General features: G+C 51.7%; 1 protein-coding gene and 1 long non-coding RNA gene across 3 annotated transcripts; one reads left to right on the plus strand and one right to left on the minus strand.

Annotated features, from left to right (window-relative positions):
• Window positions 1-20,263: 20,263 nt before the first annotated feature.
• On the plus strand, window positions 20,264-100,034 carry MGAT5B (alpha-1,6-mannosylglycoprotein 6-beta-N-acetylglucosaminyltransferase B). Its single transcript, XM_077163255.1, has 18 exons — window positions 20,264-20,356; window positions 20,523-20,626; window positions 23,250-23,362; window positions 34,109-34,256; window positions 55,147-55,262; window positions 56,090-56,163; window positions 57,049-57,219; window positions 57,858-58,022; window positions 58,555-58,724; window positions 72,977-73,108; window positions 74,485-74,618; window positions 78,349-78,479; window positions 89,448-89,603; window positions 90,683-90,829; window positions 91,005-91,121; window positions 97,188-97,262; window positions 98,059-98,315; window positions 98,608-100,034. The coding sequence occupies exons 1-18, from the start codon at window positions 20,264-20,266 to the stop codon at window positions 98,804-98,806; spliced, it is 2,502 nt and encodes an 833-aa protein (XP_077019370.1). The 3' UTR covers window positions 98,807-100,034.
• A 7,681-nt stretch (window positions 100,035-107,715) lies between these two features.
• On the minus strand, window positions 107,716-109,259 carry LOC143685840 (uncharacterized). Of its 2 annotated transcripts, none has more exons than XR_013176770.1 (3): window positions 109,001-109,259; window positions 108,505-108,579; window positions 107,716-107,954 (listed from the first exon to the last, which is right to left on the minus strand). It is a non-coding gene; the product is annotated as an uncharacterized LOC143685840 (long non-coding RNA). The 2 variants fall into 2 exon arrangements; XR_013176769.1 differs by having other exon boundaries at window positions 108,484-108,579.
• Between the last annotated feature and the right edge of the window lie 32,511 nt (window positions 109,260-141,770).

Consider the following 141,770-nt stretch of genomic DNA (forward strand, 5'->3'; position numbering starts at 1 on the left):
GGATCCAACAGGTTGTAAGCTTTTTCTGTGAAATCTCTGGGTTCTGTTTTTCTTATCCTGCCCAGTAGGTGGCGCTCGTGGCACTCGTTTGTCTCACGTGTTTGGAAGGGATCCCCCCGGTCACCATTCTCCGTGGCCTGGGGATTTCCGATCCAATTCTCTCAGTTGGTCCGGGGGGCCGCGCGTGGCGGGGGCGTCAGCCGCCGCGGCTTGAGGGGACCCTGTGGCTCCTATTAGTAATGCCCCTATTGGTGTTTGGTTGGACCCAGTCCCTGCCACTGTCGGAAATTCCCTCCTCTTCCTGGAGGGGTGCCGGTCGCCGGCCACCGCGGCCTGGGAAACTCGCCACCGCACCAGGAAGCCGCCCACAGGGGAGGGTCGCCGGTTGCTGGCCACCGCCACTTGGGTAGCCCTCTGATCCGAGACTCGTAGCCGGTCCAGGAAGCCGCCCGCAAAAGAAGGGCGCCGGCCACCGCGGCTTGGGAAACTTGCCTCTCCGAGACTCTCAGCCGGCCCGGGAAGGAGGGAGGGAGGAGCTCCGGTCGCCACAGCTGCCGCGGCTTGGGGAATCGCGCGCCGCTCGGGGATCTCACCGCAGCAGAGTCTTGCAGTCAGTCTAGCCAGTCCAGACTGGGGTACGCTGTGTGTCCATTTCCTGCCGTGGCCCCGGGAGCTGTTCTGCACTGTTTCTGTTCACCTAGTAGTTGCTCTGGAGGAGGAACTAAGACGCGCGTATCTTACTAAGCCGCCATCTTGGCCCCGCCCCCCAGTCTATGTCTTTTGATTGGGGAGTTCAATCCATTAACATTTAGCGTTATTACTGTTTGGGTAGTACTTTCTTCTACCATTTTGTGTTTTGTATTTTATATGTCTTATCTAATTTTCCTTCTTTCTACACTCTTCTCCACACCTCTCTCTTCTGTCTTTTCGTATCTGTCTCTAGTGCCCCCTTTAGTATTTCTTGCAGAGCTGGTCTCTTGGTCACAAATTCTCTCAGTGATTTTTTTGTCTGAAAATGTTTTAATTTCTCCCTCATTTTTGAAGGACAATTTTTCTGGGTATAAAATTCTTGGTTGGCAGTTTTTCTCTTTTAGTAATTTAAATATATCATCCCACTGTCTTCTTGCCTCCATGGTTTCTGCTGAGAAATCTACACATAATCTTATTGGGTTTCCCTTGTATGTGATGGATTGATTTTCTCTTGCTGCTTTCAAGATCCTCTCTTTCTCTTTGACCTCTGACATTCTGACTAGTAAGTGTCTTGGAGAACGTCTATTTGGATCTATTCTCTTTGAGGTATGCTGCACTTCTTGGATCTGTAATTTTAGGTCTTTTGTAAGAGTTGGAAAATTTTCAGTGATAATTTCTTCCATTAATTTTTCTCCTCCTTTTCCCTTCTCTTCTCCTTCCGGGACACCCACAACATGTATATTTGTGCGCTTCATATTATCATTCAGTTCCCCTGAGTCCCTGCTCATATTTTTCCATTTTTTTCCTATAGTTTCTGTATCTTCTTGGATTTCAGATGTTCCATCCTCCAGTTCACTAATCCTAACCTCTGTCTCTTGAAATCTACCATTCTAGGTTTCCATTGTTTTTTTCATCTCTTCTACTGTACCTTTCATCCCCATAAGTTCTGTGATTTGTTTTTTCAGACTTTCCATTTCTTCTTTTTGTTCATTCCTTGCCTTCTTCATATCCTCCCTCAATTCATTGATTTGGTTTTTGATGAGGTTTTCCATGTCTGTTCGTACATTCTGAATTAGTTGTTTCAGCTCCTGTATCTCATTTGAACTATTGGTTTGTTCCTTTGACTGGGCCATATCTTCAGTTTTCCTGGTGTGATTTGTTATTTTTTGCTGGCGTCTAGACATTTAATTACCTTAATTAGTTTATTCTGGAGATTGCTTTCACTTCTCTTACCTAGGGTTTTCTTGCTAGATGAATTTGCTGTCTATCTGTTCTTTGACCTTAAGTTCAGCTTTTTCTGGACCTCTAGCTTAGGTTTTGTTTAACAGAGGATAATTTTTCAGTTCTTGTTTTCTTGTTTCTTGCCCTGCTTGTATGGTGCCTTTTCCCTCCCCACCCTTAGGAGGGCCTACATAGGTATTATAGACTCCAGCCGGGTTTTCCCGGACTAAACTGGCCTCCTATCAGGGGGAAGGAGTCACCTGTGTCAGTTTTCCCTGATGGTGAGACCCAGCAGGTTAAAAGACTTTCCTATGAAGTCTCTGGGTTCTGTTTTTCTTATTCTGCTCAGTATGTGGCATGTCTGCCTGCAGGTCGCACCAGCAAAAGATGTTGTAGCACTTTTAACTTTGGAAGACTCTCCCTGCTGGGGGTGTGGTGAAGATGGAGGAGAGGTTGTAGGCTGGTTTTAATGGCTTCAAATTACCAAGCCCTGGGGTCTGAATTCCCTGAGGGAGGAATTCCACCTGAGTTGGGCTTCACCCCTCCACAGGTGGGAGACAGCCCTGAAAGCAGCCCGTTTCTGCCTATGCCTGGGGCAGTTGCAGCCTGAGGAGTTCCGCTGCTGAATTCAGAGGCTGCCAAGTCTCCGTAGAAACACAGCTACTAAAACCTCTGTTTCCTCCCCTTTCCTCTTTTTCCATGAGCCCAATGAGCGACCTCCGCCTTGACCAGGTTTAGAGTCTCTTTCCTTTCCCTCTGGGAAGCCGCCTGTGGGGGAGCCGCCATGGCTTGGAGAACTCATGGTTTTGGGGAGGCTTGCAGCCAATCCAGCTGGTCCAGACTGGGGTATGCTGTGTGTCTGGTCACTGATGTGGCTCTGGGAGCTGTTCTGTACTGTTTCTGGCTATTTAGTAGTTGTTCTGGAGGACAAACTAAAATGTGCACATTGCTAAGCTGCCATCTTGGCCCCTCATCATCTCTCCCTTGCCCTTTGCATCTGAACCCTGAGCTGGCCACACGCACTCTTCCCTTCAAACATGTCCCCAACCCAATCGCTTCCTCCATGCCCGCCACCTTGGCCCCACACCTGGGACCTGCTGCGCTGGCCCCGCCACCTCCCTGCCTCCCCCCAACCCACACCCAGCAGCCGGGGTGATGGTCCTAAGGCCTGAACCCCCACACCCCACTTCCTGCAAATCTAGCGGCAACCAGAATAAATCAGACCAGCTCCCAGCCGCAGCTTGATGTCATTTGCCCCCCACCCCGCCCCCTTCTGTCTGTGCCCCCTTGTTCACCTGGGTTTGGGGTTAAGAGGATCCAAGGGTGACGTTTTCCATCTCCCGGTGACCACAGTGCACCCTGCTTACCACCAGAAAGAAAATCCTGCTTGCCTTTTAATCTCATCACATTGGAGAACCGATTCCAGAAAACCCAGGATGGACTCAGAAATCTCATCCCTAAGCCTCTTCTTCTGGAATCACACTCGGGACCAAAATCTGTATCCGCCAGGGTTCTTCAGAGGAACAGAACCAATAGGAGAGAGAGAGAGAGAAAGATTTATTTCAAGGAATTGTCTCATGCGATTGTCAGGGTTGACAAATTTGAAATTTGTCGGGCAGGGTGGCAGGCTGCAAACTCAGGTAAGATTTTGTGCTCCAGGCTTGGGGCAGAATTTCTTCTTTTCCAGAAGCTCTCAGTTTTTGTTCTTAAGCACTTTCAAGTGATTGGATGAAGGCCCATTTCCAGCTTTGAGGATCAGCTTCTTTATTTAAAGTCACCTGATCATAGGTATGAAATACCTTCCCAGCCACACCTGGACAGACGTGTGATTGAACCACTGGGTCCTACAGCCACGTGGACGCCGTGGGTTGAGTGTCACACAGGCCTCTCTGCCCTGTAAGTGTCACCCTTGTGCTTGGCGCTTTCCTCGCCAAGTCTGTGCCTGAGGCCTCCCCCTCATCACTCTGCTCTAAATTCAGTGTCCCCTCTCCACAGAGGGCTTGTCCCACAGTCACCAGCATAGCTTGTGATGCAAGCTTCTATACAGACAGCTGGTGTGTGTATCTGACCCCCCCAAGTAGAATAGGCCCAGGGCATGTCTCATTGATGACACCATCCCTCCAAGAGGAAACCCTTGGTGGAACTGGAAAAAATGATGGATTCTGCTCCTCTGAGTAGGTAATATGTCAAAGATGGCAGGATTTTGCAGGTTGAAGTAAGGTCCCAAATCAGTTGACCGACTCAATCAACCGGGGGATTGCTCTGGGTGGGCCTGATCTAATCATTTGGGGCCATGAAAGGAGCTGGGTCCCTACTGCAGGAAGATGTCTGAATCACGAGAGAAAGTCAGCTGCCGGCCTTGGAGAGGTAGGCTGCCATGCTGGGAGAGCACCTTGGAGGGGTCACATGGCAAGGACCTGACAGCTGGCAGGAGCACACGGACTTCAGTCCCCACAATCAAAGAAATGAATCCCGCTAGCAACCCAAGGGCGCTCAGAGTGGGTCTTTCCCTAATTGAGCCTTCCCATGAGGGCAGAGGACCCAGCGAACACAAGCCAGACTCCTGACACTTAGAAACGGAGATATAATAAATGCATATGTTGTTTTAAGCCACTTGAAACAAAATAAAACAAAAGAAAAGCTTGTTGGCTGGCTGGCCCCAAGTCCAGCTCTCTCTCCCTGTGTTCCCGCTGTAGGTGTGTCTCCGTCTCCAACTCTCTCTTCATTGCCCAGCCCGTTTCCTTTCCCCTTCTTGTTCTGGTCTTTGCGGTGAAGGGAGCAGAAGACGAAGGCTAGAATTCCTAAGCCTCCCGCCGTCATGTCCCCAGCTGAGGCCGTGACTCGATGCTTCTCCCAACCCCTTGGCTCTGATGTGGCCGAGCAGGGAGTGGCCACTGGGTTCCCTCCTCTGCCCCTCAGCTCCCCAAGTGTCCTCAGGGAGAGTTTCCTGTTAATCCCCGTGGGTCCAGGCTGTCTGGATGGATCCTTGGGTGCCTTTAGGAGCTTCACACACACACATCTACCTCCCCTTGAAGCCGAGGGAGCCAATTCAGGCGTCCTGGGGAGAGGACCCGGCTGCCTGCCCCACAGCTGGGGCTGGCCAGCAGCTCTCTGTTCGAAGGCGGAACAAAGGCGTCATGGAGCTTTGATCTGCTCCCAGCGGCTCCAGGAGGGTCTCACCTTGACCCAAATTTACTCTAAGCCAAATGTCATGGGCATCCCCCCCATTTTACCAATCCCAGCAGCAGCAAACCCCAACTTCCTTCGGATCACCAGTGGGGTCCCACAGTAATTATTAGGCAGGAAAGCTCCTGCTATCTTCAGCCCTGACTTTAATTTCTCTAATTGTAGCTGGAGCTCAGAGCCGGGCTTCCCCCTTAATCTGTTTAATGCAGACACATGCTGCCTGCGCTGCCTGCTCGCTTGCCCGCTTCCAACTTTAACCCCTCAGGAGTTTTCTCTTTTTAACCCCCTCGGTGCCGGTGGGTGGGTAAGGAGGGGACGGGGCTCACCCGGCAGGGTTCGGGCTCCAGGACCAGGCTCCATGAATGGACCCGGGGCTTCCCGATTGAACTGTCCCCTGTGATATCCTGGGGGAGGGGACCAGTTATCCAGAAGCTTGGCTGCTCCATGCACGCGGGTGTGAGATGTGTGCAAGAGCGTATGTAAAAGGGGAGCCCTGTGTCTGTGTGTTTGTGTGCGTGTGGACATGAGAGATGAGTTAGGTTTAGCATTGAAGCCGAGGCTCCCCTTCCCCCTCCCCCTCCCCCACCCCCCCACTCCCCACACCTTGCACACAGCCGCCATTTCCATGCTGGTACCGGAAAAATTAATTGGTGTTTGGCCCAGGCAGGAGCTGCAGAGCTTGGCCTGGGCTTCCCTGAGCCTGAGCCTCCCCAGGCCGTGTGTGATGGGAGGTGCTGGAGCATATGGACGCCAGATGCCCTCTGTCCTCTCCTCTGATATTCACGCCTGCAGGGCACTGTCCCTGTTGGAGAGCATCGTAGGTCACCCCTAAATGCACTGTGGGTGAAGACAAGAGCCGGCCCCTCACCTTCACCCCAAGAGGCATCATGGGCAGTCGAAGGATGGTGGGGAGGAGGGAAGGGCTGGGCGACCAGAAAGACCCCTGCAGGAGAGGTGGGGCCTGCAGCCTGGGACCGGGTGGTGGCTGGGGCAGGAGGAGGTCTCCCCACCCCGGGCAGACTTTCCTGGGAACACAGCTACCCACAGTCAGTGCCGGGGTCGGGCGTGGGGGTCAGGATTTCTGTCTGGGGCACTGCTGTCCCGGAAGAGAGTAGCTGGGTGGCCGCCCCCAGAGGCAAAAGCCCCTCCAGTTCTTTCAGGGCCTGACTCCCCACAGTGCCTCTCCAGTTCCCACTCTGAATTCTCACTCTGCACCCCCACCCAGCCATCCTCAGCCTCCCGAGACTGCGTTGTGGCACCCGGTGGAGGTGCTGAGTGTTTGCGCTCTTTGCAGGCACCCACTGATTCCGGTTTGGGAAGGACACGGCTTTTATTGGATTTCCACTCAGCCCCCATCTTTCTCTCGGGTTTCCCGTATTTGGGGGTCCCTGAGACCACCCGCACATCCAGTGACCCGGGAATGATGGGGCCGAGCGTTTGGCCGTGCTGGTGCTGAGGTTTAGTGCAGCCAAAGGGGCAGTGGGGGGGCAGGGGGGAGGTCTGGGGAGACCCACTGGGCTTCCAGCATTTTCGGGTGGGGACACAGGGGGACCACAGTTAAGAGCACGGTTACGAAACGGTGCCACCATCAGCTGAAGCAAGACCACCCGCAGCAAAGGGAGGTAGTGGTGAGGCTGGGTGGGTGGGTGGGGGGGAGCAGTTAATTAGTGCACGATTGCTCCGTAAGCCCACAACGTCTCTAATAAACAAATAATAATGAAAGGCAGAACCACAGCAACGCCAGGGGTGAATAATGGTGGGGGGCGCAGGAGTTAAGGGGAGGTTTAGATTTCCTATTCGGTGAGGGTGTGTCTATCGGTTATCTTTCTCTTGGGAACAATGACATCATCTAACATTGAGAGCGTTCATGGGCTGTGGACTTGGGGCTTTATACATGATGCCCGATGAGTGCAGGTGGCCGTAGAATGACCCACTGAGAAGCAGACTGGCGAACAATGGTGTACACATATGATTGAATGTTGTGCGGTCACAAAAGGAACAAGTCATGAGGCATGTAACGATGTGAATGAACCTGTGGGACATTTGGTCAGCAAAATAAGCCAGAAACAAGAGAGCAATTATTGCGTGGTCTCCTTTAGAGAATGCTTATCAGAAAACAGGGGCCTAGACTGTAAGCTTTTAGAGCAGAAGCATTTAGTCTGGAGTGGTGACTAGTACGTCTGGATTTTGAGAGGCTGTTTTACCTGTTTATAACCTGGTGTTGAGAGATAACAAAGCCGATCAGGTCGGAATTAAGGTGATTCAGAACACAGGTAAGGAAGACAGTGTCTATATTTTAGAACCGCACCTACTCTTTGAGACCAAAGAAAGAAAGGTTTATTTTGTCCAGAATGTAAATTTCCTGTAGCACATAATCTAACTCAACTTGTCTGGATAGCTCATTTAAACAGTCAAAACACAGGGAGCCCAGAATGAGATTGAGAACCTGTAATCCTGCATAGCTTAATGTAATGCCTGGATACATCCTAGAATATATTAAGCAGATAATCAAAAAGCATTGGCAAAGTCCCTTGAGGGATGGTAGAAAAAATATGGAACTATTAAACTTTCCCATCAGGGAATCCCCTTATACTGTGTCAAACATTAGGGACACCCAAATCAATAGGCCAAGCCTTGAGGCTTACTCTTGTCAAGCTTATGTAGGCAGCAGAAAAGTCTAAATACCTATAGGCATACCTAAGAGTGACTTCTGGAGGACCTCTTTTGTTGCTCAGATGTGGCCTCAGTCTCTCTAAGCCCAACTCTACAAGTGAAATCATTGCCCTCCCCACTACATGGGACATGACACTCAGGGGTGAAAGTCTACCTGGCAACATGGGAGATGACTCCCAGGGATGAGTCCAGCCCTGGCACCGTGAGATCAACAATTTCATCCTGACCAAAAGGGGGGAAAGAAGTGTAATTAATACAGTATCAGTGGCAGAGAGAGTTCAAATAGAGTCGAGAGACTACTCTGGAGGTTGCTGTTACACAAGCTTCAGGTAGACCTTGCTACCTATCATAACCTGCCAACCCCCAACCAGGACCATTCCAGCCAATCCTAAAGAACACCTAGGGCAATTTATAAGATTCCACAAGGGTTCCATGCACTAGGAAAACCTTCCAGAAACCTACAACCTCCAGATGGATCCTTGGACCAGAGAAGTCCTGAAACCTAGAGGGTTCAGCCTCTCCAGTTTACCAGCTAGTTCCATCTTCCAAACACTCCTAAAGAGTGGGATAGAAAGATCAAAGGTGATGGTGGAGTTATACAGAGAAGGTCGGGTTTAACAAACGAATATGATCGCTGAATCATTAAATTGATACTTCTTTTAGTCTCCGGTATCTTCAAGCAGCTAGAAGTAAAAACCTAAAATTTGTGAAACTAACTCATACCAAACTCTGAAATCTGTTGTACAACTAATTGTTGTGCTGTGCTGTGCTTTGAAATTTATGGCTTTTTGGTATATACGTTATTTTTCACAAAAAAGAAAACATTGTTACGATAAAAAAAATATTTATTCCTTCTAGCCTCCTGTATTCTGGAGCAGCTAGAAAAAAAACTCTGAGATGAAGGTATGGTAGCCCATGACAAACTCTGGGATCTGTCCTGTAACTACTTGTTGAAAAGTGCTTTGAAAACTATTGCTTTTTTATTTCTTTGCTTTGTATATAGGTTATACTATACAATAAAAAAGTGAAAAATAATAATAAAAGAAATAATTCTTCTTGAAAATATATCTATCTCTGAGTCTGTGCACATCTAACTATTGGGTCTCAAAATGTAGGAAGCAAAACTGAAGGGGAAGCCAGCAGCTCACAACCATAATGGAAGATATTACCGTGTCTCTGTCAGAAAATCCCAAAGCCTTCCACACGCCTCACCCACCTGATGGAGCAGTAAGTGCTGCTGCCTGGTCAGTTCTCTCTTGCTTTGTAACAAATCATCCCCAAACTGAGCACCTTAAAACAACAAACATCAATTGTTCCCATTTCCTGAGGGCGGGGAAGCTGGGCGTGGCGTAGCCGGGGGCTGCTGGGTCAGGGGCCCTCACCAGGTTGTGGCCACCCTCCCTCGCACCCCCTGGGCCCTTCCTTAGCCCCTTTCCACATTCCCCGCCCCCCCCCCCCAGCGAGTGAGCTGAGAGAGCGGGCACCAGGGTCCAAGGCAGTTGTGGCTGACATTTTAAAAATTATTATTCAAAAGTTTAAAAACTTTTGTTTAAAATCACCAGCCAACGACTTCCCTTCCCTGCTCCCTCCTGCACTGCTGATCTCTAAACTAGTTACTGTTTTATGAATTTACACTAGACCTTTAGAACCTATTCCCAGGAGCGCGGGGCCACCACGCCTGCCATATGCTGTTGTCACATATCAGCCCTGGTACGAGGTGGGAGGGGGCAGCGCATGGGGTGCCTGCTAGGAGGAGGGGCGCTGGCGTCCAGCTACTGCGGTGCTGGTCTCGTGTCAGTTCCGGATGAGGAATTCCATCTACACACATGAAACAGTGCAAAGCCTGGAGGCAGACACAGCAGCTGATGCTGTGGGCTGGCTCCAGGCAGAACTGGGGGACTGGGGGGGGCACGATTGGGAAGGAGACGTTTCAACATACCCTTTGAGATGTTTTCTAATTTTGCCCCATACGCAAATATTACTTTTGCAAACAACATTTTTTAAAAACTAAAACAGGGAAGAAAAAGGGGAGGAAGAAGAGGAGAGGAAGAAGAAAAAGGACATATGCAAGAGTAGCATGATTCCCAATAGCCAAAAGGTGGCAAGACCCCAAGCGTCCATCAAGGGCTGAGTGGATAAGTCACACGTGCTGTCTCCGCACAATGCGATTGGTTATTGTCCAGCCGGCAGAAGGGATGAGGCACAGACACATGCCACAGTGATCCAAGCCAGACACAAAAGGCCACCTATTGCTCGATTCCATTTACAGGAGATATCCAGAATAGGTAACTCCATAGAGACAGAGACGGCCGCCAAGGCAGGGGAAGGGGCAATGGGGAGTGACTGCCTATGGGTTTTCTCTTGAGGTGACAAAAATGTTTTGGAAGAAGATAGCGGTGACGGCTGCACAACCTTGTGGATGTACTAAAGGCTACTGAATGTTCACTTTAAAATGGTTCATTTTGTGTCATGAGAGTTTTACCCCAATAAGAATAATGAAAGGAATATATGCCAGGAAGGCCCAGCCAGCAGGAAGGTTCTTTGACAGGTTCCGGGGAGCCTCAGCTACTCAGGCTAGGTGCACGCCGCTGTCCCCGTCCCGGACACATGCCGCTGTCCCCGTCCCTGCTCCTCGCCTTGGACCAACCTGGAATCCCAGGGCTGCAGAGAGGTGAGGTGTTTTGCATCAGCAGGACCAAGTGACCCCACTGCCTAATCAGCCACCAACCAAAGTTGCACTGAGAGGTAGCCATTGAAAAATGCCTTACATGTAACTGCATTTTCAAAATGAACGAGAAAATGACAAAAGTCTGCCATTCACTGCAGGCCTCCTGCATCTCAGGTGCGGCTTGCAGACTCGTTGCTGGAGGGAAGGAGTTGCGGCTGCCTGAGATGTTAACTGCAAGCCCCAGCTGTTTCAGGTCCCTCAACTCAGCACCTGGTTTCTCTGCCAGACAGGAAGAAAGAATATTTTCACCTCCATCCATAAGGCCTGAGAATTATCCTGCACCTGTCCTCATGGAAAAATCAACCCAATTAAAAGGGGAATGGGGGGCTTGGGCAGCTGGAGGGCAGACCCTGGCGACTGGGAGAAGGTTTCCCGCCGTCAGGGTGCAGGCCCCGGCTGGGAGGGAGGGAGAAGGCAGCCGAGCCTGGGGCTCCCTGGGAGGTACCGGGTGGGGTGCTGGGTCCAGGGCTGGGAGCATGACACGCGCGACTGCTGGCACAGATGCCTGGCCGCGCGGCCTGAGGAGGGAGGCTCTCCTGCGGTGTCCACTCGGGATGAGGAAACCGAAGCTCAGCGGGGCAGGACGCGCTTTGGTCCCCGTGGCCTGGGACAGCGGTGGCGCTGGGGTCTGGACCCAGGTCACACACAGGAGAGCTGAGGGCTCGCTCGGTGTGGAGCGAGGCTCTTCCCTTAACCACGCGGGAAGGGATTTCTGTGCATTTCAAATATGATACACTGAGTCGCTTAAGAGCCCATCAAGGCCCTTTTGGAAGATAATGATGCTGAAACGTCAAGGGGTCCCTGGACAGCTGGCAGCCCTAAGGTAGAGAGAAGCTGGGACAACTCGGGGTGGGGAGGGGGGCTGTTTGGGGACCAGCCCCTACATGGCTGAGTTGCCTCTACCTGGGTTGATGTGACTCTTTCTTTGAGTCAAGAGGCGCCGAGAACAAAGTTGGAACGTTCTGCCAGCTGAGGCCGTCGGGCTCCACGGAGGGCAAGGCCAGGCCAGGCACACCTGTGGACCAGGTGAGGCAGAGGTCCCGCACAGCCTGAGAGCACAGCTGAGACGCTCTGAGACGGTCCAGCATGGCGCTCTCCCATTTCACAAAGCACCTGCTCCCCTGCCGGTGCGGGGTAGCAGTAAGAGGAGGTGCGGTTCCAGGAGGGGGTGAGGGACGGCAGAGACCTCGTGGGCACCTGTCATGGCCTGGGTCCAGCAGCAAGAAGAGGGGCAGAGGGGGGCAGTGGAGACGTGGGGAACGGGCCTCAGGGCAGAGAGAGGGCCAGGGGTGGGCACCCTGGAATCCCCAAGGAGAGTGGGGGGTGGGAGGGGAGAGAGGGATGGGGGGGCAAGGGGAGTGGGGGACAGCACAGGGAGGCGACCTGTCCTGCAGGTATCTCTCTTTCCGGGGTCTCCAGCAGCAGCTCAGTGTCACCTCACTGAGCTTCAGCTTTCTGATATGCCTGGACAAGACCCAATCCGTCATCATCCTAAAAATTGATTAAAAAATAAAAGTGGAATCTTTAGCTCAGAGAACTGCTGAGATGACTGATGGCTTTGTTGGCATACTTCACTGTCATATTTATCAAATTACACCAGCAGCCAAGGGGCACTTAATTAAGATTCTTTTTCATCAGCTGCAGAAGAGAAGATGAGGGAGAGAAAGGGCTTATGACCCATATTTTAGGAGGACAATTTTAAGTACCCCAAATAACATGCCTGACGCCTTCTGGAGGTCAAGAAGAGGCTTGTTCTCCCCACCAAGACCCACTGGGCACAGCCTGTGTCCTTGGTTCCTTCAGCGTCTTCTCTCCTTTAGGCATATGATCATTTAGAGAAACAGCATTTACTTGGCGCCCAGGCTGGGAAATGAAATCGGGGTTCAAATCCAGGCTCTCTTTTCCTAAGGGTGTTATTGTGTGTGTGATACTTCATTTTTAATAAATCGAGATACAATTCACATGCCATACAATCTGCCCTCTCAAAGAGTAAAACACAATGATTTTTATTAGATTCATAGGGCTGTGCAACCATCACCACATTTAATTTTAGAACATTTCTTCGCCTCCCCAAAGAAAATTTGTACCCATTGGCAGTTTCTCCCCTTCCCCCGCCCCCACCCCCTGGCAATCACTACTCGGCTTTCTGTCCACGTGGATTTCCCAAATTTGGACTTTCATATGAATGGAATCATACAAAATGTGAACTTTCGTGTCTGGCTTCTTTCACGTAGCAAATAATGTATTTTCGGTTTGTTTGTGTTGTAGCATGGATCAGAATGTCATCCCTTTTTATGGCTGCATAATATTCTACTGCATGGCTAGACCACGCTTTGCTCAGCCATTCCTTGGCTGATGGATATTTAGGTTGTTTCTATTTGGGGGACGTTATGAATAAAGCTGCTATGAGCTTTCATGTGCAAGGTTTTCCATTCTGGACCTGTATTTTCAGTTTTCTTGGGTATAGATAGACGTAGGCCTGAAGTTACTTGTTTTTTGAGCCTTAGTGTTTGCCTGTGAACCTGGAACGACACCACACAGAGTTATTTGTGCAAATTAATGAGATGAGGTTATAAAACACTTGGTACAAGGGGTGGATGTGGACGAAATGGAAGCTAATAACACAATGGTTTTATCTTTTTTCTGTGCCTATGTCCAACCTCAAAGCACTTAGAATTTAGTAGGAAAATAGGACACAAACAAAAAAGCACTTACTGCACAGCAGGCCCAGTGAGAAGCTCTCGGGTGTGACCATCAAGTTAGAAATGGGGAAACTGAGGCTTGGAGAGTGATTTACCTGTGGTCATAGCTGATAGGAGGAGGAGTGAGGAGGGGTGCCAGAGGAGTGTCCTGACTGCCCCCCACTCCCACTCCTGTGCCTGCCCCTTCTCACCTGTAAAGTGGGGACCTGAGCTCATGGGTGAGGAGCAGGGCAGGGGTTAGGCATCACCCTGAGTGTTGTGTGGGTAAAGCCCCAGCAGATTTGGACATGGAGGCTTAGAAGTCTCTGAGCTGCTCAGGGGTGATGCCCCGAATGAGGGGGCTTTGCCCAAGGAACCAGGTTTGGGTACAGAAGAGAGGTGGGAGCTGATCTGAGGTCAGGGCCTCTTTGAAGGATGCAGGCTAGGTGGGGCGGGGATGGGCATTTCATGAGAGGTAAAAGTGGGGTGCAGAAGGCAAAGTGGATGACAGCCCCAGCTGACCCCCATGTCAGGTGGGGCTTAAGAACGGGGGTCCTTAGAACTCACCTACCTCTCCGCCCCCTGGGCACACATGTCTGTTCATTCCACACTTCCCTAGTGAAAGCAGACAGCTGGGCTACATGAGAAGACAAAAGAGAGAAAGCGCTTTAATCCTTCTATTTGGAGGTGGGTGGGGTGGCATCTTTACTCTCCCTCAATCCGCCCTTTTCTCAAACCTCTCAAGGGACCTGGCAGGGGTCAGTCCACCCCTGCCACATGCTCGGTACAATCAGGGAGCCTGGAAGCCCCAAGGACCATCCCTCCACTCCGCCTACTCTCAGTGCACCTGGGAGGGGTGGTCCTTGCGCTCTCTGGGTGCCAAGATCCCACATGGACCTGGACACCGTGAGACCTTGCTAAAGAGGAACAGATTCCATGGGCATCTGAGAAGAAACCTCGCCTGGAGAGAAATCGAGGCAGAGGGGGGCACATTTGGGGCAGCTGCTCTTTTGAGATGGTCCTGGGGTGCTCAGGGAGCAGAAGGAGGAAAATGAGGCAGCTGTGTGGGTGGGATCTCTGTGCTTGGTGGCTGGTGTAGCAACACTCCCTCAAGTGGCACCAGCAGCCCCTGAGGCCCGCCGTGCTCAGGCCTGCCCCTCAGACTCCTCGACCAGGGCTCTGAGCCCAGTGGATCCTGGAATTAAGGTTCTGGGGACTGCCAGTCCTGATTTTGGAGCCTGGCTGTGCCAGGAGAACTTGGGAAACCCACGTCACCTCTCTGATCTCAGTTTCTCACTGTAAAGCAGGGATCTGAGCTGGTGGGGGAGGAGCATCCTGGCAGTGGAAGCTCAGAGGAGATGGTGCGTATGAGTTCCCTACTGCTGCTATGACAAATGACCACAAGCTCACTGGCTTAAAACAACATAAACCGTTCTGGAGATCAGAACTCAGACTGGGTCTCCCTGGGCTAAAATCGAGCTGTCGCTAGGGCTGGTTCCTTCTGGAGGGTCCGGGGGAGGACCCATTTCTCTGCCTTTTCCAGCTTTTAGAGGTCATCCACATTCTCTCTTCGAAGCTGGCAACAGCTGTGTGAGCCTTTGTCACGTCACATCTCTGGTTCTGTCCTTCTGCCTCACTCTCCTACACTTAAGGACCCTTGTGATGACACAGGAGCACCCGATAATCCAGGACAAGTTTCTCACCCCAAGACCCTCAACTTAATCAGGCCCACAAAGCCCCGGCTACGTATTCACAGGGTCTCGCATTAGGACCTCGGCATCTGTGGGGGCTGTTATCTGCTGACACAGGAGCTACTCCCATCTTCCTGCAGCGACCAGCAAGGGAAGGGGGGCAACTACCCAGAAAGAAAGGGGGGGGGCGTTTTCTTTCCAGTCGCCAGCTAAAGCAAACTGAAATAAAATAAAAATGTAAAAGTGGCACCACATTCAGAGTCCCTAGTACACTTCCAACCAGGTCCGTGACAGGCATTGGATAAATGGAATCTTGGGCTGGTGAGAAGCAAAGCAGCCATCTGAGTTTCCAGCACTGGGGTGGGTCTGCGTGGGAGGCCCCCTGCCCGGTCCTGCCCACCCCCTCCTCTCCACCACACACACACACACACACACACACACACACGCTCACATACACATGCACACGTGCACACGCATGGCAGCTACCATCTCTGCAGAACAGGGAAAGCACAATAGCTCTGCTCCCAGCTGCCACAAGCTGTGCAGGCAGAATGGCCTTCTGGCACAAATAAAAAGAAACCCCAGAGGCTGCTTTTCAATCTGAGGATTAGCCAAAATGTTGTGAAACAGAAAGCACGAAATATGCATCGGGGAGATAGCTCTCCCCACTAAACGGCCTCCACGTGGCTCGGGGTGCTGGCGTCTGTGTGGGGCTGCTTGTTCCCCGCACCGCGTGGCTGTTGATGATTTGTGCACGATGACGGTAAATGTTGTTATGCCATTATTTATGCCCTGCGCACCAGCAAGGACAGTGGCCTATTGCCTCTTAATGTGCTGTCTGCTGCTGCAGTCGGAGCACATTAAATGGGGATTTCAAACATGGTAAACTGCTTGTTTCTATCTTTCCTCTTGCCCCGCCCCCCCCACGCCCCCAGGACCAGTCTGTGAGCTCCACAAACAATAGTGAAAGGCTGGGAGTGGGGGTGGGTGGGTGTCAAGGCTCCAATGCCCAGGGGGCCCCTTGGAGCCAATGAGGGGGTGACAAAGGCCCCAGGAAACAACCCCCCCTTCCCGCCCCCAGCATGCACCCTAGAGTGGAGACTTCCACCCAGGGACAGAGAGGTGCTGTGCAGATGTGGTGGGGGAGAAGGCAGAGGGTGGGAGGGGAGAAGGGAGAGGGTGGGGGTGGGGGCTGCCCCCCCACCCCCCTGCCAAGCTCGTGGTTCCCTTTATAGCTCCAAAGAGCAAGGGGCTCGGGGCTCAGCATCTGATCCGCCCTTGACTTCAATGCTTGGATGAGCCCTCCAGCAGGAGAGCACCCCAATTCCAACTGCCCTGTTCCTCCCCCATCGGAGGTAATGGGAGATTTGTCTAGAACTGTGGTTCTCCACCCTAGCCAGTTACGTTGGGAGAACATGTGGCACTTAAAAAAAAAGTACCCTAACCCCACCTCAGATTCTGAATCAAAATAAGGACTCGTTTTTCGGTCCTGCAGGCGGGTCTGCTGAGTGGGCAGGGTTGAGGAGCACAGGTCTCTAGAGCAGGTCGTGGTTTGGATTCCCTAGAATTAGATTCTGAGCAAGGATTCAACAGCAAATAGTTTACTTGGGACATGTTCCCAGGAACATCGACAGGGGAGGAGACATGCAAGGGAAGGAAGCCAGTGGGGGGTGTTACAAGGCCCGTCAGGACCAACAGCTACTGGAGCTCCGACCCGCCAAGGAGCCCTGGGGGCCAGTGGGGAACAAGCTTCAGAGTTTCCCACTAGAGGAAACTCCGGGGGTGGAGCTGCTGATCCATCGCTTACCTCCTGGCACTTCGGTCTTGGCCGGGGCATTTTCTAGCATCTTCCCTTGGCCAGGAAAACACCTCAGACAGAGAGTCGAAGGTCTCCGTCATCTGCCTTTAGCATGCAGAGCTGAACGTAGACGGACTATGAGGAGGTCCCAGCGGCAGCTGCTACAGGCAGACAATAACAATAATCAATAATCATAACCACCTGGGATGGAGGCCTCTTAGGTGCCAGATAACGGGCTATTTATATGCATTCACCATTCTCAGTTCTCGTAACAACCCTACCAGGCAGCTACAATAAATAGCTTCAACGTACAATTGAGGGAGCCGAGACACAGAGGTTGTACTCAAGGTGGCATAATGTAGGGACTCAATTTTTCTCTAACGTCTGCAGCACAGTGGAGAGCAAGCAGGACCACTGATGCTGAACTTCACTGCAGACGGGGCTGAGAAAAGGGAAGCAGACTGAGTGGGACAGGCAGCTGGACAACTTGGCTCACAAAACACCATCCATTTGTCCTCGTTTTAACCTCACTGCTTGGCCCCAAGTCAAAAGGCAGAGGCGACCTTCCCCGTCCCCCCTTCAGAGCCCAGAGGTGTAGGGAGTACCCTCCCCATGGCCTTGTAGGGAGACCCCCATCTTCCACCTTCAGGGGAGGCTTCTTCTTTGGCCTCCAATGCTAGGTTTAAATGCAACCCCCAAGCTTATGGGAGAGAGACAAGCAACTGCAAGTTTCATTTCATTATTTATCTAGTTCTCATGGACGTGGCTTTGGCCTTGACATCCAGAGTTTGAATCATTGCCTAAGTGTTGGCAGAAGTCGGTGCCCCACCACTGGTGTGATTTAGAGGCACAGAGAAGAACCTGGCCTCAAATATCCCCTTCTCCAGCCTGCCACCACGTGTGAATTTCCCACCACCATTTCTCACTCTTCTGCATGAAGTTGCCGTCACTGTGTCCTTGTTACATGCAAATCTGTTACCCAGCTGGAGCAGCGCAATAATCTGCCAACATCAATTTACCTTTCCTTCTCACATTAGCAGACAGCAAGGCGATGAGATAATGGAACACAAAACAGGTGAATTTTGATGAAGAAGGAGCAGGGAAAGCAGGGAGCACATCCCCGGGAGTAAGAAATGGCTTGGGAGCAGGGCTGGCAGGTGGCAGGACAGACAGCAAAGGGGCTTTGCCTGGGGGTGAGACCTGAGTAGGAGGGGGGTGTGCGGTTCTCCTCTCCTTGGCCATCAGCAGCATCACTGTCTCAATGCACCGTTTTACCCTTGGCCAGAGGTGTGGCTGCCCAGCGTGGGGCACGGTGTGCTCCTGGCTAGGGAAGGCCTCCGGAAGGCTGCTAGGGCCTGCGAGCTGCTCCCTGCATATCTCTGCAACTGAGAAAGCATCTCCAAAGTCGAGAAATGGATGCTGAAAACCTAAGTTCTGCAGATTTTAGAGTCGGTGGCAACTTAGCGAATTTCTGGTCATTTTCAGTTTGTAACGGAGGCATCTGGCCGGGAGACTTGTGTGAGTGGAGCAGGCCGCGCTCTTCAGTGGGGGATCTGAGACCGGAACCCAAGTCCCCTCTCTGGGCTCTGCGGAAGGGCCCCAGCGCCACAGGGCCGAGTGTGTACTCAGACCCGGAAGAAAGGGGAGCCGCGGAGTTCCTGCCCAGGGAGGGACAGAGGATGGATCAGCGCTACCAAGCGAAATCCGACTCGGTGTGCAGCGGCGATTCCCGTGGGCGCAGCGGCAGGGAGGGAGGGCGCGCCGTAGCCCCGGGAGGAAAGGAGGGTCCCGGCCAGGGCCGACCTCATCCTGGCCGGGCAGGAGCCGAAGCAGCGCTCGGCCCTCGGAGCTAGTGGCGCCCGGGATGCTTCCGAAGGCGGGCTCCGGGGAGGTCGCACGGCCGGGGGAGACAGAGACCCTTGCACGGCGAGCCCCGCCTGCCCGCCCGCCCGCCTCCCGGGGCCCCGGGCTCCCGCCCCCCGGCAGGTGGACGCACGGCCGCGCGATGGCCACGAGGGGGCGCGGGCGCGCCGAGGAACGCGGCGGCCACTCCCGGGCCGCCCCAGCCGCGGCTCGGCTGCCTCCTCCGGGGAAACAATGCGGCGCCTCCGGGCGTAGCGCCGCGCGGGGCCGGACGCCGGACAGCGACCGCGGGCAGCCGAGCGGGCGGCGGCGGCGGGGCCGGGCGGACGCGGGGCGCCCTCGGCGAGCAGCATGGGCGCGGCGCGGCGCGGGGCCGGGGCGCGGTGCGGCCCGGAGGCGCGGAGACCCGGGGCTCGGGCAGGGGGCCGCTCCTAGCCGGCACCGAGGGCGCGGCGGCCGGGGATGCGAGAGCTCGCGGCGGGGAGCCCGTCTGCGCGCCGCGGCGCCGTCCCGCCCAGCGAGCGAGCCGGAGCAGGCAGACGCACGGCCGGCGGGGTGGGGGCGCGCCGCCTCCCGGCCCCCGAAATGTGAGGCGGGCAGGGCAGAGCGACGCGGAGACGGCCCGGTCGGATGCCCTCGCCGCCCTCCGGCAGCCGCCGCCTGCCCCTGCTCCTTCCTGCCCAGGCCGCGCCGACCCCGCGAGCCGCGGCCGCCGAGCCCCCGCGCCCCCAGCCCCGCTGCGAGCCGGCCTCAGGCCGGGCGCGGGTTCGCGGCCCAGACGCGGCGGGAGCTGGGACCCGGACGGCGCGTCCTCGCCCAGACGAGTTTGAACAATGATCACGGTCAACCCCGAGGGGAAGATAATGGTCAGAAGATGCCTGGTCACTCTGAGACCCTTTCGGTAAAGTTCTCTCCGGGTGGGCGCGGGGAGGTCGTTTTCCCCGCAGGGGTCGCGGGCTAAGGGTGGGCGAGGTCGCTCCCCGCGAGGGTGCACGTCCGGGCGGCAGAGGGGGCCGCCGCGCCCCGCCTTGGGGCAGGAGGAAGGTGGCGGTGGAGATGCCGCCGGCGGGGCTGGGGCTACGGGTGGAGGTGGGGTGCGCGTGGGGCGGGGTACCGGTCCCGAGTTGGTAGAGGGGGCAGAGGACTCTGGTATGCTGGTGGGAGCCGGGGCGCAAGGCACCCGGCCGATGACCAGGGCCCGGGCAGAATTCCAGCCAGCGCGCCCTTCCCTGCCCCTCGGGGCGCCGCCCCACCTCCCAGCCCGCCCCACCCCGACGGCTCAGCGCAAAGTTAGCGCGGCAGTGCTCGGGCGGCGCCGGGGGGCGCATCCCGCCGGCCGCCCCTAGATCCCCCACCCCTCCGCGTACTCCTCACAGCGGGATGCGGGCCTGCCCAAGACGGGAGGGTCCCCGAGATTAGGGTGAGGAAACTGGGGGGAGGGGGGAGGATTCGTCCCGCCCTTGGACAGTGGAGAGGCAGAGGGACGGCTGGAGCCGGACCGCGGCGGGGCGTGGAGGTCGCACTGAGGCAACACCTCTCCTCTCACCCGCCACCTCCGGGATTTCAGGCCTGGCAGGGTCGGGGCCGCACAGGACTCGCTGGGACTCTGCTGGTCCGACCCCCTGGGTTCCCCTGGGCTTGGCTGGGCAGGAACCGCTTCCTCCCCTCCCAGGCGTCCAGGAACCCGCCCGCGGTGGGGGTGGGGGTGTCGCCGAGGAGGGGGCATGGTGCCATGGGTGTCCGGGGCTGGGATAGGCACCCGGCCAGGCCACACCAGACTCTGGACAAGGCCACAGGTGGGACCCGGTGTGGGGAAGAGCTGCGAGTTCAGGGGAAGTGCCCAAGGCTTGGTCTGAGGGAAAGGCCGGGCTTGAGACCCTCTCTCCGTCCCTCTGACCCGAGACCCCCCAGCCCCTAGGCGGTTACTGGTCCCTCCCCTGCACTAGGCTGGGAGACACTGTGGCTCCCCCAGCTCACACCCCCCCCCCCAGAACAGCCTCGATGGGCTGTGCCTGTTCTGTGGGGCCGGGGAAACGGGCTCCGGGGGTCAGCAGGGGTCAGGCCAGGCCCACTGCCTGGAGCATGGGGGAGAACCGTAGAGTTGGGGGTCTCTGAGGGCAGACCACGGTGGGTGAATGAGGGGGGGTGTCAGGAGCCCCCAGCTAAGTTTCCCAGGGGATGCAGGGTGGGAACCCAGCCTCTTTCTGCACAGGGCCTTGCTCCTCCAGGGAAATCCTCAAGTCCCTGACCTGGCCAGGCCAGAAGAGGAGCCCTCGCCCCGCCTGCCCCCACCCCAGTGTCCTTCTGGCCGCGGAAAGCCCAGTCCAGCCCAGCCTCTGGCCAGAGTGGTGCCCGGATGTGTCCCGGCTCAGGTCCAGCACCATGGACAGCATCCACTACCCGGCGGGGCCTCCTGGCTCCCCTGTGGGTCCTGCCCCCCAAAGTTGGTTCTTTCTGGCTGTTACTTGAAGGCTGAATTGAGAGGTGGGGTTGCATAGGTCCTCCCACGCCCCACCTCCCGAGTTGTGCCGTTGTGTTACTTCACCTCAGAGTCTCCCCAGGCTGTTTGGAGACTTCCAGCCTTCAGTCGGGTCTTCCCATGGGGGCTGGGCCTCCAGTCCCATCACCCTCACTTGTTAATCCTCAAGGACAGGCTGGGGGTCCTGCTTCCCTAGTTTCCTCGGAGCCTCTGGCGGAGGCTTCTTGCTTCTGGAAAGGAGACATGGGTGGATGAGAACATTTTAACTTGAGTCTACAGTAAATGATCCCGTGGTTGTTTTTTTCTAGAGGTGGGGGGTCACTTTATCCCATGATTGGGGTCTTGCAGAGAGAAATGCAGATGAGATGTGTTTGGGGCAGTTTTCGGGCCCCTGTTAAGACAGGGCACCACCTGGCTGGGTTAAGGGCACAACCTGGCCTGGAGGCCAAGGTGTCACAGCAGGGCTTTGGACCCAGCAGCCCTTCAGCTGGGGATGCAGGGGGATGCAGAATAGGGAGCTCGAACTGGGAGGCATCTGTTCGCGTCCCCAGGCTGAGGGGCCAAATAGCCGGTTTCCCTGGGATCTCCTGGGTGTGTGACCCTCCCCCTATGCTGTCCCCCTTGGCTGTTGTCCCGAGACCTGCTTGACTTTATTTTGGGGACTGCAGGCCCTGAACCTCAGTCCCCAGCCTCAGTGGGGCTCGATGTGGTGGTCCCTTTGAGGGTGCCCGCCCCTCTACTGAATTATGTCTCCTCTGCCCCCCTGCCAGGGGCCGTCTCCCAGAGGAAGCCCTCAGTGCCATCTCTCCTTTGGGGTTCTGGCCCCTCTTTGATTTAACCTCCAGCATCTTCCTTTAAATATGGTTAGGGATTTTGTTGTGCTTTTATTTTCTTCAATTATGTGCTCTCTTTAATGGACAAATTTTAATTAAATACTGCTGTGCCAGTTTCAAATAATGAAGATTAAAATGCATAAAGCAAGTGTTGCGTAACAGTGTGAAGTGTGGGGCCTAGGGTGGGGAGAGGAGGTGGGAGGGCTGGAGGGCTCTGGCCCAACTTGGGGTCTCCCCCTGGTGAGCCTGGCTCCCCATGAGATGGGGTTCCTTTTTCTCACCTGGGTTGGGGGGGTTCTACAAGCTCATCGAGTCCTCTGATAGATTCAGGGTCCCAGAACTGCTGCCACCCCAGGCCATGCTGGGGAGCTCATTCCTCGTGTTTTAGGACCTAGGATTTCATATCCAGCCGTGGGACCTGGGGTGAACCTGGGACCTCACAGTGAAGCAGTGGGAAGCTTGTGGAGGGTTCTGGGTCTCATTTCCTGCTCTCTTCCTGGCACCTGGTAGAGACACCACTGTGTGTGGAAAGAATGAACCAGAGTTCACTTTTTGGCCAGCTCTTTTGCCCAGGTGACAGCGCACACACCTGCATGACACCCTGTGCACAGGTGGTATTGAGCCTGCCTTGGTCAATCAGTGGTGCAGATGGACAAGCTCCTGTGTGCTTTCCTGGCCAAAGATGTGTGTATGGTAGAGGCTAGGTGCAGTAGGGGGCCAGACGTCTCTGTTCTTGGAGCCCCCTTCGAGAACTGCTCAGAATAAGCTTAGGGAGGTGTTCAGGCCAGCTCATGACTGATGAAAGCCCCTGTGTATACAAGTGCTGGGGGTGGCCCAGGCAACTGATGGCCTCCAGGTAGGTCTCGTCTGGGCCAGTTACTTGTCCTCTGCTGGCATCAGACTCCACTGTTTCCATCTATTCCAGAGGATCTCAAACTTCAGCATGTAACAAACTCACCTAGAGTGCTTGTTAAAGACTGCTTGCCCTAATCCCAAGAGTATCTGATGTGAGTCTGGTGGGTGGGGTGGGGCAAGAATGCATTTCTAACAAGTTCCCAGGTGAAGCTGGCAATGCTGGTCTAGGAACCACACTTGGAGAACTGCTGCCTTTGATAGCCTCTCACTTAAGGCAAGAACTTTCCCCACCTATACCTAAGCGTGCCTCATTTGCTCCTTGTGGTTTTGCATGTGGTTTTTGCTCAGTTCCTTGGAGTTGAGCTTTCTTGATCTTAGGGTGATGAGGTCCCAGTAGCTCAGCTCCCTATTCTTTCATCCCTTGATCCATTGGTCCATCCTTCCATCCACCCTTCCATCCTTCCGCATGTACAGAGCCCCTCCCACGCAGGAGTGCTGTAAGCGTTGTACAGCTCATCTGCCCGTCTCACCCTCCTTGTTCCTCTCCACAGGCTTTTTGTCCTGGGCATTGGCTTCTTCACACTCTGCTTCCTGATGACATCTCTGGGGGGCCAGTTCTCAGCCCGGCGCCTGGGGGACTCCCCTTTCACCATCCGCACAGAAGGTATCTCGGTGGGAGAGGTGGGGGTGGGGAGGGTAAGAAGTGAGTGCCGGTGTTTGTGGTTGAGTTGGCACTTGGAGAGCCTCTGCGTGGCCTTCCGGGGTCCCTGCCCAAGGCCTCTGATCACCCCGTGGGTGGATGTGTGAGCGGAGAGGGGCCTTGGCTTGGACTGTATCACCCGGCCCTCTGCAGCGGCTCTGTCTTGGCTGTCGTCATCCAGGCTTCCTCTGGCCTGGATCCTCAGGGCAGGAGCGGCCCTTTGAGTCACGGTCTCCCAGGCACCAGGAGAGGCTGCCTGTGTAGCATCTTAAGTAGAGGAGTCTCTGGGTATGACACCTGTCTCTGGGAGACACCTGTACCCTGCGCCTTGCCCAGGCTGTGGCCGCAGTAGGGGCCGAGGGCCCGCCTGGCTATGGGCTCCCACGTCTTATCTCTTATCTCTCGAGCTATCGCTCTCTCCCACTCCTCCATCAGCCTCTATCCTCACAATATCTGCAAGGCGGTGGGCACAGGTCCAGTACGTGGGCTTCAGGGCTAGCTGGACCTGGCTGTGTGTCCTGGTGTCTTGCTTCATCACGTACCTGCTGTGTGCTGTTGGCCAAGTCACTCTAGGGAAGGACAGTCATGGCCTTCTTCAGAGGTTGGGTTGATCGTGCTCATACGTGGACATTACCTGGCAGGTTGGCATCACATGGCATGGGCACTATGACCCGTCATGGGGTGATGACACGGGAGCCTTACTCTTCTTGAAACTGGATCCTGCCACCTTCATCTGATTCAAGGAGGGGTGGAGAATAGTTGAGACCTCAGTGGGTCACAGAGGCTCTTCTGGTCAGTGGTGGGAAGGAGGGACCTGGGACAGGGAGGACACAAAGTCTCTGGTACTGTACTGGGGGCTGGCCCACGGGCACCCCTCTGGAGCTGCCTCTCTTTGAAGTCCACCTTCTTGAACCCACAGAGCTCAGCTGTTCCCAAGGATGAATATCCTTGGAGAAGAGTGGGTGTCATCACAGGTGGGGGCTGAGGGGCACCAGAAGCCCCCTCACATCTGGAATACTTCGTGTGCCCACTTATGCCAGCCTTCACCAGGTGCATTCCTTTGGTTTAGCACGTAGGTCTTTAACCTTGCAGGTGCTCCTGGAAGGAATTTCACATTGTATTAGTCTTTCAAGCCTGAGTGTAAATTAATTCATCCCATCTCTGATTCCTGGAGATGATTCAACCTCTCTGAGCGTCCATTTTCTCCTCTGCAAAATGGAGAAAATAATACCTACTGCCCCGGGGGTCTTTGTGAGATGTGTTAAGATAACTATAAAGCAAAAAATGTTTGGTACAAAATTTATATTTTGACTAGTGCATTTCCTAATATAACTTATATGGGAAAGAAAAGATAACTACATGGAGGGTCTCAGGCAGCATCTGGAAAGAGCTTCGTCAGTATTTCCCTGGTGTGCTGACTGTGAGGCGGAGGCACCAACAGAGGGTGTAGGGAGAAGAGGTCTAGGGTGGTGCCAGAATGTCTACATGGAGACACCGAGGCTGGGATGGAGGGTGGAAGGGGACGTCTGGGCACATGGAGACGGTGCATTTCCGGGATGACCTGGGGAGGGTTACTGGAGGTCAGGGGTGGGAGTTGGATGGTACAGGAGGTGTGGGAGGAGGCAGGCAGGGAGCAGAGCTGAAGTTACCGAGGTCCCCGGAAAGGGGGGTGGGGCGTGTCTGCCTTGGTGGGCTGCTGAAGTGCTGGACTCCCAGAATGGTCAAGGTGGGGCTGGGGGTGAGGGCAAGAGACAGGAATTGGGGGCTGAGGGTGGAGGAGTTCATGGCTGGGCTCTGGTTCTTCGGGGCCCCTGCAGGGATATGCTCGGCAGTCCAGAGCACGGGGGCTTGTGGGGGGCCTGCCTGTGCTGAGCCAGGCACATTTCTACCCCAGGAGAGGGGATAGGGTCTAGCCAGAGATAGGGTGCAGTTAGACTAGAGGCATTACCTGTGTGTGCACGCGAGCACTTGCTTAGACTTTTTATTGGAATTTAATATACACAAACCGAACAAATCCAGGCAACCAGCACCCAGATCAGGAGACTGAACATGACCAGGCCCTGAGAATGTCCCTCCCGCCACCTCCCAGGCAGTAGGTCCCCAAGGGCTGCCGTGTGGGACAGAGAGTTTTGTCTGTGTCCTGGACTCTGGAAGAGAAATGGGTCCCGGCGGGTGCTCTTTTGGGCCTGGCTTCTTTCTGTCGATAGGGCATCTGTGACATCCCTCCCTCCCACTGTGTGTGGTCACGGTCACTTGTTTTCATTGCACCCCAATACATTTGGCCATTCCCTGCTGATGGGTGTCGGGGGTGCTTCCGGTTTGGGGCGCTGGTGGACGGTGCTTCTGTGAACGCCCTGGGACACACCTTCCCGCCAGCCAAGCAGGTGTCTCTGTTGGGAACCCCTGGAGCCGAGTTGCCAGGTCTCCTGTGTGTTGTTGTCACATTAGCTTGCAGACCAGGTTTTTCCAGGTCAAAGTCTTTTCACATTTTCCAAGCCCCTGGGCTGGAAGGCAAGTGCCCGGGGAAGGGATAAAGGTCTCCAAGAATCCACGGGGGGCTGACCTGGTTTCCTTCCTGGCCCAGTCCTCACACCCCAGCCCACCCCGAGCTCTTTGGTGGCCTCGGACCGCGTCGGCCAGCACCCAGAGGCCTGGAACGCAGTTGGACTGTGGGGTTAGAATCCTGACCCTCAAACTGCACCCCACCCCATGCCCCTGGTGGGGGGACAGCTCTACAAGAAACAGGTTGAGTGCACCCCTCTGGGGGGCTGGCTGCCCCCCTGGGGAAGAACCAGGAGAAGGAAACCCACTAAGGCACTGCCATTTAGAAAAAGGGGAAAAAAAATCCTTATATCAGTGAACAAGACAGCCCAAATGGGAAAAGCATTGTCTCCTCTCCTCACCCATCATACCTGGCAGGAAAGTGGGGGCCAAGGCGGGCAAGCGCCCGGAGAATGGGAGAGGAGGGTCTTCTGTAACAGGGGAGCCTGACAGCCTTGTGCGGACTCTGGTCCCGCCAGGGAGGCTGCACGTTCCTTCTGGCCGCTTCATGATGAAGTCCGCTGGTTTGGGGGATAAAAATGGGGCCAACATCTCACCTGTGTTGGTACATTCTCAGCTTAAAGATTCTGGGGAGGCAGAGGCTGACTGGAGAACCATCACTTGGAAGTCTTTCTGGAGATCCAACTTAATTCCCTCTTGCTGCAGTTGGGTCCCTGGTTTGGACCCTGGGGGGTAGGGAGGGGGATTGTTTTGCATGACCTCATCTCCAGGCAGCTCTCCCTCCCTTCTGACCCCAGGCCCTCTTCTCCACCTCTGGCCTCGGCTGTGGGCTGCCCTTTTCTCCGCGAGGACCTGCTCCCCTCCTAGTTACACGGGGTGCTGGGGTGAGGAGGAATCGAGTCCTTCTCAATTTGCTGCAGCTTCACTGCTTGGCATGCTCTGTCTGAATGCCCTGCCTTGCCTTGAAGAAAGAGGGGGTTGGAGGCCGTCTCTGGGGAGAGCTCAGCAGGCGGGGGGTGCTTGGCCTAGCCGATGTGTCTGCCTCGAGCTTCCCCACCTGGCTCGGCCCTGCCGGACCCCCTGAGTCCTCGGCTGGTAGGTGGACTCAGAGGACCCTGGGGGAAAGCTCCCTGGCTCTGCCGCTGTCTCTGGCCTGGACCTGAGTGCTGAGGGGCTCTGGGGCTCTGTCCATCAGAGGTGGGTGGGGTGGGGGGCCGGGAAGGCGGGCAGGGGAAGACCCTCCCAGGCCCCCCCCAGGCGAGCCCCTGTGCTCGGCTGCCCAGAGGCCCGGAGCTCCCGCGGCCTCAGGTGTCTGAGGGGGTCCAGCGCAGAGAAGAACGTGCTCATTTCTCTAGCCGCAGCACCAAGTGACAGCTCTGGGCTCGGGAGCCGGGAGGTCTCTGTTATCTGCTGAGATGGGTGTGTTCCATTTCCAGGAGTCAGTGGTAAAGGGTCAGGGCAGAAGAGGGGCCAGGCAAGGGTGAGAGAGACAGAGAAAACCGGAGGGGGCGTCTGTGGAGGGCACAGGGCCTTGGAGAGCAGTAAAAACAGGCCTGTCTATAAAGGAGAAGATGCATTTGTATCTCTCGGCTTCCCAGCTTTCCTTGTTGATATGGAAATATGGAGGGAACATGTGTTCGTTCCCAGATCTATTGCTGGGGCCTCATATTAGATACATTTCAATGTCGCCAACGCCGAGCGTGGGGAAGGGCCTTGGAAATACGAAGTCGGAGCTTGCTCTGTAGCGGTCCCTGGTCCCTGGTGGCATCTGCGGACTTTTGCCACCGGGGAGGGCTGGTTGGAATGACCGAGGCTGGGCACCTCCCTCCCCCTTGTCTTTCAGCGACTCCTGGGCAGAGAAGGGCTTGGTGTCCCCTGAGGTCACAGGGGCTGCAGGAGTCTCTGGCCATCTGCTGCTTTCCCAGAAGGAAGGGAGCAGCCCCAGGGCATCCCGTGACCCAGTCTGGGTGCCGGACAAGTGCCGGGGCGGCTGTCTCAAGCTCATGGGCCGGCCTGGTGGGGGAGGCCTTAAAGAACGCTGAGGGGGAGGCCCTGTCTCCTTGGTCACAATGGTTGTGAAATCAGGCCAGGACCTACCTGCATGTCTGAGAGTCCCCACTTTATTTTGGGGGGATGGGGGGATCTCTTCTTCATAGCAGTTTCAAAGAACTGGCTTAACCCCACATACGAGGGGCAGTCCACACCCCCCAAATATCTCCAAAGATCGCAGGGGGCTTCTGTTTCCCTGGTCACCTCTTTTTTCTTTCTTTTTCACATTTTTTTAATTGTGAAATATAACATGTATACAAAAAGTAATAAATTTCAAAATACATAGTAGAAGTAGTTATGGAACAGATTTCAAGGTTTGGTATGAGTAACAGTTCCGCAATTTCAGGTTTTTTCTTCCAGCTGCTCCAAGACACTGCAGACTAAAAGAAGTATCATTATAATGATTCAGAAGTCACACTCATTATTTAAATCCTATCTTCTCTGTCATAACTCCTCCTTCTCCTTTGATCCTTCTCCCAGTCTTTAGGGGTGTTTAGGCTATGCCCAGTTTAGCTTTTCCATGTTTAAAAGGGGTGTCAACAATATGGGACAGGGGGATGGAAGTAGTTGATGTTCTTGGAGAGGCTGGCCCCTCTGGGCTTCAGGGCTTATCTAGCCTAGGAGGTTGTAGGTTTCTGGAAAATAATCTTAGTGCACGAAACCTTTGTAGAATCTCAGAGTGAGCCCCAGGTGTTCTTTAGGGTTAATAGAAATAGTGTTGGAGTTTGGCAAACCATGGTAAATGGCAATATCTAACTGAAGCTTGAATAAGAGTAGCTTCCAGAATAGCCTTTAGACTCTGTTTGAATTATCTTAGCCACTGATACCTTATTTTATTCCATTTATTACATTTTTTTCTCCTCCTTTTGGTCAAGAAGGTGTTGTCAGTCCCACAATATGAAGGCCAGGCTCATCCCTGGGGGTCATTTCCCATGTTGCCAGGAGACTTTCAGCCCTGGATGGCATGTCCCTCCTAGCGGGGAGGTATTGATCTTCCTTGCAGAGTTGGGCTTAGAGAGAGATGCCACATCTGAACCACAAAAGATGTTCTCCCATAGGCATAACTGTGGGGTAGGCTTAGCTTCTCTACTACAGAAATAAGCTTCATGTGAGCAAGCCTCAAGATCAAGGGCTTGGCCAATAGACTTGGGAGTCCCTAATGTTTGAGACAGTATCAGCGGTTTCCCCTGTGGGAAAGTTTAATAGTTCAATATTTTTTCTCTGGTCCCTCAAGGGACTTTGTCAATATTTTTTAATTATCTGCCAACATGCTCTGGGATGTATCTGGTTATTACGTTAAACTATACGTAACAATAAGCCCTCATTCCATTCTGGGCTCCGTGTGTTTGGGTTGTTTAAATGAGCTATCCAGACAGCTTGAGTTAGGTTTTGTGCCACAGAAGATTTAGGTTTTGGACAAAATAAGCCTCTCTTCCTTTGGTCTCATACAGTAGGTAAAGTTCTAAAATACAGGCAATATCATTCTTTACCCAGTGTTCTTATTTTTACCTTAGTCCCAACCAGACCCGCTTCGTTCTTATCTCTAATTGAAGCCTGATCTCTTTTTTGGTTTCTTTAACAGTTGTTGTATGTAGCAATGCTGACTTTCAGGGCTGCAGAGCGCCAACTCTGAGTACCCAACGTTCCAGGGAAATACCAGGTTATATACATACAGCGCAGCATCTCGGAATCTGGAAATGACATTTACAGCTCCACGGCTATGAGAGCTTACAATCTAGGTCCCGATCCTGGTCACCTCTTACCCTGATTTCCTGCTTCTGCTGAATTACCCAACTCAGTATCTCCCTCCTGCCTCTGTCTCTCCCACAGTTTCCTGGCAGGAAGGATACCTCCCCCCTCTTCCCCACTCGCGCCCCCACCCCACCCCATTCCCCTTATACCAGGCCATCCGTGTAACTGGCCTGCACAAAGGTGGGGACAGTGGGGTGGGGATTCCAGCCACCTCCCAGCACGGCGAGCACAGGAGCACTCAATCCCGCACCGCTGCCTTTAAGGACCCGAGTCGTCCCTACCAGCGGGACACCCACCTCCCCGTCCAGCCACCCTGCTGCCCGGCCCCTTGCCTCACCTTTGAACCTCTGGGCTCTCCCTGCCTCCCAGGCTGTGCCGTCCTTCTCCTCAAATGTGCTGTCCTTTAGCTTTGTCCTTCTCTCACTCCTGGGTGTCTGTGCTCCACTCCGGCCCACCCCAGAGTTTAGCTGGACAGAGCTCCTTCTTTGAGAGCTGCTGGGAACCGATCTTTCCTTTCCCATTGCCCTCTCTCTACAGGCCATTAGCAGAAGCCTCTGAAACAAGAAATGGGACCTGACCGAACCTCAGTGTTCAATTAGTCCAACACCCCACCCCCTACACACACATTTTACAGGACGTGCGAACAGGCCCAGGCTGAAAAGTGGCTTGCCCACCTGTTCTAGTTTGCTACCTGCCGGTATGCAATACACCAAAAACAGAATGGCTTTTAGAAAGGGGGCATTTAGTAAGTTGCAAGTCCGTGGTTCTAAGGCCATGAAAATGTCCCAACTAAAGCAAGGCTCTATAAAAATCCAATCTAAGGCATCCAGAGAAAGATACTTTGGTTCAAGAAGGCTGATGATGTTCAGGGTTTCTCTCTCCACTGGAAAGGCACACGGTGAACATGGCGGTGTCTGCTAGCTTTCTCTCCGGGTTTCTTGTTTCATGAAGCTCCCAGGGGGCATTTTCCTTCTTCATCTCCAAAGGTCTCTGGCTGTGGGGGCTCTGTAGCTCTTTCCAAATGCTCTCCTCTTAGAGAGCTCCGTAAGCAACCCCACCTAGGTGGAGACACACCTCCCTCTATTCAAAAGATAATGTTCACAGTTGGGTGGGTCACCTCTCCATGGGAACAATCGAAAGGCTCCCAGCCAGCCATACTGAAGGAGGATTAAAGGACATGGCTTTTCTGGGGTCCACCACAGATTCACACTGGCACACTGCCTATCTGGATGGTGGCAGAACGAGTCAAGGGTCCAGGCTTGTGACCCCTGCTTTGGTCTGTCCTGGGCCACCGTGCTGCCTCCCCCATCTCTGGTCTGCCCTGCACTCCTGGGGCCACAGCAGCTCAGGGCAGAACTCTCAGCCCCTGGTTCTGTCCGCTGTTTGCAGCCTGCGAGAGGGGCGGGAGGTATGGATGGTCCGTGAGGGAGACTCCAGCAGGCCATGGAGCAGGACAAAGGAAGCTTGGGATGAGGCCAGACAGAGGGGCTGGCAGTGGGTCAGGAGGCCAGGGGGCCAGGCCTGAGGTGCCCAGGAACACAGAGCCACCCCAGAAGTTGTGACGTCGGCCCAGCGTGGCTGGAGTGCAGCATCTGCAGGGGTTAACAGAGCACAGTTTCAGAGCCATCACCCCACTGCCAGTGGAGGGGAGTGCCCCCAGTTTTGGCCTAGCTCTCCTTTTTCCATCCCAGTGCTGAGTGATGGCCCACCAGGGTTGCCCAGTGAGCCGGGCAGGCTACAAGTCTGGAATGCCACCCCCCCACACACCCAAGGTGGACCACAGTACAGGTGGCACTCCCTGGAGTTGTGCAAAGTAACCTGGTCAAATCATCTGCTGTCCTCTTATTTTTCTGGCTGAGATGATGGAAGCCCTCTCTTCTTTTTATCTTATGCTGCAAGCACGGTTGAAAGCCAGGTATTGCATTCAGATGACGGGTTTGGGAGGTGGTCTACATGATGACAGTGATTTGAAAAGAATAGATCGTTCCTCTCAATGCTGTGACATTGAAAGAGAGGGAGCTATTGATACTTCGCTTGTTTGTTTGATTGATGAAGTGAGTGGGGAGGGGCAGAGTGGTGGGAGAGACCCGAGTTTGCTTCACTTAGTGCTACTCTGAAATTTCCCAATGCCAACAGATTAAACAAAAACAACATCAAAACCTCTCCAGCTTTCTGAGAAGGAGAGAGCATTGCAGTGGGAAGACCTTTAGCTGTTTTGAGTCTTGGGGCTTGGAAGTGGGTAGGGTCAGTGCCTCTTTGCTTTCTCCCTTTGTGTGCCCATTTTCCCTAACATATCCCCCCACGCCCCATGTTGGGCAACGTTCTCACGTCCTCCTCTGCTCCTTCTCTCTGCCCCACCTCCACCATCCATGCTGATTCTGGGACCCTTTTAGGAAACTGCAGTTCCTGCTACTCAGGGTTTGGGGTCCCGCTGGCATCTCCGAGGTGTGTGGGGGCTGCCACCCCAGCTCCCGGTCTCTCCGTGACCTCAGGCAGCTCTGGGAACCCAGCCAGAAGGCGACTTATGTTAGTGTGAGAAAGCAGCAGCAGCAGCTGGACTGGGCTGGGAGCTAGGGGAGATGGGGACAAGCAAAGCAGAAATGTCCCCAGCAGCCCAGGGGATGTGGAGGGTCTGTCCGACCGCCCCTCCCCCACTTGGCCCCACGCACATGGCAGAAGAGACAAATCCCCTGCAGCATCCCCTCCGCTCTCGGTGGCCTCCAAGCTTTGTCTGTGCCGCCCTCCTGGCTGGTGCAGCTGGGCTCAGCTGGGGCCTGGGACTCCTGTCTGGAGTTGGGGACACCGAGGCCAAGAATGGCATGATGTTGTCCCTCCACCCATGGTAACGGGGAGGGGAGTGTTGGCGGTGGAGGCGGTGAGAGCCCGTAAGTCCTGCTTCCCAGCCCTGGGTGCCCCTCTACGCCTTCCGGGGTGCCCGGGCCCTTTCCTTCCCGAGAAGCAGATGCTGTCGCTATTTATACCCCTTGGCCCTCACAATGCTGACACACACGGAGCGGCCGTCCAATGCCCGCACCTGCGTTTCTTTGCCTAAGAGGTCCCTTTGCCCTTGGAGCCAGCTCTGCCCCCCACGCAGGCCAGGAGCATGGGGGCTTGGCATCCCTGGGGCCACCTCCATCCGTCCCCGACAGGAGCTGGAGCCCCAGGTCCCTCACCCCGAGCTGGGGACCCAGGAATGCTCTGTGCCGGCCCCCAGTTTCCTGGGTGGACTGAGCTCTGGTCACCCACGACAGATGGGATGACGCAGGCTTTCCCGGCTGCTGTCCCTTTCCTGTCTCACATCCTCCCCCCCTCAGGATTTCCTTCACCTCCCAATTAATACTTGCCCCCATCCTTGTATCAGGGCCTGTTTCTGGGGGAGCCCACCTGAGCCCCCCCCACCCCCGTTGCCCTGCCTGGCTTGTCCCCAGGTGATATGCGCGAGGGGTGGCTTAGAGCCCTGCTGTCAGGTTTGGAGGTGAGCTGAGCCCCCTGGGTGTGGAAAACCTGCACGGATTTAACGAAAAGGGCAGGCAAGGACCCGCTCACACACTGCCATGCACGGCACTAACAATCGGAAATGATTAGGAAGGAAATTGTGGGGAATTGGGGGCCGGTGAGCGGGAGCTGGTCGGAGCACCTTGTCATCGCATTTCCCGAGGTCTCCCCACCAGGTGCCCTCCATTCCCTGCAGAGGGGACGGTGGCTGCTGTGGCCGAGGGGCCTGTCCTTGTCCCGGAATTGAGCCTTGCAGGACAAATTCATGATGGTTTTCTACAGTGGGTACAGGCAAGGAGGGTCAGGACCCAGGGGACTTGCAGGAGAAGGGGAGCAGGGGGCAAAGGTTATGACCCCTAGAACACAGGCTCCCGAATCCCCCAAGCATCAGAACCAGAGGGGGAGCACACCAAGTGCAGAGCCCCAGCCTGGCCAGCAGGGGCTGTGAGGCATGTGCACGGCTCACCACACATTTATCAACTTTCAGAGCTCTAGGAGTTCCGTCTGGAACTCAGCCTGGGGCTTAGGGCTCCCAGCCTGCTGCTGGGCCTTTTCCACCATCTCACCAATCTGACGATTGTGTGGGCACCGGACAACGCAGAGGTTACATCGAAAGCTCCATTGTAAGGTTGACCAAACCAAGATCCAGCTGATGACAAAGTTATTCCAGTGTCACACGGCGGCAGGGAGCGGGGCTGGCCCAGGCACCCTCTCCTCCCCCGGAGGCTGATCTCTGACCACAGGGTGAGCAGGGCCAGGGGGTCGGGGGGCTCATGCTCCTGCCCCTCCCCAGGCGGGGCGGAAGGAAGGCTTGGCAGACCGGAGCGGGCCAGGGTCTGCGCTGGCTTCCCTTCCCCGGGAGCGTCCCGGCCTCCTGGGCCCCCGCTGACCATGCCCATGCTCTGCCCGCAGTGCTGGGTGGCCTGGAGTCCCGCGGCGTCCTCCGCAAGATGAGTGATCTCCTGGAGCTGATGGCCAAGCGCATGGACATGCTGGCGCGGCTGGAGAACAGCAGCGAGCTGCACCGGGCTGCCGACGAAGCGCACCTGGCTGCAGACAGGTGAGGGGACACGGGATGCAGGGCAGGGGCGGGGTGGGCGCTCGATGTGCTGGGGGTGGGGCGGGGGTGGCTTCGGGCCTGACCTCCCGGAGCCGGGTCTGGGGGCGCTGCTGGGTCTGGGGGCACCATCGGGCATCGTGGAGACAAACTTAAAAATGCAGAAAATCATGCAAGTAATGCACACATCCCCAGGCCCATTTCCGTCACCCAGACGCACAGCTGTGACCATTTCGTCACACTCATGGCCTCTCTTCCCTATTCCTGTCTAAAGAAATATCACCGAGAGAGCTGCTGGCCCTTTGGCCACCTCTCCCTGGAGAATGTGCCCTCCTGGATTTGCCGTAGGCTTTCCCGGTGGATTCTAAATGCCTGTGAACAGCTGTTTTGCACACGCATCCTGCGTGCATTTACATGAATGGTGCCCGCCGTACCTGGCCACACGGTACTTTTCGCGTCCACACGGGGCTTTGTGCAAGTCCGTCCGTGTAGACGGCCCTGGGTGTTCTGGCCGCGCCGCCGCGTCTCTCTCCCGCCGGCGGGTCCACTTTAAGCAAAGCCCCATCGTGCCGGGGTGTTTGCATCGCAGCTGGCCTCGAGCTTGGCTCCAAGGAACTCCAGGTTTGGTGCCTCGTTTTCCAGGATGTCAGTGGCATCCCCGGGACCCAGGCCGGGCGAAACCCAGCTTCAGGCCTCAGTATATTAGGCGCCACCTGTGCCTTGGAAAGGATAGAAAGCACGATGTCAGCATCGTCCTGATGGGGGTCCGGGCCCGGGAGCCTCGCCCCCTGCCCCATCCCAGGGAGAGGAGTTCCACTGGGTCTCCCGGAGCCGCTGCGGAGCTTCATGGGATCCGCTTCCTGAAACACCTGGCTGCAGAAAAAAAGGCGGAATTCACAGTTTGCAACAATTTGGGGTCAAAAGTTACCCCTCATGCGATGTGAAAGCAAAGACTCCAGGCTCTTCTGAAGTACCCAGTTAGGTAAAGTGCAGGCGAGTGGGGGTGTTTGCCTCTCTGCCCTCCCTCACCCAGTGCCTGGGGTGCCTTACTACCCAGCGCACAGCCGAGAAGCCCGAGGCGTGGGGAGGAGGCGCGGGCGGAGGGTGGGGGGGTGGAGGCGCAGGGAGGAGACGAGGGGTGCGCGACGCGCGCAGCTGGGCGGGGCGTCCGAGCCGCTCCTGACTGCGGGGCTCTCAGAGGCCCCTTTGCTCCTTGCCCCTGGGCTTTGGACAGGGTACTGCGTTCCACGTGTGATTACGGTGGAGTGGCCCGTCTGCCTTTGCAAGAATTTTCCTATCAATCAATCCATGAATTAGAAAGAGAAAAGAATCCCGTATCAGGACTTGCGCTCTGAACTCTGGTTTGGAGAATGTTGTCACTAAAATGACAGTCTGGAGGCTGCGCTTGAACGCGACGCCGTACGTGAGGTGCCCGCCACGAGGCCAGTGGCTGTGGGAGGGTGGTCTCCCCACCGCGAGGAGCGGGGGACTAGCAAAGGGGCGGTTCCTATAGGTGCTCGGGGAAGGCCTTCTGAGTAGGGGGTATTGGAGCCCGGCTCTGGGTGGAGGAAGGCACCTGCCACATGATGAGCTGGGAGTAGAGGATTTGAGAGCAGCAAGTGCAAAGGCCCTGGGGTGGGCCTGCGCTCGGCATACTGGAGGAAAAGAACCCCCCTGGGGCAGGGCCTGGTGGGGGACAGGAGGGGACACAGTTCTCAGAGCCCTGGGAAGCCACTGGGAGATTTTAAGCCAGGGAGTGATAGGATCTGATTATATTTTTTATTTTAAAAATCACTCTCGGGTGCATGGGTGATTCAGTGGTAGAATGCTCACTTGCCATGTGGAAGACCCGGGTTCAGTTCCTGGCCCATGCACACACACACCCCCCCCCCAAAAAAAACACGTTCAAAATTCCCCGTGATAGACATATCACATATCTGCCTGCATGTGCATGTATAGATATAGAAATACATGTATGTCGGGAGACACAGACACAAAAAAGCTCACACTGATGCCTGTGTGAACGACGGATTAGCGAGGTGGGGAGAGGGGAAGCGAGAGGCCAGTGGGAGAGATGTGAGACAAGGCAAGGTATTTGGACTCCCTGGGGCTCCCTCTGGGACGTGAGACCCGTTTTTTTTCAGGGTGCACAGGTTGGTCTTCTCCATGCTGGTGAGGTCCCCCCTGACACAGCCCCTGCCCGCGGGCCTCCCTCCCCTCTGCTCTCCCTGCCACCCCACATTCCCAGCCCGGTCCACCTTGCAGACCCAGCCGCCGCCCCCTCTCTGGCCCCTTCCACTCTCCTGTCTGCCCCCACTGGGCTGCTGACCCACCCCCGGCCCACCCTGATCGCTCCCGACCCACCCTTTTTCTCCGTGATTCAGCACGCTGAGCTGAGGGTCAGGCCGGCTCGGGGGCCCCGGTGCTACTGCTGGCACATTAAAGACTCTCTTGCTTCTTCCCAGCCCGGCCCGGCCCTGCCTCCCTCTGCCCTGTCCTCCACCTCCTCCGGGGAAGGGGGGAGCTCACGCCTCTCCCCCCACCCACTGTGAACAGCAGCCTTCCCTCATGAGGGCCTTGCCTTTAGGGACACTGGGGCTTCTGGTTTCAGGAAGAGGAATGGAGAGTGTGACCTGGGCACGCAACGAGCTTGTGTCCCCCCCCACCGCCCGCTCCTAACCCAGCCCACGCGGGGGGGGGGGGGGGGGGCACCGTGCAGGCCCAGACTGGCGGAAGCCCAGGCTCCTGTGTTTCTAGCAACCTCTCCGTTAGCTGCACTTGGATTCTCCGCTTTGAAATTACCTGTGGCTTAAAAAGAGGGATCTCCCACTGCCCACCTCCAGCCGTCCAACAGGCTTCTAGGCTGCCTCATTCCCTCCTGGCTGGGGCATCCTTGGGGAAAGCAAATTTCGGTTTTTTTTTAAATTTTTTATTAATTAAAAAAAATTACAAGAAACAAACATTCCCAACACATACACTCAGCAATTCACAGTATCATCACATAGTTGCATATTCATCATCATGATCATTTCTCAGAACATTAGCATCAATTCAGAAAAAGAAATAAAAAGACAACAGAAAAAAAAAAGTTTTACAGGCCATACCCCTTACTGATCCCTTTCATTGATCGCTAGTATTTCAAACTAAATCTATTTTAACATTTGTTCCCCCTATTATTTATTTTTATTCCATATGTTCTACTCGTCTGTTGACAAAGTAGATAAAAGGAGCATCAGACACAAGGTTTTCACAATCACACAGTCACACTGTGAGAGCTATATCATTATACAATCATCATCAAGAAACCTGGCTACTGGAACACAGCTCTACATTTTCAGGCAGTTCCCTCCAGCCTCTCCATTACATCTTGGATAACAAGGTGATATCTACTTAACGCATAAGAATAACCTCCAGGATAACCTCTCGACTCTGTTTGGAATCTCTCAGCCATTGACACTTTGTCTCATTTCACTCTTCCCCCTTTTGGTCGAGAAGGTTTTCTCAATCCCTTGATGCTGAGTCTCAGCTCATTCTGGGATTTCTGTCCCACGCTGCCAGGAAGATCCACACCCCTGGTAGTCATGTCCCACGTAGACAGGGGGAGGGTGGTGAGTCTGCCTGCTGTGTTGGCTGGAGAGAGAGGCCACATCTGAGCAACAAAAGAGGTTCTCCTGGGGGTGACTCTTAGGCTTAATTTTAAGTAGGCTTGACCTATCCCCTGTGGGGTTAAGTTTCATATGAACAAATCCCAAGACTGGGAGCTCAGCCTATAGCTTTGGTTGTCCACACCACTTGTGAGAATATCAAGAATTCAACTTGGGGAAGTTGAGTTTTCCCCCGTTCTCACCATTCCCCAAAGAGGACTTTGCAAATACTTTTCTGCTCACTGATCAAATCACTCTGGGATTCATCAGGGCATCACCTGGACAAACCAACAAAATCTCATGTCCTATACAAAGTTCCATGTACTTAAGGTGTTCAATCAACTATCTACATAAGTTATATTAGGAGATGCACTAGTCAAAGTATAGATTTGTACCAAATAAACATTTTTTGCTTTAGTCTTACATATTAGTTGAAATTTTAAAATATTAAGTACCATCTATTTTCAGCACACTGCAGTAATGACATTCTTTTGTTCTTCCTCATGCAAAAACATTTTTTAAATTTGTACATTTAGTCACTATCATTATACATTCTAGGCATTCCTAGATTACACCATCTCAGTCTTTATCGTCTATTTTTCTTTGTGATTTCATTTATGCCCCAGCCCTCCTCCCTCTATCATTCTCATATGCAGCTTCATTCACTGTTTTGACATAATTGTATTACAGTTAGGTAATATTGTGCTGTTCATTTCTGAGTTTTTATATTCAGTCCTGTTGCACAATCTGTATCCCTTCAGCTGCAATTACCCAACATCTTACCCTATTTCTATCTCCTGATGGTCTCTGTTACCAAGGAAATATTCCAAGTTTATTCACTAATGTCAGTTCATATCAGTGAGACCATACAGTATTTGTCCTTTTGTTTCTAGCTAATCTCACTCAGCATAATATCCTTAAGGTCCATTCATGTTGTTACATACTTCATGACTTTATTCTGTCTTACAGCAGCATAATATTCCATCTTATGTAAATGCCACAGTTTGTTTAGCCAACTGTCTGTTGATGGACATTTTGGCTGTTTCCATCTCTTGGTAATTGTTAATAATGCTGCTATAAATATTGGTGTATAAATGTCCATTTGTGTCCTTGGCCTCGTGTCCTTTGAGTAGAGACAGCATATAGATGGGTCCTGTTTTTTAATCCATTCTGCCAGACTGTGTCTTTTGATTGGAGAGTTTAATCCATTAACATTCAGTGTTATTACTGCATGGGTAGTACTTTCTTCTACTATTTTGCCTTCTGGATTTTATATGTCATATCTAATTTTCCTTTTTTTTTTTTTTTTTTTTTACCTTTACTCATAGTCTTCCTTTCTACACTCTTCTCCACACCTCTCTCTTCTGTCTTCGTATCTGTCTCTAGTGTTCCCTTTAGTATTTCTTGCAGAGCTGGTCTCTTGGTCACAAACTCTCTCAGTGATTTTTTTGTCTGAAAATGTTTTAATTTCTCCCTCATTTTTGAAGGACAGTTTTGCTGGATATAGAATTCTTGGTTGGCAGTTTTTCTCTTTTAATAATTTAAATATATTATCCCACTGTCTTCTCGCCTCCATGGTTTCTGCTGAGAGATTTGCACATAGTCTTATTGGGCTTCCCTTGTATGTGATGGATTGCTTTTCTCTTGCTGCTTTCAAGATCCTCTCTTTCTCTTTGACCTTGGACATTCTGATTATTAAATGTCTTGGAGTATGTCTATTTGGATCTGTTCTCTTTGGGGTACACTGCACTTCTTGGATCTGTAATTTTAAGTCTTTCATAAGAGTTGGGAAATTTTCAGTGATAATTTCCTCCATTAGTTTTTCTCCTCCTTTTCCCTTCTCTTCTCCTTCTGGGACACCCACAACACGTATATTCATGAGCTTCATATTGTCTTTCAATTCCCTGAGTCCCTGCTCATATTTTTCCATTTTTTTTTCCTATAGTTTCTGTTTCTTGTCAGATTTCAGATGTTCCGTTCTCCAGTTCAGAAATCCTATGTTCTGTCTCTTGAAATCTACCATTGTAGGTTTCCATTGTTTTTTCATCTCTTCTACTGTGTCTTTCATTCCCATCAGTTCTGTGATTTGTTTTTTCAGACTTTCGGTTTCTTCTTTTTGTTCTTTCCTTGTCTTCTTTATATCCTCCCTCAATTCATTGATTTGGTTTTTGATGAGGTTCTCCATGTCTGTTTGTACATTCTGAATTAATTGTTTCAGCTCCTGTATGTCATTTGAATTGTTGGTTTGTTCCTTTGACTGGGCCATATCTTCAATTTTCCTAGTGTGATTTGTTATTTTTTGCTGGTGTCTAGGCATTTAATTACCTTAATTAGTTTATTCTGGAGATTGCTTTCACTTCTTTTATCTAGGGTTTTCTTGCTGGATGAATTTGTTGTCTATCTGTTCTTTGACATTCCATTTAGCTTTATCTGGACCTTTAGCTTAAGTTTTGTTTAACAGAGGAGAATTTTTCAGTTCTTGTTTTCTTGTTTCTTGCCCTGCTTGTGTGGTGCCTTTCCCACACACACACTTAGGAGGGTCTACTTAGATATTATAGACCCCAGCCAGATTTTCCCAGACCAAACTGGCCTCCTATCAGGAGGAAAGAGTCACCTGTGTCGGTTTTCCCTGAGGGTGAGACTCAGCAGGTTGAAAGACTTTCCTGTGAAGTCTCTGGACTCTGTTTTTCTTATCCTGCCCAGTATGTGGCGCTTGTCTGACTGCAGGTCCCACCAGCATAAGATGATGCAGTACCTTTAACTTTGGCAGACATTCCCTGCTGGGGGCATGGTGGAGACAGAGGAGAGGTTGTAAGCTGGTTTTAATGGCTTGAAATTACCAAGCCCTGGTGTCTGAATTCCTTGATGGAGGAATTCCACCTGGGTGGGGCTTCACCCCTCCCTGGGGGAAGGCACAAGCTTCATATAAGCCCCGAAAAGAGCTCACTTCTGCCTATGCCTGGGGCAGTTGCAGCCTGAAAAGTCCTGCAGCTGTATCCAGAGGCAGTCAAGCCTTTGTAGATACACAGCCACAAAAATCTCTATTTCCTTCTTCTTTTTTTCCCCCCTTTTTCTGTCAGTCCTGCCTCCTTGGCACCGGGGCAAAAATGAGCAACCTCCGCTTTGATCAGGTTCACCTAAGCTGGGGGCCTCTTTTTAGTAGTCAGAATTTGTTAATTAGTTCCACAATTGGCGTTTGATTGTGTCCAGTTCCTGCTGCTGGTAAAGTCCTTTCCTTTCCCCTCTGGGAAGTGGCCTGTGGGGGAGGGGCGCTGGCCGCCGCAGCTTTGGGAACTCACGGTTCTGGGGGGTGCTCGCAGCCAGTCCACCTGGTCCAGACTGGGGTATGCTGTGTGTCCGGGCACTATCGTAGCCCAGGGAGCTGTTCTGTACTGTTTCTGGTTATTTAGTAGTTGTTCTGGAGGACGAACTAAAATGTGCACGTTGTTAAGCTGCCATCTTGACCTGGAAGTCAGCAAATTTTGTTTTGCAGACTGGGAAAGCATAATGAGGAAGGCACGCCGCATCGTGTTATGTTTCCCAAAGCCGAATAGTCATACTCTGAAGTTGGCATCAGGCTTCACTGTGTGTGCTCGAGTCGTGAAGTGTTGGTCGAGGGCCTGCTGAGCCCAGAGTCTGGGCTGGGACTTCGGAGCAGGTGGGGAGGACCCAAAGGAGATGGAGTTGGGGCTTGACCTCCAAGAGTTTATACCCCATGTGGGGAGAGGGCCCTGGCACCCCGTCCCTGTGCACACCAGGGAAGTTTAGAAACAGGTGTGCATTGGGACATTGCCAGCCAGCCCGTGCCTGGCCCAGGGCCTGCGCCTGGGGGCTCCAGGGAATAAGGCCCTGGATGGGGGCAGACCTGAGCTTGCATCCTGGCTGGGCCACCACCAGGAGGTTAATTAATGTCTCTGAGCCTCAGTTCCACATGGCTCTGATGGAGGGAGGACTGTTTGGCCCTGTGCCCAGCCCTTCTAAGCAAGTCGTCCCCCTGTTCCCCCCAACAGGGTGTGGGGGAAGGGGAGACCCGGTAGGTTGGGGGAGGGGCTGGACTCAGAAAGGCCTCACCGAGGAGGGGTCGGCCCTGCAGCTGGAGGGATGGGGGAGTGGAACATGGACCACCAACTTCGGAGGTTCTGAGCACATCCATAGGCTGTGGCCTCCACAATTCGTGTCTTCTGCGGGTCCTGGACCCCAGACTCAAATACCCACCCACCTGGAGGGCCAAGAAATGCCTCGGACACAAGCATCTGTCAGCATGACTCCTGGGTACCCCAGAGCCCGCGTCTCCCACACGCCCCATCTCAGTGTCAGTCCCGTCATTCAGATTGCTCGGACCCCTGACCTTTAGCTGTCCTTGCCCCGCCTCATGCCACATCCAGTCCATCAGCAAGTTGCATCTGCTCCATATCCCACGCACACCCAGAATCCCAGCTTGTCTCTCTGCCCCACTGCCACCTCCCTAGCCCCCCTCCCATCGCCCCCCACTCAGCAGCTAGAGGGACCTCTTTAAAGTATCAACTAGAGAGGTCCCTCCCCTGCTCCCCTCCTCTGTGGCCCCCCCATCTGCTCACGTAAGAGCCCAAGTCCTTCCCGTGGCCTAGGGGCCAGCCTGTCTGTCACCTCTCGGGCTCCTCCATTTGGACTTCCCACTTGCTCCCTCCACCACCCCCTGACCTCAGGGCCTTTGCATGGGCTGTTCCCTCTCCCTGGAACACTGTTCCCCATGATCTCTGTGTGGTTTTTCTCTCTTTCCTTCTGATTTTTGCTCAGATGTCACCATCTCCATGAGATGACCTTAAAGCTGCATCCCACTGTCCTGGGTTCCCCACACCCTTCCCTTGTCACCATCTCACGCAGTATATATTTGAATTGTTTACTTGCTTGTAGCCTCTCTCTGTGCTGGAACGTGAGTCTCTGTGGCCAGGAGCTGTTTCCCTTCTGTGTCCTCAGCACCAAGAATAGCCACTTGTACATTCTCGAATGTATGCCTCAGAAATTGCAAATGTGTCATGTCACACGGCAGGAAGGGGTGCTAGAAGTGATGTGCGTGTTTCTGGCCAATTCTACCCAAGAGGTCGTCCTCCGTTTCCGTTCTGTCCCCTGAGCGGGTGGGCCTGGTTGGGAATCACAAGTCATTGCCACGCGGCATCCCACAGCGTCTGGGGGGAGGTGGACTGTCTGCCTCGGCGGAGAAGCCAAGCCCAGGCGTCGCCCTCCGGCCTGGTCCCTCCTCTCTGCCAACCGCAGCCCGAGGCACAGTCTGCTGAGCGTCATGGTTTTCGCGGTCTCATCTGTAGCGTCAACAAGTCTGAGCCCCCCACTGCCACCTCTGCCGGGGAGGGGACGGTCAGCAGGTCATGGCACTGCCCCTCGGGGGGTTTATGCAGCCAGGGAGACGCACACTGACGCAGGAAATGCTGGGACTTTGGTGTGAAGTGAACATATGAAAATGCAGGTTATAGAATTATAAATAGAATTGAATTTTCAGCTGGGTGCAATTCAATAAAAATAAAATAGTGCAGCAGAGATGCATCAAAACTGCCATCTCTGGGTAATGAGATGAAGTTTCTTCCCAAATTAAAAACAAGAAAAATCTTTATTTAAAAATCCTATGATGCTTCTCTGGACTTCCCAGTCTGTTGCCCCATGCTGGCGGCAGTGGGGGTGGGGGTGCAGGCGGGTGGGGGTGGGGGTGCAGGGGGTGCGAGGGGGTGCAGCGAGACCCCCGCAGGTGTCTGTGTGGGTGCGAGGGCTGGGCGGGGCCCTTACCTGTTACATCAGCTTGGGCCTTGATTTTAGGAGCTGCCTCCTGCTCTCGGGCCCTGTGCCAGGCATGGCTGCAGGGGAGCCTCGGCTGTGCCCCTCGGTGACAGGGAAGCCCTGTGGGGGCAATTTGGGAGCTCGTCCTGCTCCAAGGCTGGCTAAGGCTGACCCTTCAGGAAGGGGGTCAGCGAGCCAGGGTGCGGCACAATGGGTCGAGGGGGCTGTGGGAAGAGCTACAACCGGGCAGCCAGGACACACGACCCCGGGGTGGGGGGGGGCAGGGCCTGGCCATGGCCACGTGGTGAAGGGGGGGACCCAGGAAGCCGGGCTGACTCCCAGCCCCCAGCCAGCACAGGTGTGGGGGCACCAGGCTCCCACGTGGACGCGCCCTTTCCACCCTCCTCATGAGAAGGCGCCAAGAGGGGTGACAGGACAAAGGCCATGCCCCCCCCCACCAGGAGATTCATGGAGGTGCTATTGGGTGCGTTAGGGTTGTCATTGAAGAATTGTGGGGTGCTGAGTGGGGCCGGCTGAGGAGGTCCACTCAGTCCCCCCAGGGCGAGAAAAGGCTGGGTTCTGGGGTGGGCAGGTGGGCCCCCATCTTGCCTGGCTCCCCCCAGCCAGCCTTCGGCACCCAGCTCGGCTCCACTGCAGGGTCCCCTTCCCCATACCGCCCACCCAAGTGCCATTCTTAGGGCACATTTATTCCTTTTCTTTTTGGTGCAGGAGAAGTGGCAGCCTTCCTGCTTTTACCCTGGTGGGGGTGGGGGCAGGCCCTTGCTCACCTGCCTGGAGCCCCCCAGCACCGATGGGGTCCCTGGATGGGGGCGAGGAGAGGGCTGAGGCAGGGGAGAGCAGTAAAAACGGGGGGTGGGCTGGACACCAGGGGGTGCTTCCAAGGTCCGTGTGGTGGGAGAGACAGATAGACACGGAGACAACATGCATCCTCGGCTGCCTTGTGTGCGTCTGGAGGTACCTGGAGGCATGAATTGTGGTGTGTTAAAAGAAAAGCGGTCAGTTTCCCAACAAAATAGCTGCTCCCAGCCAGCAGGCTGGCCGACTGGGGACCTGACGCCCCGCTAACAGAATACACCTCATAAATCATGGGAGGAAAGTGGAATTAAACCTTCCCCAAGTGTCCTGGGGGGAACGAGACTGGAATGTTCCCGGAGAAACAGGGGGGTGGGGCGAGCCTCAGGGTCTGACCTAAAGAGGGGGTGACATGGGGTGCGGGGAAGTTCCCTCCTTACCCTGGCTCCATCACCTGCTGATGGCAGGGAGAGCAGGCCCCGGGGCCAGTGGGCGGCCCTTGGGGGTGTCCCGGGTCAGCCTGGTGGGCTGGCACCTTCAGGAGGCCCCTGGCCACTCTGTGGAGGGAGTGGGGCAGGGGCACGGGGGCATGGCTGCCCTGAGAGCGGGCCCTGGGTGGGCACTGGGATGGGCAGGTGCCCAGAGGCCTAACTCGACCTACTTTTGCCTTCCAGGTAAGAAATTATCTTAGTGGTGGGGTGTCTGGTGCTTAAAGTACACACAGGCCCTTTTAGTGTTTTGTAACTGCAGGTGGGGGCAGCAAGGGTGGGCCCTGGAGGCCTGGCTGCAGTCCCTGACCTGTCCCCAGCTCGCAGCATGGCCTCTGGAGAGCCCTTTGCCCCCCCTGGCCCATTTTCCCATCTATAGAGGAGGAGGGGCTGGGCCTGCAGATCTCAGACACCCCGTGATCTTGGGGAGCTAATCCGTGAGCCTGGACAGGTTCCTGAGGCTGCAGGACCCCCAGGGGGGCACCGTGAGAGGTTCGGGCACCCTGAAGGGTGACTCCCCAAGGCAGGGTGGGTAAGAGCTCCCAGAGAGGGCACCCGTTAGCCCTCTTCCCGTGGGAAGGGACCAGTGGTGTCCTGCTCAGGAGCTGCGAGCAGAGCCTGGGAAATCACCGTGCCCCCCACACTCCCTGACCTGTCTACCCACCCCACATGTCTCAGAAGGACCCAAGGGGGGATGTTCTTGATTCCAGTGGCCTTTTTTGCAGAGCTGGCAGAAATAGCAATATTAATCAATAATGATGGTGATGATGATGATACCTGATGACAACAGCCATCCTTTATAGGGTACTACTTATTAGGAACTTTGATCCCCATGTTTTAGTTTGCTAAAGTTGCTGGAAATGCAATATAGCAGGAATGGGTTGGCTTTTAAAAAGGGAATATTAAGTTACAAGTTTTCAGTTTTAAGGCCATAAAAATGTCCAAACTAAGGCATCCAGGGAAATATACCTTGACTCAAAAAAGGCCAATGCATCCGAGCACCTCCGTCAGCTGGGAAGGCCCGTGGCTGGCATCTGCTGGTCTTTTGGCTTTTAGTTTTAAACAGCTCCCCTGGGGGCATTTTCCTTCTGCATCTTCAAATGTCTCTGTCTCTGTGGGCTCTGAAACTTCTTCCAAAATGGTTCCCCTCTTAGAGGATTCCAGTAAGCAACCCCACCTTGATTAAGTTGGAAACAACTTAATCAAAAAGATCCCACCCAACTATACTGAACCATGGCTTTTCTGGGGCCAGAGTTTCAAACTGGCCCACCCACCCACAGCCCAATGTCTGTCCTTTACAGAGAAGGGAACTGGGCTTAGACAGGAAAGCAAGACCCTGCCTTGCCCTGCTTGGTCCTACTTTTGTTGGGGGTGAGCGTGAAAACGTCCCACAATCCTGAATGGGGTCTCTGCCTGGTGGGAGGGGTGGAGGGGCCCTTTGGGCGGTGTGCCAGACCTACTTCCCCAAAGAGCTTTTGTGTAACACTGAAAGCCTCTGCCTACTCAGACTCCAGAGCTTGGCTCCACCAGGGAGGGTGATGGGAAAAGGCCCAGGTCAGGCATGTCCCTGCCAGGTGTCCAGGCCCATGACGGAGCCCTGGATGGGGAGGGAGAGGCGCTTGGGGGGTCTCCAGGTCAGCCTCCAATGGGATGGGGGTGGGAATCCTGGCCTCACCCCCAGCAACCCCTTCAAACCCCTGGTTAAGCAGTTTCAGCCGTGTGAGACTCACCATTTTCAAATGTGGTCCTTTCTCTTGTGGGTCAGCGCTGCTAGGTGATTTATCCTGCCCCAAAGGCTGGGCCCTCACTTGGACCCAGCACAGGTCAGCATAATCATTACTACCCAGTAACGCTAATGATGATAGGACCCACTCCCCTTCTAAGCCCTCTGTGGCGCCCGCACACCCCGAGGAGCATGGGGAATTTTGGGGGCGGGGTTAGCCCGGGTGGGACCGCGCTACTCCCCCCACCCAACTGAACAAGGAAGAAGCCAGCTGCGCTCGGTGTGCATGCTATCGGGGCAGAGGCCACAAGTCTTGGTTACACCGCAGAGATCTGCACCCCCATGGGAGGAGTCCAATGCCCATGCAGACCCCTCGGGATCTGCCCCTGTCCCTGGGGACTCGTGGGAAGTGAAGCAGAGCCCCTGGAACAGGGCGAGGAGAGCCTCGGCTTACCAGGAACGAGCAGGGGCGGGGGAGGAGCAGCCATGCGTGAAGGAGGAAAAGGCGGTGGGGGGGGGGGGACAGGCATGGGGGAGGGGCAGCCCCCGGGAGGGAGGATCACACATGGAGAGGGGCAGGTGCAGGGGAGGAGCAGCAGTGGGTGAGGGAGGAGCAGGCGTGGGGGAGGAGCAGCCCCAGGGTGGCGTGGGGGGAGGGATAGGTGTGGGGGAGGGGCAGGCGCAGGGGAGGAGCAGCCCCCAGGAGGAGCAGCTGTGTGTGAGGGAGCAGCAGGCATGGGGGAGGAGCAGCCCCAGGGTGGCGTGGGGGGGAGGGATAGGTGTGGGGGAGGGGCAGGCGCAGGGGAGAGTCAGGTGCGGGGGAGGGGGGTGCACATGGGGGAAAGGGGCAGGCGCAGGGGAGGGGCAGCCCCCGGGGAGAATCCTAGCGTTGCTCAGGAGTGGGTGTTGAGTGGCTCCCGGTGCAGCTGACACGTGGCATGGGGAGGGGGCCTGGAGAGACAGGTGAATGACATGACACCATGGCAGTGTGTCACTAACATATGATCACCTGTGCTGAGTATTGCCCACCTGAGCCCAGGTGGCCAGGGTTTTTACTGCGGTCAGTCACTGAGTGCAGCTGACTTCGTCTCCATCCCCTCCAGAGGTCACGCTGATACCTGTCGCCCAAGGCCCCAGGCGTGCCAAGACACTTCTCAGGCTGGAGGCCACCACCCAGGACCCAGGACTGGGTTAGACCTTTCTTGGGAATATGCAGGGTGTGGGCAGTTAACCCTTGATTGCACTCCCGGTTTGGGTCCTTGGGTTCCCCGAGGTGCCCAGTCCCTGATGGCCCGTGGATGGCTCGAGCCCCTGTGCTGGTGCCTGAGCACCCCCCACACTGCCCTTCTCTGCATGGCCCCCACTTGGGACATCCTTGGGTCTGATCCTGCAGTTGGTCTGTCTGTGACTCCCCCATGGCCAGAGCCAGGTGTGGGCAGGTGCACAGATGCTGGGCCCTCCTCCCGGGCCCCCTCCCCCGAGACCCCCAGCCTTCTCCCTGCCTCTCCCTGCGGTGGCCCTGTCTTTCGAACTCACATGTGGACATACCTCCACGCGCCCTGCCGGCAGCCCACTGGCCCAGCTCATCTGGTTTAGCAGCCATCCTCTTTAGAGTGCAAGCATCAAAGTTAAAAAAGAAAAGAAATGAAAATATGACGCGAGTAGGAGGGTTAAGGACGCTCCGTCACATGTGCCAGCTGGAGGGAGACGAGAGTGTCCCACTGCCTGGTCAGCGGCTTCCAGGTGTGGGCCCGGGTCACAGGCCCTCTGGGGCTCGGGTGCAGGTTGCCAGGGAAACCCCTTCTGCTGGAGGTGTTTCGGCCTTTGCCACCTGCTAGGGCTGGGGTGGGGACAGGTGTCAGTACTCCCATCCTGGGACCCTCCCCGAAAGATGTCACTGCTCAGAACTGGGTGGGCCTGGCCTTGGGCTCAGCACGGCCTGGTCCAGATGGAGGCTCTGAAGCTCTGAGGCCCAGGTCCCATCCCTGTGGGGTGGCGCGTCCTGCCTGCCTCGCACCTCGTTTGTTGGAGCCACCTGCCAGGATGTAGGGGCTGGGAAATGGATTTCTTTTCTTTTTAAATGGAATCCAGCTGTGCCACAGGGCAGCCTTTTCTGATTTATTGACTCCAACATTCCACCATGACTCCAGGCTGCCTCCTTTCCTGGGGACAAAGGACAGGTGGCGCCTTCTGTGGGCATGTAGACACCGCACATGTGTCTCTGTGGCTTGGCCTGGTAGCTGCCTGGTGGGACCCTGATTTTCCCACTTAATAGCTGTGTGACCCTGAGCAAGTTCCTCACCCTTGCTGTGCCTTGCTTTCCTCATGTGCACAAATGCGGGGCTGATCACCAAAAGGAATGACAAGATCGTCGTGAGAATTTGTTGAGTTGATGCAAATAAAGAGTTTGGCAAGTGAGTGCTCAGTACTTCCTGGCGATTTTGTGATCGTTTTCATCAACAGAGTGTTTTCCCCACCCCCCTAACGGTCTCGGAAAAGCCCTGGCACCCAGGGCTGCCTTATGACTTTGTTGTCTCCTGCATCCATCAGAAGTATTAAGAACTATATTTTATGATGGTTGGTGTAGAGATGAATATGTGAACGTTATGTATTAAAATGTTTCCTTCTAAGCTACACCTTAATTTCTTTTCTGATTTTAGAAGAAATAAGTGCATTTCTGGGGTGCCCTAAAAGTACCAAAGGTCCTGAGACTGTGCGTCCTGGGTTTGATGGGAAAGTTGGTCCCATTACTGCCTTGACCCCCCAGTGACAACACCGCGGCTCTGGGCTTTTCTGGGCCCAGCCAGCAGAGACAGCTGCTCACCTGCTCCCCCGCCGGCCCTCTCTCTTTCTTTTCCTCTTAGACATTTCCCAGCTCACAGATCCACTGTGGTTTTAGGCCTCGTGGCATCTACTTTAATTGTCATTTTTCAAGAAGTTTCTCAGGGAGAGAAGCCTAATCACATATTATTTGAAAACAGAAAGTGCTGTGCAAATGCTAAGTCCAGTATAATAATAGTGATGCCAAGTTGTTCTGTTTTGAACAAGTTGAACTTAAATCAAACAGATGCCATCTGCACTATTTAAAGCCTGTACTGGTTATGTTTTATGCAAAAACGCTTATCGTACGAAAACTGCTGAATCCCCCCAAAAGTGAACTGCTTTGCCTTGAAGTTAAGTATATGATACTTCCTTCTGGGGATGGGTTGGCTGCTCTAAGGAGGGAACAAATGCATATTGAGCATTTATTTAGCACATACTGCCTGCTGGGCAATTTGCATGTGTATGATCCTCCCAATAATTCTGCAAGGTACTTGACTTTTTTTCCCCCAGGTTTTAGAGGTGCTGACCCTTGAGTTCAGGGAGATTAGGTATCTTGCTCAAGTCCACAACAGCTGTCAAACGGAACCGTCAGGATTTGAACCCAGGTCTTCTGAATCTGAGGTCCTCACTCTTTTCACTAAATTGCTGAATAATGTGCAGAGTCACTAAGCCAGAGCTTGCAAATCTGGGGTGTCTCTGGCTGCTCATCCTTAGGGAAATCAGCAGGGGGAGGCTTCAGCATGAGGAAGAGACTGGAGCCAAGAATTTCCCTACAGCAGAGGGGTCCCGGTGGAACCTGGATTCTTCTTTTGTGACAGGTTAAAAACTGTTTTCCCTCAATTTTTGTTTGTATTTTTGGCTTTTACAAAGGGAATTTATTAAGTTACGAATTTACAGCTCTGAGGCCATAAAAACTGTCCAAACTAAGACAGCCAGAGACAGATACCTTGGGTCTGAAGAAAGGCCCATGGTGTCTGGGGCTTCCTCAGGCGTGTGGGAAGGTACGATGGCTGCTCTCCTTCTTTCCTGGCTTCTGGTTTTCAGAGGCTCTCTCAGCTCCCATTTCCAGCGGCCTTCACTCTGAATACCTCTAGGCCCTCACCCAGCTTCTCTGGGGCAGACTCGTTTCTTTTTAACATGGGCAGGCACCGGTAATCGAACCCGGGTCTCCAGCATGGCAGGCAGGAACTCGGTGACTGAGCCGCCGTGACCCCTGTCTCAGTTTTATCTCTTAGCTTAGCATCTCCAAATGTCTGTGACACATTTCATTTCTCTGTTCTCTATGTCAGCTCTACACTCTCTCTCTCCCTTGAGCTTTTTTTCCTTTTTTTTTTTTATTGTATAATATACATATATATAAAGTAAAGAAAGAAAAAAGCCATAGTTTTCAAAGCACTCCTCAACAATTACAGGAGTAATTATAGTTTGTCGTGGGCTACCATTCCATCCTCTCGGATTTTTCCTTCTAGCTGCTCAGAACACTGGAGGCTTAGAAGGATGTTTCCCCTCTATCCTGCAGCTGGGGATTGTGTCAGTTTCTTGCGGCTGCAAACTGGGAGGCTTAAAACTGCAGGAATTTGTTCTCTCCTGGTTCTGGAGGAACTCTGAAATCAGGTGTCCGCGGAGCTCCGCTCCCTCTGGGATCTGTAGGGAAGAATCCTTCTTTGCCTCTCCCAGCTTCCGGTGGAATTGCATGAATTATTTCTGCCAAGACCCTATTTCCAAGTAAGGTCACCTCCTGAGGTTCCGGGTGGACATGAATTTGGGGTGACGCTGTTCGCCCCCTTGCAGATGTGGAGCCCCCGAGCGTGCAGCCAGGCTCTGCCTACGGAAGCCGTGTCCCTGTCCTCGGGGACTGTCTGCTCGGTTGGGGGTTCAGGCCCGTCCACACCCGACCATGCCCCGAGGTGGGAGGGGGGCGCCCAGAAAAGTGGTCTGCGGTTGGAGAGCAGGAGGGGGTTCCTCCCGGATGGGTGGAGGCGGGCTGGGGTCCGATCCAAAGACTCCGCCAGCCTGGCAGGACCTCCGCTGGTCCTCGACAGAGGCCGCCCAGGCTCTGGGGTCCCTGGTGGGAGGTCTGCCCAAGCGTCCGAGCCCTCTCTGTCCCCGTAGCCTCTCCTCGGCCGCCCCCTTGCTGTACCCCCACCCGGCCTTCTGCACCAGGCAGGGTGGTCTGTCCCCACAGATTGCTGGGGAAGCAGCCTCCGTTTGGAACTTATTTTAGAGCCGAAAGGACATTCAGGTCGTCACGTTCTTTCCCTGGTCGGACCCATAGATTTCCGATGGGGCCAGTATCGCTCCCCCAAATTTCTCCCCCCAAAATGGGCTCTTGGGGGAGAAAAATCATAGATATGACAATGCAGATACAGTGTATGTGGTGTTAGCCTTCCTTAGGGGAGGGTGAGTAGGATAAATGATCCAAAAGAGGCCTCAGGGTGAAACAGCTGAGGGGCCCAGGGGCCCCCGTCCAGCACCCGCGGCCCCAGCTATGGCAGCTGGCGCATCACAGCCCCTTCCAGGCCTGGGCAGGGCCGTCTCCGTTTTAGAAGGCGCGTCCCAAGGCACAGCGAGGCCGAGTGCCCCTCCAGGGTCGAGTCCCTGTGGCTCCCGCCACCCCCCCCCACCCCTGTGCACCTCCCGGCGCCGCAGAGCTGTGAGAAGCGCTCCTGGTCCGCCCTGCCGGCTGCCAGGGCAAAGGGGCCATCCCAGGGCGCCTCCCGCCCCGTCCAGACCCGCAGGGGAGGTCAGGCCGTTTCCCATTAGGGCTTTTGTTTCTGCCAAAGTTGGCATATGGCACTAAAGAGTGCAAGAACGGTATGGATCGTGTGCGTGTGCGTGTGCTGTGTGTGTAGTGTGTATGTGTATGTGCAGTGTGTGCAGTGTGTGTGTGTGTGGTGTGTATGTGTATGTGCAGTGTGTGTGTGTGCAGTGTGTGGTGTGTGTATGTGTATGTGCAGTGTGTGTGCAGTGTGTGGTGTGTATGTGTATGTGCAGTGTGCGTGTGTGTGGTGTGTATGTGTATGTGCAGTGTGTGTGTGTGCAGTGTGTGTGTGTGCAGTGTGTGGTGTGTGTATGTGTATGTGCAGTGTGTGTGTGTGTGGTGTGTATGTGTATGTGCAGTGTGTGTGTGCAGTGTGTGGTGTGTGTATGTGTATGTGCAGTGTGTGGTGTGTGTATGTGTATGTGCAGTGTGTATGTGCAGTGTGCGTGTGTGGTGTGTGCGGTGTGTATGTGTGTGTGGTGTGTATGTGCAGTGTGCGTGTATGGTGTGTGTGTGGTGTATATGTGTATGTCCATTGTGTGTGTGTATGTGCAGTGTGGTGTGTGGTGTGTGCAGTTTGTGTGTGTGGTGTGTGATAGGTGTGGAGGGCGAGGTATTGGGACCTCCCTGCCGTCCTTCCGGCTGCCCCCCTCCCCGTGGGGCCCCCCTTCATGGAAGGCGGGGGTGGGGAGCGCAGCCTGAGAGCGCAGGGGACAGCTGAGCGGGCCACGCGGCCAGCAGCCCAGGGGAGGTGCGCGTGTGCAGCGGGGGGAAGCCGGGCTGGAAGCATCTTTTCGTGATTCCCGCGGGCGCAGCACTCCGTCCCCAGCAACTTGCAAAGGGATCGGCAGAGCTTAACGGGGCCTGCAGAGCCCGAGGAGGCGAGCACGAGGGACGCCGTGCCAGGGGCCAGGAGAGCAGGCGGCACCCTGGAGAAGGACGCCGTGTGTCCGCGGAGGGGGACCTTGCTCATACACGTCTTGCGATGAGGTAGATGCTGCGTATGATGTCTAATGAACTGCTCTGGGGGTTGAATGGTAATCAGCGTAAGGAAAGGAATTCTCCAAATCCGAGGCCCCATGTATATAACCTGCTCGTTCTCTGAAACTTTTATGTGACACCCGAGACTCAGAGTTAGAGCTCTGAAGCTTTGGAAGTCAGCATTACCCCAAATAGCAACTGTTTATTTTAAAAGTTGAAAAAGGAATCAGATTTCGTCTAGAGATATGAATGAAGCTGATCTGGACAGGCCTAAGGTAAATCAGAATAAAGGGTAAATATGACCCATATTTTCAAACTTCAACCTTTGTGCGAGATCAAAGGGAGAGATTTTTATTCGTAGCAAAATTTATATTATTGGTAGCACATTATCTAATTTAACTTGTATGGTCAGTTTACTGGAACACCATAAGTACATGGACTGTAGAATAGGGTATGAGATCCTGTTGGCTTGTACAGGGTACTGTGATGCCCTGATACATCCCAGAGTAATCTGAGCAGAGAATTAAAAAAGTATTTACAAAGTCCCCTTGGCAGACTGGAGAAAGAAGGAAATATTAAACTTCCCCATCTAGGGAATTCCAGATATTCTTACAAGCAGTGGCGAACAATCAATTCAGTAGGCTGAGCCCTTGATCTTGGGGTTCACCCCTATGAAACTTCTTCCTGCAAAGGATAGGCTAAGCCTACTGATAATTAGGCCTAAGAGTCACCCCCAGAGAACCTCTTTTGTTGCTCAGATGTGGCCTCTCTCTAAGCCACCTCGGCAGGTGAACTCACTGCCCTCCCCCTACATGGGACATGACTCCCAGGGGTGTAAATTTCCCTTGCAACATGGCACAGAAATCCTGGAATGAGGTGGGACGTGGCATTGAGGGATTGAGAAAGGCTTCTTGACCAAAAGAAGGAAGAAATGAGACACAATAAAGTCTCAGTGGCTGAGAGATTTCAGAGTCAGGAGGTTTTCCTTATGCATTTTATAAATATCCCATTTTAGTTTATGGTGTATTGGAGAGGCTGGAGGGAAGTACCTGCAGCTGTTGAGCTGTGTTCCAGTAGCCTCAACTCTTGAAGAAGACTGTATAACTTACATAGCTTTAACAGTGTAGCTGTGTGATTGTGAAAACCTTGTGTCAGATGCTCCTTTTATCCAGGGTATGGACAGATGAGTAATAAAAAATAATAATAAGGCTAAAAGATAAATAATAGGGGGAGACAAAGGGTGAAAATTGGATAGATTGAAAACTGTGGGTCAGTGAGAGAAGGGTTAAGGGGTATGGGATATATGAGTTCTTTTTTTTTTCTTTTTATTTCTTTTTCTGGAGTGATACAGATTGAAGAATACACAACAATGTGATGATGTTGTGAGCCGTTGATTGTATAATATGGTTGGACTGTATGTGTGTGGATATTTCTCAATAAAAATATATAGAAAAAAAAAAGAAAACCCCCGAGGCCCCGCTGGGCCGGTGGACACAGGGCTGTGAGGCTTATATAGCAACCTCGTTTGAAGTCCTGGGACGTGCATTTTTGGGAACCCACAGATAATTTACTGGAGTTTTCATAGTTGGTGAGTCCGCAGGATGCTTTGGGTGAGATTTATTTGGCTGGACACAGGCCTCCAGGCGGCTATAGAGGAAGTGCCTCAGGCGGCCGGCGGTGCCCCAAAAAAGGCCGCTGTGCCCCGGGTCCCTGCGGCCGTGCAGACGGGTCTCCACGAGGCCAAGCCTGGGACGGGCCCGCGCCCCGCCGCCAGCTCTGCGCCCCCCGTGGCTTTAGCCTGCCTGGTGCTTGGTGCCAGGGGGCCACGTGCGAGGGCCGGGACGCACGGAGATCCGCAGCGGGCGGGGGGTCACCTCTGGCTTCTCCCACTTAGGTCGCCCCCCGGGGTCGCCCTCATGGAGCGGATCCAGGCCATCGCCCAGAATGTCTCCGACATCGCGGTGAAGGTGGACCAGATCCTGCGCCACAGCCTGCTCCTGCGCAGCCGCGGTGGGTGCCGGGGGCTGGCCGGGGGGGCCGCTCCTGCGCAGCCGCGGTGGGTGCCGGGGGCTGTCCGGCGGGGGCCGCTCCTGCGCGGCCGGGGGGGTGTCGGGGGTGAGGCGGCCGCTCCTGCGCAGCCGCGGTGGGTGCTGGGGGCTGGCCGGGGGGGCCGCTCCTGCGCGGCCGGGGGGGTGTCGGGGGTGAGGCGGCCGCTCCTGGGGGGCGGCGTTGGGTGCCTGGGGGGGGACGGTGCCAGGGGGTAGTTTTGGGGGGGGGTGCTGCTCCTGCGCGGCCGTGGTGGGTGCCCAGGGGGAGAGGGGGCCGCCCCTGCACGGCCGGGGGGGAGGTGGGGGGGGGTGTCGGGGGATGCCGCTCCTACATGGCTGCGGTGGGTGTTGGGGGGGTGGGGGTCGCCCCTGCACAGCCGGGGGGTGTCCCGGAAGGAGGGGGAACTGACAGTTCCAAGAGTGGGGCCACCCAGGGAAGGACCCCCAGGCCTCCCCTCCCTTCCCTGTGTGGGGAGCACAGGCTGGGGCTGCAGGGCCTGTCTCTACTCCCCTTAGAGAAAGGCAGGGGGACGTTTGGTGGGCACCTGAGGGCTGCCTTTTGGGGAAGCGGTCCACAACCCAAAGCCAGCTGCTCGCTGCTCCTGAGCAGGTGGGGACAGGGCAGAGAGGATCCTGCCAGCCTGGTTTGGAAGGCGGGAGCGGCCCAGGCTGGGGCAGGTGGGCTGTGGGGCCCAGTGGGGAGGCCCTGCCCCTTCCCCAGACCCAGCTGCTCCTCACGCCTCCCTCCACTGCAGCCACGTCCTCTCAAGGGGTCTTCTCTCCCTCCAGTGTCTGAAGGCCGGCGGGACCAGTGTGAGGCACCCAATGACCCCAAGTTCCCTGACTGCGCAGGGAAGGTGGAGGTGAGGCTGGGCAGAGGGGCAGGGAGGGGTCGAGTGGAAGATACTGAGGAGAGCCGGAGCCTGTGGGGGCTGTGCCCCATCTGGCCAGATCCGCTCCTGGCAGGGATGTCCGACTGCCCCGGCCACTCCACCCAGCCCGGAACGCCAGCCCTGGTACTGGCCAGCAGAGCCAAACACCAGGGCAACAGCCCTTCTCCTCGGGGCCCTCGCCTGGCCCAGCAGCTCAGATCCTCCAGGATGCATCAGCCTTCAGGGCTTTTCATTACTTTCTTACAGAAAATGGGCCATGAAATACGAATGTGAACCCCACTGGCCCCATTCCCACAGGTTCAGGAAAGGAAGGGCCCCAGTCACCCTGTCCTCTGCTCTCCTGGCCCAGCCGGCGGCCTCGGTCCCTCTGGGCCCACCTTGGGCTGCTGCACTTGTCTGCACGGCAACTCTTCTTCCATGGTGGCGATGTGGGCGGCCCAGGGGGGACCTGGCCCCTGCTTCTCCTTGACCCTGTCTCCAGCTGAGTCCCCCTCCCAGGAACAAAGGAAGGGACAGATGGAAGCAGGGGAAGTGCCGCTGCCGTTTGACCTAGAACTTTACCCTCCTGAGTCCCGAACTGGCCGTACGCCTTGAGGTTTCCACTTGCTGAGCCCGGGGCCTGGGTCCTGCCTGCCTTCTCTGGAACCCTCAGTGGTCAGGGCCAAGGGCCAGGTCCTGGGGCCGGCTTCCTGGTTCAGCCTCTCTCTCTGCTTCCACACCTTGTTGTGTCTTTAGGGTGAGCCCCAGAGACCCTGTCTTGGGGATCCCCAGGTCTCCAGGGCCCTGCATGCAGGGGGAGCTAGCTGAGGGTGGGGCTGGTGCTGGCCACTGGCCCAGGCCTGCCCATCTCTGCAGTGGATGCGAGCCCGCTGGACCTCGGACCCCTGCTATGCCTTCTTCGGGGTGGACGGCACCGAGTGTTCCTTTCTCATCTACCTCAGTGAGGTTGAGTGGTTCTGTCCCCCGCTGCCCTGGAGGAACCGGACGGTCGCCCAGACTGCCCCCAAGCCCCTCCCCAAAGTCCAGGTAGGCCCGGAGGGCAGGCGGACCGGACCGGTGGGGGCTGGAGGGCGGGGCAGCTGGGCATCCTCAGGGTTGGTGGGAGGAGTCCTCAGGCCTGGGCAGGGTGGGGGTGCCGGCCTGGCAGCGCCCGCCCCGCCCTCTGAGCGCTGCTGCAAGGCTGGTCCTTCCAAGGGGCAGGCTGGGGCCAGGTGCAGTGATCAGAGTAGCTGCCATCCTGTGTGCTGGACGCTCTGTACTCGCGTCTCCCAGTGTCCTCGGGTGACCTCATTTAACGACAAGGCCGAGGTTTCACGTGGAGTTCCCTTGCTCCCGGCCTCCAGCTGCTCTGGGTCCGCTGAGCTCAGCCTCCCGCCCCGCCGTGCACCCTGGCTGACCTCCGCTGCAGCCCCTGCAGACCAGCGAGAGTCCCCGGGGATTGTCGGGACCGGCCAGCGCCCCAGAGGGCTGAGGATAGGGGCTTAAGGGGCTGCCTGGACCATGAACTTGGCTGGGGCTTGACTGTTGGCAGTAAGAGCAGACACCCACCCCCCCGCTGCCCGCTGCCTCCTGGGGTGGGTGCTGCGAGGCCAGCCGGCCCCTGTCCCCCGCTCAGTGGTGGGTGGGGGAGGGCTCAGAGCCCTAAGGCGCTGGCCTCCCTCCAGGCAGCCTTTCGGAGCAGCTTGTCCCCGCTGCTGGAGCTGATGGGCAGCGGGAAGGAGTCGCTGACCTTCATGAAGAAACGGGCCAAGCGGCTGACCACGCAGTGGGCCCTGGCCGCCCAGCGCCTGGAGCGGAAGCTGGGGGGCGTCCAGAGGGACCAGAAGCAGGTACTGTTGTCGTCGTTGTGACTTCGGGGGACTGAGCCCCCCCAGCTTGGACCCCGAGTTCAGGAGCCCTGGCCTCCCCGGGCACGGGATGGGCGCCCGGCAGAGTTTAATTGGATGTATTTAAATTGGGGCCAGATGGGGAGCTGGGGAAGCCGGGGTCAGCAGAGATGAGTGTGGCCCGTTCCCGGGCGGGGGGCAGCGCAGCGAGCCCCCAAGTGCCCCGCATTCCGAGTCCGTCTGGGTCTGGCCCAGCGGAAGCATCGCAGCAGGGGCCGGAATGTGGGAAGATACGCAGCCCGCTTTGGGCGGTCAGTGGCGCATCCATTCATGCAGGAGCCCTGCGACTGTCTCCTCGCCCTGCCAGCTCCCTGCAGGTCCTTCCTGTCCCACGCAACGATCTCAAGCCTGAATCCCCCCCCGACTCCTGGAGCCAAGGCCCCGGAGCATGGGCGGGGCTGTGTCCCCCCCGGGGCCCTGTGCCCCACCCCGAGCCCCCGCCGGCCCCCGCTGACCCCTGTGTCCCCCGGCCCAGATCCTCGTCCACATCGGCTTCCTGACCGAGGAGTCTGGGGACGCATTCAGCCCGCGCGTGCTGAAGGGCGGGCCCCTGGGGGAGATGGTGCAGTGGGCGGACATCCTGGCTGCCCTCTATGTCCTGGGGCACGGCCTGCACGTCACGGTGTCCCTGAAGGAGCTGCAGAGGTGAGTGCGCGGCCGGCTGGCCCCCCCACCCCCCAAGGGCTGGCGCCCCCAGCAGGGCCCTGGACCCACACCCCCCTGCGGGCCTTGTGTGTGGCACCCCACCCAAGCTCCCTAAGCCAGCCTCCCACCCTCTCCTCCTCACGGACACCTCCTTCTCGTCCGCGGGGCACCGAGGCAACGCATCTGCAACGTGCTGTTCAGACAAGGTCCCGTCTCCGTCTCTGGGCCCGGGGAGAGGGCAGTGTGTGACTGCCTGGTCTGGGCTTGTGGGGCTGAGCGTGCCCTGCAGACGGGGCTCCCTCTGCCTGCCTTCCTGGCGGGCTGCAGCAGCCTCGAACTGACCTCCCTCCTGGCCGGTGCTGGGGGCTGGTGACCAGTGAGACCTGGAGGGTGGTGGGTGGGCAAGGGGTGCCAGTCCCTTCCCCCCATGCTGGGCTTTCCAGGCCCCTCTGATGCTGCTGTGGGGTGGACGAGGTGCTCAGAGGCCCCCCTGGGTGCTTTTGGGGAGGATGGGGGCCACCGAAGTACAGGAGTATGTATCTGTGTGTGGTGGTGGGGTAACGTTTTTATTATTTCTTTTTTGGAGTGCTGTATGGTGGGGGTCACATTTCATTTTTTCCCATGTGGCTATCCCGTTATTGCAGCACCATTTGTTGAATTTTTGGGGTGGGGGGCGGGGAGTGCAGGGGCCGGGAACTGAACCCGGGTCTCCCGCATGGCAGGAGAGAATTCTACCACTGAGCTATCCTCGCAGCCCCCTATTTTATTAGTATTTATTAGATGATATTAAAAATATATGTACCATGTTATGAAGCAAAAACTGGAATGATTGTCCCTGATTCCACCATCCAGTAATTATGAGAGTATAGACCGGACTCTTGCACCTTCCCTGCCCGTCCCTCTGCTTCCCATCCCCTGGAAACCCTAACTCTGTACCCTGAGTTTTACATTTGTCATTCCTCAGCTTTTTTTAAACTGCTTTTTCCCACATTCTTGTATCCATAAACAATATACGGTTACGTTTGCTTTGGTTTTGACCTTTATAAACATGGCCTTCTCCTGTCTGTGGTCTTTCGTGACTTGATTTTTTTCGTTCGATATTCTGTTTCAAACATCCATCCGTGCTGTTGCATGCAGCTGTATTTCGTTCATTTCCACTGCTATATAATGTTCTTTTGTGGGAATATGCCACAATTACCCCTTATTTTCTCCTGTCTTTACAAATGATTTTGAGCAACGACTAGACATTCTTGAACAGGTCACCTGGTATATGTGTGTAAAATCTTCTCTTGGGTATAGACTTAGGTGTGCAATGGTTTCCTTCAGGTGTGTGAAAATTCAGCTCTGTATAAGACAATGCCAGATTGTTTTCTGAAGGAATCACACCAAACCACATCCCCATCCGTGTGTGTGCTCAGGGGACCACACGCTCACCTACACTTAAGCAGATCAGACCACTTCACTGGAAGTGTAAAACATCATATTTTGTTGTGGTCCAAGCTTGCATTTCCCTGATAACTAATAAGGCTGAACATCCTGCCCTGTGTTTTATTTGCCATTCTTTTTTATTTATGAAATACCCATTTGCATCGTTTTCCCATCTTTTTGCCGGATTGTTTATCTTTTCCTTATTGATTTGTAAAAAGTTCTTTATATATTGTGGGTGTAAATCCTTTGGGAGTTATATGTGTCAAAAATATTGTCTCCTAGTTCGTGGCTGGTCTTTTCAGTTTCTTGATGGTGTTTTTGATGAACAGAAATCCTTAATTTTAACATAATCAAAGTTTTCAATCTTCTTCTTTTTGGTCAGGGAGTTTGTGCTTGGTGGCTATCTAGTCCTCCTTTTCCTTGGCATTTTGATGAGATTGTTCCGACTTATCTCAGGGTTTGACAAAGGAAATCCCCAGATTTGTTTGCATGTGGATCTACTCTTTTTCATCAGCTGATTAACGTAGTCTTAGCTGGTTTTCAAACTGAAATGTGATTCAGCTCCTGGGCCCACCCCCATTTCAGTGGCTGCTGGCTCTAGATGTCTCTTTCTGACCTGCATCTCCCGATGTGTCTGTAGCGCATGAGAGTTGGAGAGAGGAGGCTGTGGACGGGGGCAGAGCCGCTGACCATCCTTGGTCACAAGACCTGGGGGCATTGGGTTTGGACAGCCTCTGGCCTCCGAGGCCTTCCCTGCAGCCCAGAGCCTGCAACTGGCTCAGGCTGGAGCCTCTGAGGCCCACAACAGCTGTGGCGTGAGCACTGGAGGAGCCTGTGCCTGCGCTAAGAGGTGAGGCCGCTAAGGGACCCAGTGTCTTGAAGGTTTTCGTCCTTGTGAGCCACTCCAGGTCCTGCCGCTTGCACCACTGGGGTCTTTCTTGAGTTGGTTAACTTGTCTTCAGGAGCCCCAGCGAAGGTAGAAAAGCTCCTCCAGCCCCTCCAGAGAGGAACAGAACGGGGACGTGTCTACTTTAAAGGGAGCAAGGGGACAGGAGCTGATGAGGGGGCCCTATGCGCGAGGAGCATAGGGAAGCCCTGTCCCGGGTGGGGAGCAGCGGATTCTGCAGGAGGGTGTGGCTGCTTGGGCCTCCTGCCTCTACCTCCCCCAGGTGGGGGCTGGTGGTGCGCAGAACGGGCTGTGCGTGGGAGCTGTCCCCGAGTGCTGGTGCTGAACTCGCAGCCGAGTCCCAGTGCTGGGAGGAGGGGCTGGAGCGCCCCTCGCTCTGGCCCTCACCCCGTTGGCATTTTGTTGTTAGGTCCAGCCATTCGCCTTGTACAGGACACTCCCCCGGCCCCGCCCCAGAACGGAGGTTTGCCTGCTCGCCGTGCTGTGCCTGCCCTGCTGCCTCTGAATAGGGAGGCTCGGAGATGCTTCAGCAGTATTTGCAGAGGCAGCTAAACTGCAAATAATAAAAAAAAGGCAATCTTCTCTGGTCCAAAGGCCTCCTACAGGAAGAGCTGGCCTTCAGATGGGGGTGGGGACAAAGAGAAGGGAGGAAAGGGACCTAGAATTTGGGGGGGTTGAAGAGGCCTCGAGGATCCGGGGATGGTGCAGCTGGGGGCTGAAGGCAGCAGAAGGCCTGGACTTCCCCAGGCAGACCCCGAGGGCAGTGAGGGACCAGCCACCCTTGTCCCCGGGTCACCAGAGACCCTAAGATACAGTGAAAAGAATCCTGGGCTTGGGGGCTCTCTGGGGCCCCACATCCCAGGGTTTGCCACAGCCCAAAGTCCCTTCAAGAGTGTGAATTGTCCTTTTATTGGTGTTATCGACAACTCGCCCCACTTAAGGTTGTCAGACAAGATTCATCTAGGTTCCCCTCTTCTGACCGTGCGTCCCCTGCACTCAGAGAGGTGAGCACTTCCCTCCTGCCCAGTTCCCTTGAGGTATGGGAGGGTTCTCCTCTTCATTCATGACGGGCCAGCACGACATTTAAAGAATCATTCTCCCCAGGGAGGAGTAGGTATTGGAAACACCTCCTCAAGAGGGGGGAATTTTTTTAAAATTTATTTATTAATTTAAAAAAATTTAACAAATGAAATATAACATTAACATAGATCATCAGTAATTCACAATATCGTCATTTAGTTGCATATTCATCATTTCTTAGAACATTTGCATCCATTCAGAAAAAGAAATAAAGCGAAAACAGAAAAAAAAAAAGATTATACCTACCATACCCGTTACCCCTCGCTTTCACTGATCTCTAGCATTTCAAACTAAATTTATTTTAACATTTGTTTTTGCCCCTATTATTTATTTTTATTCCATATGTTCTACTCATTTGTTGACAAGGTAGATAAAAGGAGCATCAGACACAAGGTTTTCACAATCACACAGTCACATTGTGAAAGCTATATCATTATTCAGTCATCCTCAAGTAACATGGCTACTGGAACACAGCTCTACATTTTCAGGCAGTTCCCTCCAGCCTCTCCATTACATCTTGAATAACAAGGTGATATCTACTCAATGCATAAGAATAACCTCCAGGATAACCTCTCGACTCTGTTTGGAATCTCTCAGCCATTGACACTTTGTCTCATTTCATTCTTCCCCCTTTTGGTCGAGAAGGTTTTCTCAATCCCTTGATGCCGAGTCTCAGCTCATTCTAGGATTTCTGTCCCACGTTGCCAGGAAGATCCACACCCCTGGGAGTCACGTCCCACGTAGACAGGGGGAGGGTGGTGAGTTTTCTTGTTGTGTTGGCTGGAGAGAGAGGCCACATCTGAGCAACAAAAGAGGTTCTCTTGGGGGTGACTCTTAGGCCTAAATTTTAAGTAGATTTGACCTATCCTTTGTGGGGTTAAGTTTCATATGAACAAACCCCAAGACTGGGGGCTCAGCCTATAGCTTTGGTTGTCCACACTGCTTGTGAGAATATCACGAATTCAACTTGGGGAAGTTGAATTTCTCCCCGTTCTCAAGAGGGAGGAATTTAGCCCGGTTGTTCCGCTGCCTGGCCTCTGCCCGTCCCTCCTCTGTCTCGACCTTCTCCCCGAGTCCCTAACTGTCACTCCTCAGGCCTGCCCTGGGGTCTGGACGCTGCCATCACCCCTTCCAGGGTCAGCACAGTAAAGGTGGGGGTCAGTGTGCTGGGAGGTCTGGCCAGCAGTGCCTCGCCGGGAGCTGCAGATGCTCCCCAGCTGCCATCAGTTTCACTGCACACACCCACATGCACGCACATGCACATGCTCAGCAGTCAGGCACACATACATGCACACCACTGTGCAACACCACCACCACACACACATGCACACACAAGGACATGAGTGCATGTGCACATCTCTGTTCACACCTGTGAACACACATGCACACACACACACACAAATCCATACTCACCCCCACACAGCACACACACTCATGCACACACCCATACACACACACACACACAGAAGCGGTGCCTTCCTGCCACGGCCTCGTGCCCTGCCAGGCTCCAGTAGATTTGAAATCCCCGGAAGCAAAGATTCCAGGGAGAGGTCTCGCCCACACCTCTGATTTGTAGTTCATCGAATGGACGGACCCAGGGCTTGCCCAGGCCTCTCTGGCCCGTGGTCCCTGTAGGCTGTACGTATGAGTGAGCAATCGTGAAGTGTGTAAACAACTCAGCTGCCCCCGGGAATACCCTTAGGAAGGTGCTTTCCAAATCCATGACCGGATGCAATTTTGAAGCAACTGAAAGAATAAAAGGAAAACATAAACAAAACCACTTTCCCCAGGAGACGTAACACAGTTATGTCTACAAAATTAGCCACACGTGCTGTGGCCATGGTGGGGGTTCTTAGCCCTGGCTGCCGCAGGTCAGGTTCCCAGCCTTAGCAGCTTACCACGGTTTGGCTCTGCTCTTGGGGCTCTGGCTGCATTCATCTGGGACCCAAGCATCAGGCCTGGGGAGCTCCTGAGGTGATGCTAATGAGAGGTGAAAAGTGAGGCTTGTGCCTTTCCTACACACCTCCCCGAGGTCTGGGTTTGGGGTGGCTGGGGATTGAGTGGGGCCCTGCAGAGTTGCAGAAAGCCGTGCCTGACTAGGCTCAGACGAGCTGTCCTGTGTCTCCAGCAGAGCTCCTGGGGGTGGGATTACAGCTGGGCCAGGGGCTAAGGGCCCTCTGCTTGGCATGAAGCTTCATGGAAAGAGGGTGAGGATTTCTCCTGAGCCCTCATTTGCGTGCTCAGAAGCACCGAGGATACACTTGGTGGCAGGTTGCAGGTTGCAGGTGTGGGGGCTGAGAATTGAGATGGGGGCCAAGAGGAGTAAGGGGTCAGGGCAAGGAGGCACCCCTGGGTGGCGCAGGCAGTGTGGCCTTGCGTGCTTCCTCTAGGGTACCTGGTGGGAATCTGCTGAGCTGGAGTATATTTTGGGCTGCTCCTTTCTTAGGTGCACTTTTCTCCCCTCTTCTTTTATAAAGTCGAGGGGAGGGGTGACAGGTGTGAGGCCAGGAGACCTAAATATGGCTTGCCATGGTAACCGCTTCCTCCTGGAAGGGACATCATTAAACACACATGTGGCACTGCCTTGGAGCCTGGAGGAGGAGTTAGACCCATCGGGGGTCTCCCCCTACCCCGCCCCGCAGCCTTGCGCACCGTTACCCAGGAGCAGAACAAGGCTAATTCGGAAATAGGTCAACAGGATGTGAAGGTAATCCAAATCCTGAGAGGCACGGCTCGGCTTCTGCAATAGAAACATCTCCCTTGGCTGGTAGAATGACCTGGATGGGGAAGGCAGCAGGACAGAGGCGCTGCTTGTGCATTTGTCGAAGTTCATTCACAGATGTTCGCGGCAGATGTCGTAGCCATCGATTAAGCTACAAGGCTGGACGGACGAGCAGGCTTGTCTCTGCTCCTCGTGTTTTGGTGTTTTCATTAACCGACTCACTGGAGTGCTGTTTGGGCGATGCATGGAATTCACATCTGGTTTTGCTGCTGCAGGATGTTTCTGGGGCGAGAGAGGTGGGGTGCAGGAAGACAATGCTCTGTGATGGGGTTCTGAGAAGGTGCTGTCAGCCACTCCCCACCCGCACCCTGCGTGCATGATGGGAAGGAGCCGCACAGCTCGAGCCCCTGTTGGCCACACCCTGAGACATCCCTGTGAGTGCCAGGTCCCTAGTGGGTGTTTTAAAGTTCAGCCTTTTCCTTTCTGCTTGCCTATAATTGGCTGTGCTCATCAATTTTATTTGCATAATTTCAAGCATCATTAATAGTACATGACATGTGGAAAAATTACTGAGCTCTTCCTCCATCCATGAGTGAAATTGGGTTTAGTAGAAAATTAGTTGACTTAACTGGCAAATGATGAATACTCGAAAGGCAAGTGCTTAAATAAAGAGGACTAGGTGGGAAAATTCTTGGCCGTCAAAAATCCGGCCAGAATGAAAATCAGGCTTCCAGTCTGGAGATGTTTGTTCAAGGGGAATACGAGGGCCAGTCCCCAGAGAATGACAGAGGCAGGGACCACGTCTCCTTCATCTTGCTTAGCCCCAGCTCAGCGAAGCTGCGCCCAGGTGAACCCGGAAGGAGCCAGCTGCACAGCTTCTTCGGGTTTGAACCTGGAGATCTGGCGATGGTCAGCTCAGAGCAGCCTGCACCAACTCAAACTGGACCCAGCTGCTTCAATCCATTACCCTGGACTACTTAGGATCGACTCGCACGAACCAGCTTAGACCAGCCACTGGACTGGGAGTCTGCTCTTCTCTGAGAAGGGGAGAAAAGCACAGGGTTTGGGGGGGCACAAGGAGAAGAGCTTGAATTTGAGTCCAGACATGTTGAGTTTGAGGCACCCACATGGAGACGTAGAGGAGGCCGTTGGGTGACGGGTCCTGGGCTCAGGGGTGGGGTGGTGTTGGATGTTGGCAGTTGACAGTAATTGATAGAAAAATAGGCTTAAGAACAAAGCCTTTTGGAGGAAGAGGTTCAGGCAATGACTATTCAGGAGCGGGCTGTGAGGTTAGAGGAAAACCAGGCGTGGAGTCATGGGTACCAGTGGAGGATATGCTTCTATGTGGCCAGCGATGTCACCTCCACATGAAAAGTTAATTAAGATGGGGACTGAAAAAATGTCCCAAGAATTTGGCCACACGGAAGTCAGTGTTGACCCTAGATGGAGTTGTGAGGATGCAAAACCAGAGATATGGAGTTGTGAGGATGCAAAAACCAAAGATATCGTGGGTTGTACAGTGGGACCCACTGGAGGGGAAATAGTGACAGTGAGTGTTGGTGCTTCTTTAAGAAGTTTGGCTGTGAGAGGGGAGGAGAGGGGAAGTGGGCAGCTGGGGGAGTAGACTGTAGGCAGGTGTGCTTGTTTGGTATACAGGATGGGAGGTTTTAAGCATGTTTAAGTGCTGGTGTAGGGACAAAGGAAGCAGGGCAGGGGAGGTTGACGATGCAGGAGAGAGCGTCACTGATGAAGGGGGTCCTGTGAGGCCCCAGGAAGAGGGGGGGGATATGAGAGGGCAAATGAGGCAGTATGTTTGGGAGCAGGAGATGGGACACTCGCATCGATGGTTTCTGTATCATCTGTGGCGTGGGAGGGGAGAGCATCTGCTGGAAGTGAGCAGGGAGGTGGAGGGGGCGGAAGATGTGAGGAGAGTGGACAAGCCTGCGATACAGCCCACGGGCTTCAGCCGCGTCTGCAATGTGTTATTCCTTAAAAGAAAAAAAAAAAAGATTTGAACCAAATATGGCAAAATGGTTAAGATCTAATGAGGTTGAGAAGTGGGAGCTCAAGCGCAAGTGTTCATTATATCCTTATATTATTTTCTGGCCACTTGAAATATTTTATAATATATAGGTTAGAAGAAGGAAAGATGCATTTGGCATCTGTTTGACTCTTGGTAAGCAATGGCTCTTTCCCTTCCCGCCTGTTCAACAAGTAGACACAAGAGACAAATAATGTATACTAAAACTCTGTCTGCTTTCCCTTCTTTTTCCTTCTCCTCCCTTGGAGTACAAGGAGGCTCATTACTCCCCTGCCTAACGTGGACCTTGGGTAGAGATGCCAGGGCTTTGGAGCTGTAGGGAATGTGCTGGTCCCACCCACTCCCTCCCTTGCTGAGTGGTAGCACGCGTGTGCCACCCATGCCAGTGGAAAAGGTCATGGCTGGACACCTCACCCGAGCTGGCCTGTCAGACCCTTTCCCCCTGGAATTTGGAACTGGAAGCCTGAAGGCCTAGATCACTGGAAGAAGATAGAGAAGAAGCAGGCTTAGGCGAGGGCTACGCGACAGTCATGTCCAGCACAGCCAAGGCCCAGAGGTCATGGACCTCTGCTCTCCTGAAGGCCAGGGACTGTCCTGGTCCCTGCCTCCCACCCTCCTCAGAACCCAAGAGAAACATGTCCTTGTAAGAACCGCTCCTCACTGCTTGATCTAGAGTGAGTGGGATTTTGTTTCTTAGAAATGAAAGTCACCAACCAAAGTCTTCACATTGGCCAATGGCCAAGACTTAGGTGGGGGGTGGGGTCAGAGCTGCTGTGTCACCTTTTCCAGCTCTGACTGCTTGACTTTGGGGCTGTAGGGTTGAAAAGAACCTTCCAAGGAAGAGACCTTCAAACAGGGTCATGGGTGCTCCTGAGGGGTCCATGCAAACGAGTGGAGTGGGGAGAACCCGGGTGGGGCTGTCAGGTGAGAAACAGGAGAAGGCTTGGCTTCTGCGTGCTCTTGAGGGAACTTAAGGGGGAAGAATCAGTACGCTTTCAAATCTCAGGGGCAGCAGGTTCTTGTAAAGGGAGGTGGGGACCCATTGTTCTCCAAGGACAGAGCAAGAGAAGACGCTGTCGGCTGGAGGGGCCGACAGTGGACAGTCAGGCAAACTTCCTGGATGATCGGTCCCTGAGGTGGAAGGTGCCACCTGCAGTAATGGCAGAATCTGCCATAGCAGGGGTCAGAGCTGGTCTGAGGCTTTTCCACCTGGTGAAGTTGTCACGGAAACTTGGGATGGGACAAATCGCCCCTTGCACTCCTTCCAGCTTGTCCTCGAGTCCTAAAGGGGCTTTGGTGAAAGGAAGGCTTTCTCCTGGGAGTCAGGTGCTCTCTCCGCAGGCCCTCGGAATGCGCCTGGGGGCCCTCACTGCTCGGATCCAGCACAGCAGGGCTGTGTCTTTCCATCTAACCCCAACTCCCCACAGGGTTGTCCTGTTGGGGCCGGAAGCGGAGGCTTTCCCAGCGCTGTGGCCTCCCGGGGCCCTGGTCACGTGGGCTCTCAGCAGCGGTTCGTGAATTGGGTAGGACAGCAAGAGCCCCGGCACCTGACGATACCCGTGGAATTACACCAGACCCCGACGCCCAGGCCCCACCCGCCGCTGGGGCCTGACTGTGGGTGTCAGGGTTTTTAAAATAGCTTCCTTGAGATACAGTTGGCATATTGTACGGCCCACCCCTTTGGAGCACGGAGTTCAGTGGTGTCAGGGTATTCGCCGAATTTACAGCTGTTGTCACCACTGTCAACTTTAGAACATTTTCATCACCAATTTACTTTCTGTCCCTCTAAAGTTCCCTGTTTTGGAATTTCATATGAATGGAATGATGTGCCATATGAACTTTAAATTTTTTTTATTGTGAAATATAACATAGATACAGAAAAGTGATAAATTTCAAAGTATAGTTTAACAAGTAGATATAGAGCAAATTTCAAAGCCTGCTATGGGTTACAGTTCCACCATTTTAGGTACTTCCTTCTAGCTGGTCTAAGACACTAGAGACTAACAAGAAAGTGATCCAGTAGTCACCATCACTGGTTAACTCCTATCTTCGCTGTTACATCTCCTCCCAAAGGAGAGGCAGGATTGTGACATGTGGCCTTTTGTGTCTGACTGGCTTCACTTAGCACCATCTTTTCAAGGTTCATCCATGCTGTGACACCAGGCCTTTACTCTTCTCATGACCAAATACTTGCCCCTTGTGTGGCTGCACCGCATCCTGCTTTCCCCTCATCCTCTGATGGACATGCACATTCTGTCCTGGCTATTGGAGGCTGCACAGCTCCTGGTGGGTCTACCTGCAGCCGCCAGGCTGGGAAGCCCTGTTCCCGTGAATCTAAAGCGCGGTTTGAATCAGAGCAGCCTTTATCTGTGCTCAGCTTTTGCAGGCATCTGTCTGCAAGGAAGAAGTCCAGACCACGAGAAAGGGTTGCCTCCCAGTCCTCCCACCCCACCCCACCCCAGCAGCGGCCACGGCTGGGGAGCAGGGGAACCTACTCTGAGGTTTTGTCCAGCTCTCCCGGGACCGGCAGCCCTAGATCTAGCTTAGCAGGAAGGAACCCTGGAGAAGGAAGTGTCAGCTTTGGAAAGCATCCCAAAGTAGGCCACCCGGTGGGGAAAATACAGCTTCCTCAGTTTTCCTTTTGCAACCCTCTGACCCAAGCTTTGTTTTGGCTTTGGCTAAAGAGTGGCTGGAATCTGTTCCAATCTTCTTTGGGACTCTCCTCTCCTCTGCCCCACAGACTCCGTGGGGGCCTGGGCATTCTGCCACAGCCGTGGCCCCTGACCCTCAGAGGGCAGTGGGGTGTGGGCTGGCCATGCATGAGAACATCTGCCTTTTGAGGAGGTGGGGGGCCGGGCAGCTCCCAGCACAGAGATGCCGTGAAGCCTTGTCCATCCTAAGCAAGGAAAAGAAAACACTACAGGAAGGTATAATTCCTTCCTGATTCGTGCTCAGGCCCCAAGATTCCTAAATATGCTCATTAGGTGCCCAGCTAAATCTCTGGGTTTCTCTTCTGGGTGTGCCCTTGTGCTCTGGGGATGAGAGAGTGCAGAGAGAAGGGGCAGGGTCCAAAATTCTCAGGAGACGGATCTCCAGCCCCCGGGAGGCAGGAAATGTCTTGAGCCAAACCAGGCAGAAGGAGCTAAATCTGGGGAGGCTGGCCTCGTGCATGCACCTCAGCACCTGCAAGCCAAAAGTCTTTGCACTTTGCGGGAATTCTTTTAAATTAGGTCCTTCCCACACAGAGAAAAGGAGACAGGGAGAGCGAAGTTTGTTCCCGAATCTGCACACTGCCTAGAGAGATTATTTGCAGCCGCAGACCAAAGGCATAGGGAGAAAGAAACCCAGAGAACTTTTTAACCTAGCAGGGACCACAGAGACTCATCTGAGCCCCACGATACAGATGTGGAGGCAGGGAACCAAAGCCACCAGCGTCCTGTGTGTGGCCTCATGGTGGAGCCCCGTGGAGGGCTGTTTTCCATGGCACTGGAGCTCAGCATTTTGATTCCCAGCTGTGGGTGTTTCTCTCTTTGGTGTCAGTTATTTTCTTCTCTCCCCACTCCTCCTATCTGCCCATCTTAGCCTTTGGTCTTTCAGCAAAGACCGGCTCAGCCCGTCCTTCCATGGGTGCTCGCTGAGCCCCGTGTTGTAGCCAGCTGGGAGTTCTGGGCAGGCGAGGGACACTGCTGGGCGGGGGCGGGGGAGACAGGACATGGCCTTGTGGGGCTGGGCACAGGCTGTCACCTTCCAAGGTGACGTTCTGAGCTGGATGGGGGCTCCCCGAGCTTCCCCTGGACCCTCCCCTGAGCTGAAGGCCCAAAGGGAAAGGGGGAACTTGCAGGGGAGACAGGAACAGGGCTGAGCAGTGAGCCGGGGTGGTGGCGTGGGACGGCCGAGCCTCCCTGGGCACTTTCGGCCAAGGGGTGTCAGGAGACAACGGGTTTCCATTTCGGCCCCGGCTCCGACCAGCCACTCTGTGAGATTGCCCATAAAAGCGAATGTAAATTACACATGATAAAACTGTAAACTGCTGGCCACGTAGCCAACTCTCTCCGCCCCCCCCCCCCCCGCCACCCTTCTACGCAGCACTTCTCTTCGGGGGAGTCACCTGAAAAGGAGAGTCCTTGTTTTCTCGGGCTCCAGGGGGCCATGCGGCTTCCCAGTAGCTCCTTCAGGAAAGGGGGAGCTGCCGGCAGCTTTCCCCGACATCTTTCTGTCGTAGCCTTGCCACGCAGCGAGCGTGACTGTCGTTGGAGGGATTCCTCCTTGGGCAGTGTGCTCAGGGGACAGCGGGCTTAAGGCCTGGCGCCATGCCGGGGAGCGCCGGGAGCTCTTCCCCTACTGGCTTGCATTGTTTCAAGGTGCCGATCCCTGGGCCCCTGACCTGGATGCATGCAGGGTTACAGGATGAACCCTGGACCCGTCCAGTGCAGGTGTACGGGGGGGAAGAGGTGGCTGCCGCGTGGCCCAGTGGCCTTGCTGCTTCCCTGTTTGTGCCGGGTGAAGTGGGGGCTGCTGTGTGTGGTGTCCAGCCCCAGAAGCGAAACCTGCCCCCACCCCCGGGTATGCTGAGGGAAGAAGATGAAGGTAGGGCTTGCATCTGGCCCTCGGCTCGATGTCACCTGTGCGGGGCTGCTACCAGGACCCCTGCCCAGCCCCAGCACCGCCCGCCCCTCCCAGCTGCAAGCTCGAGTCAGGTCTCCACCTCGCTGGCATGCGCCAGGCACCCGGCACCTCCGTAAACGTTTGCTAAAGGGAATTCACGTGGAGATGGGTGGGGAGGGTCCATCTCAGGAGGGGCTGCCTGAGCCCAATCTCCCCCCATCGCTTCTTAGACCCCGAACCCCCATAGCCACGGCCAAGCCCAGGGCTTGTGCCATCAGCATGCACTGAGTGAGCTGGGGATGTCTTGGTCAGCCCTAGGCGGGGCGGTGGGGGGGGGAGGGCGGGAGGAGGAGGCTGTGGGGTTGGTCTAAGCGGGGACCCCTGGAGGGAGGTGCTGGTGACTGTTCCCATGGAAGGGGACTGTGGGGGGCGGGGGGCTCTGAGCATGGGGCTTCTTAGAGGAGGCCCCGAGGCTGCGGCCATCGGAGGCCAGGGCACCTGTCCATGCAGTGGTTCCCCTGCGGGCCCAGCTGTGCCCCCTCCCCCTGCGGCAGTCCTGGCTGAGGTGACAATCTGTAGGCACATGACCCTGCCGGTGGGGGCTCCGAGCATGTGGGGTGGGCATCACCAGGGACCCCTGGGGCTGGGGGCAAAGGTCCTGCTACTACCGGGAGGTCCCAGCGGCTGCTTGTCTGTGCCTGCTGGGTTTGCTCACCCCCAGTAGTGTACCCCTTTGTCAACTGTGGGCTGGTGCCCGCCTCTGCCCGAGGGGGCTCCACCCCCTCAGCAAGGCCATGTGGCCAGCAGGCTGGGGCTGACAGTGGCCAGTGGCTGTGGATGTGTCGTCTCATTAAACCTGCACTCCAAGCCACTGCAGGGGGGAGCCATTATCCCATTCCATCCTGTTATCCCCGTTAAGGGATAGGCTGTGTAGTGGGAGGAGGGCAGTGAGGACTGGGCCCCTGGGGTTTCCCCACTCCCACCCCTGCTGCCGGCTGCCCGGTGCGGGCCCTGCGGACACGGAGGCCTCCAAGAGCCCGCTGCCCCGGCCAGTGCTGGGTGCAAGGCGCCCGGTCAGCACGTACCTTATTGTCTTCTCGGGCGTGGCCGTTTGGGACCCTTGGCTCCAGCGTGCACCGAGCCGCACTGAGAACCACGGCTGGCGTGGGTGGCACTTGGTGAAAATTCGGAAAAGGTGTCCCCTCCGGGCAGACGCATCCCATGGGGAGCTGTTTATGGGGTTCACAGGGCACCTCTCCTCCTGCAGAAGAACCTTGTGCAGTGTGCGACCTGCGCACCTGTGCCTGGGGGGCCGGTCACTTCCTTCCCAACCTTCGCAGTGACCCCCTCCCCATGCCAGGCTGTGGGTAGTCTCAGGGGCCCCCTGGAGTCCCAGGGCTGGCTGGGATAGCTTCTGGCCGCCCCTGGGTCCCTCTTGGGGCTCAGACTCTGAAGGGCTCCTCTCTCAGTAACTTAGGGGTGCCGCCAGGCCGGGGGAACTGCCCGCTCACCGTGCCCCTGACCTTCGACCTCATCTACACCGACTACCACGGCCTGCAGCAGATGCGCCAGCACATGGGCCTGTCCTTCAGGAAGTACCGGTGAGGGGACCAGGGCCCCGTGTGCCCTGCCTGCCTGCGCCCAACCCTCCACGCCTGCTCCCACGTCCTGGCTGCCCTCGTGGTTGGGGAGCCTCAGTGTCCTTCTGGGGAGCCACTGCCCCCCCACACTCTGTCCTCCCTCCGCCGTCCACCCCCACTTTCCTTCCCAGGCTGGCTCTGCTGCCTGGCTACCCGGGGTGGCAGCCAATAATCCGCAGCCAGTCACTGCACTGTCTCTGGGGCCCGGGGCGCAGGGGCCGTGGCGGGGCCCAGGGACGCAGGGAGGGTGGAGGGGAAGGGCCAGCCCAGCCTCCCTCCACCCCAGCACCCCCTCCTCCCCAGCACCCCCTCCACCCCAGCAGCCCCCTCCACCCCAGCAACCCCCCTCCACCCCAGTACCCCACCTGCACCCCAGCACCCCACCTCCACCACAGCAGTCCCCCTCCACCCCAGCACCAACCTCTACCCCAGCCCCTCCCTCCACCCCACCCACCTCCCTCCATCCGCAGGACAGCTCAGGCCACTGCTCCCAGCTCTGCAGCCTGGGGTACAGGGTTCAATTTAGCCCAGAGAGCCCGGCTATTTATTATGTTTGCTCCAGTCCCACTGACTTTATTAGAAAAAAAAAGGTGACAGGCCGTGATATTGGTTTTATTATTAATGCATGTTCTCTGCGCCGGCTCTGCCCTCCCCCTTGGCACCCCTGCCCCTTCTCTCGGGGACTAATGCCAGCCTCAGCACTCTGCGGACAATTCTGGGTCATCGGGAAGGAGTGGGGGTGTTGGTGCAGGCGGCCGAGGTTAGCGGTTCCCTTCAGACCCGCACTCCCCGGGCAGGGGCAAGGGCGGAGGGGGGGGGGTCTGTGGCCCTCCGGGTCCCCTAAGAGCGGCTTCCCCGTCCAGCTGGCCCCATCGTTGGCCGACCCTCCAGGAGGAGCCTTCCCTGAGATTTGATTGTGAAGACCCCGCCGCTGAGAAGCCGGGGGTGGGGGGTGGCGGGCAGCAGAGGAAGGGGCGGGGCGAGGGGGGATCACAGACCCGGGAGGTGCCACCCTAATGGCCCGCCCTCTCCCTCTGGTTCCCCGGGTCCTGCCTTAGGCATCTCTGCGCCTGTGAGCGCGGCGCGTCCCGGGGTGTCCGTCCAGGGCAGGGCCGTGGGCTCCAGCCCCCCCCCCCCGCCCCCGCACACCGTCCGGCGGCCGTGGGGCAGCGGGGAGGGACCCCCCACTCCCCGCAGCGCCTCCACGGGGCGGCCCCGGGCGCGGTCATGGCTGATGGGGCCGGGGACGCCGGGGGTGGCGGGTCACTGCGCCCAGGGCGGGGGGTGGGGGGTAGTGCAGGGAGGCCGCTGACCCTGCTCCCGGCCGGGTGGCGCAGGTGCCGGATCCGGGTCATCGACACCTTCGGGACGGAGCCCGCCTACAACCACGAGGAGTACGCCACGCTGCACGGCTTCCGCACCAGCTGGGGCTACTGGAACCTGCACCCCAAGCAGTTCATGACCATGTTCCGTGAGTGCCGCGGGCTGCGGGGCGCCGGGGGGGGGGGGGCGCGAAGGCGCCTCCCTGCTCGGGCCGGCGTCGGGGTGCAGATGTCAGTGTCCGGCCAGACACACCCAAGCAGCCCCCTTCCCTGGGGAAGAGCACACCCCTTTCTGCAAATGTGTGGCCCCGCGAGGGCGCCCTAGCAGGAGGCAGGGGGGCAGCCCCGGCCAGGGGGTCTTCCAGCCTGGCTGGGGAGAAGCCAGGCAGCCCACCAAGGCCAAGGGGTGTGGCCTCGGAGGTCAGCTGTGCACACAATTCCAGAACCAAGCGGACTTCCAGAAGGAGAATTCCGGAGGGCAGTGAGGGGGTGGGAGAGGCAGGCTTCAAAGCGTAGAGAGCAGGTGTAGTAAAGATGGATGTAGAAAGAACTGGAATATTCTGAAACTACAGGAGCCCAGTTTGGCTCTGATGTTGGACATAAGAGGAGCTAAGGCTGTGATCCGGGCCTGGGACCCCTGGTGGAAATCCTTGGATGATGGGTTTAAGGCAAGGAATGTGATCAGAGCTGAGCTTCAGCTATTTTTTATGAGACTCTAAAACATGGGCACCCCCTGACCTGCCCTCTTAAATGCAGAATATCCTGAAACTACTGCGATCTCTTGATGACCGAGGGTCCGTGCAGTGTCGCTCTGACGTGCGGACTGCCTTGAGGGTGGCAGGGGGGACAGACTCCTGCAGATCAGGGCGTCCCTTCGCTGAGTGGCCCCATTTCAGGTCTGCTCTTGAGTGCAGCTCTTTTCCTCCTTGTGGGGAGGCTCTCAGCTGCCAGATCTGATTATTGTCACACGTCTGCCTCCAGCGGCATCTTGCCCATCTTATTTGTGTCTGCGAAGGCTCTGGGCCGCAAAGCCAGATAAGCACCCTTGTTAGGGCAGTGTCTGAATTAAGAGCAGGACGGGGTCTGGGCAAGGTCCTGTGGGACCAGCTCATAAGTAAGTTGTGAGATCTCTGTTTAGCCTGTCAAATTTGTGGCATCTCTTATGGGCATCTAGGGGTTCCTCTTCTCTTCTTCTCCAGGTTCTAGGCTGCATGTGAGGCAGAGGAAATTTCCAAATAAGTAAGTGATGGCCTGAATGGACCCCAGAAGATTGAGAAGATTAGAGCCCCCAGGGTCCAGGTGGAGAAACTGAGGCTCCCTTAGAAGTGAGGCAGTCGGGTCTGGGACTGAAAGAGGGACAATGGAGGATCGGGGGCAGAGGGAAAGGGATGTCTTTTAGCAAGGGTTCCTGAGTTTACTTTCAAAACTATAATTGGAGACTCTTGAGCTAGGGAATGTTCTGGAGAAAAAGTATCTTGAGGGAAATCATCCTGGCAGACTATAAACTGCAGTTGGCCAAAGGGGTTGGGATAGAAGGAGATGAGTCAGGAGGCTTCTGCAACAACCTGCATTGACCAAATGGGGACTTGTCCTGGGGTGGAACCCACCAGATGTGGAATTACAAACCTGGCAAACTCCTATTCATCCTCCAAAGCCCAGATCAGATGCCACATTTTTTTTTAAACCATCATTTTTACTGACCCCCTATCCCTTCCTCCAGCATAGTTTATCACTCCTTTGCCACTATTTCTGTAACACAACTCTAATTCTGTAAAAGCACATGTTGAGATGTATTACAGCTATTTCTTTCTGCATTTATAGCCCTGATAGATTATGAACCATTCAGGAACTTGAATGCTGGCTGATTTATCTTAGTATCCCTGGAGCCTCTCTGGGACCTTAGAAAGCATTCATTGATTGAATAACTGGAGAAAAGAGATGACAAAAAAGCAAGAGAGAGGCTTGCCAGTTTTAATCATATTCTGAGCACAGGAAGGGAGAGCAGACCTCTTTCCACTCAAGCCAGCTGATTTTCCAGAGCTCTACCCTTGCCTTGCCCCACAGGAGCTCTTGGCTTACGGGCGCCTGTTATTTTAATTGGTTGCAGTACTTCCCTGTCACTCCCACTGTTTAGCTAATTGCATTCGAAGTCTGTCCCATCTGGTGGAGCTGGTGGAAGGGAGGGCAGTTTGGTGATGTATCCTTGGGCTGTGGGGAACAGGGACGCGGCGTGTGGGGAGAGGGGGAGAGGTTACCTTCCCCTCCCCACCACCTTAACCCAGGGGCTCTAGGAGGGGCCCAGAGGGCTAGAAATAGCCTCAGCCCTCTGGGTCCTCCTGGAGCCCGGGAAGCTCTAGGTATTGTTTTGTTCTACAATCAGCAAAGGCCTGTTCTTATCTGTCAGATTTTCAGACCCAAGAATCCGGGAGGGGCTACCGGGACAGGAAACCGCTGATTCATATAAGATGCACCAGATATTTATTACACGTTTGTGGGGAGGGGTAAAAATGCTACATTAAATGCACCCGTCTGATCAAAAGATACACCCTGATTTTGGAAATGTTAAGATGTGAAACACGTGCCTCTGAAATGAAAAAAATAGGGTATTGGGAATCAGGGCTGTTCTGGAAAATCCAGGACAGGCAGCCTCTACCAGCCTACCCACAGAGCACGCTCCATGGAGGAAGGCAGATGACGTTTAATTGGATTCAGTGAACATTTTATTCAAGATCCCAGTACAGTGAGGGGAGGGATTGCAGGTGTAGGGCTGGGGCCACGCCTCATCCCCGCCATGGCAGACAGAGTGAGTCAGTCCTGCCGCTGCAGAGGCTGCGAAGCTGTCAGTGCTGCCACCTGTGCTGTCACGGAGCCCTAACCACAGTACTGGGGGAGGGGGGGGGGATGTGTATGCAGACCTGAGGGAGGGCTTCTCGGAGGCGGTGACGTGTGAGTGGGGCCTTGAAGGCTGAATAGAATTTTTTCAGCCAAGAAGAGAGAGCTGGGCACTGGGGCAGAGGGGGCAGGTGTGGCAGTGAAGGTGGATCATCCACGCCTCCCTTAGCTGGCGGGACAAGCTCAGTTCTGGGTGCCGGGGACATGGGTAAGGACCCAGCCAAGCCCCTGCCCTCCAGGGGTTCATGTTCCCACAATGACTGATTAACAAATAAACCTATAAAATAGTATCAGGTAGGTGAGTGCTGGGACGAAAAATAAAGCAGGGTGTCCGGAGAGCAGAGAGACACTGGGGTCAGGGAAGACCTCTGTCTGGGGTCATTTCGGCAAAGACCTATCCAGAGAGAGGGACTGAACCTGGCAGGTGTTTGGGGAGGGGAGGCAGGTGAAGGAGATGGCATCAGGTGGGAGTGCAGGAGGCCCTGCGGGGCCTTGTGGGTTGTAGGCCTTTGGTTTATGGGCCCCTGCAGGGTTTTGTGCCAACCTAAATGTGAAAGAATCGCTCTGAGGAGCAGCCTCTCTGGAGACCAGCACAGGCGTGGGCAGCAGTTGTCACAGTGGGCCGGGCGAGAGGAAATGGTAGCCTGTGCCAGATGGTGATGGAGGGACATGGGAAAGTCCTGCCTGGGGTGGCAGGCCCTGCTGATGGGTGGGAGGGTCAGAATCCTGCTTCACTGCTCCTTAGCTGGGTCTCATGGGCCCTTGGTTGTGCTGTCCTATGCCTCATTTTCCTCATGTGAAAACAAACAGGGAGATGCTGGTGGCCAAGGCAACGGGGGGTCCCTCTCTTCCCTCCAGACCCTTCCATCCCAGACTCTTCCCTGTCGCCACCAAAAGGGGAGCCCCCAGACAGGGATGGTCCAGGGAGTGCGGGGTGTGTCTGTGGCTGCGTAGTAACCCCGTTTCTGTCCCCGTGGCTGGCTGCAGCCCACACCCCAGACAACTCCTTCATGGGCTTCGTGTCGGAGGAGCTCAACGAGACAGAGAAGCAGCTCATCAAGAGCAGCAAGGCGGGCAACATGGCCGTGGTGTATGGCAAGGAGGCCAGCATCTGGAAGGTGAGCGTGACCGCCGCCCCCACGCCCGCTGGGCTGGCCAGGCCTGAAACAGCAGCCAGCGCCAGCACTTCGTCCCCTACTTCTGCATCAAGGTTCGGCTCCCCTCGGCCACCCCCGGCCCTGGAGGATGGAAAGTGACCCCATCCATGGCCCAGAAAAATAAAAAGTCCTTAACTGCCATTTAAAGACACCCAACCCAGGAACTGACGTTTGTCCCCTCCTTCCCCCTTCCCTGTGCTCTTTGCCATAAACTCAAATGATTGCTTTATCGAGGGCGGTGACTAATTCCTCCACCATCCTTAGGAACAGACCAGCAAGCAGTGCAAGCACAGCAGCAGGGATGTAAGCTAGACTTAGGGCACTGTGGGAGGAGAGACAGTGGAGAGGGTGGGAGAGGCTTGGTGTTTAGAACCCCATCTTCTTGGGGGAAGGTCCCCAGCCAAGAGCTGTGTCAGCGTGGGAGGTTGCGTGGTGAGTGGGACACTAACCTATTCTCTCTCCTCTTCTCTCTGTGCACCCCTGGGCCATGAGGCAGCTCCAGGTATGGTAATTGTCTCTTGCATGCTCCCCCCACCTTCTGCTCCCCCTCCCTCTCCAGTTGCTGCTTAGTAGAGCCCACTGGTGGTGCTCCCCTGGGCTGGGCTCCCTGGGGTGGCTGGCTCCTTGGATGGATGAAGGTCAGGAGGAGGGCGATGGGGAGCAGTGTCCAAGGAGGGGTCTTCCCCCTGAGGTCACAGTCTGGCTCTGCGTGGGGGTGCAGGGCTGGGGGCGCCCAGGGCCTGCAGGCTATTGACATAAAGCAGGTGTGGCGAGTTAAAGTTTACACTGCCGCTGCCGGGAAACATGCTGAGCACCCTTGTCCTATGTCAGCCCTTTGTCCTGGATCCTCTTCTTTGAAAATAATTCTCACAGCTGTACTGGTTGGGAATAGGTTCAGTCATAACGGGGAAACCCCGATGACAGTGAATTAAACAAGATGGAAGTATATTTCTCTTTCCTGCTCATGCATTCTGGAGGAGCTCCATGCAGGGCTGGTGTGGAGCTCCACGGGATCTTCTTACCTTGTTGTCCCGCCATCTTTAGTTTCCACCCCAAGTCTTGCCTCATGGTTCAAGAGAGTGATGGAAATTTCCATCACTGCATCTGCATTGCAGCCAGCAAGAAATAGGAAGGGCCAAGGATGCACACGCATTTGGGGACATTTCAGAGCGTTACACACACCTCCTCTGCCTACTGCAGATTCCAGTCACATGATTAACTAGATTCCAGTCGCACGACCATGTTTAGTTTCAAGGGATGAAATGGCTTTGTTCCCGGCAGCCATGTGTCCAGCTCCAAGTCAGGGATTCTGTCATTGAGGAAGAAGGAAAGCAGGATATTGGGGGCAACTGGTAGTCTGTGCCATGACAAGCCTCTGAAGGAATAATGGTAGCTAATAGTCATTGAGTACTTATCACATGCTAGGCATTGTGCTAAGTGCTCACATGTGTTTTTTCATTTAACTTTCATACCGTGAAGCAGGTACTAAATGCTTCCTCATTTTACCAATGAGGAAACCACTGCACAGGTTAGAATGACTTCCCAAGCCCCACAGCTAATTAGTGATAGAGCTGGCACTCAAACCTGTATCTCTAACTCCGGAGGCAGAATGCTTAACCCTTAGTCTACATAGCCTCCCTAGGCTTAGGAAGTCTTGGATGGAGGCAGGAGTCCAAGAGGACAGGAAGCAGAGGTTCAAGACCTCTGTTGAGATGTCAGTGCCCACTGTGGGGTGTGGGGAGAGGGACTGAGAGGTGGTTCTTATTTGGTGCCAAACAAGATGCAGGGGAACCCAAGGAAGCCTCTGCATGGGGGGTGCTGGGACAGAAGGCAAAGCTTGAGGGTTTTGTCTACTTTTACCAGAAAACACTGTTAAGAAACTGCCCCAACCAGGAACAAGACCAACTGATGCAAGCCATGTGCCTTCCCATGTGATAGATATTGGCCTTTCTTAAGTCAAGGTATCTCTGTCTGGATGCCTTAATTTAGACATTTTTATGGCCTTAGAACTATACACTTGTAACTTAATAAATTCCCTTTTTAGAAGTCATTCCATTTCTGGTAGATTGCTTTACAGCAGCATTAGCAAACCAATGCAGATTTTGGTACCAGAAGTGGGATGCTGCTGTTTGCAAATGCAAAACATGATTTTTACATGGATAAGGGGAAAATTCTAGAAGAATGATTCTAGAAGAATTTTGAGCAGATGAATAGGAAAGGCCAGGATTGCTTTGAATAGACTCTTGGTAGAAGTATAGACTCTAAAGATACTTCTGATGAGGCTTTAGACAGATATAATACATGCGATTTTGCAAACTGGAAAGAAGGAGACTCTTGTTTTACAGTGGCAGAGAATTTGGCAAAATTGACTGCTGGTGTTGGACAAAAGGCAGAATTTGAAAGTGGTGAGCTGGGAGATTTCGCAGAAGAGAATTTCAAATTAAATGTGGAAAATGAAGTCTGGTTTCTCCTTGCAGCTTTAGTGAAGTGCAACAGGAAAAGGATAAGCTAAGAATTGAACTTGAGTACAAAGAAACCAGAAATTGATGATCTGGAAAATTCCGGGCTTCCAGAAAGGGAGACCCCAGTGGTTAGTGCCCCACTCGAGGATTTAATCATAGAACCAGTCGGCCTTGTCAGGACAAACCAAGATGGGAGATGGAATTATCCAGAGAGGATTCATGGGAAGTTCTGTAGTCTGATGGCTTTCATCCTATATGCAACAAGGAAAATCAATCATTTTTTTTGCAAGATCTGTATAAACGGAACCACTGCCAATCTAGACTAAAAGAGCCAGAAAAGGGAGAGGTTGAAGGAAAAACGTCTTTAAAGGCAGAACCATGGAAGCTAAAGTCTGAAGCCAAGTAATCGCAGGCCAGGAGAGCAGAGACCACCCATCTATGTGGAAAGGGTGCATTTGCTCAGAAGACAGAGGATGATCTTCTGCTTGGATGCTCAGGAAGAGTTTTGCCACCTCAGGCCTTGGAGAGGGTGGAGCAAATTTCCTGGGGATTGAGGAAAGTCTGACAGTCTCCTCATTGTTCTGGAGAGGTTGAGCATATACCCCAGAGATGGCGAAGATCCTGGGCTGCCCCAGTGCTTGAAGAGGGTGGAGCTGAGAGAAAGGTCGTCTCTTCAATGCTTCCCCGTATTGCAGCCCTCATGCTAGTGTTTGGAGAGAGCAGGGCCACTGTGCAGGCCCTTAGAAAAGGTGGGACAGCTGCTTTCTAAAGCCCTGAGGATGAATGACTCAGACTTTGAAGTCCAATGGAGTTTACCCTACAGGTTTTCAGAACTGATTTGTTCCAGTGGCTCCTGTTTATCTTTCAGTTACTCCCTATGGAAATGGAAACATGTATCCTATGACTGCCTCTCTTTTGTAAATTGGCAGCGAATAAGTTGTTCTGAGTTTCGCAGGTCCACAGCCAAAGGAGAATTTTTGCCTTAGAACAGACTATACCTGTAACTGACTTTGAAGAAATTTTGTTCTGTCTCTGACTTGCATTTGTATTGTAACTGAAATGATTTAAAGCCTTTGTGATATTGTGGTGGGACGAATGTACTTTGTATATGGGAAAAAAAACATGTCTTTTGGGGAACCAGGGTGGAATGTGCCAGTTTGAAGCAATTATGTACCCCAGAAAAAGCACATTTTATTTCTGATCCAGTCTTGGGGGGCCAGACCTATTGTTTAGGGTGGAAACCTTTAATTGGATTGTTTCCATGGAGGTTGACCCACTCAACTGTGGGTGTGGCGTTTTGATTAGATACAGATGTGACTCCACCCATTCAAGGTTGGTCTTGATTAGTTTACCAGAGTCCTTTGAAAGGGGAAGCATTTTGGAGAGACTTCAGATGCAGACACTTAGAGAACAGTTGCTTCAGAGTCAACAGAGATGTAGATATTTGGAGATGCTTGGAGTACCAACAGAGAGAGCAGATGCCTAGATACAGATGTTTGGAGATGCAGAGCCCAGCAGATGTTGCCATGTGATGTCCCATGACATGCTAAGCAAACAAGAACCCAGAGTTGTTTCCCAGAGGAGCTAAGTGAAGTCCCATAGATGCTTAGAGAGGAAACTGCTAGCATCAGAAACTGGAGGCAATGGAACCAGGAACAAGGACCACCAGATGCCAGCCACATGTGGCAGACATCAGCCTATTTGAGTCAGGGTATCTTTCTCTGGATGCCTTAGTTTAAACATTTTTATGGCTTTAGAACTGTAAACTTGTATAATAAATTCTCTTTTTAAAAGCCAAAAAAAAAAAAAAAAAGAAACTGCTCCAAGAGTATGAGAGGTTATAAAGTCTGGGAAGCAAAAGGTTTTATCTCAAACTCTGGAATTGTTGCGATAGCTGGAGCAAAGCTGTTTGGCAAAGAACCTCAAAGATGCTGCTTTGAAAAAAAAGAAGTCTTTACTCTGGTATTTGTAACTGAAGAAAGTCAGAGGTGGCTGGATGAGGAGAAAAATGAAAGCAGCATCATGGGACAAATTCCATCGAAAATTCAGAAATCAGTTGGTAGAGAAACAGAGGAGGGAGGAGGGAGAGGGAGGACACTAGAATAAGGAGACATTGTTCATTCTTATGGAGAGGAAGATCCAGGAATTCAGAGCAAGGTTTTTGTTTGTTTGGTTGGTTTTACATGGTAGGACCAGGAATGGAATCCAGGTCTCCAGCATGGCAGGCAAGAGCTCTGCCAGTGAGCTACTGTGACCTGCCCAGAGGAAGGTTTTTTTTATGATTTGTGCCAAGGACACCTGTTTTACTCTGGGTTCCCTAAGCAAAGGCTCAGGGGCTGCTGTTTTATGAGTGGCTGGTAGTTCCAGGGAGCAGGAGTGAGGAGCAAAGGGAGTGAAGCAGGAAGAAGGAAAAGGTAACTCATCCTGATTCATGCCAAACCCATCCTCCCCACTGGAGAAGACATTCCAGACACCCAGCCAGCCAGTGGCGTCGTCTGAGTGAGTCAAGGCAAGGATTTTCAAAGTGCAGGTTGCAACACATGAATACATTGTGAAATCAGTTCAGAAGGTCTTGACCAGCATCTTGAAATGAAATAGAATAACATGGAAATAATAATTTAAAAAATCAGAGGACCTTATGTGTATTAAGAGTAAGAATTATCTTGGGAAACTTTAAGTTTACATATATATGGTTAGAAGAAAAAAAAAGGTCACTGAACAGTCTATATAACATGAATCCATTTGTGCATGTGTGTTTTTAAGAAAGTGCATACGAGATTTATGCGTGAAGACACTCGGAAGGGACACATTACCAGAGTAGCTGCCTCTCGTAGTGGGGCACGGTGGTCGAAGGGGTGTTGGGCAACATTCTGCTTCACAGTTTTCATCTTTCTGTATGATTTGACTTTTTTTTTTACTATGAGCATGACTTTCTTTTTATAATAACTAGTCTGTTTACATTTAATGTGATTACTGATGTACTTGGCTTTAAGTCTGCTGTCTTACTAGTATTTCCTTTTCTTTTTCTCACCATGTTCTTTTTCCTCTCATTTCTTCTTTTACATCGATATGTTTTTTTAATTGGCTTTTTTTGGGGGTGCATGGTCTGGGAACTGAACCCAGGTCTCCTGCATGAAAGGCAGGCATTCTAACCACTGAACTACCTGTGAACCTACATTGATATGATTTTAAATTCCACTTCTCCTTTGCTGACTAGTTATACTTATCTTTATATGTTGTCATTGGCTACCCTGGAGTTTTTTTTACCTATGTCCTTGACTTAGCAAAGTCTAATATAAATCAGTATGTTTACCTTTTCTTGGATAATAAAAGAACCTTAAAGCTATTTCATTACTCCTCAATTTATATGTTCTTATTGTATTCTTTCCATATATATTTTAAAACTCACAAGATATTAGTATTATTGTTTTATAAAGTCAGTATTCATTTAAACTTACCCACATTGCCCTTTTTATTGCTCTTTTTTCTTTCTTACATCTCTGAAATGCCATTTGTGGTCATCATCCTTCTACATCAAAATGCCCTTAGTCTGGGTCTGGTCTGTTTTTAGTTTTATAAATAGGACTTTATTTCACTTTATTTTTAGAGGATATTTTCACTGTGTACAGAATTCTAGCTGGGAAATTATTTTCTTTTAGCACTATGAAAATATGATTCCATTGTCTTTTGACCTCTGTCATTTCTGTTGAGAAGTCTGCTGTAAGTCTTATTACTACTTTAAAGGTAATTTGTCTTTTTTCCTCTGGCTGCTTTTAAGACTTATGTTTGTGTTTGTTTTCAGCAATTTTATTGTGATATTTGTAGGTGTGGTTTTCTTTTGATTTAGCCTACTTCAAGTTTACATATCTTCTGGAATCTGTGGTTTGATCTTTCAGTGTAGGTGCACGGGTAGTTCAGTGGTTAGAATGCCTGCCTTTCATGCAGGAGACCCGGGTTCAGTTCCCAGACCATGCACCCCCAAAAAAAGCCAATTAAAAAAACATATCGATGTAAAAGAAGAAATGAGAGGAAAAAGAACATGGTGAGAAAAAGAAAAGGAAATACTAGTAAGACAGTAGACTTAAAGCCAAGTACATCAGTAATCACATTAAATGTAAACAGACTAGTTATTATAAAAAGAAAGTCATGCTCATAGTAAAAAAAAAGTCAAATCATACAGAAAGATGAAAACTGTGAAGCAGAATGTTGCCCAACACCCCTTCGACCACCCTGCCCCACTACGAGAGGCAGCTACTCTGGTAATGTGTCCCTTCCGAGTGTCTTCACGCATAAATCTCGTATGCACTTTCTTTAAAACACACATGCACAAATGGATTCATGTTATATAGACTGTTCAGTGACCTTTTTTTTTCTTCTAACCATATATATGTAAACTTAAAGTTTCCCAAGATAATTCTTACTCTTAATACATATTTCACTAATCTCAGCTATTCTTTTTTCAAATATTGCTTCTACCTTAATCTCTCCTTTACTTCTGGGACTCGATTTGATCATACATAAGATCTTTAATATATTCTGTTTGCATTTTACATTACTTTCTGTAAACTCCATCCTCGTGTGTGTGTGTGTGTGTGTGTGTGTGTGTGTGTGTGTGTGTGTGTGTGTACTTCATTTTGGACGTTTTATTTTGTTCTAGTTTCCATTAAATGAATTATCTTTCAAGCTGTGTTTAATCTGCTGTTCTTAATTTCAGCCATTGTATTTGTTATTTCTAGTATTTCCATTTGGTTTTAAGTCTTTTTTTTTTCTTAACCACATTCAGCACATTTACCTTAAAGTCTGTGTCTGGTAACACAAGCATCCAGCTCTCCTATGGGTCTGTTTCTATTTTATGGTTTTTCTCTTGGTTTTTGATCATTAGTCTTGCCCTCTCGTGTTATTGGGTTTTTTTTTATCAAGGTATTAAAATTTTTTGAAGTATAGTTGACATACAATAAGCTAAATATATTTAAATAAACAGTTTTATAAGTTTTGGCACACCTCTATACCTGTGAAACCATCACAACAATTAAGATAGTGAATATATCCATAAACCTCCAAATTTTCCTTCTTTCCTTTGTAATCCCTTCTTCCTATCACTCCTTCCCCTACCCCATCTCCAGGCAATTAATAGTCTGATTTCTGTCACTATTGATTAGTTTCCTTTCTATAAGTTTATATAAATAGAATCATAGAACATATATTCATTTTTTGACATTTTTTTCACTCAGCATAGTTATTTTAAGATTCATCTATTTTGTTGCATGTATCAGTAGTTTATTTCTTTTATTGCTAAGGATATATCACAGTTTCAACTTTTAATGGACATTTGGGCTGTTTCCAGTATGTGGCCATCACAAATAAAAGTTGCTGTGAAAATTCATGTGTTTGTACAGACATATGTTTTCGTTTCTCTTGGGTAAATACCCGGCAGTGGAATGGGTGGGTCATATTGTAGAAATACATTTAATTCTTTAAGAAAAGTGATTGCACCATTTTACAGTCCCATCAGCAATGTGTGAGAGTTCCAGTTTCTTCACAAATTTATCAACACTTGGTATGCTCAGTTTTTGTTTTGTTTTGTACGAACAGGCACCAGGAATCAAACCCAGGTCTCTTGCATGGCAGACAAGAACTCTGCCTGCTGAGTCACCATGGCCCACCCCAGTCTTTTTAATTTTAACCATTTTAATAAACATGTAATGGTATCTTACTGTGGTTTTAACTTGCATTTTCCTAATGACTAATGATGTTGAAGATTGTTTTGTGTGTGTTTATCTGTTATCCATAATAACTTTTTTGGTGAAATATCTGTTCAAAAACTTTACCCATTAAATGGTTTATTGTCTTATTATTAAGTTGTGAGAATTCTTAACATATTCTGGATGTAAAAGTCCTTTATCAACTATATGCTTTGCAAGTGTTTTCTCAGTCTGTCGCTTGTCTTTCTCTTAGCAGTCTTTGAAAGAGCAAAAGCTCTTAATTTTAATTACATCCAGTTTATTAACATTTTCTTTTATGATAAAAAAGCAGTGTGCTTTTGGTGCTGCATCTAACAAATCTTTGCCTAATGCAAGATCACAAAATTTTCTTCTATAAATTTTATAGTTTTAGGTTTTATATTTAAGTCTGTGATCCATTTCAGATTAATTTTTGTATATAGTGTGAGATATGGGTAGATTTTTTTTTGCATATGGATATCCAATGTTCCATGATCATTTGCTGAAAAAGAGTATCCTTTCTCCAATGAATTGCATTTGCAACTTTATCAAGAAATCAGTTGACCACATGAGTGTGTCTCTATTTCTCAATTCTCTCTTCTGTTCCATGGATCTGTTTGTCTGTCTTGATGTGAATACCACACTGTCTTGATTGCTTAGCTTTAGAAGTCTTGAAATCAAGTATTACAAACCTTTAAACTTTGTTGTTTTTATTCAAAGATGTTTTGTTTATTCCAGGCCCTTTGCATTTCCAAATGAGTTTTAGGATCAGTTTGTCAGTTTCTACCAAAAAAGCCCATTGGGATATTAAATGGAATTTCATTGTATTTTTTTTTCATTAAATGAATATGAAAAGTTGTAGAAATAATTAGAGGTCAAGGATGCTGCTTTCTGCTTTCAGAAATGGTTTGCTTTACTTTTGGCTCACACCTGGGGGCCTTAGTAATCTCAGTTATAGTGATTGAGACACTTTAGAATGGGTTCAGCCCCTGCAGAAGCTAGTCTAGTAGGGGTCCGCCCTTTCTTACAGGGTGTACAGCCTCAGGGCTCCAACCCAAAGTACAAAGCTTCCATCAAGTGTCCCCTGAACTCTGATTTTTGTCCCCCAGCTCTGAGGGTTTTTGTACCCAAAGCTCTGTTTAGCCTGCTAGATGTCTCTTCTGGAACCAGCAGATGCACCAGGAGGAAAGCCAACCCAAATCCTGGCCTCAACAATCTCGTTTTCCTTCTTCTCCCAGAAATTGGTTTTGCAATTCTTTCTTTGTTAGATTTCCAGTGCCTTCAGGCGGATGTTTTCTGCATTTCTCCAACTTTCTTAGTCGTGCATAGAAGCAGGGTTAATCCACTTTACCTATTCTGCCTCCTTATGAAAATTTTATATGATTTGGTTTTCAAAATGTACATTGTTAATCATTTTGATGTTCGTTCAGGATGTTCTTCAAGAAGCTGTGGTTTATGGACTGCGTCTATCTAAGCTCCTTGCAGTCTGGCCTTCTGGCTGGTCAGCAGGAGGTAAAAAAAACTAAGGTTCTTTTTCTGACTTATTCATCTACAGGGAACTTGCCTTCCTTGGAAGAGCCCCCACCCCAACCCCACTCTGTTCCGCTATCTTGAGCTGCTTTCTTCTCAGCTGATTCCTTCCACTCTTCTGTGAGCCTCAAAAACTCCCAAGAACAAGTAGATAATACTCTAGAGGCAGGATTATGTGTTTACCCCTATTTTGGTCCTCCGACCCCACCTAAGACACTAACTGTGGCTCCTGGCACAGGGCCTTGGCCCAGAGGGTCAGGACAGGTGCCGCAGGCTGATGTACTATCCTATTCTGTCTGTCTGCCTCCCTTTGCCCCTTACCCTGCTGGCTGGGCCAGTTTCCCAGCCTCATTGGCTGGAGGAGAAACAGGTTGAATTTTGGGCCCCCGGGTCTGGAAGAGCTCAGCCTTTGCTAGTTCGAGGGGTTTTCATTCATGAATGTCCCCCATGAGGACAAATACTTTGTCTTGTTACAACTGTTTCCAGCACTGAGGACAATGCCTGACACTCAGTATTATTAGGATGGATGGATGGATGGATGGATGGATGGGTGGGTGGATGATTGGGTGGATGGATGGATGGATGGTTGGATGGTTGGATGGGTGAGTAGTGGGTACATAGATGGATGGATGGTTGGATGGATGGAGGGCGGATGGTTGGATGGATGGATGGGTGAATGGTTGAGTGGATGAGTGAGTGGTGGGTACATAGATAGATGGATGGTTGGATGGATGGGAGGGTAGATGAGTGAGTGGTGGGTATATGGATGGATGGATGGTTGGATGAATAGAGGGTGGATGGTTGGAGGGTGGGTGGATGGGTGGGTGGTTGGTGGATGGATGGATGGACAATCTGTGTCCACAGAGGTGTGGAGCTCCTCAGAGGTCCTTGGAGGTGAGGAGGGCTTTAGGGGAGGTCAAACTGACCACACACAATTTGGATCCATTTAAATGTTGGTCCCCATAGGGTTCTTTTGGGGAAAAAAAATTCCGTGGCTAAAAATAGTCCTGGAAACCTCTGATCTAGTTGGATTTCCACAACTCATAGACGAAGAAAATGAGGACCAGAGAGGAGAGGGGACTTCCCCAGGGTCACACAGCTGGTTCATGGTGAACTCTACCCCACATCTTCTGACTTTCTGACAAGGGGATTCTCCTCCTCCAGCTCCACCTTCCAGGGTTGGGTGAGGCTCCCATCTCTCACCCTTCCTCTTCCAGGGAAAGGAGAAATTCCTGAGCATCCTGAACAAGTACATGGAGATCCACGGCACTGTGTACTATGAGAGCCAGCGACCTCCTGAGGTCCCAGCCTTCGTGAAGAACCACGGCCTCCTGCCGCAGCCCGAGTTCCAGCAGCTGCTGCGCAAGGCCAAGGTAACCGTCCTCCTTCAGCATCCTCACTCCAGCCTGGCAGCATGGCAGGAGGGTCCCCGGACATGCCTTCCTTGCCTGCCATTGCCACTGGTGGGCTCCTCCACATGTGGACATGCCCCACCATGCTGGGTCCTTTTGGGAACTAGCCAGAGCTAAGGAGCAGAGATGTGGGTGGTCACCAGGCAGGAGAGGCCCCACAGTGAAAGGGACTTTGGTGGGGCCAACAGAGCCATGACTTAGCAATGTGGAATAGGAATTGGGCTGCCTACCTGCTCTCCACTCAGTACCAGTCCAGCCCGATGGGCTCTGGGGGCAGGCCTGGCTTTTGGAGGCACTAAAGGGCTGGTAAGGCAGGCTGAGAAGGGCGTCCTGACCGGAGTTCCACCAGGCCACTATCTTCTGACAGGCTTTCCCTGGAAGCCCCTGAAGTGCATCTTGGAGCACAAGCTGGCCCAGTAAGCTCATCTCTGCCACTTGGCCCTGATGTCTTAGCTGACCAGCTGAAGGGTCTCAGGCCAGCTTCCAGTCCCTCTTCTGATCTCAGCTAAGCCCTCCGGCCTCCCGGGTGTGTGCGTGTGTGGGAGGAGAGGAGAATACCTTTGTGCAGTGAGCAGCCTGAGCGACCTCACATGGCAGCCCTGAATTCAGAATCATTTGTTGGGTGCTTTCCAGGGACCACCCCTGTGAGTGCTGCGTGCACAAATCAGGTGCTGAAAAAAATGCTTTTAAGATGAGTGAATGGAGGTCCTTTAAACTCCACAGTAGGTGGGAATGGCCTTCCAGGCTTGAAGCTCTCTTCTGCTTTCCCCTCTAGAATCATAGCCCGTTAGTGCAGGAAGAGGCCATTGAGGTCACCTGATCAGACCCACTCACTTCATGAACAGAGAAACCAAAGCTTAGAGAAGGCAAATGGCTTATCCATGGCACACACTGAGGCTGGGGTGTCTGAGCCGTACTGCAAGCCCAATTTACTGCCCCAGCTGCCTGCTGTGACATCCCAACCCCTAACCTTGCCCCAGCCTCCTGGGACTTGCGGGTGGCGGGGCCCCAGCCTTCCCTGATCTTTGTACCCCTTTCAGCTCTTCATAGGATTTGGTTTCCCCTATGAGGGCCCCGCCCCGCTGGAGGCCATTGCCAATGGCTGCATCTTCCTGCAGTCCCGCTTCAGCCCGCCGCACAGCTCCCTCAACCACGAGTTCTTCCGAGGCAAGCCCACTTCCAGAGAGGTGAGTTGGAGCGACCCCCCAGATTGGGGTGGGGGTGTCTAGGACCCCTGCAGCTCCTCTCAGAGGGCGCCCGAGGCACAGTGTGAAGGGAGACCTGGGGCATCGGGTGGGGCCCCTTCCCTAGCCCGGCCAGGCAGGGCACAGGACAAAGCCACCTGTCCCTGGGCCCCGCCAGGTGTTTTCCCAGCATCCCTACGCGGAAAACTTTATTGGCAAGCCCCACGTGTGGACTGTCGACTACAACAACTCCGAGGAGTTTGAAGCAGCCATCAAGGCCATCATGAGAACGCAGGTGAGACTCAGATTCCATCAGGGCGACTACTGAATGCACCCCAACACGGTGGGTCTTTGCTGCAGTTAGAATCCAGGTGCCCATCCAGGTGAATTCAGACCTGAGGCCTGTGTGGGCAAACGCTTCCCTCCACTGGGCAGCACAGCCCTGACCCAGGCCACGTAGATTAGAAGGTGGAGCAGGGGCCTCACTCACCAACTTCTTTGTATGTGTGTGTGTGTGGTGGAGGGGGTGCCCTTGTACAGTGAAAAACCTGAACAACCATACCTGGCAGCCCTGGGCTCAGACTCACTTGTTGAGCGCCTGTTGGGGGCCAGGCCCTGTGAGCACGGCTCGCCTGTGTGCTGAGTGGATGGTTTGGGGATGAATTCACAGGAGGGTCTTGGAGCTCAGCTGTAGGTGTGGGTCTGTGGCCTTCTTTCAGCAAAGTACATTTCAAGCCACAATGTGCACTAAGGTATCTGGGGAGCTTGTTAAAATGCACGTTCTGATGCGGCAGGTCTGGAGGGAGCCGAACGCCCGCCTGTCTCACGAGGTCCCGGGGCGGCTGGTGCTGCCGGCCCAGAGCACGCCTGGAGTTGCAGGCGGGTGGGATACCCCGTGTGCCTGCAGCCTGTCTCCTGGGTGGGCACCTTGGTAGCTCCCTGCTCGGCTGGGTCCCTCATCTGGGGAAGGAGCCGAGCTCTGCTCGCCACAGCCCTGCTGGATCTGCTTCGTGTTCTAGCTCACACACCAGGCTGAGCTAAAGTGGCCCCCCATCCCCCGGCCCCCTTCCCCACCCCCTATCCATCGAGGGTCCCCCTCAGTGGAGAGTGAGCCGCTTGGGGTGAGCCAGTGGTGGGTTCTCAATTGCCGTCAAATTGGAGAGGAACAGACATGGAGGGTTGGGGTGCAGCCCCCGTTGTCCCTTCGATGCGTGACGCCTGGTGGCTGGGTTCCTCCTCCACGGGATGACGCACAGCTGGCCAGTGTGTCTGCTGGGCCCAGGAGGCCGGGGTGGCTGCTGGGTTCGAGGTAGCAACTACAGGGCTGGATCACCCCCCGGGGTGTTCAGGACCTTGCTGGGGCAGGTGGCAGAATATTTTTTAACACTCCCCTTGCATTCCATGCATCCATCCCCCCTACTCAGGGCCTCCCAAGCCTTAGCCCACCCTCTCAGCCAGTGGCCCAAGAAGACCCCTCCCTACACAAAAGCCCCCACCCCATTCTTCGTCCTTCCCTCCTGATGGGAGCATTTTCTCTAGTGAAATTGCCAGGGAGAAAGGCGGCTGCGTTGCAGGGGCCCAGCTTTCACTGCAGCAGGCGTGGCAGATTGTCCTTCAAAGTGTCTGGAGCACATGGCCGGCCGGCCGAGGTGGGGACTGGACGCCACTGCCTGCTACGTCTGCCTTCCGTGGGGGCGGTGGCCTTGCTCGGCTTACCTGGTGGGCTCCCCGGGAGGAGAGGCCCTCCCGAGCCCAGCACAGCAGCACCCCAGGCCCAGCGTCCAGCCACCCCTTGGCCTGGCTCGCCTGCCTACCCCGCGGGGGCTCCAGCTCCCCTGGTAGGACTTGTTCATCTCCTGTGGCTGCTGTAGACGACCATGCGCCGGGGCTCACACCACAGAAACATGTTCTCCTGGTTCTGAGCCCTAGAAATCCCAGCTCAGGTGTCATCAGGTCCACATTCCCTCCAAAACCGAGGGTCCTTCCTGGCCTCTTCCAGCCTCGGGTGGTGGCCGGCTGTCTTGGCGTCCCTTGGCGTGTGGCTGCCCCAGGCCAGTGTATGCCTCCAGCATCTCAGGGCTGGCTCTGTCTGGGTCTGTGTTTTCTCTTTTTAAGGCCAGCAGTCACTGGACTTGGGGCCCACCCTCGTCCATAGGCGCTTGTCTTAACTGCCTTTACCAAGACCCTATTTCCAACCAAGGTCACCGTCACAGGTACCGGGGACAGGACTTGAATGTACTTTTTGGGGAGACACAATTGAACCACCAGAGGTACTTGAGTCGTCATCCTTCCTAAGCTTCTCCTCGGTCCCTGTCGTCAGAGATAAGGTCACCCAAGCCAGGTGTTGGGAGTGCCCGGAATTGCCCGGCCATGGTCCTATAGATTCTGGCTTCTTACTGACCTCCTCTTCCCCTAGTCCATTCTCTCTACTCGCTTAGTGGCCTCCTTGGCTCAGGCCCCTCCCGGCCCCTGGTTCGAGGCAGCAGCCACCTCACTGGGCCCCTGACTTTGCCTCTGGTTTGTGGGTCTTCCCAGTTCCCTGCCATCACTCCCTCTGATGCGTGAGTGCTTTCGCAACCTCCCTGGATTTCAGAATAGTGTCCGCAGTGCCTTCACTTCACACCAAGCCCTCCCCTGTCTGAACCCTGCTCATGCTTCTACCACTTCCTTCCTTGAATCTCTCCCTCCCCCCAAGCCAGGCCGTCTCCCATGTGCCTTGGCTTTGACCCTGCCAGATTGCATGAGGCCTGGAATGGGCCGAGAGGTCTCATCGGCTCCCACCTTCACGTGGGCTAGCCCCTCTGCTTGGGAGACCCTCTTCAAGCTCTTCTCTCAAAGCCCTCTGACATCACCTCCTGCCTCCCCTGAATCAAATATGGCGGCCACCCTTTCCGCTCATCCTTCCGAACCTGTTCTACTGTCTCTCCAAGTCCAGACGGTCCCATGGGGCTCCCCCAGAGATAGCCCTGAGATGGGGGTTTAAGCACAAGCAGCTGATGTGGTAGGTGACTCCAGGAAGCACCGTTATAGGAGTGACAGCATGAGTCCAGGTGGACTATTGAGCAGGTTCCTGCCAGGGCAGCTCCTGCTTGGTCCCTCTGGGAGCCTCTGAGAGGCGGTGGAGTCGTCCTGCTTGAGAAGCGAGGACACTCGAGGGTTCATCCCGACACTTCCAGCTGGTCCCTGGCTGTGTGTCACCCGTGCTTGGGTGACTGTCATTCAACAGGTGCTTGGAGGGAGGCAGGGAGGGATGGAAAGGGAAGGGAGGTTGCCAGTGTCCACCAGGGCCCCCCTGTCCCGGGCTGGGGACTGAAGCCCTGGGAAGGCCTTGATGGTGAATAAGAGCTTGGACCCCTGGCCAAGCTTTTGGTGAAGGGAGGGTTGTTTGGCTGTTACAAGTTTACAGGCTTAAATGGTGCTGAGAGATGCCAGGGCCGGGAAGGAGCTGTTGGGTAGGGGCAGCTGACCTGGGAATCGCTGCTGGTCTTCGGGCCTCTTGGTGAGCCCCAGATTAGGCCCAGATGTCAAGATGGGGTGTGCTGTGGGTGGGGAGCTCTGCAGGGGGCCGCAGTGCAAAAGAAAGAAGAGTCCAGGGGCTCGGGGGTCAATCTGATTGATGTGCTGCGGGAAGCTGACCAACCCTGGGCCACGTGCTGTGGGCCCAGGCTCAGCTTCCAGAGGCAGATGCTGCTTTCTGGGTGTACAGCTGGACACAGCATCAAGGAAGCAAGGCAGATGGTGTGGGCTGGGCGCTGAGGGAGGCCACCCTGAAGGGGACTCCAGCACCTCTCTTCCTGCCCCCTCTCCAAGGCTTCTGTCCCAGGGCCAGCAGGGACCGGGTGGGCTCCCAGACAGGTGGTTAAGCTGGAGGAACAAGGTGCTAAACCTGCAGATTCTGTGCTGCTGCCCGCGGCCGACAAGCTTCGGGGGGTGGGGGAAGGAGAGGCCTGCAGGTGAATGCGCTTGTGCATCCGTGCTTCATTTCTGCTTGGACGCCCCAAAAAATCAATTACAGCCGCTGCCCTGGGGGAGGGGCTGGGTGTCTGGGGTGGGGGAAGGTTGGCGTTTCACTGTTTTCTCTTTTGATTTTTTTTTTAAACCATGGATATCTATTAATTTTTTAAAAAAAAGGGCCAAAGAAGCAAAGAATTTGCAAATCCACCCAACTAAGAATTGCAGCTGGACCCCAAAACATCCCTCTGCCTTCAGCTCCTCCCCTCTAGGGCCCCCCTCCCCTCATTGACCCCCCTGTAAACCCAAGTGGTTCCAGAATTCCTGTGCCTCCAGGTCTTTGCATTTCACAGGGCTGGGCACAGCCCAGGAATCTGCATTTTTAGCAGGTACCCATGGTGATTATAACAATTCTGTTTTAGGAACAGTGATTTAGGAGCAGTTGGGGCTGGGGGAGCTGGGGAGTCTGCTGTCAGCCCGACACTGGTTCTGCCAGTCCCAGTCTATTAGAGCCAGGGGGGGGGGGGGTTGGGGGGGGTGTCGGTGGGGGGAGATGGAGGGGAAGAGGAAGGGAGAGGAGGTGAGAGAGGCCTTAGAACCCAGCCCAGCCGCCCCCACCTCAGGAGCCGAGGAGATGCCTGTGGGTGCCCTGCCCGCTGCCTCTTGGCCGGCCCTGGGTCCCTGTCCACACGAGAGCATTCAAGGGGAGGGGAGGGGGGCGCCTGCCCCATCACGACATTCCCCACCCACCCACCCCCCGCAGGCCCAGCGCCTGCCTCTCTGATTAAGGCGCACACCTGAAATTAGCCCTAAAGGAGGTAATTTCCAGGCTGGGGTCTCCTCATCAGGAGACTCATGGCAGGCAGGATGGGCAGCTGGGGGGCCTTTGAGCTCCCGTTTGGGGAGGGGCTCAGATGCACGGGGGGTGGGGGGGTGGGGGGGGTAGGGTTTGCTGCTGTGGAGCTGAAGCAGGAATGTTTGGGGAGGAAAATCTCCTTTCTGGGCTTTTTATTTACAACCTGGACTTGAAGGCTTGTGCTGGCAACATACCCGTCCGCTCCCCAGGTGTGTGGTGGGGGGGCAGTGCTCAGAGGCCCCGGGGCTCTGCCGCGGCTGGGGAGGGTGGTGTGCAGGGGCAGCAGAAGCTGGGCCGCCGCTGGACCCCAGGGCTGCTGCCTGAGGGGCGGGGGCGCTCCCGGAGCTCCTGCTGCCCTGGCCTTTGGAGACCCCATCCCCGGGCTGGGCGGAGCTAGAGCCCCGCGCCAGGCGGCCACGATGTGTCTGGTCCCCCAGACTCAGTTCCGGGGCCAGGACCGGCTTCAAGGTGAGCAGCAGCTGCTGCTCCCCCCGACCCTCCTTTACTCTGTCGGAGGCATCGCCTCGGGCAGACCCCAGGGGCTTCCAGGCGGCAGTGGCAGGACCTAGGGCGCAGGCGGCTTTCCTGACGCCACCCACAGCTGATGAGGGAGTAAGAGGAGGTGTGTGCCGGCTCGTGGTGCGACTGGAATTCCACCACCTGGGCTAAATGGACCCATTTTCTGGCGCTGCTGGCAGGGAGCCGGCATGCCCAGGAGATGGGCTGGGCCCGTGTGGGGCGGCAGTGCACATCTGCGTGGGGAGTGCAGGGGTCGGAGGCTGGGACAGACCTGCCCCTGCTTCTGGGATGCATCGTCCCCATGTCCTGATGCCCTCCTGTCCCCTCACCCCGCCCCAGCCTCCTGCCCTGTCCAGGGTGACCTGTGCCGGGTCCTGAGCAGGTTCATGTGACCAGGAAGGGGGTGGTCCACTAAGAAAAAGTGGGGGGTGGGGGCCCCTTCACGGAGGGTGGGCATCTCCTGTCACCTCTTCTCCCCCCTCCCTCACTTCTTGGGCTCTCGGCCCGAGGGTCTGCCCGAGCAGAGCGCGTTTCAGCTGCCACCTCCTCCAGTACATGTGTCCTACTGTGTGCGGGCCCTGGGGACCTGAGGGTGTACACGGCATCTCATCCCAGCCGCAGGGAGCTCAGCCTTGTCAGGGAGAGCTGGGGACAAAGAGAAGATGATGACGCGGGGCTAATTCTGCGCCGGGGATGTTGGAGGGCTGTGGGCCACTGTAGTCCCGAAGCAGGAGCAGGGGTGGGCGCAGGGTCACTTGCTGGAGGAAGGCATGCCCAAGCCCCCAAGCTGAGAGGAGGTACAGTCCGCAGCCCTGGAAGGGGTGGCAGGACCCCTGGAGGGGATGGACAGGAGGGAGAGAAGCCCAGTGCAGCTGGGAGGGGTGGGGGTGGGAGGCTGAGACCCCTGGAGCCTGGGCCAGGGACCTGGGGCTCCTGTGGGGGGGTTAGGGGATGGGTCTCTGCCCCGGTGCAGCCCAGGGAGGTGTGTGGACGCACGGCGCACCCCCTGCCTTCTGTCTGCCCATCTCCCCACAGGTAGACCCCTACCTGCCCTACGAGTACACCTGCGAGGGGATGCTGGAGCGGATCCACGCCTACATCCAGCACCAGGTAGGCGCCCTGAGGTGTGGCACTCACCCCAGCCGCGTCAGACCTGTGGGCAGCGCCCCTCTGCCCAGGGCGCTGCACCCATTAATCCATTAATCCTTCCCTCTGCCCGCCGTTCTGTTCCATTTCCTCTTCCAAAGCCCCCTCCTTCCCCCGAGGACCTGGCCTGGGATGGGGGCAGGAGTGGAGTTTGCAGAGACCGGGCTCCAGGGATCCCTGCCCCAGGCTGCTGCTTTACAGCCCCTGAACCCTAAGGAACAAATAGAAGCACAGAGACTTTCATTTTTATTAAAACGGTCCTTAACAGTTCAGTAGCCGAGGGGGTGGAGCCGCGGCCCCGTCCTTGCCTGAGAGACCAGGGGTGCTACTGTTGAGCCAGCTTGGCCACCCCAGTCATCGGCAGGTCAGGCAGACAGCCCCTCCTGCCCGCCCCTCCACGGGGTCTGCCGGCAGATCCCCTGGATGCCTGGAACTGGGCGGAGCGGGGGACGGCTGCCCCTCCCATGAGAAGACCCTGGCACCACCCGGCCCCTGTGCCCGCTGCCCCCTGCAGAAACCCTGAGCCTCATCAGGGTGGGATGGGCAGGGAGGCAGCACAGACGGGCCGGGTCCTCATGCTGCCTGTCCACATCCAGCCAGTGTCCCACTCTGAGCTTCAGTTTCCTCCTCTGCTGCTTGGTTTTCAGTAGGCTCTCAGTTGTGGCAGCTGTCACCATCACTGCTAGTGCATTCCTGACCAGTGTCTACCAGGGGCGTTTCCAGCCCCTTCGCTTCCCAACAGCTGCTTCCCGCCCCGCAGGACTTCTGTGCAGCCTCCAGCCCCTCCCCGCTGGGGGCCCGGGCCCCGCCGAGCCCTGTAGTCCTGGCACCCAACGCCACCCACCTGGAGTGGGCCCGGAACGGCAGCGCGGCCCCCGGGGCCTGGCCCCCAGCACACTCCCTGCGGGCCTGGCTAGCTGAGGCCGGGAGGACCTGCACGGACGCCTGCCTGGCCCGCGGGCTGGTCTGCGAACCCTCCTTCTTCCCCTTCCTCAACAGCCAGGACGCCTTCCGCAAGTGAGTGTGACCCCCCGGGCACACCCCCCACCCTGCCCATCCCGACCCCTGCGGCCTGGGCAGGTGGCCTCGGTCACCGCCACCTCCCAGGCAAGGCTCTGCAGCCCCAGGGGCTCCTCCACCTCTGAGGGTCCCTGCAACCCCGGGCTTGTCCTCCCTCGGCCTGGGGGGGACGGGTCAGGGACCAGGACGATGCCCTGCGCAGTTCCCGGGCTGGGGGGCGGCCCCACCCTCACCCCGGCCCTGGGCCCTTCTGCCCGAAAATGAGGCGGCTGCGGCGCGGTGCCCGCAGGCTGCAGGTGCCCTGTGACAGCGCCGAGCCGGAGATGAACCACCTGTACCCGGCCTTCGCCCAGCCCGGCCAGGAGTGCTACCTGCAGAAGGAGCCTCTGCTCTTCAGCTGCGCCGGCTCCAGCACCAAGTACCAGCGGCTGTGCCCCTGCCGCGACTTCCGCAGGGGCCAGGTGGCCCTGTGCCGCGACTGCCTGTGAGCCCTGGGGCGCCCGGCCCCCCGCAGAAAGCACCAGCAGATTCCTCCCCCCAGCGACGGCCCCTCCACGCCACCCACGCTGGCGCCTCCTTCCCTGGCCGGGAAGTGGGCGGAGGAGGGAGCGTGGGGACTCAGGGTGGGGGTGGGGCCAACACAAGGGGGTTCCCTCCCGGAGCTCGCCGAGCAGATGTTGGCTGGTCAGCAGGTCAGGCTCCAGGCGCGGGCTGGCGGAGGCCAGATCTGGACCTGACCGCCTCGGCCAGGGGCCGGCTCCTTCATTTTGTTACAACAGAAAGGGCGAGGGTGGTGCTGGCCTGCTGAGGGATCCAGGGCACTGCCCCCCACCCCCTCCCCGTGCTGCCCCAGAGAAGTGGGCCTGGGTCTCCTGCAGGGGGAGCGATGCACGCGTGGTCAGCCTTGTTCCCCAGAGCTGTTGGGGGATGACAGAGGGTGCAGGGGACGGAGGACCCTGCTGTGCCTCCTCTCAGCCCCAGCAGCCCTCTTCCCTCCACCCTGCTGCTTTCCTGAGTTCCCCCTCCCCTCTGTGCTTGGGGACCAGAGTAGGGGGTGTGGATCCGCCCAGACACTGCGTGGAACCGTTCCCTGCCTTCGCTTTGGGCCGACCTGCGATGCCAGATCATTGGTTAGTTTCCTAGACTCGGTCCCGTCCCCTCTAAGGGCTGGTTTCCAGCCTCAGTCTCCGAAGACAGGCTGCCCGTCTGCTCAAGCCCTAGGCACCTCCGCAGCCACACCCCTCTGCCCACAGCGTCCTTTGCAGGCAGGGGCTGGGGCTGGAGCTTCGGACCACAGCACACCGGGCCCAGCTCCCCGCTGCCCGGGCCCACAGCCCCAGTGGACCCCCACCCATCAGCGCTGTCCCTGCGCCCTTCCGTCCACCTGGGTTCCCACCGTCCATCTCTGTGTGGCATGCCTGCCCCGCCCTGGGGTGCCCCTCACCCCAGAGCCCAGGCCCCCTGAAACACTGCCGCCCCACCCCGGTTGACAAGCCACTCTCTGTAGAGCCCCCTCCCCGGGCCTTCCCTCCCCTCCAAGCCCCGAGTGTGGAGGGGGAGCTGGGCCCCTCCTGGCCCGTGTGGCCCCTGAGACTGTGAGAAGCTTGATGGTTACCACGGACCTGGCCTGTGGGGGGAAAGCAATAGAGATCCTCTTTTCTCTCTCTTTTTTTAAAGATTTATTTCTTGAAATAATAAATATTTTATTGGGATGTGCGATGCAGAGTTGCTGCGCTGTTCCTTGTCCTTCCCTGGGCCATGCAGGGCTGGGGGAGGGGGTGGGGGGCGCGACCGGGGAGGGTGGTGGCTGCGGGGGTACCCCCGCCCCTGCCCCAGCTCACTCAGAACCCGTGCAGGGAGCTTGAATCTGCGAAGGCCAGATGCTGTCTGCTCCAGGTGCCCGAAGGAGCCCCTATGTGCCCCTTCTGGCTGCCCCTGGCACGGCCACTCCAGGGACACGCTTGTCACCACATTCCCAGTAATTAATTCAAGTCCCTGTCAGGCTGGCCTCTGCTGGCATCCAGTAGGCCACGGGGGCAGAGCGACAGGGAGCACAGATCTGTTCTGATAAGCGTCAGCCCCGGGAGGTGACAAGGAGACCGGGTAATCCTTTCTGTGCTTCCGCGCTGGCCTGAGAGTTTGACACGGGACTCACGGGGCTCAGCTGTCCTGTCAGGCAGGTGCGATCAGTATCCCCCATTTCACAACTGGGAAAATTGAAGCACAGAGAGTTGTAGTAACTTGCCCAAGGTCACCCAGCTTGTTGTCATCTCAGAGTCGCTGTGAGGGTCCAGTGATCCAAGGGAAGATGGCCCAAGGTGCCCAGCACACAGCAGACGACTGTCCCTGCTAGATCCTGCCTTCCTCTGCCCCTGTGCTCCCTGTCGCCTTAGATCACCTCCCTCTGAGTCTGCTAACAATAGTCCAGGTCCCGACCTCAGCATGTATTGGAATACTGGGCTCAGCAGACTTGGGATTCTACAGAAACAAGGGCAGCTGATTCCCGATGTTGGGATGTGAAGCAAGCAACAACAAAGGTGTGCTGCTGTCCACAGTCCAATGCTCGGCCACCCCAGCTGACCCTCGTGGCCAGGCCTGCCCACAGGCCATCTCTGCTTCTTTCCTAGCAGGGGCTCCTGTGGAGATCCCCAGGGTGGAGAGTGGGTTGGGTAAGTGGCCACTGGATGCTGGGAGAGTCTGGGCTGGGAGCGAGACTGAGTGAGGGCTCCTCACGTGCACACGAGACACCGCGGGATGCTCTCTGTCCTTGTCCCGGACTCCTATTGAATCCTCAGAACCCCGTGACTGAGCCCACCCATTCTGGGGCCCTCGGAAAGTGGGACTAGGGGAGGGTGGGGGAAGAGTGTGACTCCTCAGACTTGTCTAAAGCTGGAGGGAGATATTCTCACTTTTTTCTCCCCATCATTCATTCACTCAACAATCATTCGCCCAGCACCAGGGCCTGACTGAGTTCAGAGAGGGACTCCGGCTTCCTGGGGAGTCTCCGGCCTTCCTGGGCCTGACAATGCTGGTTTTGCATCAACTCAGGAAACTGCTCAGCCTGTCTCCCGTCCTTTGCTTCTCCCTCAGCGTCCGCCTCTCCTAGCGCTGGGGGTGGGTTTTTCACCAAGGCTGAGTCCTCGAGAGGCCCAGCTCTATGCCGAGATCTGGGGTCCCCACCTTGATTCCCAAGGTCTCACCTCCAGCATCCAAGCCCCTGGGCCTGGCAGCTTACCCCCTGGTTTTCCTCTCCTGCCTCAGCTGGGCTTCTGGCACTTTCCCTCCTTCCTGCAAGCTCGCCTTTGCCTCGACCCGGATACTGTCGTTTACCTCATTTTCTGGCCTGTGGTAAGTACTCCTAGCAGACCATTAAAGACAGGCTTCCCTCCTAGGATAAGTAAAAAAAAAAATTCCGGCCTTGGGATCAGAGAGCCCTGGGCTCAAACCATGGTTGTGACACTCACCTGGCTGGTGGACCTGTGCAGTTCCTGTCCTTCTCTGAACTTCAGCTCATCTTCTCGTTGACTGAGGACAATATGACTGCGTGAGCCTCCTCCGGTGGCTGTGAAAACCACAACAGAGCAGCTTAAAACAACGTGAATGTGTTATATGACGCTTCGAGGGATCAGCAGGCCCAAATGCTTCTTGCTGGGCCCAAATCAGGGTTCTGACACGGCCTGCTCCTTCCTGGACGCCCGGGGAAAGACCCGCCGTCTTGCCTTTCCCAGCTTCTAGAGGCCACAGCATTCCTTTCTCACGGCCCCTTCCTCCATTTTCAGCTGGCCGAGTCTTCCTTGCATCCTGTCATTCCGACCGTGACTCTTCTGCGTCTCTCTTCCATGTTGAAGGCCCCATTGGGCCCCCCCAGACATTCCAGGGTCAGGTCCCAGCTCCAGGTCAGCTGAGCAGCAGCCCTGCTCCACCTGCTACTTGGTCCCCCATGCCGGGTGAGGTTCAGGGCTTGGGGCGTGGACATCCCCCACCGGCCACAGCTGCCTCCCCTCCGGGCAGTGCCAACTCCTGTCACCGCTCCCACCCGCTCCCAGGAGCCCGGAACTCGATTTTCAGGACTTCCGCAAGCCTGTTGTCAAACCGCTGGTGTCTTGGAACTGGCCATCGTGGGAGTCTTTACACCACGGCAATTGGTGCCCAAGGGGGTAGGTCTCACCCACTCTCGCCCAAAACTCTGTGCCCTTTCCTGGCCAGGGGCAGTGACTCATTCATTCATTCATTTGTTCATTCACTCATTCATCCCACAAGCATTTACTGAAAACCTACTATATGCAAAGCCTCAATAAGGGATTCAGCTGTGCTTATATTGGAGCTGGCGGAGAAGAGACAATAAACAAATATTTAATATGTGCCTCAGAGAAGATTACAGCAGGGTAACAGGGAGACTGGGCGGTGGGGGGGGGAGGTGGTTCCTGGTTTAGGGAAGACGCGTGGATGACAGGACCTGGAGGAATCTGTGGGAAGAGTCTTGAGGCAGAGGGAAAAGCCAGTGCCCAGGCCCTGGGTTTGCAGCCAATTGTCAGAAGTGAGGGTGGCCCTGGGGAGCCCCAGAACTTGCGGCTAGTGTCTGACACGTGGGCAGTCTCATGGGGACCATGCCCTAGCCTGTGGACTCTGCCTTCCCCCCGGGTAGAGTGAGAATTGCGCTGCAGCTGACCCGAGGTCATGGCAGCTTCCACCTGTACCAGGAGCTCTGCCAGCCGCTGGGGAGGTGGCTGAGCTCCAGCCTTGCCCTCGGGGAGCTCGGGTCATGGGGGTCCGGGGTGATGGCACGACCAGGGACCCTCCCACCCCAGTGCGAGGGGTAAGGGGCGCCTGGGGATGCACAGGCATCTCTGCAGTGCAGGGATGCTGGGAAAGGAGAGTCTTCCCGGGGGGAGGGGTGACTTCTGGCAGAATTCCGAGGGTGTCTCGCCCTGGGGTGAACCCAGCACACCCCTCTTTATTGAGAGACAACGTTTTCATGTCCTGGTGACCGTTTGGGGCAGAATAATATATGGCATAGCCATGTCAGAAACAAGGCCCTCAGGGCACGGGGGCTTCGAGTCCACAGGCTGGAAGGCGGAGGGGTGGGCAGCTTGGGGCTTCAGGGATGACGGTGGCTGCACCTGGAGGTGGCGTGGCCAGGGAGGAAGGGCCGGATGATTCTGAGGGTGGGGAAGCCTGAGTTCCAGTCCCACGAGGTGCCTGCAGGGGAAGGCTGAGCACCCCGGCTGCAACCGCCTTCAGATGGTTCCCAAAAACCTTGGGTGACAAGCTTCTCCATGCAGGGAGAAAGATGGAGGGCCGCCCACCTCCTGTGTGACCCTCGAGAGGGTGGGGACCACGAGACGTGATGCCTCTGAGTTTACTGCCCTGGCAAGCAGGGTTCGGAACAAGACTTAACTTCATTTAGTAAAATGTGATCTTCCTGGGGTCCCGGTGGCAGGCGGGGGTCCTGGCCGGAGCTGGCCCCACACTGGCAAAGCCTCACCCTCTGCCCTCACCCCCCTTTCCTCCTCTCTCCGGGACCAGCTCCCACTGGGCTTCTGAGACTAGGCAGTCAGAAACAATGACAAAGGTCATCGATGCTTTTCATAGAAACTTCCGAGATTATAAGACCAGCTCGGAAACACAAATCAAAATCACCAGTATTTCCTCTACTGTTAATTTTGGTACATTTCCCAGATCTGTTTATTCTGTACATGTGTGCAGGTTTTTCAGAGCTGATATCTCATCTATGTGGTTTTGGGTTCTGCCCTTTCGCTGAAACAATATATCATGAACATTTCAGTTTGTCCTTGGAAAGTCTTTGTAGACATTATTTTCAATAGCTGCATAATTCCCTTCCTTTCGTTTTATCATAATTTACATAAAAAATTCAATGTGAGTAAATTTTGTCTTAATATCTATCATCATTTTCATAAGTAAATTGACACTGGTGTTTCCCTGATGATGGGCCCCCCATCCTGTGCTAACAGCACCCCAATTTTCCTTTGGCATGTCAGGGGTACATTTCCCTCCCAAGCAAGAGGTGACCCGTGACCCGAGGCAGGAGCCAGGACCTGGGATCCCCAAGAGGGGCAAGGGAGAGAGCACAGGTTGGGTCCTGTTTCCTAGCCCAGTTCTCCAATGCCCCCATGGGCTCGGAGCTCCCCACCTAATAAACGGCAGCTTCTGCTGAAACCAGACTCGGTCATGTTATGCAGCCAAAGAGCATGGACTCATAGTGCTCAACATTGATTGTGGGTTTTAATGTGTCTCATGCATTGAGGTTATTTTTTTAACCAAAAACTCATAGCACATACATATACCAGGTACTGTGCATACGTAAACTCATTTATGCGAAGAAAGAGCTTGAAATGGGCAAAAAATTATTACTGAGTGTACAGTGTAACACTCTTTGGTGTTATCTCTGCATGTTGCTGTCTTTGAGCTATTTAACAACTCTGTAAATTGTAGGAAACTGATAATAATGCCAGTGATTCCTGACCATAGAAATACAAATTTATTGTAATTGGTGGAATGCAACTGTTTATTGTCCTATGGTCAGTTTTGCATCTGTTTGAAAATTAATTACAGCACTCCCAATTCTCTACATTTGGTGTTCTTAGAATTCTCCTTGGAACTGGTTGTAATATCCCTATATCCCACTGGCTCCCTCATTAGTTAATGAGTGAAAGAAAAGCTTTGACCCTTGTTCATTTTGTCTTTGAGCCCTGCTTTTACCTTTTTTAAAAAAGCTATCCTTTAGCAATGTCTCACAGCCCTTGAGGTAGTATAATTCCTTATGTAACAGAGAAAAGCATGAGGCACAGAGAGGTTAAGTGGTTTGCCCAAGGTCACACAGCAAAGTGCGGTATGGCCAGGATTTGGACCTGGAAATCTGGCTCCACAGTCTGACTCTGAACCATGCAATGCTGAACTGAAGAGACCTTGAACCCTGTTATCTGGCGGTCTCCAAACTAAGCCCGTAAAATGGTCGCTGTTACTTGCCAATGATAACAGGAAGGCCCAGAGAGGTTAAGCAAATTATCCAAATTTACTGTTAGTGCAGGATGACAGTGGCCCATGTTGTGACCCAATGTTGGCACTGAGGGTGATGGGGGGGGAGGCCCTGATAGATGAATAAAAACCGTGGCTAGCATTTACTGAGTGTTTTCTAAGTGCCAGATGTTCTGCCAAGAGCTATCTCCAGAATATTTCAATTATGCTTACAACAAGCCCAACAAGGTAGGTGATGTTATTGTTCCATTTTACAGGCAGAGGGCTTCGAGGCATCAAGAAGGCAAGCACATTGAGTTTTGCTTCGTCTCTTGGTTTCTGGGGGCTGAGCTCCACAGGCTGCCATGCCTCTGACCAGGGCTCCGTTAAGGGTCTCCCTTAAGATGTAGCATGTCCCTGGGACCCCCCCCCCCACTCCACCGGCTTCCCCAAAGCCCCTCCACTCTGAAGGCTCAGCCCAGCACTTCTGCGAGGCTGGTGCTGGAGGCAGCCGGACATGCAGGGCTTTGGCCCTAGCTCGGGAGGGGTGATGGGTTCCCGGGCGGAAACGCTGCAGCCTGCCTCCTCTGTTTACCGAGGACCGGTGGAGCTAATTGAAATGTGCCAAATAGCTGCCAGGGGCAGGGCAGGAGGAGCACCAGCCCCCACCGACTGTGTACGGATAAGGTATTAAGGAGGGGAAAACGCAGGCGCAGCAGCTTCATTTGCAAGGGAAATGCCTTGTACTAGACCCTTCATCTGCAATCTTACAGCCGGAGGTTCTGATTAGCTGCGGAGGAAAAGGTCCCTCCTGTTTTATGCATGAGCAGTTCTGCCCTAGGGACCCACCAGCCCGCTCACTCCCCCTGCCCACCCCTCCCCCTCTCTGCCTTCCTGGTGGGAAGTAGGAGATGGGGCTCTCCAGAGGACCGGGCCAATCACCAAACCCAAGGCCACCCGCGGTGGTGAGCATGGAAACTTCCCGAAGCAACCCACACCTCTCCTTGTCCTTGAAGTGGAGACTCCGTCCTGAGTTTTAGGGGAACCAGACGAGCTCAGCACAGAAGGGAGCTGCTTTCCGGGTCCAGCCCACCCACCCCAGGCCCTTCTCTGCCCCTGCACCCCTCCTCGTGCCCCCCAGTTGGGTCTCTGGGGCATACTCTCCTGCTAGGGGCGGGAGGCATCCAGCCAGGGGCTTTTGTAAAACTTTTCTCTCCGACCTCCGATTTTTGTGACAATTGTTCTTGAAAGGTTAGACATCACCTCCTCTTCCTTAACTTATCTTTCCACCCCCATCCCCCCTTCCTCAGACTCCCTGGTTTTTTCCACCGTCTGCACAGCTGCTCTGGCGAGACCGACCGCCTGCTCTGCTAGTCAGCTGCAAATGTGATTAAACGCAGAAGTCAATCCTGGTCGCCCGCGGTTACCCCACCACGGCGGGGGAGGGGGCAGGTGGCCACAGCAGGATTCCTCTGGAACTTTGACCCACAGCCACTTGGCCCTTCCTCCCAGCGCATGCCCAGGGTCCACCCTCCAAAACACCTGAGGGTCACAGCCCAGCCAGGTCTGGAAATTTCTGGAGCTCTGAGCCCTCGGGGCCAGGGCAGGCTGTGGGGATGAGGTGGGAATCCTGTTAACTGTGTATGGGGCAAGCTTCCATGACCACCTCTCAGACCCTGGTTCAAGTCCGGCTCTGCCACTTACCAGCTCGGTGGCCTTCGGCAAGTTCCTTAACCTGTGAGCCTCAGTTTTCTCATCCAAAGAATGGGCATAATAGTTCCCACCTGAAAGGTTACTGGAGCTCTAGTGACGACACACCTGGTGCATCTGACTGGCAGGCCTTCAGTGAAGAGTAGCTATAACTATGAATGCCCATTGCGGTGTCACCTGTGGACCAGGTGAGGGAATGATGGGGAACAGCTCTGCCTTAGCCCAGGCCTGCCCCCGCCCCGTACCCACCCACTGGGCAGGTCTCATCTCCTTCTTCCCACAGCTGTCAGGGCAGGAGGTGACCCAGGTGAGGCTGTCATTGCGGTGCATTAATAACGTGGAAGAGAGGAAGATGCAGGCACAGTTCCACAGCAGCCCCTCCCTCTCGGGGCAGCGAGGCCCCCGCGGGAAGCCTGGGGTTGGTGTAAGCAATACCTCCTGCGTGGTGTGGAAATCCCTGAGGTCTGAAGGCCGCGGCTGGGCTGGCCGCTGGACGACCGTCCTGCAGGGCCATGGGGAGGCTGCAGATGGTCAACATCTGGACCTCTGTGTGAAGCAGCGTGTGTTAGGATTCCGGCTCTACCTTTTACTAGGCCTGTGATTTGGGATAAGTTGCTTACCTTTTCTAAGCTTCAATTTTAAACATAAAATGGGAACAATTATAATTACAAGGAATAAATGAGACAGAGTGCATGAAACTCAGAGCCTGGCATGTTACAAGTATCAAGAATTGTCCAATTTCATTCATGTTATGGGAGCCTCCAGTTCCAGCCAAACCCAAATCCAGCCTTAGGGTAAGGCTTCCACTTGGAGGCGGTGACGGCTGAACAAGGTCCTTCCGAGTCCGCGTTGAAATGTGGGCGCAGGGGCACAAAAGGGGTTCACCCACAAACGCCGAGACACCCCCGGGTCGGTAGGGGCTGGGGGTAGAGGGTGAAGGTGTCACAAAGCCTGGAAGAGAGACGGTGGGTAGGATGGATTATTGGGGTGCACGGGCAAGAATGCTGCAGCCTGGAGTAGGCTCTGAGGGGACAGCGGAGAGAGGAGCCAGCAGCCAGCACAGACGGAACCCCAGAGAGGCTGCTGCTCAGGCTCAGTAGACACCGTAGGGAAAAGAGCAAACACAGGAGGTACCGAGCACCCAGGGGTCATCGAAGGTCTAGGATGCAACCATACCAACCATACCACCCCTTGTGCATTTCACTCTATCAAACCCTAGAAGGCTCCTTGCTAAAGATGAAACAACCAAGGGTTAAAGTTATGGCCTCTCGAGCTAAACGGCCACCAGGCATGGTTGTGGCACCTGCGAGGACGCTGATGTGCCAGAGGAAAGCACTACACAGCCCAGCACAGGGAGATGGGGGGAACCGGATTAGCTCTCTCTCGCAAAAGCCCGTCCTCACCCTGGCAACACAGAGGTCTCACTCAGGAGGGAATGGAGAGGCCAATTTCTATAACAGCAGAGTAAACTCCAACCTACCACCCCAGTCCTTCTCCTTACCCATGATGGACCCCACACATTGGAGGAGACCCACAAGCAAGAAGGAGGAATCAGGAAAACAGCAGAAACACTGACCTACAGGAAACAGAAATGATTCATGAAACAGAACACGGTCTTTAAAACCACGAATAAGTAAACTCAGAGAGATTAGAGAAGATGTTACATCCATAAAACAAGATTTTATTGGTGAAAAAGAGAACCAAAGAGCTCTTGAAATTAAAAGCCAAAATTAAAAGTTCAACAGAAGACTGGAAAATAAAAGGAATTATCTCAAAACACAGAGCTGAAGGAAAAAGAGATAGAAAATGTAGGAGAAAAGAGAAGCAGGCTCTATAAAGAAAAGAAAGATGCTAAAAGAAAATAGAACGTTCCTTCAAAGTACTAAGGGAAAATTATTAACATCCTAGAGTTTTATGACTAGTTAAACTATCAGTAAACCTTAGGGCAGAATAAAGATATTTTGGACATATAAGTACACAGTTTCTCATCAACATACCTTTTCTTTAAAAAGTTAGTTGATTTCTAGGGAAATCAGAAAATAAAGACAGAAGATCAAGGAAACTGAATCAACCTAGAAGAAGAGCTGAAAGAAGTTCCAAGATGACAGTTTTATCTTGGGCATACATAGGGTGACCAACTTATCCTGGTTTGCTTGGGATTTTCCCATTTTCAGCATTGAAAGTCTCATGTCCTTGGAAACTCTTCAGTCTTGGACAAAGGATGGTTGGTCATCATACACTAGAGAGCAACCAGTCTCCATTGGAACAAGAGGAATAAAGATTCTAAGAGGGAGGTTTCCAGGGAAAATCAGGATTCCATAGAATTTATAGTATAATAGGAATATAATTAAAGTACATATGCCCCCCCAAAAAGTTAGCTAGAAACTCGAGGAAAAATTAAACAATTATATAAGAACATTCTGGTCTATATTCAAAAGAGAATAAGTGTGGCATAATTTTAAGTTATTGATTATGTGTAAAGAAAGAATTTACAGTCCTCGAGTCTTCTAAGAGTGATTTCAAGTTATGAAACATTGGATACAAAATGTATGTTCTTAACACACTGGCCCAGCAGTGAAAAATGTTTGCATGGGCATGAAAATATAATACCATTTATTCTTTTCAACTTCTAGAGTCAAACCATGGATAAAGCAGAGAAGACTTGCTTGTAGTTTAGGGAAAGATTCTAAAGCTAACAACTTCAATCATGTACATGGCTGCAGAAGGAAAGGGAAAGACTGTTGGAGAGAGGGTGGGTCGGTACTCGTCAGTGTCATGAAGGAGGAGTCAAGGTATACTGCTTGGGGATCAAGGAGGCAGCACAGGGCATGTCAGGATTTAGTTTGTCCTCCAGGGCAGCAAGTAGATAGTCAGGAACTGTTAGAAACTACTCTTTGCGGGGACTTTGGAGACCAGAAGCGCCTCGCATACCAGCCAGGAACCAGTGGAAATGCGAGACTGATAAATAGCAATGAAGATGCTTTAAGTCAATCCTTCCACCTGTGGAGGCTGGTGTACCATTCTCACCCGCCATGTGGAAGACCTGGGTTTGATTGCTGGCCCCTGCACTTCCCCCTACCCCTCCAAAAAAAATTCAACAAATGGTACTGGAATAATGGTATAGTTACATGGACAAAGAATGAAATGTAGCCCTCAGCATTAAAAAAAAAAAAAAAAAAAAAAAAACAGAGGGAAAAGACAAAAAAAAAGAGAAGGTAATGAGGGGATTCTATGAGCAACTGTATACCAATAAACTAGACAATGTAGATGAAATGGACAACTTCCTAGAAAAGCATGAACAACTGACATCGACTCAAGTAGAAATAGACAATCTCAACAAACCAATCACAAGTTAAGAGATTGAGTCAGTCATAAAGAATCACCCAAAAAAGATAAGTCCAGGACAGATGGCCTCACATGTGAATTCTACCAAGCATTCAAGAAAGAATTAACACCAATCCTGCTCAAACTCTTCAACAAGACTGAAGAGGAGCGAAAGCTACCAAACTCATTCTATGAACTCAACATCACCCTAATACCAAAGCCTAACAAAGACACTACAAGAAAAGGAAGTTGCAGACCAATCTAAATGAATATAGATGCAAAAATCCTCAACAAAATACTTGTAAATCCAATCCAGCAACACATTGAATAAATATATACCAAGACCAAGCAGGATTTATTCCAGGTATGCAAGAGTGGTTCAACAGGAGAAAATCAATTAATATAGTATACCACATCAACAAATCAAAAGAGAAAACCTTTGTAGATGAAATGGACATCTTCCACATAATCATCTTGATTGACATAGAAAAAATTTGACAGAATGCAGCATCCTTTCTTGATAATAATACTTCAGAAGATAGGAGCAGAAGGAAACCTTCTCAACACGATAAAGGGCATATATGAAAAACCTACAGCTGACATCATACTCAAGGGTGAAAGTCTGAAAGCTTTCCCTCTAAGGTCTGGAACAAGACAAGAATGCCACTGTCACCACTGTCATTCAACATGTGCTGGATGTTCTTGCTAGAGGAATTAGACAATAAAAAGAAATAAAAGGCATTCAGATTGGAAAGGAAGAAGTAAAACTTTCATTGTTTGCAGATGACATGGTGCTATATGTAAAAGTCCTGAAAAGTCTTCAACAAAGCTACCAGAGCTAATAAATGGGTACAGCAAAGTGGCAGGATACAAGATCAAAATGCAAAATCCAGTAGCGCTTCTATACACTAGTGTCCTAGTTTGCTGGCTGCTAGAATACAATATACCAGAAATGGAATGGCTTTTAAAAGGGGGAATTTAAAAAGTTGCTAGTTTACAGTTCTAAGGCCGAGAAAATGTCCCAATTAAAGCAAGTCTATAGAAATGTCCAATCTAAGGCATCCAGGGAAAGATACCTTGGTTCAAGAAGGCCGAGGACATTCAGCATTTCTCTCTCAGCTGGAAAGGTAAATGGTGGTGTCTGCTAGCTTTCTCTCCAGGCCTCTTGCTTTGTGAAGTTTCCTGGGAGGCGTTTTCCTTCTTCAGCTCCAAAGGTCGCTGGCTGGTGGACTCTGGTTCTCTCAGCCTTGTGGCTCTTCTCAGCTCTGCTGTGTCTTTCTTGTCATTCTTAGAAAGGAACTGTCTTGTAGAATTCTTACCTGACACGCCGGAGACCCAGGTTTGACTCCTGGAGCCTGCCCATGCCAAAAAAAAAAAGAAAGAAAGAACTCTCTCCTTTTATAGGATTCCAGTAAACTAATCAAGACTCACATAGAGTGGGTGGAGACACATCTCCATCTGTTCTAGTTTACTAGCTGCTGGAATGCAATATACCAGAAACAGAATGGCTTTCAAAAAGGGGGAATTTAATAAGTTGCAAGTTTACAGTTCTAAGGCCGAGAAGATGTCCCAATTAAAACAAGTCTATAGAAATGTCCAATCTAAGGCATCCAGGAAGAGATATGTTGATTCAAGAAGGCCGATGAAGTTCAGGGTTTCTCTCTCAAATGAGAAGGCACATGGAGAACACAGTCAGGGCTTCTCTCTCATCTGCAAGGGGATACAGTGAACATGGTGTCATCTGCTAACTTTCTCTCCTGGCTTCCGGTTTCATGAAGCTCCCCAGGAGGCATTTTCCTTCTTCATTTCCAAAGGTCACTGGCTCATGGACTCTCTGCTTCGTGGTGCTGTGGCATTCTCTGCTCTCTCCGAATCTCCTATTCTCCAAAATGTTTCCTTTTTATAGGACTCCAGTAAACCAATCAAGACCCACCCAAACGGGTGGAGACATGTCGTCACCTAATCCAGTTTAACAACCACTCTTAACTAAATCACATCATCCAGGGAGATGATTTGATTACAGTTTCAAACTTACAGTATTGAATAGGGATTATTCTACCTTTATGAAATGGGACTTTGATTAAAATGTGGCTTTTCTAGGGGGCATACATCTTTTTAAACCAGCACACCATCTAATTAAGTTTAATCCCCACAATCAATTGAGTCACATCTCCATGGAGATAACCTAATCAAGTTTCCAACCTATAGTACTGAATAGGGATTAGAAGAAACCGTTGCTCTCACAAGATTAATTAGGATTAAAACATGACTTTCCTAGGGTACATAAATCTTTTCAAACTGATACAACTAGTAATGAGCAATTTAAGGAGGAAATCAAGAAAATATTCCATTTATAATAGCAACCAAAAGAATCAAATATCTAGAAATAAATTTAACCAAGGACAGAAAGCACCTATACAAAGAAAGCCACAACATTGCCAAGAGAAATCAAGGAAAATCTAAATAAATGGAAGGACATATCATGTCATGGATTTAAAGACTAAATATAGTTAAGATGTCAATTCTAGGTAACATATTCCTAGATTCAGTATAATAATAATCAAAATCCCAACAACTTATTTTTTTATTTATTTTTATTTTTTTATTAACGGAAAGAAAAAAAAAAAAGAAATTAACACAACATTTAGAAATCATACCATTCTACATATGCACTCAGTAATTCTTAACATCATCACATAGATGCATGATCATTGTTTCTTAGTACATTTGCATCGGTTTAGAGGAACTAGCAACACAACAGAAAAAGATATAAAATGTTAATATAAAGAAAAGAAATAAAAGTAGTAATAATAGTAAAAAACAACAACAACAAACAAACCAACAAGCAAACAAAAACAAAAAAAACCCTATAGCTCAGATGCAGCTTCATTCAGTATTTTAACATGATTACTTTACAATTAGGTATTATTGTGCTGTCCATTTTTGAGTTTTTGTATCTAGTCCTGTTGCACAGTCTGTATCACTTCAGCTTCAATTACCCATTGTCTTACCCTGTTTCTAACTCCTGCTGAACTCTGTTACCAATGACATATTTCAAGTTTATTCTCGAATGTCCGTTCACATCAGTGGGACCATACAGTATTTGTCCTTTAGTTTTTGGCTGGATTCACTCAGCATAATATTCTCTAGGTCCATCCATGTTATTACATGGTTCATAGTTTATCTTGTCTTAAAGCTGCATAATATTCCATCGTATGTATATACCACAGTTTGTTTAGCCACTCTTCTGTTGATGGAGATTTTGGCTGTTTCCATCTCTTTGCAATTGTAAATAATGCTGCTATAAACATTGGTGTGCAAATGTCCGTTTGTGTCTTTGCCCTTAAGTCCTTTGAGTAGATACCTAGCAATGGTATTGCTGGGTCGTATGGCAATTCTATATTCAGCTTTTTGAGGAACTGCCAAACTGCCTTCCACAGTGGTTGCACCCTTTGACATTCCCACCAACAGTGGATAAGTGTGCCTCTTTCTCCGCATCCTCTCCAGCACTTGTCATTTTCTGTTTTGTTGATAATGGCCATTTTGGTGGGTGTGAGATGATATCTCATTGTGGTTTTGATTTGCATTTCTCTAATGGCCAGGGACATTGAGCATCTCTTCATGTGCCTCTTGGCCATCCGTATTTCTTCTTCTGGTAGGTGTCTGTTTAAGTCTTTTTCCCATTTTGTAATTGGGTTGGCTGTCTTTTTGTTGTTGAGTTGAACAATCTCTTTATAAATTCTGGATACTAGACCTTTATCTGATATGTCGTTTCCAAATATTGTCTCCCATTGTGTAGGCTGTCTTTCTACTTTTTGATGAAGTTCTTTGATGCACAAAAGTGTTTAATTTTGAGGAGCTCCCATTTATTTATTTCCTTCTTCAGTGTTCTTGCTTTAGGTTTAAGGTCCATAAAACCACCTCCAGTTGTAAGATCCATAAGATATCTCCCAACATTTTCCTCTAACTGTTTTATGGTCTTAGACCTAATGTTTAGATCTTTGATCCATTTTGAGTTAACTTTTGTATAGGGTGTGAGAGATGGGTCTTCTTTCATTCTTTTGCATATGGATATCCAGTTCTCTAGGCACCATTTATTGAAGAGACTGTTCTGTCCCAGGTGAGTTGGCTTGACTGCCTTATCAAAGATCAAATGTCCATAGATGAGAGGGTCTATATCTGAGCACTCTATTCGATTCCATTGGTCGATATATCTATCTTTATGCCAATACCATGCTGTTTTGACCACTGTGGCTTCATAATATGCCTTAAAGTCAGGCAGCGCGAGACCTCCAGCTTCGTTTTTTTTCCTCAAGATGTTTTTAGCAATTCGGGGCACCCTGCCCTTCCAGATAAATTTGCTTATTGGTTTTTCTATTTCTGAAAAATAAGTTGTTGGGATTTTGATTGGTATTGCATTGAATCTGTAAATCAATTTAGGTAGGATTGACATCTTAACTATATTGAGTCTTCCAATACATGAACACGGTATGCCCTTCCATCTATTTAGGTCTTCTGTGATTTCTTTTAACAGTTTTTTGTAGTTTTCTTTATATAGGTTTTTTGTCTCTTTGGTTAAATTTATTCCTAGGTATTTTATTCTTTTAGTTGTGATTGTAAATGGGATTCATTTCTTGATTTCCCCCTCAGCTTGTTCATTACTAGTGTATAGAAAAGCTACAGATTTTTGAATGTTGATCTTGTAACCTGCTACTTTGCTGTACTCATTTATTAGCTCTAGTAATTTTGTTGTGGATTTTTCTGGGTTTTCTACATATAGTATCATATCGTCTGCAAACAGTGATAGTTTTACTTCTTCCTTTCCAATTTTGATGCCTTGTATTTCTTTTTCTTGCCTAATTGCTCTGGCTAGAACTTCCAACACAATGTTGAATAATAGTGGTGATAGTGGACATCCTTGTCTTGTTCCTGATCTTAGGGGGAAAGTTTTCAATTTTTCCCCATTGAGGATGATATTAGCTGTGGGTTTTTCATATATTCCCTCTATCATTTTAAGGAAGTTCCCTTGTATTCCTATCTTTTGAAGTGTTTTCAGCAGGAAAGGATGTTGAATCTTGTCAAATGCCTTCTCTGCATCAATTGAGATGATCATGTGATTTTTCTGCTTTGATTTGTTGATATGGTGTATTACATTAATTGATTTTCTTATGTTGAACCATCCTTGCATACCTGGGATGAATCCTACTTGGTCATGATGAATAATTCTTTTAATGTGTTGTTGGATATGATTTGCTAGAATTTTATTGAGGATTTTTGCATCTGTATTCATTAGAGAGATTGGTCTGTAGTTTTCTTTTTTTGTAATATCTTTGCCTGGTTTTGGTATGAGGGTGATGTTGGCTTCATAGAATGAATTAGGTAGTTTTCCCTCCACTTCGATTATGTTGAACAGTTTGAGGAGAGTAGGTACTAATTCTTTCTGGAATGTGTGATAGAATTCACATGTGAAGCCGTCTGGTCCTGGACTTTTCTTTTTAGGGAGCTTTTGAATAACTAATTCAATCTCTTTACTTGTGATTGGTTTGTTGAGGTCGTCTATTTCTTCTTGAGTCAAAGTTGGTTGTTCATGTCTTTCCAGGAACCCGTCCATTTCCTCTAAATTGTTGTATTTATTAGCGTAAAGTTGTTCATAGTATCCTGTTATTACCTCCTTTATTTCTGTGAGGTCAGTAGTTATGTCTCCTCTTTCATTTCTAATCTTATTTATTTGCATCCTCTCTCTTCTTCTTTTTGTCAATATTGCTAAGGGCCCATCAATCTTGTTGATTTTCTCATAGAACCAACTTCTGGTCTTATTGATTTTCTCTATTGTTTTCATGTTTTCAATTTCATTTATTTCTGCTCTAATCTTTGTTATTTCTTTCCTTTTGCTTGCTTTGGGATTAGTTTGCTGTTCTTTCTCCAGTTCTTCCAAGTGGACAGTTAATTCCTGCATTTTTGCCTTTTCTTCTTTTCTGATAAAGGCATTTAGGGCAATAAATTTCCCTCTTAGCACTGCCTTTGCTGCGTCCATAAGTTTTGATATGTTGTGTCTTCATTTTCATTTGCCTCTAGGTATTTACTAATTTCTCATGCAATTTCTTCTTTGACCCACTTGTTGTTTAAGAGTGTGTTGTTGAGCCTCCATGTATTTATGAATTTTCTGGCACTCCGCCTATTATTGATTTCCAACTTCATTCCTTTATGATCCGAGAAAGTGTTGTGTATGATTTCAATATTTTTAAATTTGTTAAGACTTGCTTTGTGACCCAGCATATGGTCTATCTTTGAGAATGATCCATGAGCACTTGAAAAAAAGGTGTATCCTGCTGTTGTGGGATGTAATGTCCTATAAATGTCTGTTAAGTCAAGTTCATTTATAGTAATATTCAGGTTCTCTATTTCTTTATTGATCCTCTGTGTAGATGTTCTGTCCATTGATGAGAGTGGTGAATTGAAGTCTCCAACTATTATGGTATATGTGTCTATTTCCCTTTTCAGTGTTTGCAGTGTATTCCTCACGTATTTTGGGGCATTCTGGTTCGGTGCGTAAATATTTATGATTGTTATGTCTTCTTGCTTAATTGTTCCTTTTAATAGTATATAGTGTCCTTCTTTGTCTCTTTTAACTGTTTTACATTTGAAGTCTAATTTGTTGGATATTAGTATAGCCACTCCTGCTCTTTTCTGGTTGTTATTTGCATGAAATATCTTTTCCCAACCTTTCACTTTCAACCTATATTTATCTTTGGGTCTAAGATGTGTTTCCTGTAGACAGCATATAGAAGGATCCTGTTTTTTAATCCATTCTGCCAGTCTATGTCTTTTAATTGGGGAATTCAGTCCATTGACATTTAGAGTTATTACTGTTTGGATAATATTTTCCTCTACCATTTTGCCTTTTGTATTATATATATCATATCTGACTTTCCTTCTTTCTACACTTTTCTCCATGTCTCTCTCTTCTGTCTTTTTGTATCTGACTCTAGTGCTTCCTTTAGTATTTCTTGCAGAGCTGGTCTCTTGGTCACAAATTCTCTTAGTGACTTTTTGTCTGAGAATGTTTTAATTTCTCCCTCATTTTTGAAGGACAATTTTGCTGGATATAGGAGTCTTCGCTGGCAGTTTTTCTCTTTTAGTAACTTAAATATATCATCCCACTGTCTTCTAGCTTCCATGGTTTCTGCTGAGAAATCTACACATAGTCTTATTGGGTTTCCCTTGTATGTGACGGATTGTTTTTCTCTCGCTGCTTTCAAGATCCTCTCTTTCTCTTTGACCTCTGACATTCTAACTAGTAAGTGTCTTGGGGAACGCCTATTTGTGTCTAATCTCTTTGGGGTGCGCTGCACTTCTTGGATCTGTAATTTTAGGTCTTTCATAAGAGTTGGGAAATTTTCAGTGATAATTTCTTCCATTAGTTTTTCTCCTCCTTTTCCCTTCTCTTCTTCTGGGATACCCACTACACGTATATTTGTACGGTTCACATTGTCCTTGAGTTCCCTGATACCTTGTTCAAATTTTTCCATTCTTTTCCGGATAGTTTCTGTTTCTTTTTTGAATTCAGATGTTTCATCCTCCAAATCACTAATTCTATCTTCTGTTTCTTTAAATCTGTCGTTGTAGGTATCCATTGTTTTTTCCATCTTTTCTACTTTATCTTTCACTTCCATAAGTTCTGTGATTTGTTTTTTCAGTTTTTCTATTTCTTCTTTTTGTTCAGCCCATATCTTCTTCATGTCCTCCCTCAATTTATCGATTTCGTTTTTGAAGAGGTTTTCCATTTCTGTTCGTATATTCAGCATTAGTTGTTTCAGCTCCTGTATCTCATTTGAACTATTGGTTTCTTCGTTTGACTGGGCCATATGTTCAATTTTCTGAGTGTGATCCGTTATCTTCTGCTGGCGTCTGGGCATTTAGTCAGATTTCCCTGGGTGTTCGACCCCTCAGGTTGAAAGATTTTTCTGTGCAATCTCTGGGTTCTGTTTTTCTTATCCTGCCCAGTAGGTGGCGCTCGTGGCACACGTTTGTCTACGGGTTCCACCAGTGAAAGTTGCTGTGGGTCCTTTAACTCTGGAAAATTCTCGCCGTAGGGGAGGTTCGGTAGCCGAAGCGTCTTGGAAGAATGCCAGCCGGCCTGGGGTTCCGAATGCGGGGAGGGTTGCCGGCCGCCACAGCACGGGAGAGCGTCCGGCCGAATTAGCTAGTCGGCCCGGGGCACCAAGTGTGGCAGGAGGGCGCCAGCTGTCGCAGCCCGGGAGAGTGCACTATTCCCAGCCGACGGGGGAGTCACGTGTTTGGAAGGGATCCCCCGGTCACTGTTCTCCGCAGTCTGGGGATTTCCGACCCAACTATCTCAGTTGTTCCGGGGGGCCTCGTGTGGTGGGGGCACCAGCCGCCGCGGCCTAAGGGGACCGCCTGTCCAATTCTACCAGCTGGCCTGGGAAGGTGAGGGGAGGGACTCCGGTCGCTTGCCGTCCCACCCAGGAAAGCCCGTGCCCCTTGGTGATCTCACTGGAGCTGGTTCTCCCAGATAGTCAGCTGTTCCAGGATGGGGTACGCCGTCCCTTTGATCTCCCTCGTGGTTCCGGGAGCTGCTCTGTATTACCTGCACTCCCCCAGTAGCTGTTCTGGAGGAGGAAAGGTGAGGGCGGCAAGGCTGTAGAGGCTGGTGGTGGAGGAGCCGGTGAAGGCGGGGGAAGAGGGCACCGTGGTGGTTGGAGAGCGGCCGGAGCAGGAGGGGGAGGAGGGGGGAGAAGGAGGGCGGGCGGGTCGGCTGCTGCGGGGCATGGGCGCCGCACGGCGGGCCGGCGGAGAAAGCCCAACAACTTATTTTTCAGAAATAATAAAATCAATCATCAAATTTGTTTGGAAGGACAGGGTGCCCTGAATAGCTAAAAACATCTTGAGAAAGAAAAATGAAGTTGGAGGTCTCATACTACCTGACTTTAAAGAGTATTACAAAGCTATTATGGTCAAAACAGCATGGTAATTGTATAAGATAGATAGGCGGTGAGAGTTCAGAAATGACCGTTGTTATCTATGAATAGTTGCTTTTTGACAAGGCAGCCAAGTCCACTCAACTGGGACAGAACAGCCTTTTCAACAAATGGTGCTTGGAGATCTGGATAGCCATATCCAAAAGAATGAAAGAGGACCCCATCTCACACCTTATACAAAAATTAAATCAAAATGGATCAAAGACCTAAACATTAGTGCTAAGACCATAAAACTCTTAGAAGAAAATGTAGGGAAGTATCTTAAAGATCTTTTGATTATGAGGTGGTTTACTAGCCCTTACACCCAAAGTGTGAGCAATGAAAGAAGAAATATGATAAATGGGATCTCCTTAAAACTGAATATTTTTAGGCCTTAAAGGACATTGTCAAGAAAGTAGAAAGGCAATCTATTCAACGGGAGACAATATTTGGAAGCCACATATCTAATAAGGGATTAATATCCAGAATATATATAGATATCTATAACTCAACAACAAAAAGACAAACAGCCCAATTAAGACACGGGCAAAAAAAAAGTCCCCTTGGGGGAATGGCGAGAATGGGGGAAAATTCAACTTCCCCAGGTGGAAAATTCTTGATATTCTCACAAGCAGGGAGGACAACCAAAGCAATAGGCTGAGCCCTCATTCTTGGAGTTTGTTCATATGAAACTTAACCCCACAAAGGACAGACTAAGCTTACTTAAAATTAGGGCTAAGGGAACTTCCTGGAAGATGGCGGCTTAGTAAGACGCGCGGATCTTAGTTTCTTCTCCAGGACACCTACTAGGGGAGTAGAAACGATACAGAAAGCGCCCAAAGCCACAACAGAGATAAAAAAGACAGCGTACCCCATCCTGGAACGGCTGGCTGGCTGAGAGAAGCAGCTCAGGTGAGATCGCCGAGGCGCGCGGGCCTTACCGGGCGGGGTGGCAAGCGGCCGGAGTTACTCCCTTCCCCCTTCCCGGGCCGGCTGGGAGAATTGGAGAGGTGGTTCCCTGAAACCAAGGCGACTGGCGCCCACACCATGCGCAGCCCCCGGACCAACTGAGAGAATTGGATCGGAAACCCCCAGGCTGCGGAGAGCGGTGACCCCGTGACTCCTGGGGAACGTGCACTCTCTCGGGCGGGCCGCTGCCGCTGGCGCCCTCCCGCCACGCTTGTTGCCCAGGGCCGACTAGGAAATTCGGACGGGCTCTTTCCCTGGCTGCGGCGACCAGCAACCCTCCCTGCGTTCGGACACCCTCCCTGCGTTCGGACCCCGGGCCGGCTCAAGCCGCTTCGGCTAGCGAACCCCCAGGACGGCGAGAGTTTTCCAAAGTTTAAGGTCCCACAGCACCTTTTACTGGTGGGACCCGCAGACAAACGTGTGCCACGAGCGCCACCTACTGGGCAGGATAAGAAAAACAGAACCCAGAGATTTCACAGAAAAATATTACAACCTTGCTGGGTCCAACACCAAGAGAAATCTGAATAAATGCCCAGACGCCAGCAGCAGAAGATAACTGTCCACGCTCAAAAGATTGAGAATATGGCTCAGTCAAAGGAACAAACCAATAGCTCAAATGAGACACAAGAGCTGAGACAACTAATGCTGAATATACGAACAGAAATGGAAAACCTCTTCAAAAATGAAATCGATAAATTGAGGGAGGACATGAAGAGGACATGGGCTGAACATAAAGAAGAAATAGAAAAACTGAAAAAACAAATCGCAGAACTTATGGAAGTGAAGGATAAAGTAGCAAACATAGAAAAAATAATGGATAGCTACAATGATAGATTTAAAGAGACAGAAGATAGAATTAGTGATTTGGAGGATGGAACATCTGAATTCCAAAAAGAAACAGAAACTATAGGGAAAAGAATGGAAAAATTTGAACAGGGTATCAGGGAACTCAAGGACAATATGAACCGCACAAATATACGTGTTGTGGGTGTCCCAGAAGGAGAAGAGAAGGGAAAAGGAGGAGAAAAACTAATGGAAGAAATTATCACTGAAAATTTCCCAACTCTTATGAAAGACCTAAAATTACAGATCCAAGAAGTGCAGCGCACCCCAAAGAGATTAGACCCAAATAGGCGTTCTCCAAGACACTTACTAGTTAGAATGTCAGAGGTCAAAGAGAAAGAGAAAATCTTGAAAGCAGCAAGAGAAAAACAATCCATTACATACAAGGGAAACCCAATAAGACTTTGTGTAGATTTCTCAGCAGAAACCATGGAAGCTAGAAGACAGTGGGATGATATATTTAAAATACTAAAAGAGAAAAACTGCCAACCAAGACTCCTATATCCAGCAAAATTATCCTTCAAAAATGAGGGAGAAATTAAAACATTCTCAGACAAAAAGTCACTGAAAGAATTTGTGACCAAGAGACCAGCTCTGCAAGAAATACTAAAGGGAGCACTAGAGTCAGATACAAAAAGACAGAAGAGAGAGATATGGAAAAGAGTGTAGAAAGAAGGAAAATCAGATATGATATATATAATACAAAAGGCAAAATGTTAGAGGAAAATATTATCCAAACAGTAATAACACTAAATGTCAATGGACTGAATTCCCCAATCAAAAGACATAGATTGGCAGAATGGATTAAAAAACAGGATCCTTCAATATGCTGTCTACAGGAAACACATCTTAGACCCAAAGATAAACATAGGTTGAAAGTGAAAGGTTGGGAAAAGATATTTCATGCAAATAACAACCAGAAAAGAGCAGGAGTGGCTATACTAATATCCAACAAATTAGACTTCAAATGTAAAACAGTTAAAAGAGACAAAGAAGGACACTATATACTAATAACAGGAACAATTAAACAAGAAGACATAACAATCATAAATATTTACGCACCGAATCAGAATGCCCCAAAATACGTGAGGAATATACTGCAAACACTGAAAAGGGAAATAGACTCATATACCATAATAGTTGGAGACTTCAACTCACCACTCTCATCAAGGGACAGAACATCTAGACAGAGGATCAACAAAGAAATAGAGAATCTGAATATTACTATAAATGAACTAGACTTAATAGACATTTATAGGACATTACATCCCACAACAGCAGGATACACCTTTTTCTCAAGTGCTTATGGATCATTCTCAAAGATAGACCATATGCTGGGTCACAAAGCAAGTCTTAACAAATTTTAAAAGATTGAAATCTTACACAACACTTTCTCGGACCATAAAGGAATGATGTTGGAAATCAATAATAGGCAGAGTGCCAGAAAATTCACAAATACGTGGAGGCTCAACAACACACTCCTAAACAACGACTGGGCCAAAGAAGAAATTGCAAGAGAAATTAGCAAATACCTCGAGGCGAATGAAAATGAAAACACAACATATCAAAACTTATGGGACGCAGCAAAGGCAGTGCTAAGAGGGAAATTTATTGCTCTAAATGCCTATATCAGAAAAGAAGAAAAGGCAAAAATGCAGGAATTAACTATCCATTTGGAAGAACTGGAAAAAGAACAGCAAGCTAACCCCAAAGCAAGCAAAAGGAAAGAAATAACAAAGATTAGAGCACAAATAAATGAAATTGAAAACATGAAAACAATAGAGAAAATCAATAAGGCCAGAAGTTGGTTCTATGAGAAAATCAATAAGATTGATGGGCCCTTAGCAAGATTGACAAAAAGAAGAAGAGAGAGGATGCAAATAAATAAGATCAGAAATGGAAGAGGAGACATAACTACTGACCTCACAGAAATAAAGGAGGTAATAACAGGATACTATGAACAACTTTACGCTAATAAATACAACAATTTAGAGGAAATGGACGGGTTCCTGGAAAGACATGAACAACCAACTTTGACTCAAGAAGACATAGATGACCTCAACAAACCAATCACAAGTAAAGAAATTGAATTAGTCATTCAAAAGCTTCCTAAAAAGAAAAGTCCAGGACCAGACGGCTTCACATGTGAATTCTACCAAACGTTCCAGAAAGAATTAGTACCAATTCTCTTCAAACTCTTCAAAAAAATCGAAGTGGAGGGAAAACTACCTAATTCATTCTATGAAGCCAACATCACCCTCATACCAAAACCAGGCAAAGATATTACAAAAAAAGAAAACTACAGACCAATCTCTCTAATGAATACAGATGCAAAAATCCTCAATAAAATTCTAGCAAATCGTATCCAACAATACATTAAAAGAATTATACATCATGACCAAGTAGGATTCATCCCAGGTATGCAAGGGTGGTTCAACATAAGAAAATCAATTAATGTAATACACCATATCAACAAATCAAAGCAGAAAAATCACATGATCATCTCAATTGATGCAGAGAAGGCATTCGACAAGATTCAACATCCTTTCCTGTTGAAAACACTTCAAAAGATAGGAATACAAGGGAACTTCCTTAAAATGATAGAGGGAATATATGAAAAACCCACAGCTAATATCATCCTCAATGGGGAAAAATTGAAAACTTTCCCCCTAAGATCAGGAACAAGACAAGGATGTCCACTATCACCACTATTATTCAACATTGTGTTGGAGGTTCTAGCCAGAGCAATTAGACAAGAAAAAGAAATACAAGGCATCAAAATTGGAAAGGAAGAAGTAAAACTATCACTGTTTGCAGACGATATGATACTATACGTCGAAAACCCGGAAAAATCCACAACAAAACTACTAGAGCTAATAAATGAGTACAGCAAAGTAGCAGGTTACAAGATCAACATTCAAAAATCTGTAGCATTTCTATACACTAGTAATGAACAAGCTGAGGGGGAAATCAAGAAACGAATCCCATTTACAATTGCAACTAAAAGAATAAAATACCTAGGAATAAATTTAACTAAAGAGACAAAAAACCTATATAAAGAAAACTACAAAAAACTGCTAAAAGAAATCACAGAAGACCTAAATAGATGGAAGGGCATACCGTGTTCATGGATTGGAAGACTAAATACAGTTAAGATGTCAATCCTACCTAAATTGATTTACAGATTCAATGCAATACCAATCAAAATCCCAACAACTTATTTTTCAGAAATAGAAAAACCAATAAGCAAATTTATCTGGAAGGGCAGGGTGCCCCGAATTGCTAAAAACATCTTGAGGAAAAAAAACGAAGCTGGAGGTCTCGCGCTGCCTGACTTTAAGGCATATTATGAAGCCACAGTGGTCAAAACAGCATGGTATTGGCATAAAGATAGATATATCGACCAATGGAATCGAATAGAGTGCTCAGATATAGACCCTCTCATCTATGGACATTTGATCTTTGATAAGGCAGTCAAGCCAACTCACCTGGGACAGAGCAGTCTCTTCAATAAATGGTGCCTAGAGAACTGGATATCCATATGCAAAAGAATGAAAGAAGACCCATCTCTCACACCCTATACAAAAGTTAACTCAAAATGGATCAAAGATCTAAACATTAGGTCTAAGACCATAAAACAGTTAGAGGAAAATGTTGGGAGATATCTTATGGATCTTACAACTGGAGGCGGTTTTATGGACCTTAAACCTAAAGCAAGAGCACTGAAGAAGGAAATAAATAAATGGGAACTCCTCAAAATTAAACACTTTTGTGCATCAAAGAACTTCATCAAGAAAGTAGAAAGACAGCCTTCACAATGGGAGACAATATTTGGAAATGATATATCAGATAAAGGTCTAGTATCCAGAATTTATAAAGAGATTGTTCATCTCAACAACAAAAAGACAGCCAACCCAATTACAAAATGGGAAAAAGACTTGAACAGACACCTCTCAGAAGAGGAAATACGGATGGCCAAGAGGCACATGAAGAGATGCTCAATGTCCCTGGCCATTAGAGAAATGCAAATCAAAACCACAATGAGATATCATCTCACACCCACCAGAATGGCCATTATCAACAAAACAGAAAATGACAAGTGCTGGAGAGGATGCGGAGAAAGAGGCACACTTATCCACTGTTGGTGGGAATGTCAAAGGGTGCAACCACTGTGGAAGGCAGTTTGGCGGTTCCTCAAAAAGCTGAATATAGAATTGCCATACGACCCAGCAATACCATTGCTAGGTATCTACTCAAAGGACTTAAGGGCAAAGACACAAACGGACATTTGCACACCAATGTTTATAGCAGCATTATTTACAATTGCAAAGAGATGGAAACAGCCAAAATCTCCATCAACAGAAGAGTGGCTAAACAAACTGTGGTATATACATACGATGGAATATTATGCAGCTTTAAGACAAGATAAACTTATGAACCATGTAATACCATGGATGGACCTAGAGAATATTATGCTGAGTGAATCCAGCCAAAAACTAAAGGACAAATACTGTATGGTCCCACTGATGTGAACGGACATTCGAGAATAAACTTGAAATATGTCATTGGTAACAGAGTTCAGCAGGAGTTAGAAACAGGGTAAGACAATGGGTAATTGAAGCTGAAGGGATACAGACTGTGCAACAGGACTAGATACAAAAACTCAAAAATGGACAGCACAATAATACCTAATTGTAAAGTAATCATGTTAAAACACTGAATGAAGCTGCATCTGAGCTATAGGTTTTTGTTTTGTTTTGTGTTGTTTTGTTTTGATTTTACTATTATTACTTTTATTTTTTTCTCTATATTAACATTCTATATCTTTTTCGGTTATGTTGCTAGTTCTTCTAAACCAATGCAAATGTACTAAGAAATGATGATCATGCATCTATGTGATGATGTTAAGAATTAATGATTGCATGTGTAGAATGGTATGATCTCTAAATGTTGGGTTAATTTCTTTTTTTCCGTTAATTAAAAAAAAAAAAAAGAGAAGGGATAATTGGAGATGAAGGGATACAGACTGTACAACGGGACTGGATATAAAAACTCAGAAATGGACAGCACAATACTACCCAATTGTAATGCAATTATGTTAAAACACTGAATGAAGCTGCATGTGAGGTATAGGTTTTTTGTTTTTGTTTTTTTTGTTTTTTTTTCTTTCTATTATTGTTTTAATTCTTATTCTGTTGTCTTTTTATTTCTTTTTCTAAATCGATGCAAATGTACTAAGAAATGATGAATATGCAACTATGTGATGTTATTAAGAATTACTGATTGTACATGTAGATTGGAATGATTTCTAATTGTTTTGTTAATTCTTTTTTTAATTAATAAAAAAAAAGAAAAAAAAAAAAAAAAGGATCCCAAAAAAAAAAAAAAAAAAAAAAATTAGGGCTAAGACTCAGCCCCAGAGAATCTCTTTTGTTGCTCAGATGCGGCCTCTCTTTCTCAGCTAATACGACAAGCAAACTCACTGCCCTCCCCCTCTCTACATGGGACATGACTCCCAGGGGCGTGGACCTTCCTGGCAAAGTGGGACAGAAATCCTAGAATGAGCTGGGACTCAGCATCAAGGGATTGAGAAAATCTTCTTGACCAAAAGGGGGAAGAGCAAAATGAGATGAAATAAAGTGTCAATGGTTGAGAGATTCCAGAGTAGAGGGGTTATTCTGGAGGTTATTCTTATGCATTATATAGATATCACCTTTTTAATTAAGGTGTAATGGAGAGGATGGAGGGAACTGCCTGAAAATGTGGAGCTGTGTTCCAGAAGCCATGTTTCTTGAAGATGAATATATAATGATAGAGCTTTCACAATGTGACTGTGTGATTGTGAGAACTTTGTGTCTGATGCTCCTTTTATCTACCTTATCGACAGGTGAGTAAAACACATGGATTTAAAATAAATAAATAATAGGGGGAACAAAAAAAATGGGCAAAAGACATGGATAGACACTTTTCCAAAGAGGAAATGCAAATGGCTCAGGAACATATGAAAAGATGCTCAGCTTCACCACCTACCAGGGAAATGTAAAGAGAAACTACAATGAGATACCATCTTATACCTACTAGAATAGGCATTATCAAAAAATAGAAAATTTCAAGTAATGGTGAGGATATGAGGAAATAGGCATACTTATTCACTATTGGTGGGAATGTAGAATTGTGCTGCCACTCTGGAAGGCAATTTGTCATTCTCAGGAATCTAAGTGTAGAATTGCTGTATGATCCAGCAATCCATTATCAGGTATATACTTGGAAGAAATGAAAGCAGGGACACGAACAGACATTTTCACACTGATGTTTATAGCAGCATTATTCATGATTGCCAATAAATGGAAACAGCCCAAATGTCCATCGACTGACAAGTGGATAAACAAATTGTGGTGTATATATACGATGGGAAATTATTGCATCCATAAGACAGAATGAAGTCATGAAGCATGTAACAATGAGGCTGAAACTTGAGGACATTATGTTGAGTGAAATAAGGCAGAAACAAAGGACAAATACTGTATGGTCTCACTAATATGAACTAGCTAAAATGAGCAAACTTTGAGAGTTAAATTAGAGGGCACAGGTTATTAGGGAAAAGAAATAAGGCAGAGATTGGGCATTATGCTTAAGGAGTACTGAATATTCAATAAGGTTCGTTGTCAAGTCTCAGAAATGGACAGCATAATACTGTGTGAAGGTAGCACAATACTGTAAGTGCAATTAACAAAGTTGAATGTGAGTATGGTGGAAAAAAGGAAGGCTAGAGTTGTATATGTCACCAGAAGGTAAGCTGGATGATAAAAACTGGGACTGTATAACTTAGTGAAACCTAGAGTGGACGATGATGGTGGTTAATCATACAGGTATAAGGAAGTTTTCACATGAATGAGAAAAAATGCATGTCATTATTACAAGGTGTTAAAAAATGGGATGGTCTATGGAAAAATACAATTAATGCAAATGAAGGTCTATAGTTAACAGAAGCACTGTAATATTCTTCATTAATTGTAACAAAGGACTATACCAAAGCTAAATGTAAATAAGGGGGCATATAAGGGAGGGGTATGGGATTTTTTTTTTCTTTTCCTTTTTTCTTTTTGGAAGAAATGTGAATCTTTTTTATAGATTGTGGTGGGGAATGCATAACTGTGATTATACTGGGAGTTATTGATTGTGCACTTAGGGTGGATTCTACAGTGTGGAAATAAAATTTTTTTTAAAAAGTAAACAGAAAACTACAAATGCTGGAGGAGATGTGGAGAAAGGGGTACAGCTATTCACTGTTGGTAGGGAAGTAGAATGGGGCAGCCCTTCTGAAGGGGCTAAGTACAGGGTTGCCATATGATCCCACAATCCTGTTAAACAGGAACAACAAATAAACATTTGCACACTGATGTTTATGCGGCATTATTCACATTTGCCAATGGATGGAGGTAGCCCAAGGGTCCATTGACTGCGGAGTGGAAGGGCGAACTTTGGTGTGCACGTATGATGGAATATTGTGCGGCTGCAGAAAGGAATGAAGTCGGGAGGCAGGCAACGATGTGAATGAAATTCGAGGACATTATGTTCAGCGAATTAAGCCAGGAATGAAAGGTCTTAGGTTGGATGGTCTCACTAACATGAACTAACTATAGTGAGCAAACTCTGAGAGTCAAAGTCGAGGGCATAGTTTATCAGGAAAGAGGTCAGAGATTGGACAGTCAATGCTTAAGGAGTACAGAATGTTCAATAAGGTTGATTGTAAAGGTTCAGAAATGGACAGCACAATACTGTAAGTGTAACTAACAAAGCTGAATATGAGTATGGTTGGAAGAGAAAGGCTACAGCCACGCGCATCACCAGAAGGATGAAAACTGGGACTATATAACTTACAGAAATCTAGAGTGGACAATGATGGTGGTTAATTGTGTAAATATAAACCAGTTCCTACATGAGCTAGGACAAAGGCGCATAACTATTAGAGGTGTTAATCATAGGGAGGTCTATGGGGAGAACAAAATTAATGTAAACTGAAGTCTATATTTAGCAGTAACATTGTAATATTCTTGTATTAATTGTAACAAAGGCACTGTACCAAAGCTAAATGCCAATAAAAGGGAAATGTAAGGGGTATGGGATTTTCTTTCTTAGGAAGAAATGAGAATATCCTCATAGTAACTGTAGTGGTGAATGCATAGCTATGTGATTATACCAATAGCAATTGACTGCACACTTAGGTTGGATTGTAGGGTGTGTGAATAAAACTGTTTAAAAATTACAGGGGAGATGGATAATGTTAGGCACAGGGTCGTTAAAGAATTCCACATGAGACAGCAAATTAAAGCTTAAGGGGTTTATTGCTAGAAAGAAACAGAGAGCAAAGGTAGAGCAGGCAGGTAGGGGAGCCAGCAAAATCTGTCAGCGAAATTTTTTTCCAAATGTTTCTACGATGTTAAACTTCTCTCTTGCCAAATTACATCCAGGATCATGTATTGCATTTAATTATCATTGTCTCTTTAGGTGTTCTTTCCCTTTCTTTCTTCTAATTGCAGAAAATATATACAACACAAAATTTCCCTCTCAACCACGCCCAAGCATATCATTCTATGGGATTAATCACATTTACAATATTGAAGTACCTTTGCCACCTTCTATGACTAAAACCTTTTCATCTCCTCAAACAGAAAATCTACATCCTTTATGCATTGTCTCCCCATTTCCCTTACCCCTTGTTCCTGGTAACCTGTACTCTAATTTCTTTCTCTATCAGCTTGCATATTCTTTGACATTTTCTTTGTAGTAACTTCTTTATGGTGCTTAAATTGAACATTATAAAAGATTCTTCTTAGCTTTGATACAAACTTACCTTCAATGGTTTACACAAACTATATTCGTATATCCCTCTGGCCCCCACCTTTATGTAGTTCTTTATGAGTATGGTCAGAAGTTTATACATTGTGAGTCCCAAACCGCTGATTTATCATTACATTTTGTGCCTGTGACTTTTAGATCCAGTAGGAAGTAAAAAGTGGAGTTAAAAACCAAAAATGCAATAGTACTAGCATTTATATTTACACATGTCATTGCCTTCGCCAGAGATTTTTATTTCTTCACGTGGCTCTGATCTAGTGTACTTTTTCCATTCAATCTGCAGAACTCTTTAGCATCTCTTGTAGGGCTGATCTAGTGGTGACAAATTCCCTAAGCTTTTGTTTGTCTGAGAATGTCTTAATTGCTCCCTTATTTTGGAAAGACAGTTTTGCCATATATAGAACTCTTGGTTGGAAATTTTTTGCTTTTGGCACTTTAATATGTCATGCTACTGCCTTCTTGGCTCCAGGGTTTCTGATGGGAACTCGGGATTTAATCTTACTGAGGTTCCCTTGTATATGACTTGTTGTTTCTCCCCTGCAGCTCTTTGTCTTTGGTATTCAAAAGTTTGATTAGAATACGCTGACGTGTGGGTCTACTTGGGTTTATCCTGTTGGAATTCACTGAGCATCTTGGATGTGTGTATTTATGTCCGTTGCTAAATTTGGGAAGTTTTCAGCCATTATTTCCTTGAATATTCTCCTTGCTCCTTTCTCCCTTCTTTTTTCCCTCTGGGACTCCCACAAGGTATATATGATGAAGTACCACAAATTCCTTAGGTTCTGCTCACTTTTCTTCATTCTTTCTTCTTTCTGCTCCTCAGATTGGATGATTTCACTTGTCTTATCTTCAAGTTCACTGATTCTTTCTTTTGCCAGCTCCAGTCTGTTGTTGAACCCCTCTAGGGAATTTTTAATATCTGCTGCTCTGGTCTTCAGCTTTGTGGTGGTTCTTATGATTTCATAATTCCCTTCTTCCTATTAATGTGCTTTTTGAGTTTGCCTATCATTTTCGTGATTTCTTTTAGTTCTTAGTCCATGTTTTCCTTTAGCTCTTTGAGCCTATTATGGACCATGTTTTAAAAACTCTTTGTCTGGTATGTTCCAGGTCTGGTCTTCCTCCTTGATGATTTCGAATGCTTTAAATTTCTCCTTTGCCTAATGCCATCCCTTCCTGTTTTTTGTATGTTTTATAATCTTTTTTGAAACCTGGACATTTTGATATTTTAAGGTGAGACTGCTGGAATTTAGCCTCAGAGGCTTCTGTTCCTTAGCTGGTGCTATGACAGAGCTTTCCTGGAATTTCAGGCACCAACAAAAAATAAGAGGGAAGAAAAGAAAACACTAGTCTTTGCAGAGTAACCCATAGGAGTGTTCTTTTTTTAGAGCTTATCCATACAATGAATTTAGACAATACCTTGAGGGCGGAGTGTAGGACTGCCCTGGTCCTTTCTGCACAGGCCTCTCATCTCGGGTCTGTCCAGTGGTCTTGAAAATTCCTGTTTACATTGATACAAATGTCCTGTCTTCCCTAGGAAACAGTCACCTCATGGTCAGGTCTGGGCGCTGAACGGTAAGTCCTACAGCTCTGTGAGCTGCCTCTGCCCATAGGGCAAGTTCTGGGATGGCAGGTCCCTCAGGCCACCACCAGACAAACAGGGCCAGATTTACATGCTCCTACTATGTGGGTGACACTTACTCTGTTTCCTCCAGAACCGGACCGGGGATCTAGTAAGAGGTGCGGAGGGGCCAGAGAGCCTACTGTTTTTTTTGTTTTTATTTTATTTTATTTTATTTAAATACAAAAATAAACCAAATAAACGCAAACATTCCTCTTTTGATCATTCTGTTCTACATATATAATCAGTAATTCACAATATCATCACATAGTTGCATATTCATCATCATGATCATTTCTTGGAACATTTGCATCTATTCAGAAAAAGAAATAAAACAAAAACAGAAAAAAAAATTATACATACCATACCCCTTACCCCTCCCTTTCATTGATCACTAGCATTTCAAACTAAATTTATTTTAGCATTTGCTCCCCCTATTACTTATTTTTATTTCATATGTTCTACTTGTCTGTTGATAAGGTAGATAAAAGGACCATCAGACACAATGTTTTCACAATCACACAGCCACATTGTGAAAGCTATATCATTATACAATCATCATCAAGAAACATGGCTGCTGGAAAACAACTCTACATTTTCAGGCACTTCCCTCCAGCCTCTCCATTACATCTTCAATAACAAGGTGATATCTACTTAATGCATAAGAATAACCTCCAGGATAACCTCTCAACTCTGTTTGGAATCTCTCAGCCATTGACACTTTGTCTCAGAGAACCTACTGATTTTAAGTAGCCTTTTTCTTGATTCTTCACTTGCCCTGTTTCTGCACACCTTCAACTCTCTCTATATATATATTTTAAGGAAGCTGTAAGTTTACAGGAAAGCATGCACCTTTAACTCTTTTATGGAGCTTTGAGAAAGATTTTTCTGCTGGTTTTTACTGGTTATTCAAAGCTTCTGTGGGAGGCAGTGCCCCGGACCATCTCACTCCATCCTGATCAGGGCAGAATCAGGAGATCTAACTAAGCATTCTTACTTTTTGTGTCCAATCCAACCTAATCATTTGCTTTCACTACAAGATGTTCCTTTAGAAGTGACCTGATGAGTTAGTCCACGGGAGCTTTTTCCTTGCGTGTGCTGACCCTGGACACATGCCCCCAAATGGGTGGTCGACAAAGGTTTTTGCTTCCATAGTTGTAGTTGAGGAAATCACCAGAGAGCCTTTTTCAAACAGACTGGACCTTCCTGAGAAGGCTGGGAAAGAGGCCCCCTTGCCTGCCTTGCTGGGGGGAGGTGGGTGCAGGCCCTGCAGGGACCAGGTAGCTAAGTCCTCTAGGGCATGTCAGGAGACAAAGCAACTGACCTCCCTGGGTGTAGAGGCGGGGTGAGAGCCTTGTTGGGTCAGCTGTAAAGGAGACATCTTGGGGAAGGCAGGGACAAGGCAGAAAACAAAACAAAATAAACAACGAGAAAACTGTATTTTCTTAACCAAAAATAAGGGCCTGGATTCCACCCCCCGCCCCCTTCAACTTAAAAATGGGCTTAAATGAAAAACATGGCAAAATCCAAGTCCGTCCCACGTGGTCCTCCCCCGTTCCAGCCCTCCAGAGCCTCAGGGGTTCAGCTATTTCCGTATTTCTGGGTCCCCTGCATGTGACTCCTTCTAATAACCGTGAGGCCCCCTACTGCCCCATGACCCAAGGGACCCCCAGGAACCCCCAGGGAGCCTCTGGGAACGGTGCTAACACAGACATGCATGGTGTCACATTGCTTGTGCATTTAACTCACCTTCACTGAAAAGAATGAAATCTCATAGAAAATCCTGCAAAAATATGTACCCCTTAACATAACCGTGGAAACTGCAATGGTTTTGGAGAACCTGGGAAGAGTTATGCCATCACCTTGGCGACCCCCCCTCAGGGTTGCCGACGGAGAGGTAAGACACAAACACCTTCTCCTCCATCGCCCACCCCCCAGAAAGCCGTCTTCCGAATCCAGGTTGGCCCCACCCATGCAGCAGAAGAGTCCTTAAAGCCCGGGAAGGAATCATGGTTTTATAAGCTGAATTCTATTTCCAAGGTCGCAGGGTCATTTGCTATTTAAATGGGAACTTTAAGGCATGGAAAAATTTTATTATAAAGCAAACCAGCACCCTCCATTTTATCTTTTTTTTTTTTTTTTTGTAAATCTGATTTTTTACTTTTTGAGTATGCTTCAGTCTAGGAAGAATGTGAAGCAGGCATGAGGGCCAGCCCTGGAAGCGCTCCAATGCTTATGTAATGGTCCAGGTAAACCCTCCTGGGCAATAGGCAGCACCCCCAGGCCCTTAATGAACTTGGCTGTATTTGCACTGCTGCAGGGAGGAAGCTACAAGGGCCCTGAGATCCCCGAAGCCCACTTCAGGGAAAGGACCTTCCCCTGATGATGGCAGGTTCCCTGGGGTCCCCTGTGGATGGTTTAGCTTTGGAGCTTTCCTTGGCGCCTCTCATCTCTCTGTCCTGCCTTGGTCCAGACCCCCCACCCCCACCCCCGCCACCTGCACTGTCTTACTCCCTCCCAGTCCCTCCCCACACCGTCCCAGAGTGAGCTGCCAATCAAACCGTCTCTTAAAACTGGGCGCCGCCCTTACATTAGGTAAGAGGGACCCCTGCATGGGCCATGCTTTAGAAGGCTCCACTCTGGCCTTCCTCTGGAGAGGCCCTCCCCTCTGGGCAGGAGTCCGCGGGGACCAGGGGACATGCCCCTTGTTGTCCCTCCAGCCCACGTCCCCGGAACTGGAGCTCAGAATTCCCTGCCTGCCTCCCAGGTCCCTCCTTTCGAGGGTGATGCACTGCCCTGAGGAGAACAGGTCTGCAGAGCAGCTTTGGCCAGGGACCAGGCTTGGCTGTGGGACTGGGGGTGGGGAGAAGAGGGGGACAGGCTCCGAACATCTATTCCTGCACCGCATTCCAGCACAGCCTCCAAGGAGCCTGACTCCTACATGTCTACCTGGTCTTCAGGTGTTCTGAAGGCATCGTGTCAGAGTAGGAGAATAAATGACAGAACATAATTTATTTTGGCTTGACCTAGAACATTTAAATTACTCACACACAATACGTGGAATGCACACACACACACACCCCACCTTGAACTCTTGTCCTGGGGTCTGCAAAGTTTAGCCTGAGGATCGAGTTAGGTTTGGGTGTCACCTTGGCCAGGTGAAGGCACCCAGTTCTGTTGCTGTGGACATGAGCCAATGGTACGTGAAGCTCATCTGTTGCTGATTATATCTGCAGTCGGCTAGGAGGCTTGCCTGCTGCAATGAATGATGTTTCACTTAACTGGCTGGTGCTTAAATGAGAGAGCTCAACGTAAGCACAGCCCAAGCAGCTCAGCATACCTCATCTCAGCACTCGCAGCTCAGCCCAGGCCTTTGGAGATGCAGAAAGAAATCACCCTGGGGAAAGTTGTCGGAACCCAGGGGCCTGGAGAGAAGGCCAGCAGAGATCACCCTGTGCCTTCCCACGTAAGAAAGAACCTCAGTTGAAAGTTAGCTGCCTTCCCTCTGAAGCACTGAACATTTTTCACTAAATAAATCCCCTTTTATTAAAAGCCAGTCCATCTCTGGTGTGTTGCATTCTGGCAGCTAGCAAACTAGCCCACCTGCCACCTCCCCAGTGACCTACAAGGCCTCTGTCTGGTTCTCCCACCTAGTTTCTGGCAGCTCTCCTCCCCTGAGCTCAGTCATGCTGAATTTCCAGCAGCTTCCCCAGAGCACCAAGATATCCAAGTTTGCTGCCTCTGCCTCCTCATTGGAAGCTCCTGGCCACGCAAAGCAGCAGCTGCTAGTACAGCCAGCCCCTGCTGGGCTCATGAACTGTAACCCTTTCATTGTTGTCCGTAGGTCTGACCCTTTCCACAGGAGACAGGACACATTCAGGAGTGTGTGGCCGGCCCCAGTGAGGATATGATGGATGGTGGGCAGTGCTGAGGGCCCCTGGCTTTTGGGGGGAGCAGGAGAAGAAAGAGGGACAGGGTAGGGAGGAAGGAGGGATGGGGGAGGGGAGGAAAGGGGGATGGGGAGGGGAGGAAAGGGGGATGGGGAGGGGAGGAAAGAGGGATGGGGAGGGGAGGAAATAGGGATGGGAGGGAAGGAAAGAGGGATGGGGGAAGGTAGGAATGGGGGATGGGGAGGAGAGGAAAGGGGGATGGGGAGGGGAGGAAAGGGGAAGGGGGAGGGGGAAAGGGGGAGGGGAGGAAAGGGGGAGGGGAGGATGGGAATTCCAAGTGCCCCCTCCCACAACTAGTACTCTGTTCTTTCAGCCTCTTCTCTTCTCTTTCTTTCAAGGGACAGGAATTTTAGCTGGGATGGTTCCGTGCCCCTTTCCCCCCTCCAAAGCCAGAAGTGCCGGCCCAGCCTTTCCCACCTCCTCTGGCTCCATCTCGCCTGCCTCCTGCTTCCCCTTTAAGGACGCCCGCCATCCCACTGGGCCCACCCTGTGAGCCAGACCACTCTCCCCACCTCAGGGTGCTTTACCGAACCCCGTCTGCAAAACCCCTTTTCCATGGAAGGTCACACATTCACAGTCCGGGGATTAGGAGGTGACCATCTGGGGGGTGGGGGGTGGGGGCATGACCCTGCCAGCCCCACCCCGTGACCACCCCCAGCCTTTTCCTGAATTCTGGAGTGCATCTGATTCATTTTGCAGCCTCTGAGGGGGGCACGACCACGAAGCCGAGGCCTTTGGGGTTCTCTGACCCCGTCCTGGTGTGGGGGTGCAGAGGTGGACATGAGCAGGCAGGGCTGGCTGTAAAAGAGAGGTCTGGGTGGCTGGGAAGGGCCATCACTGAGAAGCTGCCCCTGGCCTCCTCTTGTCCCTCTCCACTCTGACCATGGCGTGTCCAAACGTGGGCAGTGTCAGGTTTTAGACGGTAGCCGACTGAGAAATCAGAGAAACTGAGTCCGAGTTTAAAATTTTTGTGTCCCGGGGCGAGGTTCCCGGGTCCCGGTGCTCAGGATGCGGGCTGGGGAAGCCGTGCCCCCCTAGGAGCGGCGGGGTTAGATATAGGCTAGCTAGTGGGGGTGCTGACGATGCCTACAGGGCCTCCTGTGGTAGGTTAGGAGTTTAGCTCGCTTTAGGGCCGGGGGCATAGCTATGGGCCGTGTGCAGTGGGCATAGCTACAGGCCGTGTGCAGTGGGCATAGCTACAGGCCGTGTGCAGTGGGGGTCCTTTGTTTGTCAGGGCAGGTCCTGATTGGCTGAGTTTGAACATCTATATGCCCGGATGTTCACAGATTTTAGTTCGGGTGGGGGCCTTCCAGCCAGAGGCTACCAGGCCAGGCCTTACAGGCAGGTTGCACGTGGCTGAAGTTGGGAAACTGAGGCAGCGCCGAGCACTAAGCCACAGCTCCTGCCCTCAAAGCTGCCTCTGCTAAAGCTGCCATCTCTCACTCTCACGGCCACTTGTAGAGCTCTTCTTTTGCCCCAAATGGTCTGTGCATACTGCACTCAAAAGACTCTGTAACCCCAAGTCTGCGTGGCCAGTTGCACAGGCGTTCACTGCACAAGAGTCACGGGCCATGACAACGATAAGTGCTAAAACCCAGCCTGGTGGCTGCCCCAATAGCCACGAGCCCTATCACAGGCCTGCAGCAGCCCGGAGGCCTTTTTCAAATTTTCCCAGAGGCACCATATGCCCGCAGCCACCCCAGCCATTGCCATTTTCCTAATGGGATGTTAATTAGTGAAATTTACTAATGGACTCAGAGAGGTTAAGCAACCAGTCCAAGGCCCCACAGCTAGTGAGTGGTGATCTGGGATTCAAACCAGGCCTTCCCATTCTCTGGCATTGCCCAAATCAGGGTTCTACTGGAGGAAACACCCGGACAGGGTCTGCGTAAAAGGGAGACCTCCAGACAGGAGGGGCCTGGACAGCAGGACACCTGCCATGTCAGGCCGTAGGAAACTGGGGCGTTGAAAGCAAAGACTCGGGGCCAAATGCTGCCTCTCCGTCTTCTTGGCTGAGTCACCTCTCTGAGCCTCAGTTTCTCACCTCACCTGTGAAATAGGGCAACAGTATCTAACCCACAGGGCTGCCGTGAAGACGGAGAAAGGAGGGTAGTAATGCATCCGCCCTTAGTTCCATGCCAGGTTTGCTGTTCTCAAGTAACTCTTTTCTATCTGATTTTTTCTAGCTGAAGATCCAAGTTTCCTGTTTTGTGAGTTGATCGTGTGTGTGTGTGTGTGTGTGTGTGTGTGTGTGTGTGTGTGTGTGGTTCTGATCTGCCACCGGAAAAGCACCAAAGACAGAAAAGGAAAGAGAACAAGCCAGTATTAGGGCAGAGGAGACAGCCTCCTGCCCCTCTCTTCTGAGGCCCATGCTACTCCTTGGCCTCTGCTAGGCTCAGCTGGCAGGTGGAGGGAGAGCTGTTAATTTTTGTGTTGTACCAAGAATGCAGCTCTTTCCTAAGGGTTCACAGAAGAGGAGAGACATTTCCACCTCCCCTTGCACCTCTCTACTTCTAGTCTAGCTCCCAGCAGCAATGCCAGGCAGGAGGTTTTTTCTGAGCTCCAACCCTAATCTTTCCTGCTTTCCCTTTACGTTTTTTTTTGTTTTGCCTCATCCTCAAATCAAAGGAAATTCACTGCTGTCTTTTGCAGAACAGTGAGGTGAGGTATACTGATATCTGGAAGCCCCCTGGAGAGACCCCCCCCACCCACCCACTTCTACCCTCTCCACCAACCCTTGCCTTGGGGAGCTGTTTTCTTTAAGGGGCAACTTCCAATTTGTTCTTTGGGATTAGTGGATATTTAAGTGCACAGCCTGGAAATGTTCACTGTCTCCCAGGAGTGCTGAGAACGGGATGCATCATGGAAACCTATTTGGAAAGAACTGGGAGCAGGGCACATGGCCAAACCAGGTCTTGGGCAGTTTTCTTTTTCGGCATTTGCACTGGTCACAGAAGTCCATTTGCCCTAACTCTTGGGTGGCTGGAGAAGAATGCAAGAGACAGTGGTCATTCCATCCTCAGGCTTCTGCCGAGGGTCAGAGACATCCATCATTATTCTTCCACAAATTAGCAGAGTGCCCCATCCCTGGTCGCTATGGCAACCGCCCCCCAAAGCGCTTGCAATCACGCGGTGGAATTCATCAGAGGCGCTGTGCAGGGGTCTCTCCTCACAGACAGACAGGAAAGAAATTGTGGAAGCCCTCCGCCCCTCCAAATGGGTTCTTTGTTTCCAGGAGGACAGTTCCATCGGCCTGATGAGCGGCGCAGAAGCCATTACAGAAAAGGATGGCTATTAATTAAGAAGTAAATATTCCAGAAGTTGCCCTGGCCATGGTGGAGGAGGGGGCTTTGAAGAGACCCCCACACGGGCCCTGGCACTGCAACCAACCAACCCAGAGCCTTCCAGAAATTTCTGAGACAATGAGTTTTATTTTTTCCTCATTTTCCCACAACCTTGCACTTGACCTCAGACATCCTGCCTCAAATGACCTTAACTGGCCTCCCATATTAGGGTAGGGACCACAAGCAAGGGTGCAGAGCGTACTCAATGCCAGGAATCCAGGAGAGACAGCCCCCAAACCCACTGCCTCCGTGAGGGGTTCGCGGATCGATGGGCTGGGCGGGCAGGAAGGTAAACAGGCTTTCCTTGTTCTAAAATAAGACTCCAGATCTGGCTGCAAAAAAAACCGAACAAAAACAACAACAAAAAAAAACCCTCCTTACTTTGCATGCATTTCTTTTTCTATCAAAAAAAAAAAGTATTTTTCCCAATTACATAAGTAATTCAGATCCAGAAAAGAGAGAATGCAAGCATAATGCAAACGCCGGTGCTAAAACTCCCCCTCCCGCGAGGAACCATAATAGCATCCGGTGTCCTTCTCCCCAGCTGTCTCTCAGGGCACTGCCCGTTGACTCCTGATATCAGCGCAGCACGACTTTCTTTCTGTCTCCCTTTAAACTCTCTGGGAGAGGCGGCCTCAGCCTCCCTGCCTCCTGGGCGAAATGCCCTGGCCTCTGTCCTGGGCCGAACCGTGTCCGAGTGTCACCTTGTTGGGAAATGGTCTTTGCAGGGATCATCGGTTACGACAAGCCACCCTGGAGTCGGGTGGGCCTCAGTAAGCTGTGCGGGGCTTCCTAGTAGGAAGGGAAGAACGGGATGGAGCTGAGGGCTAAAGGACACAGGAGGATGGAGGCAGAGGCCGGAGCGATGTCGTCTACAGGCCGGTGACAGACACCAAGGGCGGGGGCGCCGCAGGAGCGGGGAGAGGCGGGGGCGGAGTCTTCCCTGCGGGCTTCTCATAGCGGCCCGGCCCTGCCCATACCCTGATTTTGCACCGCTGCCCTCGGAACCCGGAGACGATTCGGGTCTCCTGTTTTAAGCTCCCCGGTTTGTGGTCTTTCGTGGCGGCAGCCCCAGGAAGCTGGGGCAGCATCTCAGCTTCTCTGAGGTGATGCATCCATGGCGCACTACGTCCCGGGTGCCGCCTTAATTTGGGCCTTAGGATACTCAGCCCAAGACGGATATTCGAATCCCCTGAATTGACTTGAGGAGGAAACTTCTCCCTCCCTCAAGGGTGTCAATCCCAGTTTTGAGGATTGGAAAGTGAGCTGCGACTTGGGACTCTCTAGGATAAAGCAGAGATCACTTTAATAGAGCTTTGGAAAGCTTCCCTCACCCACACAGGAAACCCCTTGTCCTGACACTTCCAAGCTCTGAGCTGCAGTCTGCTGCCAGCCCGTCTTAGCTTAGCTGGGGACCTGGCTGGAGATCAAAAATGATTCACCGGGAAAGACTACAGATCTGTCTGAATTGACACATAGATTTCCCAGGTCAGGGGTTCCTGGCTTTTTCCAGATGAAGGTGAAGTTGTTTTTGATTTTCTGATTACCCAAAGCTGGGTTGATTGTGCAGGCTTTTACAGAATCGCTTTCTGGGGTTAGGGGCTGCAGAGCTTGGGAGCTGGTCAGATGAACTTATTAGGAGTTCCTAGTTGGAAGCCTGTGCTGCAGAGTGAAAAAGATTCTTTCTGAGAAGTAGGGAAGACAGCAAACTTCCAATTCTTTCCCTTCAATATATCAGAATCCTCTCTGTATAGACAATCGCCCTCTACCCCCAACCCCTTTAGTTTCCTTCTTACCTCTAGCTAATTCTACATTGTTCTCCTAAGGCTGGGCTGGCCGCCTTAATGAGCCTCACTGATTTGCCATCCGATGAATGGGGCACCATTAGTTGACTGTTTAACAACCATATTTCTTCCTTGTGATGAGGGCTCAATGTCTCTCACATGAAAAACGGCTTGAAGAGCCCCCAGTCCTGGACTTGAAGTACCCAGCAATTACTCAGCAGTGACTCCTGAGCCATGGCAGCTCGGTGACAGCCGGCCTCTTCTGTCTCCTCTGGTTGATTGGACATCGAAAGTGGGTAGGCTTCCATTTTACAAATGATTGATGCCTTCTCTCCAGCGAAGCTCCCCTTCGAACGTCCTTTTTCTGTCCTTACTTCTAGAGCTTCAGGCCTCAGTGTGGTCCTCCTCGGGACCCAGGTGGTCTGCAGATTGGACCCCCTTGTTGGCGAGGGGGGCTCACCTGTCTGGACCATGGGCTGACCTACTGTAACAACAGTTTTGAATTTCATGGTGTCATGCTTCAATTGCAAAGACATAGAGTCAGGCATAGGGTATCTACTCTTTGGAGCTGCCTCTCAAATCATACCACCTAAGCTGTCAAGTAGGCGCTTCTGTGACCCCAACCAAGTCTCCAGATCCATCCTCAAAATGCCTGCCTCTGAGGGCTCTCAGCTCATGTGTCCTCCATCAGTATTCATCCCCTCACTCTCTCTTTCTGGTAGTTCCCCCTCCCTCCGACATTTTCAAACATGCCCGTGTCTATGTTAAAACTTGGTGGTGAAGGGAAGAAGAGATGGACTTCCAACAACATGGCAGACCAAGTGAGCCTGGCTTTTCTCTCTCCTCTTCAAGAACACAGGGAAGCAGAAGAAAACACACAGAAGGTTTTAGAAAACTAGGAACTGAAGATAAAGGGAAACTTCCTCAACATGAGGAACCAACAGCTAACATCCCACTTAATAGTGAAAGACTAAACGCTTGCCTTTTAAGATCAGGAGCAAGACAAGGATGCCTGGTGTCACCACTGTATTTCAACATTGTACTGGAAGTTCTAGCCAGAGCAGTTAGGCAAGAAAAAGAAATGTAAGGCACTCAAAT

The sequence above is a fragment of the Tamandua tetradactyla genome, chromosome 6, assembly GCF_023851605.1.
Source record: "Tamandua tetradactyla isolate mTamTet1 chromosome 6, mTamTet1.pri, whole genome shotgun sequence".
Lineage (NCBI taxonomy): Eukaryota > Metazoa > Chordata > Mammalia > Pilosa > Myrmecophagidae > Tamandua > Tamandua tetradactyla.

What these genes read in the sequence shown, in the direction of transcription:
- MGAT5B (XM_077163255.1), top strand. Translation starts at nt 20,264, where the DNA reads ATGGGTGTCCGGGGCTGGGATAGGCACCCGGCCAGGCCACACCAGACT. An exon ending in TTTCACCATCCGCACAGAAG is followed by an intron (nt 23,363 to 34,108) that starts GTATCTCGGTGG and finishes CTCTGCCCGCAG; the next exon opens with TGCTGGGTGGCCTGGAGTCC. An exon ending in AGCCCCTCCCCAAAGTCCAG is followed by an intron (nt 57,220 to 57,857) that starts GTAGGCCCGGAG and finishes GCCTCCCTCCAG; the next exon opens with GCAGCCTTTCGGAGCAGCTT.